This window comes from Schistocerca serialis, chromosome 1, assembly GCF_023864345.2.
Source record: "Schistocerca serialis cubense isolate TAMUIC-IGC-003099 chromosome 1, iqSchSeri2.2, whole genome shotgun sequence".
NCBI classification, from domain to species: Eukaryota; Metazoa; Arthropoda; class Insecta; order Orthoptera; family Acrididae; genus Schistocerca; species Schistocerca serialis.
This window is the reverse complement of record NC_064638.1, coordinates 1,131,272,317-1,131,416,124: the sequence shown is the minus strand read 5'-3', so window position 1 is coordinate 1,131,416,124 and position 143,808 is coordinate 1,131,272,317. Positions and strand designations below refer to the sequence as shown.

General features: G+C 40.0%; 1 protein-coding gene across 2 annotated transcripts; it reads right to left on the bottom strand.

Annotated features, from left to right (window-relative positions):
• Positions 1–22,282: 22,282 nt before the first annotated feature.
• Positions 22,283–125,763, bottom strand: LOC126417079 (annexin B10). 2 transcript variants are annotated; one of them, XM_050084984.1, is made up of 9 exons: positions 125,631–125,763; positions 66,266–66,359; positions 65,182–65,358; positions 51,661–51,865; positions 40,851–40,930; positions 33,510–33,579; positions 23,042–23,215; positions 22,785–22,966; positions 22,283–22,585 (listed from the first exon to the last, which is right to left on the bottom strand). In XM_050084984.1, exons 2-9 carry the CDS (start codon positions 66,278–66,280, stop codon positions 22,529–22,531), a joined length of 960 nt encoding a protein of 319 aa, XP_049940941.1. In that variant the 5' UTR covers positions 66,281–66,359; positions 125,631–125,763; the 3' UTR covers positions 22,283–22,528. The 2 variants fall into 2 exon arrangements, with proteins under 2 accessions (XP_049940941.1, XP_049940933.1); XM_050084976.1 differs by lacking the exon at positions 33,510–33,579 and adding an exon at positions 32,746–32,818.
• Positions 125,764–143,808: the final 18,045 nt, after the last annotated feature.

Sequence of the window (143,808 nt, the reverse complement as noted above, 5' to 3'; positions counted from 1 at the left end):
ATGGCTATTGCCCCGTGCTAATCCGTACATCAAATGGGCATCTGCCAACTCCGCATTTGTAAACATTGCACTGATTGCAAAACCACATTCGTGATGAACACTAACCTGTTGAAGCTACATACTGATGAGCTTGATGCTAGTACTGTAGAGCAATGAGTCACATGCCAACACAAGCACCGAAGTCAACATTACCTTCCTTCAATTGGGCCAACTGGAGGTGAATTGAGGAAGTACAGTACATCCTGACGAAACTAAAATGAGCTCTAACATGGAAATTAAGCATTTCCGGACACATGTCCACATAACATCTTTTCTTTATTTGTGTGTGAGGAATGTTTCCTGAAAGTTTGGTCGTACCTTTTTGTAACACCTTGTATAATGAAGGATTCTTATGTAAGGGACAAGCCATCAAAGAATTAATTTTTTAGTTTTCATTCTCACCACTCATTTAAATCTTGCTATTCGTTTAAAGACTGAAACAGCCTACAACACTTGATGACATTACAAGAGGTCAGCTGAAGCAGGATGAAGAACAAAAAACTGGTCATTCTGTTTCTGTTTGTCTTGAGCGAGTGTGTAAGGCTTTTGCCTGTAAATGAGAACATCATCTCTCAAAACACATTTTTGTATTGTGAATATCTGCCACCTAAGGATTAGCATGAATCCTCACTTAATGTCCATCGATTGCTTTAATTATTCAGTCTCTACAATACTGTTGTTGAAAAGCAACTATTTAACTTAACCAAACACAAAGTTGATACCCTAGAAAGGAATAGTTTGTCTAGCACTTCAAATCAGTTCACATCTGTTGGTGATAGGAACCTTAGCCTAAGTGATCAGAACTCATGCAACCATTGTACAATAACAAACGCTTAAGTTCAGGTACAGCAGTTCAAATTACAGCCTTCTGTTGAATCAGTTTTATGAACATATCCAGCAAGTTCACTGCTCATCCAGCACATGCATCTCCCTCTGCAACTTCTGGACACATGTTGCCCCACATCTTACATTCTGGTACCCTAGAAACTCACTCTCATCAGAAAAAAACACCCATTTCAATCACCAACAACATTCCACACATTTATGTAGGGCAAGGCTTACAAGTTGTCTTGTTGTAGAATAATAAGGAAATTTTCAGTAATTCTAATGTGGGTGACGCTATTGTAATTTTTACAAAAAGTTTATAGTCTTTTACAAGGAACCATTCCACCATTTGCCTAAACTGATTTAGCGAAGCCATCCTGAATATTATTAGCATAGTGTCCTAATATCCGAGAGTCTCAGTTTGAAGGGAACAAAATATTATGTGAATTTTTATATTTCATTTGAGCTGATGTAGATCTCTATAGTTTATATCCAGAGAGAGAGAGAGAGAGAGAGAGAGAGAGAGAGAGAGAGAGAGAGAGAGAGAGAGAGGCAGAGAGATTTTCACATTCATTTACCATAATAATATAAATTTTTGTATATAAAATGTTTGAGCCATATCGCAATCTCTGCATGCTGCACAACTGAAATATGTATATTTATGTGATGATAGGGTGCTTCTCATAAAACAGGTGAGGATCATTCCTACTCCTACAAAAAGCTATGTTCTGCTACACTAACATAACTCGAATAATATCCTTTTGTGATCTTTCACCCTTCATGCTCCTAACGTCTATGGTTATATTCCTGTGCAAGACCTATTCATATATCTACCCATCAGGCTGTCATTCTTCACCACCATGAAAGGCAGAAGCACCTGCAAAAGCAGCCACTTGTACTAACATATGGATTTTCTCACTCCCCAACACCAGCTTTCCTGAACTTTTTATCATTTTCCATATATTCCTGTCCACTGCTCAATGTGTCTTATGAGTAGTACAATCTCTATTCATAATGATATATTTTCCGTCCTGGATTTTCATCAGTGAAAATCTATATATTTAATGTACATTTACTTTCCTGGTCATTTCTCAGTATGAATACTGATGTGATATTTCAATTGTCCCCTTGAATTACATGGTCAAAACAAAGATCAGCCTGGGCAATCTTGGGAAAATGTTTTGACCGGGACAGCCAATGTAAACCCATCTATACTACAGGCAAAAGGAAACCAACTATTCAACCATTCTGCTCACCTAGGTGTTAATGATGTATCCAACTTGGAAGTGGATCATTACACAAGTGTTGGACCTCGATCTCAACTTAACAACAACTGAAGGTGATGCAGTCTCTCAGCCACATGATTAACCCCAACAATGGATCCCTGAATCTAACATCTATTTGGAACGTTTTACTGTCTTTTAGCCTTGACCCTATAGACCAGTGGTCACCAAACTGTGGCCCAAATCAAGTATTTGTGTTGCTCACAGTTCTCTGCCGCATTTTATAATATGTAATATGCATCTAGCAACTAACAGCCAAATCCAGAAAGATCAACTAACATTAAGAGCTTCTTAAGAGTGTAGTCCTCCTTCTTAGTAACAAACCAAACAGTAATATTTTAAGACGTGCTTAATTGTCATTGACATTGGTGAATTTGGAGGTGAGCTAAGTAAAGTTGGCTGCTTACCTCACTGGCAAAGGGGTAAGTAGTGTGGCCACTGTGGGGTTAGAGCAGGGTTTCCCAATCCGTGTTCCACCTAACACTAGTAATCCACCTGATGCAAATAAGTGCTCAGTGAAAAACTACTAATAATATGCTTCTTTTTGTGTGACTTTTGACAATACCATTTTAATGGATGTAAATTTCATACTGTTGGCATCAGAAAATGTCGTGTGCACATAATTACTAACATCAGAAACTCCAGGTTGGAATATCAACAATATAAGGAAAAGATAGACTGCTGGTTACTGTAACAATGACACTTCAAGCCACAGACAGGATCAATTAAAAGACCCTTTGCGTGATGTGTGCTTGCCTGTGTGAATGAATATGTGTGTGATTCTTTTTCTTTTTCTGGCAAAGGCTGTAGACAAAAGCATATGTAAGTTTCTTGTAATTGTGCCTGTCTGCAACTTAATCTGTCATCTCACAGTAAGTGGCATTCTATCTTTTCCTTACATTGTTCATTACTGGGGGGGGGGGGGGCGTATGGCCCCCCCCCCTCTCCCCCTGCCCCACTGCCACCCCCATCACCTACATGAAATACAAACTACCTGGGTGTTCTGTAGTGTAACTGAAATATATTTTAGATTTAAGCTATTGATATGTTGAGAGCATTATCAGCTATCGCCCATCCCTACTTCAGTGAAGACCAACTTATGTCAATTGCTGGCTGTTCTTGAGCTCAGTTGTTTTGTTAATCAGTTCATGCTGTGTGCTGTTATGACCATTTTTAATTACAGGCAAGTTTGTAACAAGAAAGAAGATGGAAATCGAGTTTGATTCATCTACTAGTGTTATGATAAGTTAAAAACATATGTATGCACTACTACAACAGCCTAATTACTTATCTACATCTGTTTAATGTTAGCACTGGAGTCATTATTTGGAGACAGATAGAACATTGGTGTTGCAATATCTCACTATTTCACACGGCAGTGGAGCAGTAAACATCACCACAAACAAAATTAAATTAAAATCAATGCATAAAAATACACTCGGATATGCTTGTGTCACCCAAAAATCACATTAATCAACAAAAATAGTGCGCAAACATTGACAGTTACATTTCTTTCAAACTATTGCTCAAAATTAAACAATGAAAATCCAGGATGGAATGTAACAATACCAGAGAAGGAAAGTTGCTACTCACCATATAGCAGAGCCACTATATGGTGAGTAGCAACTTTCCTTCTCTGGGATTGCTCAAAATTCTATCATTAGTAGCAAAATGGCAAAAATATTGCCCAACTCGGTCATCTAGTTTTATGAAAACCAGTTGCAATACAGAAGGATGGGATGGGGGTTTGTCAGGACAGTATGCACTATTATGCACAATGGCATTGTATTATGCATTAAAGGCAGGGAAAAGTGATTAATATGCAGAATTTAAGTGTAAAATATGTCATAAGTATTTTAAAAAATCAAAATTTTCAATACACATGAATGTAGTTCCTATAAGATGAAAATATGCAAACATGCACGAGAAAACCCTGAGGCTGCCTGTTGCAGTGATATGGTATGAATGGTATCGATTTGTTTAAAATGACTGAAAATCTGTCCAACCCACATGGATAGCTGCACCTATTAGTACGTCATGTCCAGGATTCATGGAGGTGTTCGTGAACCTTATTATATAACACTGAACTGGCATTACAAGAGCAAAGAAGCAGTGCATTATATAAGAATTATAATTCATTTGACAATACATTGAAATTATCACATTGCAAAATAATGGAATATTTCATTGTCCATTTGCATGTTTTTTTACATACTTTTGAGAGTAATGTTAAACTTTTGAAGAAAAGCTTATCTTGTATTGTATTATATTTTCATTTGTCTCATAACATACGTTTTAGAGATCATCTGCTTGTATTGTAGAGGAGACATTCCAATTTTTGATTTAAGATATACATAGTTACATAATTTTTAACACCAATTTTACTAGCGCAGGTTTATGTTGAACACATTATTAAAATATTTTCTCATGATATACGGTACTTAGTGCCTAAATTTTCAGACATTATTTTATACATACAATATTCTAGACAACACTATGATATTAAATACTCATATTGTTCAAATGATCATCTTATTGTTCATAAATTTCTCAGTTGAATAGCAGCATTTTTCACTTCAATGAACCTATCTCCACACTCAGTACATCTCTGCTCTTGAGTTTGTTATAGACTTTCATTCCCATTTACTTGGGTGTCTGTTGGTACAGTTTTAGGCAATGTGTTGGAAACATGAAGTTTTCTTTGTGTCTAGTGTTGTACATATGTTTAAAGTGGTTTTCTTCTATTACCTTAGGATTAGTGTGAACGAAGGTGGTAATCTCAAACATGTACAATGCAAGAATAGGTAATATTTTTAAGTTCTAGAAGACTGCGTGACTGGATTTTCCTGGAGAGCCAGAACACATTCTTGTAATGATTCTTTTCTGAAGTAGTGGGATTTGTTATGTGTGACTTGAATTCCCCCCCAAAATTAAACCATATCTTGTTATGGATTTAAAGTAACTGTGAGATACTGCCTTCCTGCTGTTTATGTCTGTTACATCAGACAGCATGTCCATTGCAAAAGCAAGGGTGTTTCATTTAGTGGCTAAATAATCTATATGTGCTTGCCAGCTTCAATGTTTGTCCAAGTTTAGTTGCAAGAATTTGATGGACTGAGCTTATATCATAACTTGATTTTTATGTGTGACACTGATTTTTGATTGTTTGGTTTTAAGCTGTGTAAACAGGATCTTTGAAACCATGAATTAAAGTTGTTTAATGTGTTTATTAAATTGTCTGGAATTTCCATCACATTTTGTTTTTCAATAAGTACTGAAGTATCATCAGCTGGTTAGGCACTGATATTGAGAGGTAAATCATTTATGTAAAGGAGAAACAAGATTGTCCCTAAGATTGAGCCTTGAGGGACTCCTTGCGAAATTGTATCCCACTGAGATGCATAATTTACGGTGTTAGATGTGATTACCCTTTGCTTCCTGTCTGCCAGATACGACCTAAAACATTGTTGAGCATTTTGTCTGATGCTGTACCTGTCTAGTTTATGGAGCAGCATCGAGCGATTCACTAAATCAAATGCCTTTGTGCGGTCACAGAATTTTCCTGCCACTTTATTGCTTTTGTCCAGTGATGGGCTGATTTTTTTCAATGAATTCATTTTCCCTTTTTGGAACCCATATTGGTTTTTGAGAATACCATCAATTTTTTGTGACAAAATTTCTTATCTAGACTGCAGCTATTTTTTTTAAATGCTTTGGATAACACTGGGAGGATAGAGATAGGATGTTAATATTCCATATCCTCCCTTGATCCTTTTTTGTGTCGTGGTTTAGCCTCTCCATACTTAAGTATATCAGGAAAATTGGCTTGCTCACATAAATATGTTTGTTGATAGATTAGGAAGTGCAGACTGGGACTTTATATATAATTGTCAATCTGGAAAAAGGGAAGCTGAAATTAGCTTTGGTAACTTCTTTAAAAAGTACACAGATTTATATTATTCTTGCTCACCAGTAAAAAAAAATTAGATATCCAAATGAAATGAAAAAGAAAAGTCTGAACTGGTTCACACAAGAGCTAGTAGAAATTAGAGGAAACTTGCAAATGCTGTACCAGATGCATAAACAAGCCTCTGACCAAGGGGCAGAACAGAGTGTGAACATTCGTAGGTCATATCTGAAATGCAAAAAATACTATAAAGCTAAACTACTTCTGGCAAAAAAGCAAGCAGTGGAGAACTATATAGAAAGAGCTCCCAATAAATGCAAGGCAGCCTGGCAAATAATAAAACAAGAGAATACACCGAAACACACAGAAACAGCTCTGCTTGATCCTGAAGAATTAAACGAGTACTTTTTAAACTCAGTTAAAGAAATAAGTAACAGTATCAAAGCAACAAATTCATCTGCAATGAACCTTGTTGGAACACCACTGCCTGTTAACCTGGCATTTCAATGGAGGGCTGTCACACCTGCTGATGTTATAAAAGCTGTATCCAAATTTTCAGGTTCTAAAAGTACGGACTGTTATTGGTTATCAAATAACATAAGTAAAAAGACAATACACTCAATCGCCAAACCATTAGCTTATGTTTTTAATGAATGTGTAGAATTTGGAGTTTTTCTGGATGCACTCAAGGTATCAAAAGTTGTCCCAGTTTTTTAAAAAAGGAGACAAACATCTCCCCCAAAGCTACAGACCAGTCTCCATTATTCCAATATTCTCAAAGGTATTTGAGGCACTGATACACACACAAATAAGCAACTTTTTTGAAAAACACAATATCCTATGTAACAATCAGTTTGGCTTTCGAAAGGGGAAGAACACAACAGGGGCCATCTTGGAAATCATTGACCAAACCTTAACAGCTTTTGAAAATAATAACATGGTATCACTGGTATTATGTGACCTAAGCAAAGCTTTCGATTGCATTCCTGTTGACATACTACTGGGGAAACTAGAGTTTTATGGGGTGAGAGGGAGCACTTTATCTGTGATAAATTCTTATTTAAGTAACCGAAAACAATTCGTTTCAGTCAGAAATTTAAATTCTTCCATCATGGAAATCAGCACAGGTGTACCACAAGGGTCTATCCTTGGACCCTTCTTCTTCATTGTCGCTATTAATGATTTACCTAAAAATATAGCTCACCCTGTTGTGTGTTATGCTGATGATACAACACTACTTACCACACATCAGAACATTTCAGATCTGAATAACCTAACAAAAGAAACACTAGATAAGGCCCTGGACTGGTTTGCAGCCAATAAGCTCCTATGCAACCCTGACAAAACACAACAACTTTTAATGGGAACATCAAATGAGGTAGGCAATAAGTCGGTAAAACTCTTAGGTATTCACATTGACTCAAAACTATATTGGGAGGAACATGTCAATCATGTATGTGAAAAAATATCTCGGGTGGCATACCTTCTCTTGAAACTAAGGGAGGTAGTGAGCTTGGAGTACCTCAGGGTGACATACTTTGGGCTATTCCAGTCACATATTTCATATGGTCTTATTATATGGGGGCACTCCCCTCACATCAAAAACGTATTGAAATAACAAAAAAAAAGTCATACGTATAATATGTAAAAGAGGTCATAGGGAGCACTGTCGTCCTCTTTTCTCCAGACTCAGAATACTTACAATTATAAATTTATACATCTACGTGTCTGTACTCTATATTAAAAATAATATTTCAGAATGTATTGCCAGAAAGGAAATACACGAACACAACACCAGGGCGAACGGTAATTTAGACATACCGCGCCACAGATTAGCGAGAACAGGAAATTCCCACAAAGTTAACCCACTCAAAATGTTCAATAAACTGCCAATTCATGTTCAGTCTATGGATACAAATTCTTTTAAAATTAAGTGGTACAGCTGGCTGTCAGATCATCCATTCTATGACATTAAAGAATTCTTTGAGATGCCTGAGGAGAATATAAGCATTTAAAAGTCGTCTGTAGTTAAACATATTATTTTGTGCTGTGGTTAATCGTGTGTAATTACAAAGTTTATACTATAAACAATAAAATACCTTATTATATTAGATTATAAGATAGCTTGTTGCGTTAGCTTTTAAAAGCTATCCTTTGTAATTTGGTACACTGCCATGCTTCAAATGTATTTATAATGTATTGACAGAAGTTTATTTTGTTATCCTGTATGTACTAGTACATCTTGTATGACGAAGCCAATATCATTGTAAAATGATCTATGGTGAATAAAATTCTTGAAAATTCTTGACATTAATGATAGAGGGGGTGCAATTTTAGCACAGACAAATTTATTTACTTTAGGAATCACCAATTTAGTATTGGAGGGAAGCGTGGAGGGTAAAAATCGTAGAGGGAGACCAAGAGATGAATACACTAAGCAGATTCAGAAGGATGTAGGTTGCAGTAGGTACTGGGAGATGAAGAGGCTTGCACAGGATAGAGTAGCATGGAGAGCTGCATCAAACCAGTCTCAGGACTGAAGACCACAACAACAACAACAAGGGGGTACTTGATCCCACAGTGCAGAATTTTTGTGTTTTAAGGACGTAATAGCATTTTTTACAACTTCGGTTGAGACTTTACTAAATGTTACAAGGGAGTCACTATTCTGATCCAGGCCAAAGAGAGGACACTGTTTTGATAAGTAACCACATCAACATTAGAGTTTGATACATTTATGAGAAATTTATTAAAGCATTGAAATGTTTAAACAGGATTCAAAATAATATTGTTTTGTTTAATTTTTGAAATTTCCTGGTGTTTAACTGCTGTACCTAATTTGGATATAATAAAAGACCATACTGCCTTAGACTTATTATTATGTCCTAAAATGAACTTATCATCTGACATTCTTTTGTCAGTTTTGGCAAAACTTTTAAATACAACTTTATAATGTTTCACATAGCTAATAAAGTCATGTACTCCAGCTCTTTATGTAGCTCTTGTTTTCTAGCATTAGCTATTTTTTAAGTCCTGGAGTAATCCTGTTTAGTTTACTTTTAGCTTTTTGGTGAGGGATCCTTGATGGGAATGATTCACTGAATCATCATCTCTTCAGCCTTTTCCCAAATCATGTAGGGTTGGTGTTGCTTTGCTGGATCCTTCTCTACCATAAATGCCTATCCAGTGCCGCTTCTCTGAGCCATCCTCTCTCTGGTAGGTCCCTTGCTACCTTGTCTTTCCATCTCAGTTTCAGTCTTCCTCTTCTCCTTGATCCTTCAATTTCTATGTCTTCAACTCTTCTCCCCACATAGTACTCCCCTCCTCTCTGCACATGTCCATACCATTTTAGCCTACTTTCTTGGATCTTCTTCCCTATGGGCCCTACATTCACTGTTCCCCTAATGTACTCATTCCTTAGTCTATCCTTTTGTGTCACCCCACTCAACCACCTTAACATTCTTATTTCTGCCACTTCCATCTTTTTCTCTTGGGCTTTTGTAATTCGCTAAGTTTCTGTACTACACAGCATTGCAGGCCTCACCACAGACTTGTAAGGCTTTCCTTTCATTCTGCAGCTAACCTTCTTACTCTGCTCAGTTTCCTCCAGTTCATTCATCCACTATTTATCCTGTGCTGTATTTCGGCCTCCAGTCCTCTGTCACTTTGCATGTAAGAGCCTAGATATTTAAATTCACTAAACACCTCTGAAAAACTTTTTGAAAGTTTATCAAAGTTCTCGGTACTTGACATACTATTATATATGGGCCATTTAACTCCATCTATCTTGTCACAGGACAGGTTCAAGTTATTTTCACAAAAGTTTCTTTTCCTAAGACCATTCTTAAAATTTAGTTTAGGTGTTCATGGCGGCTGAATAAACAATGCATAATGGTCAGAAATTCCTAAGCCCAAATAAAACTTGTTTTCGCAGTCAAACAATTTGTTAAGATATTGTCTCTGCAAGTAGCTGAATGAGCATTTTTTTTTCTAGTGAATTCACAAAAATTTAGTTTAAAACCAGAGTTCTGAATTAAGTCAAATTGTTTTGAGTTATGACATCACATTTACATTACAATCAGCAGCTACGATAATATATTTCTTCCTTTCTTTAAGTTTTTTGAGAAGACACTGGATTTTGTACGAGAAAGTTATAGTAGTTGTACTTCCTGGAATCCTTAAATTGCTATGAATATTGTGTTCATCTCTTTTAGTTCAACCCAACAGCTTTCAAAAGAGTACCTGTCATTTAAGTAATCAAAATCTGTCTGTAGTTCATATGTTACACAGGCATCGAGAAGAATGCATGACCCTCCATGGCATCTCTTTTCTACAAGAGCTGCTTTTATGTTGAAATGATCCAGTTAATTCAAAATTTATATAGTCACTACTCAACCAACACTCATTTAAACAGATAAGTTTGATATTTTTGCTTTCATTGCGGATAATGTGCAGCTCTCCAATTTTGGTACTACCTGCCTTCAAACCATTTATATTCACAATAAGTATTTTTTCACTATTTATCTGTCTATGCACAACTCCTCATAGATTTCTTATCCCAGTTTTTCGTCATACCAGTTTCTATTAAAAATATCTTTCAGATGGCATGGTTGTGAAATTCTTCTTTTGTTAAGGGGACAAGTGGCTGCTATTACTTCTGCCAGTGTTGCTGATAATGATTCTGGGGTAGCTGCTGTCACACGTGAATGTGGATCTGCTGCTGTTACCAATGGCAGCTGTGGTTCTGCTGTTGATTGGGATGGTGATTTTTCTGTTGTTGCTGCTGCTTTTGATGATAATAGTTTTGCTTCAATTGATGCTGACTTCACTGCCACTGGTGATGGTTCTGCAGCTGTAATTGGTGATGACTGCTGTGGTATTGTTTCTGGTTGGCATGCTACAAGAGTTGGTTCTGCTGTTTTAGACACTATTTCTTCTTCTGCTAGCTGCAGTCAACATTTCCAGTATCTTATAGGTGAGAAGTTTCTTACCATTTCCATTTAGGTGCAGTCCATGCCTTGTGAAACAGTCTCTCTGCAGGTAGTCAACAGGTAGAAACTTTTTATATGTTTTGCACATCTCAATCTGTGTGTTGCCCTTATTAATTCCTTTATTTACACAGGAGTCATTTGGGAGGTCCTATCTATGTGGTATTCCAATGAAAATTATACTTTTGCTCTTATTAGACTGTAATACTATCATCATGTTTTGAACAGCACCAGACAAATCATTCCTATAAACATCGTTGACATCTCCCACTATAACTATATACATGTATTTGCATTTGATGTTGTCCCAGCTTTTCCTTTTTTTTTTTTTTTTTATTTCTAACATAGGTGCTCCTAGTTTCACTTAACTACAAGCATTTACACTCTGATCTTCATGTAATATTTTCACTAATCCACATTCAAGATGATCAGAGTGTATGTTTACAAAAGATTTGTTTCCTATCTTTCTCCTTAAATTCGTACATGCACTTTTGTTTATAATTTAGTTTGCACATGTTTCTTCTGCACTTGTGTATGTTTTATAGACCAAATACTATTTGTATAAAGACCCTCTTAAGCAAATTATATACATAAAACTTTAAAAATTTGTTTTCAGAGCAAATGAGAAACAGGAACCCTTTTAAGATTCTGCTAAATAACTCTCCCCCGACAAAATCATGATGACATCCTTGAACCTGTACAATCAAACAGCGTTACATGCTGCCTGCCTGCACGTGAAATCAAGGGCGCCCATATGATAATTTGTGGTTGTGGTGGTGGTAGTGGTAGTAGAGGAATGGTGGCATAGAGTATACATGTCTCTTGCTTTATATATTTTTCGGTTCTGCCTGTCTGTACAGGCTAGTCTCAGGAACTACTGTAGGGTTTTCTTTAATAGTTTGAATGATAAACGAGGAAGGTTTGTGCAGATTAATTTGTACGTATTTTGTGTAGACGATGCGTTACTGTCCAACAAGCTGTGAAAATGATGCCATTGCCCTCTGGTAGGACTATCTGGAACAGCAGCTCCATGCAATGCGACAGGGCTCTATCGGCCCTGACAGTGCGATGCTGATCACTGTTCACATGTCGGTACAACAAATGACGCCGAGCGTTTGGATGCATTTTCTTTTAGGACACCTTGAAATTTTACATAAGCGTGTATCTGAGTTTCTTCAACAAGGAAACACCAATGATCTTTATGAGTATGGAATGGGATCCAGAAATTTCCTGCCAATGACTCCCGACAATTTTGTAAGACTTCTGCAGGTGGTTGGGACACATTTCGAGAAAAGACAACAGTTCTGAACAGGCAATTTCTGCTGTCACCCATGCTGTAACAAAAGTAAATAGAAAAAAATTTCCTTCAGTTGAACTCCTTCCTCTAATGGATATGTCTTGAGTACAGCAAAGTATTAAAGCAGCAAGAATTGATTTCAGTTCTTTTCTGTTGGTATTTACAAGCTCTGAGATCCCACTGTAACTGTTGAATCACATTTTTCTCTCTCATTTTGTACAGACGCAAAAGCCTACAGTCTTATTTGCACATTCGAGATTCCAACTGCTCTTTTCATGGTCTCTAGCATCATGAAAGTGTGTGTAATATTGGCGAGCCTTTGTTATAAAAGCAATATTATTCTTTCCAAAACTGGTTTGGAGGGAAAACAAGTACAAAACTTAAAAGTCCTCCATTCGACTTGGGTGAGCATAGTAGCCATGAGTACCTTTCTAGCCAAGTTTCTTTGAAAAGGCATTTTTAGTCTCTCTATCATCCATGTCCTTTGAAATCATGAGACGAATTTAGAGCACACAAGTTTGTTGGCAACTGATACTTGACTGTCTGGCAGTGAATGGTTTATGGATTTGCCTAAATCAAAACTGATTAACTGCTACTGAATGTAGCTCCCTTGGCTTGTTGACAAAAACTTAAGTTAATGAGTTGACATCATCCCACTCAGTAATGTCAAGAGTAGCGACACCAGAAGATTTAATACTAATGCTGCAAGAACATTGTGGCAAAGACACTTCTGACGACTGGTAATGGGAGAGATTCTTTGACAGATAACGTGAAGCTAACTTGGGTTGTTGATAAACTAGAAGTAGTTGTGGGATGCAATTCCAAAGGTACTGGACCTGCAACTTTTCATGACTCATGCAGATCCCCTGTCTGTTTAGCAGAAACAACTTTCCGTCTAAAGAAATTCCTCATATCAATCTCCGAAATAAGTACAACGGAACTTAACTTCACACTTAAGTAATAGTAATCCATTTCAGGTGATCTCTAACCTGAGGACGTAAACTGCCTTAAGAATTTTGTGTCTTTATCAGGAACACGTGTTATAATGGTCCACTCACCTGAAAAACTAAATACTTAGAGCCAATCCAACGAAACAGTAAAACTGAGCACCACTACAGAATAACCATAATGCTTTAATGCTTACACTTTTCATCGATTTATTTACAATAATTTAAAAGTTATTTGCACTGAGGGAATACACTAAGTCCAGATCAGACATTGGGAACTATAGCACTATAATGGAAAGGCTGTTTTGCCAAACAATGAACGCATGCATCATGTTGCTGCATGGCCTTGGAAATGGCAGGGGAAAAGGAATGACCCATCAAGAGCACTGGATCTGTGCGCACTTTAGAAAACGAACTCAAAAAATGAAGTACATAAATAATGCTACATAAAAATATTTTGCGTTCAGCCACCTGTAGGTAATACCAGCTTTTAAATCAATTTCTTGCATGAAAAAACCTGACTACAGTATATTTATTTCCTTTCACTGAAAACTAGGGGGGTAGAGGGGGTCTGAGGGGAGGGGTTGGTGGCACTGCCCCCCTTGCCCCTAGGTACGGGTGCCTATGCATGAAACTGATCTTAAAGACGTCATCCACTTTCTACTCATTGAATAGTTGAGTGACAACAGCTGGCACATAACTCATTTCATTATCATTATTGCAGATAAGCATCACATTTCAGCAAGAACGTCTCTGCAATGCAACCTATGCTAGAGCCATTTTAAAGTTTAAATGAGTTCTTGGTCAGTGAAACAGCAAACTGGACTCCCTAAATAATGTTCTGTCATATGAAATGTAGTTACCATGTACTCGTTAATTTCTCATTCTGTATGTCATTTAGTAGTATACTATACTAATGCAAATTTGTTCTGTGTTATTACACACACTCATACTAATTTGTTCTTGTATTGTAATGCTCGTATAATCAAACTTTTTAACAGTGGTGCTGTCTATCCAGTCTTCACTGGCAAATGACATAGCTATGGTAACTTTCATGAAACCAATCCAGCTGGTATGTGTAGCACAATTGTGTCATCGGCAGACAACGAAACTATAAGTCATTTCACTGCTTATAGAACACTAGCTTAGCGGCCGCTGCTTCCTTCACGTAAACTGTATGGTGTACAAGATTTTTTGTTTTATTTGATCAACTTTTTATGATGTTTACAAGTTTCAACACATACTAAACTTTTCATATCAATGAAGGCCAAAGATGCATGGTCTTTTCAGAGTGCACTTTTGACCAAAATGTGATACTTTTAGCAGGAATCCAAGGTTGCATTTTGCATGCTTCTGGTGAAATTTCTATCGAAACTTGCATCCCCTAATACATATTTCTTTATATCTAATTGGTGACTGAAACACCAATTTTCATATATTTAGATTTAAAAAATTTTAATATAGCGAAACTTTTCTTAAAAATTTTAAACCCCTATTTCACCCCTTTATGGATAGAATTTCCGAAAAAAATGAAACATATTCTAGTCCATAATGAGATTTTTACTCTGCAGTGGAGTGTGTGCTGATATGAAACTTCCTGGCTGATTAAAACTGTTTGCTGGACCGAAACTCGAACTCAGGACCTTTGCCATTCGCGGGCAAGTGCTCTACCAACTGAGGTACCCAAGCATGACTCACGATCCATCATCACAGCTTCAATTCTGACAGTACTTCACAGAAACTTGCAGCTGCGTAGCTCAGCAGTTGCCTGTGGAAGCCAAAGGTCCCGAGTTCGAGTCTCTGTCTAGCACACGGTTTTAATGTCAGCAAGTTTCAGATATTTTATTATTTCTAACTCAGAAGTCAAATACCATTTTTCATAGATGTAGCTTTAAACATGCTTCAGTAGTTCTTTAATAATGATTTATCTTCAAAAAATTTTCACCCATTGCTTTACTCCCTTAATGGTTGAACTTGCAAAAATGCTGAAACAATTATTTTTTACTTCTGAGTGAGAAATCAGATACCAATTTTTGTAGGTCTAGCTTCAAAACTGTCTTAATACTGACATTTTCAACATTCTTGATCACAAAGGGAAATATATTCATTTTTTTTTAAGGGACAGTAAGATTCAACTGAAAAATCTCAACATCAAATAATTACTTCTGCAAAAATTGAAAATGAAGCCAAAGAATCTTACCTGTATTTTACTTAATGGTGAACCTTATTCTATTGGAGAAGAAAAATTAGTAGCCACAGACTATCAATGACTGCAATCCAGATTGTTGCAAACTGTGATGAAACTGGTAGCAAACACATTGCACTTTTACTACATATGGAAGTGAGATGGCTATCCAGATGGAAAGTGCTATTGGGGCTTCATGAATTTCATAATGAGTTACTGCGGTGCTTTAATACGCAAAACTGTTCTGTTCAACATTTAATCGAGTTTTTAAGAAAGCCTTTATGGCTGATAAAACTTGGCATAACTGGAAGGTATTTTTACGAAGTGCAGCAAGTTAACTCGTCACTGCAAGGGAAGAGTCTTACTATATGAAATTGCATCTTTTGACTGAAAATAGAAATTTTGGATTCCTTCAGTCCAATGAAACAATTGCTTTCGCACTTTACATGATAGTTTGGCTGAATATTTTAAAATAGATGAAGCATCTAAGCTATTTACATAGCACTTCCATGACTTTGTGAAAGCTCTTCTGCAACATTTTTCTAACATTAGTGAGGACAATTCCTGGTGTCAATGTCGATTTGCTACTAAACCAGCAGGCTTCAAAGCAAGAGACGGATGGACTGATTAACAAAGTGAATTAAAGGAGGACTGATTCCAAGCAAAAGCATGAAGATCAACCATTATGTAGTTTCTGGGCAGATTTATAAGAATAATTTAAGTTTATCAAACAAGTAGTTATTTTTCTAGCTCCAGTCACCATTACATATTTGTCTGAATTAAAAAGTTCAGGAACGGGCTTAACGGTGCATCAGTTATCACGAGGGCATGCAGGAAAGAAATGCCTCTGAACCATTATTCTGTTTTCAGTATCAGGTGAGGTTTTACATGCATATCGTCACATAGAGGAAGGTGTAATTCGATGAATGACCAACACTAACTTCATGTAACAAAGGTTTATTCAGCACTCGCACATACAAGAGTGTGGAGCAAACTGCCTCCAGCCAGAACACACAGTGTACATACAGTTACAGAATATTCCAGTACAGTATTCTTGACATTTGTAGATACTAGAATGTACTGTAATCGAATATAGAAATTAAAATTTTACAGTCAATGTGAGTTTTGAACTCACGATCCTCCAAGCAACAGTCCAGCATCACAGCCACCACACCATAGTGACCACATTACTGAGCCTCTTTTGCAACAATATTACTTGGTCAACTCTCCCACTTCACTGACGCAAATTGCAACCTTCTTCCACTAAATGGCTCCAATTTGTAGTGTGTAACAAGTATGCCAGTGTGTGAGAAACAGCTTGCTGTAACAGTTTCTAACTACAGAAAACTGTAGCCTCTAATTGACAGAACAATGGTATTTGTGTACAATGGTATTTGTGTACAATGGTGATTGTATCGACATCAGTAATACGTTACGGATTGATTGTGCTTGTAATTAAGGAAATGGTGGCACTAACATCGATTTATGTGATGAACCTCTGAATGGAAAATCCCATATAACAAGTGAGAAGATGCATTGGAACCAGGTTGACGAAACCCTCAGATAATCAGCTAACATTAACACAACTCTCTAGCATACTATGAGAGCATGTACAAGCAATCACTGCAGATACTGAGAAACCCTCAGAATACGAAGCATGAATTTGAAGATTTAGTCTACACATTAAGCACGATCTATGTCAGCATTACAATGCCAGACCACACACAAATACTGCAACAGTCCAATGCCTCCAGTTCACTGTAATTGATCATCCTCCATACAGTCGTGACTTGGCACCATTCAAAACAAAGAACATCTTCATGGACTTAACTTTGATAGTTAAGAAGCAGTGTAAGCACAGGTGAGATTGTGGCACTATCAACAAAGTCAAACATTTTACACTGACGGTTATCAATATATTGATCTTTTGTTGGGAGAAATGTGTTTGTTAGCACAATAATTTTTGAGAAATAAATCTGTAGATATGAAGAATAAAGATGCAGAATATTAATAAAGTTGGTTTTATTTAGAAAAGCTAGGAGAGTTTTCACATAAAAAAATTTAGAATCATTACTTTTTGGCACACCCTTGTACATCACAGCAAGTAGAAGAAAAATGACATTGTAAACATTTAGTAAACATCTGCGATTGTCACTTTGCATAATGCATTTAAATACAAGCACAATAACTACTGTTAATGAATTATCTCCACTTGCACAGACAACATAACACAGTCAGACAATTACACTGTCAGAACTTTGGGGTTGCTGAGGATGACAGCAATTAAACAGGGAAGAGAGTTCCAAATGATGTGAATTTCTAATCAGTACTTGGTGGCCAGGGGGCCAACTTAAGACACCCTTAACCATAGCTAGTCTATTTTGGGGGGAGATGGGAAGGGAGGGGGGGGGGGGGGGGGGGCTCATAAGTTGTGTGTTTTATGAGACTGGTACATTTGCGGCCCATGGTGCTGCCCACAACGCCAGTGTTGGCTCTTTAGCAAAAATGTTTGCCAACTCCCTGTGCATGGTAGGGCAGTAAAATATACCATGCTGTCTGCACAGAACTTTCAGTATGTTTCGAAAAATTGTGTAATTTTTGTTATATTTTCATCTTCTCCACTGAAACTGTTTCATGGACTACGACTATCAGTATCCTATAATGCATTTTATACTGCATGAGTTGGGAAGTGATTAAAGCATTTGCATTCAAGACAAAGTGAATTTTAATTTTATTTTGGCCATGAAAATTTTATATTTTCTGTGTTTCTCTTAATGCAGTGAAGTGAAATATTGGTACGGTTTCTTAAAGGAGACAGCTGATTTCAGTCTTCATCTTTTCCTACTTACCTTGTGCTTTAAACTAACCTACCTTTTTTCATTGCCTAACATGTAGGAGCAGTTCCCACCAAGCCCTTGATATGCATTCAATGTTTCTGAATAAACAACATCAAATTTTAAATGAAATGTCATTGTTGGGGAAACATGTTATGCTAACGAACTCCATCACTCCCCTTACTTTACAAAATGCGTGATGAAGAGTATAGCTAACAGTAATTGATAATCACAGCAGTTGTCAAATGAGCTCTTAATTATTCAGTAAAAAGCCCTACATATTCTCTGAACCAGTTGTTTTAGCACTGAAGTGTCTCGCTGGTCTAAGTACGTTGGAAACCTGGGCACCACATGAATCACTTTTGTATTGTATCACTCTACAGCAGAGTGTGCACTGATATGAAACTTCCTGGCAGATTAAAACTGTGTGCAGGACTGAGACTAACTCCGGACCTTTGCCTTCTGCGGGCAAGTGCTCTACCAGCTGAGCTACCCGAGCATGACTCACGCCCCGTCCTCACGGCAGTACTTCTGCCATTACCTCATCTCCTACCTTCCAAACTTTACAGAAGCTCTCCTGCAAACCTAGCAGAACTCCTCATCAGTTATCTGCTATATTAGCAGGTCCTTTGCCTCTCCATTTTCTGCGATCCATTGCTTCCTTCTTAAGGCTGCTGTATGTTGTACCGTCCATCATGTCATCCAGTATCTGGAATCTCTTCCTTCCTCGCTTCCTTTTCCCTTCTACATAACCTTCTAAAACTGTTTATCAGTCAGTCATTCTTTCTTAGTATATGCCCAATCCAGTTTCTTTTTCTTCTCTTTATTACATCTAGTAACTGTTTTTTCTCTCCCACTTCTCAGTACCTCTTCATTTTTTACTCTGTCCAGCCAACTTATTCTTTCCATCTTCCGCCATGTCCAGATCTCAAAAGCCTCCAGCCTTTCTCTGTCTTTTTTTCCTCATAGTCCATGTTTCAGTGCCATATAGAAGAACACTCCATACAAGACATTTTATGAGTCTCTTTCTGAGTTCTCTGTCCAGACCGCTGCAGAAGATCCTCCTTTTCTTTTAAAACGCCTCTTTTGCCATTGCTATCCTTGTTTTAATTTCTGTGGTGCACTTCCAGTCGGTGTCTATCCTGCTTCCAAGATACTTAAAATTTTGCACCTGTTCTAGTGTTTCTCCATTCAGCACAATTTTTGTTTCCTTATTTCCTCCTATTGCCAATACTTTTGTTTTATTTGTGTTAATTTTCATTCCATATTTTTTTCCGTTAGTTGCAATAGTGTCCACCAAATCCTGTAATTCTTTTTCCCCTGTGGCTAGAAGGACCATGTCATCAGCAAATCTCAAGCACCCTACTCTTCTTCCTCCAATTTCTACTCCTTTGTCATCTAATGAGCATTGGTCAATCATATTTTCCAAGTACAGGTTGAAAAGAGTAGGTGATAAACAGCATCCTTGTCTTACTCCTTTCCCTAGTCTGATCCAGTTTCTACTTTCTCCTCTCACTTTAACTGAAACTTTTTGATTAAGGAACAATGAGTTTATAAGTATTCTGGTTTTCCAGTCCACTCTCTTTTCCCTCATAATAGTCGCCAGCTTGTCCCAAACCACATTGTCAAATGCCTTTTCTAAATCGATGAAGCACATATATAGGTCTCTTCCTTTTTCAATAAACCAAGATTCGTAGGAGCCCTATTGCATCTCTGGTGCCCGTATTCCGTCTAAAGCCAAACTGCTCCTCGCCGAGATTCTCCTCTATTACTTTTTCAAGTCTTATTAATTATTCTTAACATCCCTTTGGCTGCATGTGAAATGAGGCTGATTGTTCTGTGCTCGCTGCATTTCTTGGTTCCTTGTTTTTTCGGTAATGGAATCATTACTGTTGCCAAAAAGTCCTCAGGCCATTCACCACTGTCATTTTATTACATAACCTCAACATTTCTCTTATTCCATTGTGGTTCAAGCATTTTAGTATTTCTCCCGGTATTGTATCTGTACCTATTGCTTTGCCATTTTCATTGCAGCAATGGCAGACTTTACTTCTTCCATTATGATGGTCGGTCCTTTCTCTTCATCACTTACACTGTTGTGTGATTCAAGTTCCAGAGTTTCTGGTTTGCTATTTGTGTCATATAGCTCTTTTATATATTCTTCCTAGCAGAACTATCACTCCTGAAAAAGGATATTATGCCACAGCCACAGCCTGGGCTGCCATGAAGTTTCATATCAGCGCACACTCCACAGCAGAGTGAAAATCTCATTCTGGAAACATCACCCAGGCTGTGGCTAAGCCATGTCTCAGCAATAGCCTTTCTTTCAGTTGTGCTAGTTCTGCTAGGTTTGCAGGAGAGCTTCTGTAAAGTTTGGAAGGTAGGAGACAAGGTACTGGCAGAAGTAATGCTGTGAGGATGGGGCGCGAGTCTTGCTTGAGTAGCTCAGCTGGTAGAGCACTTGTCCGCGAAAGGCATAGGTCCCAAGTTCGAGTCTTGGTCCGGCACACAGTTTTAATCTACCAGGAAGTTTCATTAATTCTTTTCCTTGCAACATTGCCTACCTCACTTCTGTGTGTTGCAGTACTTCATTTGGTTTCATGTGTGTCTCCATCTTACTCTCATTGATTCTTAGAATTTCACTGTAGTGTAAATGACAGATAAAAATGAGAACTTCAATCTGGAATTCTCTCCTGCATGTCGTCAAAAACTAATTCTTTTTCTGGAGCGGTAAGAATCTAGACTTCTCATATTTCAGATACAAACTACATGATAAATAACTTATCACCATAAAGTTCAACTTATGGATTTTAGTCAGTTTTGAGAGGAGAGGCTTTGTTAAACTAATTATTAGCTATACCATTATGTTGTCTAACTGGTAATATTATTCCTTCAACATTAGTCTTTTATTGCTTGCTTTGTAAGGCCCTTCGGGCTCTACTTGAATAAATTTACAAGTTTCTGGTATGAAAGTTTCCAGTCAATTAAAGCATGTTTTTTATCCCATACTTTGGAGATACAGAAAAATTTTATGCAAATTTGCACCAGTTAATGCTAACATCTCCAAACGAGCAGCATGTTTTACAGTTGGTTACGAAATGTTCAGTAAAATTTCCAAATGCTGTAAGGCAATTGGTTTTCTTTCTCATGAGTCTTATGGCAGCCAACATTTAAAAAAAAAACCAAAAAACCCTGAAGTCCAATGGTCATTTATGTACTTCAATTTCAAAGCATTTCAAATCCCATATTTCAGAGACAATTTTGCTTTGCTTTATACAGTCCACCCAAATGCCATAATTTGACAAAGGGCTTTAATTCAATTAGCTAAGTCAGCCTTGCACCTCTTGCACAAATAAAATGCATTTTTACAGTGTCAATATACTGATTTGTCCAAGAGACTATCACCCCAACACTTTTCCATCTACAAGGTGACCCAAATTATCTGAAAATATTGTCATATTTCTAGTTGCACTCTTCACACATTGAACCCAAGTAAGCAGGTTGTGTGTGACCTCCCATTTCATGAAGTCTCCGATGATTTACTACCATAGTAAAGATTCTATCACTTTACCGCAGTCACAGAACACTGCTGCATATTCTACGTCACAAACACAGAAAATAAAAATCCGTAAGTTATTCTGATTAACCTGTGTTCCAGTATCACATTTAGAAAGGCCACTGACATCGGATGATACATCACATCAGAAAAATCTTTGTGAATATTTGGAGTCTATAATGTTGAACATGCAGTCAGTTTCAAAAGTGTTATAAAGAAACTCATTAGAAGGAATTTCCTGTTCACCAAGAGATTCAAATTCACATTTATGATGATTAATACATATTACAAAATAATAAAATTACACTCTTTTACAAAATGTACATGCAAAAGTGAAGCAATTTTCTAACTCTCCCGTTGTAATGTAGTATTTCGTCGTGATAAAGATCTGAAACTGGGTATTCATTATAATGAAAGCCTATTTAAGCAAAATGAAAAATTTATTTTGCCTTTGACTGGAAACAAGAACTTTTAAAACATTTTTTCATTTAACAGTTCATCTGATACATTTCTTTGGTACACATTCAGAGATTTACCACAAAAAAGCATAGTAAACTGCACACAGTGCAAGACAGCCTCACTCTTGGCAACTACAACTAATAATGAACACACAGATCATGAGAAGTTCAAAATTTTTACAAAACATGTTGCTTACACTATATTATCTTCAAGGTCCCCCAATCAAAGCCACAAGAGCCCTCTTGTAATCACCAGAAGTGTCACTCTGTAATGAAGATTAACATCTAAGTCAGCAGCAATTCAAAAATTAAGAGAAAAATCACTCAATTCTGTAAATTACAAATACGATGAAATCTGGAAATCCATAACACCAAATATTTTTCATAGAACTAGTTTGTAACCAAGTTGTTGGCTGCCTCCAATAGTTTGAGACAAAAAATGTTTAAACAATACAGAAATCATACCTTCACTGCACTTTCCAGTGTTTTATCATAAATTCTTTCATATTCTTTCTTTATGGTTCCCAGATCAATTTCACTACGAGAGACAATAATTCTTATCAATGTTTTATCGTCCGTGCCTGCTCCAGCAAGAGCATTGTGCAAGCGTTTTGCAAAATATGCAGCAGGACTTTGCACGCATTCCACTAGAAAGTCAGGATCCAAAATTAGTTACAAAATATAATCAAGTTACACATTTGACAAAATATAATATAAATTACCTAAAGCCATCATAGCAAGCAGCAATTCTCCTGAAAGCTCAGACTCCAGAGCCTGTTCAATTGTGCGGCCGGAAATGTTTTTGTACTCTTCAAATATTAGCCGTAGTTGGGCAAAGCTCTCATGGGCCATAATCCGATTGAAGACCTCTTCATCTGTCCCAAGCTTTAGCTCTCCTACATCAAGGGAAAAATTATTTTAACATAGTCTTACTTCACGTGTCAATAGAATTGTCTACAACACAAACTCACAAAAGACCACCTATAGGAAATGCATTTTATTGGGCATCTGCTGTCTGACTACATGACAATGAGAAATTGTGAAGGTAATGGCACACACTCAAACTACGTAATAGGTAGAGGAAGTAGTTCTTATGGATATTGGTATTTTGTTACGCTAATTCAACCGATACATGATTACAAAATTTTGTAACTGTGGTAGATTAAAGTTTGCATTGCTTTCAGGAGACCACCCGAGTGCAGTAATTTGCAAAACACAATCATCATCAGGTGATACCAGTAGGATGAACATCTTTGCTGCATCACGACTCCTTTTGGCAGGATGTCCACCAGAGTGACATGGTATGTTGCAACATTAAGCATGCATCTAGCTTGCAACTTCCGAAGGAACACACAATTTAATGTGGCACTGCTTACTGGACTGACACGACAATATCACATATGGCATGCCACGCCACTGTCAGATGAATGTGGAACATTCCATGTTCTATGTGCCATATCTGTTATTTGTCAAACTTTATGAACATTGACGATTTGGTTTCACAACAGTCTGCGAGAGGGGAAAGTAAAATAGATATTCAACTCTTTAAACAACTTCACACCCAGTTAATGAGCAGTATATATGTGGCACATTAGCTGTGTGACAAAGTTCTGAGAAATTCCTATGTTTACACACTTGTTGGCATGTTGCATCATGCTTTTTCTGACACTATCTAGCAAACAGACAAACTCACTTGAAATTACATAATCTTTGTAAGGTAACAGGGGATAATATGGCACTCTTTCAAGTCATTTAAAATTTAAAGCACAGCAGCAGAGATAATATGCTGGGCAAAATAGACCAGAAAATACTTGTTTTGTGTTTTGATGGACGTTGTAGTTCCATTGGATAGTGTTTTGGTTTTCTTTTAATTGCAACGAATTATATAAGTGTGGTGATTATTTGTAAAATTATATAATGTATTTAGATTTAAGTATTTAAATATTATAAAATATTGTAAACGAATTGTGGCCATGTTTAGCGATTATTTTGACTACTGTAGTGTCATGTGACCCGACTCAGGACTGTGGATATGAGCGGGAAAATCGTGGTCTTTTGTCGTTGGCCGTTGTGGTGGTGAGTTTGGAGCGGCAAAGTGCCGCGAGTGCAAGCATGGACGCCAGGGTATGCGAAGGAACAAAGTGAAAGTGTGTGGGTGTGAGACGAACAGTGTACGAATTGCACAGATTATTATTTGTGAACTGAAAAATGCATGGCCACAACATTAAAGTGTTTCTTTTGAATAAATAAGTTTCAATCTGAACGTGTATAGTTCAATTCACTGCTCTTCAAAAGCCAGTCAATATCAGACTCAATAATAGGGGCGCAAATGCAACCGTTTACTACCAACCCCCTTTACAGATGAGTCACGTGAAAAATAGGTAGTAAACGAGCCCGTGTTCAGTTGCATCTTATGATGTGCAACTATCAACAAGATTGATCAAATAATGACCAAAATTTGAAATTATATGATTTCTGAAGTCTTCCCAGCATGACTTTTTGATTGGTTGATGGATACCGGGAAACTTGTCTAATATACTCATTGTTGGTATAAAGATAAACAATGAAATTGTTAATAACTTAGATAAACATGTTGAACACACAAAATGAACAACCAATGGGAAGGAAGGAAGGAAGGAAGGAAGGAAGGAAGGTTCACATTTAATGCTCTGTTGACAATGAGGTCACTAGAATGGAGCAGAATCTTGGTTTCAAGTAGGGGGAAGGAAATCAGCTGTGTCCTTTCAAAGGAACATGCATCATTTGCCTAGAGTGATTTGTAGGGAAATTTGTACTCTCGAATGTGAGTTCACTGTGCTACTTCGCTTGGTGATAAGAATGTACTACTTGTGGCAGCACAAATTTTAATTTCTTCCATAGTGTGACTAAAGATACTTTTCCCATGTTTGTTTTCTGAACAGGCAAAAATAGCATTAATCCATTTGCACTGCCACATGATTAACTTTGACAATTATGTTATTCACACAAACAGTTTTACCAGTGGAAAAGCAAAAACTACTGTTGATGGCTAAAGCAAAGAGGACAACACTCAGGACGCAGCCTTGAGGCCCCCTGTTCTCCTATATAAAGGTGTCTGACAAGGTTGAACTGACACACACACACCCTGAAAACTGTCTTTAAAAATTCCTGAGGGAAATGATGCAGGCAGTCTCAGAAGCCCCATGTTTATAGAGAACAGGGGATACAAATCCTCCAGCACATGTTTTAGGCTTCTTCAAATCAAAAACATGGCCAGTGTCTGGTATTTCCACAGAAAACTGTTTATGATAAGGGTTGACAAAGTGACGAGGTGGTCAACTGCAGAACAGTATGCATGAAATCAAAGTTTTGCAGTGGTTAGTAGACTGGGAGACTTATCACCATACCAACTAGCCATGTATTGTACATTCCATCACTTTGCAAACACAGCTTGTAGCTGGTGAGAGAATTGGGGAGGTAGCTGGAAGGAAGATGTTTGCCCTTACCAAGCTTGGGGATCGGTATGTCAATGGCTTTATGCCAGCATCTGGGAAACATGTAATTTGCCCAAATGCAATTGTATGTATGAAGGAGAAAGAATGCGTCCGCAAGAGAAATATCCGATCATCATCTGGCCCTGGGGCAAGAGGGGGGGATGAAGCGAGGATCATCAAGCTCCTTCATAATAAAGACACACTGAAGCATACACATTTCTGAGAGAAGGATATCACCTGAGCTGCCTCCACTCGTTTCTGAGGGAAGAAGGCAGAATGGCAGTGAGTGGAGCTCAAAATCTCCACAAAATAGCTGCCCAAAGCATTGGAGATAGCAATAGGGTCCACAAAGACATCTGCTATGACCAGGTTGGATATCTGGGAATGAACCTTTGTACCAGATAGCTGGTTGACATTTCCTCACATGACAAGAGTAAGTGAAACTGTTGAAAGAACTAGTAAAGAAATTCCAGCTAGATTTTTGCTATCCCAAAGAATATAACACTGCACATGCAAATGTTTATAACTAATACTGTTCACCATCATAAGATCACAAAAACGCACAGAGCACATCTCTGTGTGAATAATGTCCTGGCATGCCCAGTCCACCACAGGGGCAGGACATAGCACAGTGTAGGAAAAAATGTGAGATATGGAACATTCTGCAGCAGTAAGGACTACATTCATAAGGTATTATGTCATAACAAATGGGGAATAACATTTATTGAATGTCACCAGGGAGGAGTAAAGCCTCCAGTCAGCCTTAGAAAGCTGTCAACTGGGTAGGAGTCAGCAAGCGGATAGTGCACAGGAAATCGTCACTTGGGTCAGGTCAGAGAAAACAGTACAGTTGAGACAACAGGTGAGCTGGGCAGTTCAGAATGAGAGGTCCAAATGGGAATCATTGCGCATGGAGTCTGAAAGGAATGTGGATGCTCCACTGTTAAGGCAGATGAGGTTAAGTTGACTGAGAAAGTCAGCCAAGAGGGAATCTCTGACAGGTTCTTGAAGAGCTATTTACTGACATAGGGGTTTATACAGCTGTTAGCTGTTTAGCCAGCTGGTATGAGGGTGTAAAAATGTTGCTTACAGTAAGTCCGAGTTGCCTTTAGGCCTTTGGCAGTGCAGCAACAAATAGTGAAAGGTTTTAGTGATTTCTCTTGGCATCAACTGGTATAGAAGCACTATGATCTTCATGTAAGTTTTACATTTTGCAATTTTACTTTGACAGTGGAAATAGTGAAAGCACTATTTCTGCTCTTTCCGTTTCTGTTTCCAGGACCCTTGTATTTGGTGAAACAGTTTTAGTGAGTGCACAGTAAATTTCTCCCCTGCAACAGCACTGGGGAGGGTGGCAATTACTTGTTTTACACCACTGATGAAATCTGCAACATTTATAGCAGTAGATGCAGGTCAAAATTGGGTCTCTTTCCTAGAGCTGGTATCGCTATGTTGTTTATACCAGCTTGTCGATTTATGATGATTTATCACTGCTCTGTTGAAATACAAGTGACTAACAGTTTGTTCAAAGTAATGGCTTAACTCTCAGTGAGAATCTGTGCTCAGCCAACTGAAAAGTCACAATATCAGTCGAGAAATATTTTTGCACTAGATGGAAATGCCAGAAAGCAATGAGGAGCGGTGTGTGCACCCAGTATTCAGCCATAATATCCCCTGATCACTAACTCATAAGGTTTGTTGCCAGATAGTGAGGAAAGAGGTGGGGAGTGACAAGAGTATGAAGAAGGCATGATGCAACAAAGACATTCATTCATTCTCCATGTATCACCTGAAGATGACAGCAAAGTATGTTGTGTCTCACCTGCCTCCCCCTTAAAACACACACACACACACACACACACACACACACACACACACACACACAGTTGATACTGCTATTCACAAACATGGCATCACCACTGCCATGTGAACTGCAGAAAGATAGGTCCCTCTCTTCACAAGATAAAGAGCTGCATGGGAGAGACTAGTAAAACTAAGCCAAAAACACTATTATTACACCAATTAAAATAAATACTGAAATAAGTGAGAACAAATAACCTTAGTTTCTTGTTTGAAAGCCACCATAAACATAACCTAAAGTGACAAAAGTCATGGGACACTACCTAATATTGTATTGGACCTCCTTTTGCTTAGCACAGTGCTGCAACTCAAGGTATGGACGGAACAAGTGTTAAGTCTCCTGCAGAAATATTGAGCCATGCTGCCTCTATAGCCATCTCAAATTGCAATAGTATTGCCGAGATTTTGTACATGAAATGACCTCTCGGTTAAGTCACAAATGTTTGATGGGATTCATGTCAGGCAGTCTGGGTGGCCAAATCACTCAAATCGTCCAGAATGTTCTTCAAAATAATTTCGAACACAGTAGCCCAGTGACATGGCACAGTGTCAGAGATAAAAATACCATCATTTTTTGGGAACATTAAGTCCATGAATGGCTGCAAGTGGTCTCCAAGAGGTTCAATTTGAGCAGAGGACCCAGTCCATTCTATGTAAACACAGTCGGCACCATTACAGAGCAACCACCAGCTTGCACACTGCCTTTTAGACAACTTTGATCAATTGCTTCATGGAGTCTATGGCACACTAACCCTAGCATCAGCTCTTACCAGCTGCAATGTGGACTCATCTGACAAAGCCAGTTTTCCAGTAGCCCAACTGATATGGTCACGGGCCCAGGACAGGTGCTGCAGGCGATTTTATGCTTTTAGCATAGACCTTTCAGTCTGTCTTGTGCCACAGCCCATTAATGACAAATATCGCTGCACTGTCCTAAAGGATACGCTTGTTGCGTGTCCTACACCGATTTTTGCCTCTATTTTACACAGTGTTGCTTGTCTGTTAGCACTGACAACTCTACACAAACGTCACCGCTCTGTAGTTAAGTGACGGCCATTGACCAACGTAATGCCTGAAATGGTATTCCCTAACAACTCCAGAAATAGAATGTCCCATGCATCTAGATCTAAGTACCATTCTGCATTGTAAGTCTGAATCCCCGTCATATGGCCAGTCACATCTGAAACCTTTTTACACGACTCAATCAGGTACAAATGACAGCTCTGCCAATGCACTGCACTTTTATACTGTATGTACATGATACTACAGCAATCTATGTATGTGCATATCACTACCTCACAACTTGTTACCTCAATGTAAGATTAGATTAGTTTTTCATTCCATAGATCCATGCTGAGGAGATCCTCGTGGATGTGGAACATGTCAATTTTTTAAATTTTTTTTTAAAGCTGAAATAACAATACTAATAGTATGAATATATACATCATTTGTTTCTATTAAAAAATTCATCTATGGAGTAGAAGGAGTTGTCCACTAGTAAGTCTTTCAGGCTCCTTTTAAATTGATCTTTAGTTGTAACTAAATTTTTTATGTTTGCTGGCAAATTATTGAAGATGAGTGTTCCTGAGTAGTGGACCCCTTTTTGAACTAATTTAAGTGCTTTTAAGTCCTTGTGCAATCATTTTTGTTCGTGGTATTGTATGTATGAACTGAGCTGTTTGTTGGAAAAAGAGATATATTATTTAGGACAAATTTCATTAAGGAGTAAATATACTGAGAGGCAGTAGTTAGTATACCCAATTCTTTGAAGAGGTTTCTACAGGACGTCCGTGAATTTACTCCACAAATAATACATATTACACACTTTTGGACTCTGAAAACATTTATTTGACTTTAAGAGTTACCCCAAAATATTATACCATATGACATTATGGAACGAAAGTAGGCAAAGTACGCAAGCTTTTTCATTTTTATGTTGCCTATGTCTGCTAACACTCTAATTGAAAATACAGATTTGTTAAGGCGTTTCTGCAGTTCTGTGGTGTGCTCCTCCCAACTGAATTTATTATCAAGTTGTAATCCCAGGAATTTAAGACTGTCAACCTCTTCTATCTGCTCTTCTTCATACTTTATGCATATGCTGGGTGGAAACCTCTTACAGGTTCTGAATTGCATGTAGTGAGTCTTTTCAAAGTTTAATGTCAATGAGTTGGCTTTAAACTATTTATTAATATCCATGAAAATATCATTAGCAGATCTTTCTAGAACTACACTTTACATACTATTTATTGCAATACTTGTGTCATCTGCAAACAAAATGAACTCTGCTTCTGGCAGTGTAACTGATGAGAGATCATTAATGTACACAAGAAAACGCAATGGGCCCTAAGATGGATCCTTGTGGGACACCACATGTAATTTCTTCCCATTCTGATGATGACTGATGACTTAATTCACTAGTCCCTTGCACTGACACCCTTTGTTTCCTGTTACTGAGGTATGACTTGAACCATTTTGCAGCACTGCCCGTGACACCATAGAATTCTAATTTATTTAAAAGGATGTTGTGGTTCACACAATCAAATGCCTTTGACAAATCACAGAAAATACCTGCTGCTTGTAATTTCTTATTTAATGAATTAAGTAAGTACATTTTCACTGTAGGTGTAAATAGCCTTCTCGATATCAGAACCTTTCAGAAATCCAAACTGTGTTCTTGATAATATGTTATTTGTGGTCAGATGGTTGAGAAGCTGCCTGTACATTACTTTTTCTAAAATTTTTGAGAATGCTGGCAAAAGTGAAATCGGTCTGTAGTTTGATGGTATCTCTTTATCCCCTTTCTTGAATAGAGGCTTAACATCTGCATATTTTAGCCAGTCAGGAAATGTCCCAGCAATAATTGACTGGTTACACAAGTAACTTAGAATTGTACTAAACTCACAAGAACATGCCTTAATTAACTTTGTTGATATTTCATCATAACCACTAGAATGCTTTGTTTTCAAAGATTTTATTATGGAAGTTATTTCTTTTGGTGAAGTGAGTGACATTCATATAGCTGAAGCTATTTGTAAAGGCTAGTTTCAGATATTCAAGGGCATTATTTACTGATCCTGACAATCCCATTCTATCAGTAACAGATATAAAGTACTTGTTAAATAGATTTGCCACACTATGTCCATCAGTTACGAATGTGTCATTTACCCTTAATGCTATTTGCTCCTGTTCCTTTCTGGTTCTACCAGTCTCCTCTTTCACTATATCCCATATTGCTTTTATTTTGTTCCCTGACATTGCTATCTTCTTCTCGTAGTGCATTTGTTTAGATGTCTGAATTACTTTTAATATTTTACAGTATTCCTTGTATTTACCTAAATCATCAGTATTGGAGCTATTCTCGGTAGACAGATACATTTTCCTTTTTGTCTTACAGGAAATCTTTATTGCTTGTGTAATCCATGGTTTTATTATAGACTTCTGTTTAATTTGATTAACTTTTAGAGGAAAACAGCTTTCAAACATGGTACTGACATTGTTCATGAATGTATTATATTTTTCATTCATGTCATGGGCACTATAAACATCTTTCCAGTTCATATCTTTGAGCAGTTTTCTAAAACACTCAATTTTTGGTTGACTGACTACTCTCCTGTACTCAGAATTAGAAGTCTTGATAATCTCAGAATTTACATCTAAAACAAGGAGCTGCATGTCATGATCTGGTAGTCCATTACAGGTTTTATGATCTGATTTTGTTCCTTTGATTTGTCTATAAAAATGTTATCAATGGCTGTCCTTGAGGATTTAGTGATCCTAGTTGGAAAGTTTACAGTGTGAGTTAGATTGAAAGACAACATTACTAACTGCAGTAAATGTTTACTGGAAGATTGCATTAGAAAATCTATATTAAAGTCACCAGCAATCAAAATTTCTTTGTTTCTTCCTGTTAAACAACCTAAAAGAGCTTCTAGATGATTTATGAATAGATTATAATTTCCTGCAGCTGCTCAGTAAATAGTTACTATTATATAGGATCTGTTATGGAACTACTTCTGTTGCACATGCTTCTAGATGCTGGTCTAAACAGAATTTATTAATGTGAATGTTCTTGAATTTATGGCAGTTTTTAATAAATGTGGCAACTCCTCCATTCATATCTACTCTGCAGAAGTAGGAAGCTAACTTAAATCCTGAAATGTCTAACATATCTATGCCAGTGGTCACTTTATGTTCAGAGAGGCAGATTGTGTCAATTTGGTTAGATGAATTCATTTCATCAATACAAATGAGATACTGCATACTAATGGGATTATAACTGCTTTGGCGTAGATGAACTGGCAGTTTCTAATTACTTTCAGTTGAACATTGTTTAAATGGAATCTGTATGCTAAAATCTGACTCCTGTTCATCTGTTTTCTCAAACAGAGTGTGTCTGCCAATCTCTCTTAAAACTCGTTTTCTTTCCCCCTTCCCTATCCTAAAAGAGGCATTCCTGTGACACCTGTGACCACTTGATTTTACCACTTGATTTTACCACTTGATTTTACCACTTGATTTTACCACTTGATTTTACCACTTGATTTTACCACTTGATTTTACCACTTGATTTTACCACTTGATTTTACCACTTGATTTTACCACTTGTGACAGTGCCCACCGACCCGACCCCCCCCCCCCCCCCACTTACGTTTTCTGCGATCAACAGACAGTTTTCCCTTCCCTTTCCTATTGAGGTTGTGACCCTATATCCGTCCTAAGCAGCCACTCCAAGTTCACCCTCCTGACGGAAGAGCTCAAACGAGGCCGATCGTGTCATCTCTACACAGACACAAATCCCACACTCTTATGCTTTGTTGCTGACCTGTTATAGGATTGAGACAATTATTTTTATGATCATTCAAACTGTCACCAATGCATTTTTCCTAAATTTCTCTTGTTTCAGAAGAGGGAAGCCCCTTCCACCTTTACTCACTATGCACAAAAATTTGGGTATCTAGAATTTAATGTAAGTGGATTTTTCAGGGATAACCTGTAGTTCTAAGACTTTTAAATTATGAATGCTTAACATATACTCAATTTACCATAATTTAAACTTATAAAAGTTTAAAGAAATATAAAGAAGGTTGTACCTGCAGCAATGAGTTGTTTAGCCATGGTAACTGCAAAATCCCTACTTGGTGGATAGCTCTCATCCCTTGTATCCTGAAATCAATTTTTGTTAACACAACAACCATGTCCAGTTCTTCGATGTATGTTGTGTCAGCACAGTTAAAGAGCTTGACAACTGCACCCCAGCTTTCAAATTTGTTACTGAAGCAAACACTGTACACAGTCAGCATTGTGCAGAAAGCAGTTACATGTTACTTTCTACAGATTAATTAGAAGTTTTACAATGGCCCATAGAGTTTGCATTATAATTATACATGCATTGTTCCCCATCTGTTTTAAGGAAAAAAAATTGTGTGTGGCTCCGATTTTCATCTAAGATTTTATTTTTACTTTCATCTTTCGGAACACTGAACCAATAATTAATGCCTTTTGGTTAGAATGAGTCAAGCAAGTATTCAAGTTTCTGCTTTTAGGAGTCATTCTCGTGTCAGCCTAGACATTCTGAAAATTTCTGACAGTCCAGTTTTGTAGGTCATGCTTCAAGTTATTGAGCCAAGCAATAAATGTTCAGAAATCCTATTCAGTTTGAATCCAACCATATTACACTGATTCAGAAAGTTTTTGCCGTGTTTGGACATCACATTACTTTCTACTGCTGTTACATACCAATTTTTGCGAAGTCTCAGTCAAAGCATTCGTAAATACAAATAGGTTTTGGAAAACAAATTAATGGGTAATTAACTCAAGAAGCTAAACCCAGACAGACTGAGGAAATTTTTCTTACCTGCTTCGTAGAGTTGCTGAGCCTCATCTTTTGCCTTTTCAGGGTCAAGAGATTCATCATCACGCACTCCCTACATTGAAAGAAGTTTAAGAGTCACAAGCCTTTTCCCAAAGCCTTCATGCTTTATAATCAGTTTATTTGAAAGCAGGACTAAAGCAAATGAAGCTATATACAATGCATATCATGCAAACAGTAGTAAACTGCATAGAACTTCTGTTAATAGCTACACAGAAAATAGACTTGCTACAGACATAGAAAACAGAGGCAATGAACATTATACAACTGCAGTAAGTATTTGGTGATTAATGCATTTTTCCACTCATCTGACCTTGAAGTCATTAACATTTCATTCGTAAAACTGGTCCATTCTGAAGGAAAAGACCAAGATTCAGTAATATTAATGTGCACAGATGCAATACGATTCTGTAGATAAATGCAATTCACCTGCTATGAAGGTAAAATGTCAGTCATCAGCTGCACAACATAAAGACCCTGTATTTGTTCACTTTACTGGTTTCAACAGTTTAAATTTGACCTGTCACATATACTAAGTACGACTTGCACTTTGACAGTTAGCTACTCATCACATGTATCTTATTTTTTGCAATTTAACTATCCATTGATTCTGTAGAAAAGGAAACTACCATCTGATGTTTGCTTACCAATGATTTGAACCTATTTTACTTCTAAAGATGAAAATTTAAATGGGTGAAACTGGCAGAGGGAACCAAACGAAAGGTTTTTTTTTGTGCAGCTAACAACTGATGTTTTATCTTTGTTGAAATAAGATACTATACATGACAAAAATTTCTGATTGTGTACATCAAGACTATAGAAAAGAAAAACAGATCACAAACTGTTTTTTTTTTAGCAAGCTCTTTCAGTAAAGGCTATATGAATTCTTTTGACAGAAAGTCCAAAGACTTACTTTAATGGATTTGGTGAGGCAGCATTTAGTATTCGCCTGAAGTATATTTACGGTTGTGACTTTATCCAAAGTGGCAAAATTTTATCAAGTTTTAATGAACCTGGTAAGTGATAGTTGGCTGGATATTTTTGCAGGATATGCCTCTCAAGTCCACCCCCCCCCCCCCCCCCCCCCCTAGCATGAGGAGAAAGTTTTGCATTCTTAAACCTTTAGCTACAAGATGTACTGAAGATAGTTTGGGAGGCATGGCTAAACAACAATCACATAACTGCTACAAATACCAAATACAAAATCCACCTTTAAGGTATTGCTCTTCATCTTTTAAGTTAAACTGAAACAAAGTTACAGAAAGTTTATAAAGAAAATTATCGACTTTCCAGTTAAATACAGATAGGAAAAGTAAGTTATTCTACTTCGTGATATTTCAAAGCATGGGGAAAATAAGATTAGTGTTTAACAATATAAGATCCTTCATTTAGCATATGACAAACATTGAAGAATAGAACTTCAATATGGAGTATGTAGAAAAGTCATCAAAGAATGGACATTAAGAGAGAACAGGATGAGAGGAACGTAAATGATATGATGATGCTCATTTTGAGAGTGGAACAATCATATACTGAGATGAGGAAAAAACTTACCCCACTGGAATTTAAAATTACAGCACAGCTTAAGTAAACAACAGTAGCCATAATGTTGGTTACTGTAGTTTCCTTATCAGAAGAGAGACTCCTGCTGAAGTGATTAAGAAACATTTCAAAAGAGAAATGTTCTTATGGTCCCACCTGTCCTGAAAGTGTCGAATCTTGAGTGAAGTACCATGCTAGCCCATAGTCGTTCCTTCAGCAGAAGCAATCCTAACCATGCTGATTATTTTTCCTTTAAGAAAGCAGGCTCTACACTGCCAAATGGCAAGAAGAAACATTTACAAAAATACTATTAATGCCTTACATTTCAGTGCTTCATGAAGATGCAATGCTGCTTGGAAGATTTTTGAAACAACCTGGCCTTTAGAAGCAGTTTGAACTACCAAGCCATCAAAAATTCAAGATTGCTACATGTCTTTTAGTTTATTATGTCGTGGTGTTCATTTTCACACATCTACAATTTTAAATGCAGGCAAGAAATGTCCATGATTACTCATTAGTGGGACTAGCATGTGCAGCATACATTACTCCTGCCACCTTGACACATGATAATACATTTATTGAGACAAGAAGACAGTCAGGAAAGGCAAAGATACTGACATCAAAGATTGTATCAGTTTCCACTGTGAATTTACCTCTGTGGCAAGCTGAAGGGTTAGGTGTAGTCAAGTGAACACAGTAGAAGAGCTGCAGCTTTTTCTATGACAGTCTGGTCAGATCAGCTGGAGACAGGAGTCATGTGCATGAGCTGTGTTTGCATGTGTTAATGTGTGTGTGTGGTTTTGCTTTATTGACAAAGGCATTGGCTGAAAGCTAATGTGTAAGTGTCTTTTCATCATGCTTGTTTGCAATTCTACTTTCCTCACAGTTAGTAGCAGTGATCTTTTCCTTACATTGTTGATATTCCAACCAGGATTTTCTACCATTTGATTTCAGTTTGATAACTTGCATACAGAACTGCATTAGCAATAATTAGATATTTGCAGCATGTTTTTTGCTACCACCAGAAAATCATCATAATCAAATATTAGTATTTAGTTATTTAATCACTAGCTCCTGTTAGCTAAGGGATACACAAATATTTGGCGATGCTTACTACAGACATTAGTAAAATAATAGTTTTTCTTTTTAAAGAAAACAGAAAACTGATGATAGCACATAAAACAAATTTCACTACATATTACTAATTTGGCACACACACTCTTAGATACATAATGAAGGACTACGACTACACAGTTACACAAAATGAGACTTGGGTGCAGCATGGATCCTACGCATTCCAGTGATAAAATGGTAGAACCATGTTTATATTTAACATTATTTATGGCTATTTTGTTTGCACTGGAACAATTAAGCCATTTCATTTACACCAGAAAAACAAAATTATCATGTGTAGTGTTCTACTGTTATTGCATTCACAGAAAGCTCTTTGGGTGATGTCAGTAGCATAATTGACAGAAGTCAAAAGACAACGTTGGATTTATGTTCAGTGGCTTTCAACCTTAGCCTAGTTTACACTGCAGTGTACACCAACATCACTGTCACCTGTCTGTGCTGTCTTTGCTGGGCTCAGTTGGTTCACTTAACTTCATGTGATATGCTTTTATACACATATAAACACAAAATGCTAAACTTTGCAATGTTTAAGTCTGCCAATGAAGTCCAGTTTTGTTTACAGCAAGGGATAACTGTCAATGCCAGTAAAGTACTTTCATTTTGTATCAGTTCAGCTGTACTTTGTTCACCATAACAACAAACTTGGTGGAAACAAACACAAATGCGATAATTGGCCAACAGCCGTAGCACATGTTCACTGGTGGCGTTACTGTGTGTGTGTGTGTGTGTGTGTGTGTGTGTGTGTGTGTGTGTGTGTGTGTGTGGGGGGGGGGGGGGGGGGGCAAATAATTAGATTTATTAAATTAGTTAAAGACAGGAGCTTTACAGTAATGAAGTTAGAATGTGAAAGAATTGCACAGCTCAGTGGGTAGGCACAGTATAGAGCATTAGTGGAAAAATTGAGTGAATACGTGGAATTATTTGATCTATTGGTCTATTACCCACAACACTGATTGTGCAACACCAAGTTCCTACTGGAAGTGTAGCACCCTGTCTCCAAATGACAGTATCAATCTGCAAGGCATTTACAGCCGATTGTGGAAGGGTTTATAGATCAGCAACAGAGAGGAAGGAAAAAAAAGAAACAGATGGTGGTAGACAATATCATTTCTGTTGTGAGTACCAATTCCTCACCCAGGAAACTGTCTGATGCGTACCCTTATGCCTAATATAACAGACGTTTGACAACTTGGGTCAGTGTTGGTACTTCACAACACTGTATTTTTTTAATGGTTACCAGCAGTTTGAAGCAATGCCAGAGAACCAATCAAATACAGCATTCTTAATGTTGATAGGGCACTTTCAGTTCTTTTCACAAGTTTACAGAAAAAAATCATTTAGAACTTTTCCCAGAACTGTGTTCACTGGAGATAAGGACATTTAACATACAGGTTGCATAGCTGAAATGGCAGTGTTTTAGACTGGTAATCCAAAACAATCCCTTGAGCGAGAGCTCCAGTCTCTCTTGAATCTTTTTTTTAAATTAATGTTGCAATACTTAAATCTTTTAAATGTAGAATTCATTAAACATATACTGATAAAAACATATCTAATCATCATTTTAACTGAAACACACACTGTTTCTAGTTACATACTGCATGCACAACGCAAGCTTTCATTGCAAACAAATTCTTCATTATTGATATTTCATACAAGATTGTTAAAGGTTGTTTTAATTAGTAAACCATAAAAAATCAAATTTTTACGACAGAAAATTAAACACACTATTTGGACTACTTCCAGCATTTTATACCACAGATGTGGTCCCACAGAAGTCAAGAGTGACAAGCCTTGTGGAAACATGGACAGTAACAATTTTCACAACATTGAGCACACCATTCCAATGCTGCCTTTCTACAGTTGCCACCATACCACTGCAGTATGAACCCAACAACTAATCTGGTGCAAAGTTACAAGGTTTGTTGAGGAAAGTAATATATTTAAGCCGACAAACAAAGAAACAAATGCCCAAAGGTTTTTTACACATCACTGCTGAACAGTGGCAGGACACAGACAGCACATCATAAAAAGAGAAGAAAATGTGGTGCTTGGTTGGCTTCATGGAGCCTGTTGTTGAGGACTTCTTTATCAATGTAGAGGTAACAGTTGCAGTACTGAAACCTTTCTCAAATTTGTTTACAGAAGGAATTGAGATAATACCAAATGAATAAGTAATATCTTTAGGAGAATCATTATTTACCTATATAGTGAAATCCCTGCAATACACTTTTGCATCACACCTATCTTCTGTGGAACAATTAGCGTGTGTCAACATTAGGAATTTATATCAATTTTTTTAATAACAGTACTATGTTAGTTAAGAACGAGCAAATGATCTAATTTCCATTTGTTCCTCAAGAAGCATATGGTACTTCTGAAGTTTTGCTCAATACTACTTCATTCCCTTTAAAAACTGAAAGACATTCGAAGCTATATTGTTTCTTTGTACATCTCTTTACATTTCAACTTTTCAAATCTTAGCAGGATACTTTGACTAACTGGCAACCCAGAGCTGTCCAAGTTAAGTGTACTGGTAAAAATGTTTGCCCATATTACATCTCAGATGATTTGCACACAACACAGCAAAAAAACTTATCCTCCTTATCATACCTGATTACTCATGTAAGCTTGCTTCCACTCCATGCGAGATAAAATCCAATGAGATTCCAGCAAATTAAAAATAACATATGGTGCAATGTTCACATGAAGTTTATTCTCATGATAAACACAGTATTGTTTCCATTGCCTTCATGAATAGTATGTTAAGGATGATAGACTATTGTAAGAAGAGTACAATATTATATCAATGGCTCTTGTTACTGGAGTTTAACTTTTCACTCATCAAAATAAGCAGAAAGTGCTGTATCAAATGCATTAAACAATGGATGGAAATCTTGCAATTTCCCTAAACTAACTCCTGGAAACTAGAGAAATCCCGAGTCAGGATGGAAGACAAGGATTTAAAAGACATTTCTCCAGAAAGTTAGCAGATCATCACAAGTACTGTACTATCTCACTCAGCTTAGCATAGAAGTCATCTTGCATTTCAGTGAATTCATGAAATATAGTTTATATTATATGAATAAATATGTCAATCTGTCTCCCTTCTTCCACATAACAGGTGGATCCCCATGATTTCACTCTATCCTTTTTCAGTAATCATCTTGGAATTATGTTATCTACAGTTTTAAATGTGGAAGTTCTATTTATGATAGGTTACATTTTTCCTTGGTTACTGACATGCATGCTATTAATATGTTAGTCCACTCAGTGACATATGAAGTGCTCTTACAAACTCTTAGTGATAAGTATTTGAAGGAAACTCACATCTGTAATCATCCACTACATCAGAGAAAAGCATGCACAAGTAAATTTTATTAACACATAGTAACTCTTTACATGTACAAGAATGAATTTAATTTTCTATACAATGAAGGTAAGTTAACACTTAACCTGACTACAAGAATCAGATAATAGCATTACACTACTTCACAGCTACAATTCCACATATTTTTCCATTTTAATGTTTATGACACAACATGAAGTGACAAGACTTGTGTGTAGTAATAGTAGTGGTAGTGTTACTACACTAATTTCAAAACTTTCTTCTCATAGTAAGGCTAATCACTACTGTGGCACTGCCTCACTAGGTCAAAACTGCTTGCTTATATAGCAGTCAACATTTCAAAGGTATGTAAGTTCTGAAACCATTCTGGAAAGATTTATCTGAAAATCAAGTCATTTAAGACAACCTTTCTTTCAATGCAATGTAGTAAAATTTATTTACAACCGTGGTCCTGAACAAGAGGATGATTATTTCCTGCACAAAATTGCCTTCAAGTTGTAGGTAGCATAGGGCATACTATTTGAAGTCCTGGAGCTTCAATGATAACTACTGGAAAGCATCAGGAATAAGGATTTTTTTTATGGACATATGTCCACTGACTACATATGTTGCAAACCGTTTGTGCAGTTCTAAGGCTCTTACCGTATCAAAAGTTAAATTTAGTCTTACTCTTAGTGAGCAACAAGATCATATACTGTTGTCCTGGGCAAGGTCCCCACCTCTTTGGGTGTTAAGTGTTAACTTGTCCTCTGGATGACGAATGTATGTGGAATATATTTTAACAATGAGGGAACTACGAGTTTAATATCACCATCCAGCAGACAAAAATCATTACACAACGTCTTCATTTCATGAGGCATTGCAGCCATAGTTTTGGAATTTAACCTACAACAATGAGGACCACATGCCACTTCTCCATGCTGGGGGAGAACAAGGAAATTTCTTACTTAGAATTCCTATCCACTCAAAGTGACATTGTACAATGGCAAAGCAGGTTTCCTACAAAATCCAGTTTTTGTGGGTTTACAGTGATAACCAAAAATGCAAGTGTGTAAACTCCTTAATTTAGGTAGCACAGAAAATTATCACAACCCTCCTGTAGAGATACTAATTTGTTTACTATAAATATGTCTGTTCAAGATTCATAGTCAACTTTGGCAAGAGGGGAGGTTGGGGATGGGGCAGCTAGAGCAGTTTGAGAACAACTTCGTGGTTATGTAATGGGAATGTGTTTTGTCTACAAACATTTTTTCTATACTTTAGCACATCTGAGATATGGTATAAATGGTGAAATAAGTACTTACAGTAATTATCAGTGTCAGCAGACGGCGGAAATCCCCAGATGTTTCACTGCACAAATGCTCAGCGAGGGGTCTGTCATACACTATGGAACAAAAGAATAACTGTGGCAAAAGTATTTAAAACTTTAAAACTATAATTATGATTATATATAATTTGCTTTCACAAAAATATTTCACCTACTTGTGCTAATCATGTTTCCTGGTTCTATAAAACAGATGTAAGTTAACCTACATATGCGGTGAGGAGACACTGAACCTCAATAAAAGAATTAAGGTGTTTGATATGATTAGGTGAAACATTTTTATCAAACAATAAAAAATCAATTGAAAAGGATGGATAAAATTTATTCTTATCTGCATGATCAATATCCCTGCAGTATCAATAGAGAAAGAACAGTTGCAAATATAATATAAAAATGTATTTATGATCCAGCTACAAGCCTTAAATTTTAGTGTTAAAATGGCTAATGGTTAGTTTCTGTCAAACATTTCTCCTGAAAGGTGAACTGCTTGGCAGATGATGCAAACATGTTCAAACCATAACTATTACACAGTGTGATAAAATAAGGAAACATGTTCCTTGTTTCATCACCACAGTCCATATAAAGTGTTTTGGTCTTCAGGCCAGAAAATTGAACAAAATTCAGTGAAAAGATTTTGATACATTGAAAAATTCTTAATAGTTGACATATCCCAACTCACCATATTCATACCAGTATCTTCCATAATTTGTAAAAACCAAATTGCCAATCTCTGAACTGTTTTGATGAATGAACTAGAATTGGTGCAGATTCAGTATCAAAGATTAAACTTACTATATGCTTGTGAACAATTTAAAATAGCAGCAGAAACAAAAGCAGCAGCAATGTATATAAAAGTGCTGGCATTAGCACAGATGTGCAATAAAATGGCACTTTCCTTGTGCGTGAATATAATCCAATTCTGCTGATATTTTACTTAGGGAACATTCAGATAACTTTTGCAAAACTGAACTATACAACTGATTTTGTCAACTATTTCCATTATTTTAACAAACTCCCTCCTGCTGAGCCTCGTGTATTACCCACACCACTTTGAACATTTTGCCAGTTGTAAACAGACATGAACCAATTTTTAGAATACAACATTCTGCATATTTCCCATTGTGTTCACGAACATTTATTCGCAAACCAGTCCTAACCAAAGCAGAGATAGCTGAAATGTGGAAGGAGTATGTAGAGAGTCTATACGAGGGAGATGAACTAGAAAGCAAGATCATAGAAACGGAAGTAGATGTCATTGAGGATGAAATGGGAGGTATGATACTGTGAGAAGAATTTGACAGAGTACTGTAAGACCAAAGTCTAAACAAGGCCCTGGGAGTAGATGACAGTCAGAACTACTGATAGCACTGGGAGAGTCAGCTGTGAAAAAATTATGGTGCAGAAGATGTAAGAGACAGGCGAAATACCCTCAGACTTCAGAAAGAATGTAATTGTGATTCAAATAAGAGCACCTGCTGACAGGTGTGGAAACTACCTATCAAGTCAATAAATCATGGTTGCAAAAGACAAATACGAATTCTTTACACAAAAATAGAAAAGCTGGTAGCAGCTTACCTCCGGGAAGATCAGTTTGGATTTTGGAGAAATGAAGGAAAAAGCGAAGTGATCCTGACCCTACAACTTACTTTAGAGGATAGGTTAAAGAAACACAAACCTATACATTTGTACAATTATAGAAAGCTTTTGACAATTCTGACTGTAATAATCTCTTTGAAATCCTGAAGGGACTGAAAGGCTACTTACAACTTGTACAGAAACCAGACAGCAGTTACAAGTAGAGGGGCATGAAATGGAAGCAGTGGTTGAGAATGGAGTGAAACAGGGTTGCGAGGTTTCTGACGATATTGTAATTCTGTCAGACAGCAAGAGCAGTTTAACGGAATGAACATTCTCTTGGAAGGATGATATTAGATAAACAATAACAAAAGCAAAACAAGGATAATGGAATGTAGTCTAATTAAATAAGTTGATGCTGACAAGTTAGATTAGGAAATGAGACAAAGTAGAGGACATAAAAAATGACAACTGGCAATGGCAAGATGAGCATTTCTGAAGAAAATAAATTTGACAATATAGATTTAAGTGTTAGGGAGTCTTTTCCGAAGGTATTTGTATGCAATGTAGCCCTGTGTGGAAGTGAAACTTTCCAAAACAATTTAGACAAGAGCAAAATAGAAGCTTTTTAAGTTTGGTGCTATAGAAGAATGCTGAAAATTAGTTTAGCAGATAGCATAACTAATGAGGAGGTACTGAATAGAACTAATGAGAAAAATTTTTGGGACAACTTTACTAAAAGAATGGATTGGTCTCATTCTGAGACATCAAGAGACCATGAATTTAGCATTGGAGGGAAGTGTGAAGTAAAAAAATCTGAGGGAGACCAAGAGATGAATACAGTAAGCAGGTTCAAAAGGATTTAGGTTGCAGTAGTTATTTGGAAAGTTAGATGCTTGCATGGGATAGAGTAGCATAGATAGCTGCATGAACCAAGTCTCTGGGCAGAAGATAACAACAACAACAACAACAACAACAACAACAACAACCTTAAGAACCAAGTACAAGACCTGCCCAATCCACCCACCCAGCACTTCCTATTCCAGTGTTTTCACAGGTTTCTTCTACTTCAGAAGCAGCCAGGCCACCTATGAAAGCAGCTATGTTATTTACCAGCCCAGTCTCAATCATTGCACAAATTTTTATATCAGGATGTGTACCAACTATCCAGAATGAATGGCCACCACTAAATTGTGGCCAAGAGCGAAGTAGACGATCCTTTGGCACAACATGTAACTGAACGTAACATGCTTTATTTCAATGGCAGCTTTGCTACTGAAGCCATGTGGATCCTCCCTTCCACCACCAGCTTTTCTGAAGTGTGTGCACAGGAGTTATCCTTACAACACATGCTCTGCTCCCATAATTATCCTGGTCTCAACCTACAGTAATGTCCTCACACTCCAACCACAGTTTCCACCCCCTGCTGTCATATCATCTCCCCATTCTTGTCTCCCACCTTCGTTCACTGCCCTTTGCAAACACCCAACAATTTTTCCCCACTCCTATCCCCCCCCCCCCCCCCCCCCCCCCCACACCTCACTGCCCCCACAACCGCCTGACACATGGCTGTTAGCATTTTAGTCCTTGCACATGCTGCCAGACAGTGATCCCTCTCTCCCCACCAGCCACCCATTAGTATCCCTTCCCCACCCCCTTCCCCTTCCCTGACCCCACCAGATTGCTGCTTCCATCCCACATTATAATTTCATTCTGGCCTGAGCTGCTGGAGTTCACAGTCATATGTGTGAGGTGTGCTTGCTTGTGTGAATGAATGGTGTGCGTTTTTGTTTTGCTGGTGAAGGATGTGGCCAAAAGCTTTTTGTAAGTGTCTTAACTGTGCCTGTCTGCAACTTAATGTTTCTTGTTTATGGTAAATAACATCTTTTCCTACTTTGTTGACACACCCAGGTATTTGTGAGAGACGGTTGATTCCAACTATGACTCACTGACAGTTATAAGGTCCTTTTTTTGTTTTGTGAAGTGCAAAATTTTACATCTTTGAACGTTTATAACAAGCTGTCTATCTTTGCACCACACTCAAATCTTAACATCTGACTCAATATTTATGCAGCTTCTTTCAGGCAGTACTTCATTACAGATAACAGCAATATCTGCAAAAATTCTGAGATTACTATAAATATTGCACAGAAGGTAATTGATACGCAACATCAACGGCAACAACCCCAACACACTTTTATCAGTCACACTTTAATTTACTTCTACATCTGATAATGATTCCCCGTCAGAGATAACATGCTGCATGCTCCCTACTGAAATGTCCTCAATCCAGTCTCAAATTTCACTTGGTAACCCATATGATCAAACTTTTGATTTTTGAAAAGCATTTGATTCAGTACCACACATACACTTAATGTCAAAACATAGTCCTTCTACCCGACTGCCTTGCTCCAAAGCTTTCAGCACAATATGTTAGAAGTGCGAGTTGGGTTTCACATGATCAATGTTTTTGGAATCTATGCTGGCTGGCATGGAAGTCTTTTGTGAAACAAATCTCATTATGTTTGAGGTCAAAATATGGTCTACAATTCTACAGATTGCAAGTTTTGGTTCGAGGTATCAATGATAGGTTACAGTTAGAAGAGGGGTTAACTCACAAGGGGAGTCCGCCAATTGTGAAATTCAGATTCGATTCATACTGCGCATAATGAAAGCTCATGGCCAGAGGTATAATGTGGCAAAGCACCAAGATGCACTTCTCAGCCGTTGTTGAGAAAATCGACAGTTAAAAGAAACCGTTGCGGTGAAATACTCTCTACGATTACTAATTTTCTACACCGTCGTGGTGCAGCAGTAAGCGGTTGGATTCGTAATCCGAAGGTCACCAGATCGATTCTCGCGCCATGCTACCTTTTTTTTTAAGTATTTGTTTTATATATGTATCAGTTGCAACAATTATGCATATAATAAGTTGTTGAAAGTCTTGTCGTGGAAAAACTGGCGACTTCGAACATCATTATGTTTTCCGCAAACAAAGTTGTATTTCACAAATGATATTAATTATCTTCATAATGTTAACCACGTATAGTTAACGGAAGGCGTAGAAACAATATTCTGAAACGAATACGTATAGCGTAAGTCAAACGTTTGAATTAGAATAGAGACCCCACAAACACAAACTTGCTGTGGCAGGTATGAAATATAAACTCCGTTACTTGCTTGTTACACTTGAAGGACAGATGTTGAATGGGCCGAAACGAGCCGCCGCATAACAGTGTAGTTGCCTGCTAACTTCGAAAGAAGGTAGATGTGGTCCCTAGCGCAACTTATAACATCGTCAAAAATCAGTGCGGACGGGAGAGCTTTGGTACACCCTGTTAAACAAACGGAAAAATGGAGGCGGTACAATTGGAGAGCGATCCGCCTTCACCAACATGCATAAGCAATTCATTAATAGTTTATATTACAAAAAACTAATAATAAAAAATTGCATGGCGCGAGATTCGAACTGGCAACCTTCGATTTACGAACCCGAGCGCTTACTGCTGCGCCACGGCACTATAGAGAATTATTAATCGTAGAGAGTATTTTACCGCAACGGTTTCTCGACAATGGCTGAGAAGTGCATCTTGGTGCTTTGCCACATTACACCTCTGGCCATGAGCTTTTATTATGCGCAGTATGAATCGAATCTCAATTTCACAATTGGCGGCCTTCCCTTGTCAGATGAAAATTCATCATAGAATATGACCAGAATTCCTTCGGACACTGGGGCTTTGTTCAATTTTAATGATTCCAATTGTTTCTCAACACCACTGACACTAATACTGATTTCAGGAATCTCTGCAGTAGTACAAAGATTAAATTGGTGCAGTTCTCTTGGGTTTTTCCTTTTTACACAAACATTTGGAAACAAGAGTTAAGCATTCCAGCCTTCACTTTGCTACTGTGATTTCAGTTCATGTCTCATTCAAAAGGGACTGTACACTAATTTTTGTGCCAATGACAGCCTACAGTTACGATAAGAATTTCTTTGGGTTCTGTGAAAGATCATTTGATGTAGTGTGCTTTGGCAGTCTGCAGGCTTCACACATTGAAACATGTTTGGCTGTCAAGGGAGCATTCAGCATCTCTACACAGTTCTATGTTTTGTCCTACACCTATTTTGCAGTAGTCTATTTCCTTGCAAGTTTATTTTCTGTGACTATACCATGGAGGGTCCTTCGCATTATGAACTGTTCTACTAATTACTTATCTATTCAGAGTATGGTCAATTATCCTTTTAAACTTAAAACCATAGTTCCTCTAGATGCTCCTGTCCTACACTGAGAGTTTCAAGTTCCTCATTGAGATATGACATAACTAATTTTCTTATTTACTTTACTGAACATGTGTATCTTTCTTGTTTTAGTTGTCCTTTGTACTTTGGTAATCATTACTACCATGACCACATAATGGTCACTGATACCAGTTTTGAAGTGGACATCCTCAAAGAGGTCAGGTCTATTTGATGTCACTACACTAAGTATTTCGATCATGAGTGGTGCTCCGAACTATCTGAAGAGTACAGGAAAAGAACATGTTTTCTCCACTTTTTCAAAAAATGAAATATATGCAACGAGATGTGTTGTTTAACATCATTAACTGACCAATGTGATGATATGAATAGCCTACATTCTATAACCCATTTTAGATTAGGCATGCAGGGAAAGAACATGCTTGTGTGTCTTGCTACAGGGGCTAAATGTACTTTGCCCAATGTTGGGTATTAAATTCTGATTTCTTGTTGATTGGCAAACAATGTTTAAGCAAGAAACAATTTTCCTTTATTTGCATTGTTGTTACAACTGAAAATCATTACTTTAGTTTGAGACATACTACTTCCAAGGGAACCTCCCCATCGCATCCCCCTCAGATTTAGTTATAAGTTGGCACGTGGATAGGCCTTGAAAAACTGAACACAGATCAATCAATGAAACAGGAAGAAGTTGTGTGGAACTATGAAAAAAATAAGCAAAATATACAAACTGAGTAGTCCATGGGGAAGATAGGCAACATCAAGGATAAAGTGAGCTCAGGAACGCCGTGTCCTGTGGTTGGCGTGAGCAACTGCGGAACGAGAGGTCCTTGGTTCAAGTCTTCCCTCAAGTGAAAAATTCACTTACTTTATTTTCGCAAAGTTATGATCTGTCCGTTCGTTCATTGACGTGTCTGTTCACTGTAATAAGTTTAGTGTGTGTTTTGCGACCGCATCGCAAAACCGTGTGATTAGTAGACGAAAGGATGTGCCTCTCCAATGGGAATTGAAAACGTTTGATTGCAAGGTCATAGGTCAACTGATTCCTCCACAGGAAAACACGTCTGATATATTCTATACGACACTGGTGACTGCCTGTGCGTCACATGACAGGAATATGTTGTCGACCCACCTAACTTGTACACTTGGCGAATGGGTAAAAAGACTCTTCTACCTTGCCCAATTTAGGTTTTTTGTGAATGTGATAATCACTCCCAAAAAAGTGATGAAAACATAAGTGTCACATAAACTGAAAATAAAAAATTAAACTTTTCAGTCGAGGGAAGATTTGAACCAAGGACCTCTCTTTCCGCAGCTGCTCGTGCTAACCACGGGACCACGGCTCTCCTGAGCTCACATTGTCCTTGATGTTGTATCATGCACATGGACTACTCAGTTTGTATATTTTGCTTATTTTTTTCATAGTTCTACACAACTTCTTCCTGTTTTCTCGATTGATCTGTGTTCAGTTTTTCAAGGCCTATCCACTGTGCCAACTTATAACTAAATCTGAGGGGGGTGCGATGGGGAGGTTCCCTTTTGAGATGAAAGTGCAGAATGCAGAATGAAATGTTTCTGAAGTTTAAATGACAACATGAAAAAAACAAGTATTCAAAGAAATTAATAATATCACAATAGATCAGAAAGTACACAAAGTCAAAGATGAACCATTTTATTCCAGAAAGAGAAATGCTCATTTAAGAAACCAAAAATGTAATGAAACATAAGCAACCTGCTTAGACAACCAAAAAATGTATGCTAACCGAACTTTAGTACTACTGATTTCTATTACACAAGGCAGTTGTCTGTTTACTCTTTCAGTATTATCTTTGAAATTCAACTTCAGTACTCTACACTTACACTGAAGATATTGGAAGAAAAGGGGCCAGTGAAGTTGATTCCTGTGTAAGTCACAGACAGAATTAGTGCACAAGAAAATCAAACTCCTTGAAGTTTTTGTTATTCATGTTCAGGTCAGAACAAGGATGACACTGTACTAAAGTATCTTTATTATCATGTGAGTGAAAAACTGAGATAATGGAAGTAACCACCCACAATAATATGGGAATGATTAACATTATAAGCAGTAGCAGAAGTTCCAACAGTGGGTGCAGATGATGCTGTATGTAAACCTAAGCCTTTTGATGTGGTTCTCAATCAATATAAGATAAAAAATCAGGGTCATTCCAAAGAATAAATATTCAAGAAAATGTCCTTTCGTAACAAGACTACTCAAGTAGTTTGTACTCACAAAGAATATCCCTCCCTCATTCAACACTTAAAAACTTATAATTGAGCTGGCATTTTATTGGTGGCGAGAGCTTCACAGCAAAATCAAGAGAAGCAGTCATTAAAATACCCATCTCCTGTTCAGAGAGGTAAAATAAAAAATATCAAAATAGTGTTTTATAATAGTTTTATATAATGCTGATTATTTCTTTGCAGGTCCTTTGGCTACATCAAAAGAAAAGTATCAGACCTCCTGGTTTTGAAGGAGTACTGCAGAAAAGAAACTTTAGTGTTTTACTCAAAAGCTTTTACACTATACTGAGAAGTCCATGTTGGGACAAAGTGATATTATATTTTACTCTTATTACTACTTAATCACATGAAGTTAAAACAACAGACTGCTCATCAAGAAGTATCTGTACTCCAGAATGATATTTTCACTCTGCAGTGGAAGATGCACTCATATGAAACTTCCTGGTAAATTGAAACTGTGTGACAGACAGACTAACTCTGGTCCTCTGCCTTTCATGGGCAAATGCTCTACACATTTTTAATCAGCCATGAAGTTTCTCTTTAGCATCTTTATTGTTCCAAATATCCTTTTCCATTACAAAATCTGAGAATGTTTAACAAAACATATAGCTTAACTTGCATTATATTCTACTCCATTATAGCCAAGTAGCACATTTTCCCTGTTTTAACATATTACATTACTTTAAATATTATGCCAATAAAATCACAGTTTAAATATTTTAGGAATCAGTTTAAATTAAATTTAATGTATATAACATGTCCTTCCAAACGACTTTTGTATTCATTAGTATCCATGAAATTTTGTTTCAAACTCTAAAATTGCTCTCCTGAACAATTTGACAATGTTCACAAATCACATTCTTTCCCTGTGCTCTTCATCTGTTATAGGTAGTTTTCAGAGAACGTGCGTTGTGCTATTTCACAGGACGTCTCATCGTACCAATGATGTAGAAATATTAATTTTCCCAACTGACTGTTGGTTGAGTAAAGTCTCCACCAATGATTACAGTATGGCTGGGGAACTTAAGTAAAAGTGAATTTAGGTTCTTTCTTAAGTTTTCGGTTAGATCAGGAGAAAAGTCTGGTGGGAGATAGAAAGATTCCATTACCATTTTGTGCCCACCCCTGATACAGAGTCTTGCCCAGATGATCTCACATACAGCATCAATTTCTATCTCAGTGGGTTTGAGTTTCATGTGTATTGTGCAAATATACCACCTCCATTTCCGTACAGCCTATCTATTTGATATGCTCTTAAATTATCCCCACAGTCTCACTATTATCAATTACTGGTTTCAATCAGCTTTCTGTACTTAAAATGTGAGCTTCCCTGCTTTTCATCAGCATTTCAAACTCTGACACTGCTGCAAATACTTCAGCAGCGAACCACTAGGATTTTAATACTCTCACCTGTGGGTGTCATTCCTTTTGATCTACCACTGACACTTCTGGGTTTCTTACAGCTAGCATTATTTGGACTGGATGGAGTCACCCAGTCTAAATAACCTTGTGTACACCCCACACTACTGGCTACCTGTGCAGTGCAGAACTGACTCATTCAGTAGGGCCATACAGTTCTCTACCCTTTGGCAGCCTAGCTTGTCACAATCTTCGAAGTCTCTGGCTCAGGCCTCCCATTTCACTCTGAAGCAGTGGGCTATGATCAGTTCCATGGACAATGATTTACATAGTGAGCTTTGTTGAAACTATATGTACAAGGGTGGGTGTCAACCTTCTCTGCTACAAATCCAATTCAATATCACCACCACATTCAATAATGCCTGAATTTCATCACTTTAACCATATTAGGTTTATTCCAAACTAAGAAAATATTTGAAAAATCAGATGCTATGTAAGAAAAATTTAGTATCTCTTATGATAGTATTGTTAAGTTTATTCCAATAACTAACATAAAACTATTTAAAAGTAGTGAATAATTTATCTTTATCTGTGTTTTTGAACTGTAAGCTCCGACAAAACAGAACACGTTACAAAAATATAATTTGCAGATTAAAGTTTCTAATTATTTGCATGTACAATTTTCTCTCCTAAATTATCCTTCTTATGAAACATACTTGCATTGGAACTATTAATAATATGTTTAAATGATAGAAACATTTGTATTACTGTGTCCAAATGGGGCAAAATTTTCACTTCTTGACTGTGTTAAGAAAGGCTTGTTTGCATTACAGCACCCAAATTCATTTCAGTAATAGAAATATTTAAGACCTTATAAAAGCAAAAATACAGAAAGTTTATCATAACATAATGTAAAAACTTGCCTCAAACTGTTTTTATGAGTTTGCTTTGTTACTGGCAGATGCCTAGCTTTGCATTCTCAATAACAAAGAAATTACAGGGTTTCCATGTGTGTTTTACACACAGTACTAAACTTTCAATTCACAGCAAATTCACCTACAATAATCAACAAAAATGCTCTGGCAAGTTTTTGTTCCACTTTTGACAGGAGTGGCTCTGCTTTAGATATTCAAGCAAAGTATTCATTGCACACTACAAACAGCCCAAAGACTTATTAAACTAAACAAAAGTCTGGGCGTTTAAAAAGTGTCAGGTCCCAGACATCTTTTTTCCTACTTCAAAGTGAATTCTAATAATTAGCACAAATACTGTGAATCCACTTCCTGCATTACTAAATTTATTTAAGTCACATTTTCTTCAAGGATAATTCACTTACATCTTTCATAAGCTTCAACAATCTTCTTTACTTCCTCATTGGTCTTGCTGCAGAGAATTTCCACAAGTGTTTCTTCATCTGTGCCCAGGCCTGCCATAGCTTTGTGGAGCTGTTTTGCGAGGTAATCAAAATGAGGCACAACCAGTGCCACTATAACATCCTCAAAGTGACCACCAAGCTCACTCTTTAGGTCTTCTATTAAGTCCTGTAGAACATTTGAGACAATTTAACTTAAGACATCAGTGTTTCCTTTTCAGATGGTTCAACAGTTATTTAATGAGAGTTACGGTCCAGAACGTAATACCAAATTATGTAAGTGCAGAAGCTGTAATGCAGTTTCTAGTTAAGACTACTCAATGAATGGATTGATCAAGTCTCCTCAAATTTAAATTGTCTTTGAATGTGGACTTGGTGGAATTCTTATTTTGTACTGCAAGTAAATGTGACTTAACTAACATCCAGTTAAACCAAACTATGCACATACCTTCCATTATTCACAAGATCATTCAAATTTTGGAAACTGTTGGATCTACTATTTCTTCCTCACATCACAGATCTCATGACACTGTTCAAATTAAACCTTTTGAGTAAAAGTAACTTTCAGTTCATTCCCCACAAAGTTTGAGTCTCAGCAGTAACTTATTTTAACCTTAAGGCTTTCACATTAATAAAGCCTTTGTATAGTGCATAGGTGTCTTGCAATATATTCTCTTTCTCTGAATCAGTGAAGGAAGGCTCACTCACAGTACAATCTAAAGGCAATAACATCTTGATGTATTAAGCGCAAGCTTGGATTTGACAAAGACAATACAAACTTTGCAGTGTTCTTTCTGAAGGAACAATTCCAGAACCACAATGACATTTAGAGGGACTGAAGAAAACTTACAAATCTTAAAATCAGTTCTCCTACTGCCTCACTTTCTTCTAATTTTGTTCAATAAAGACAACTTTAGATTGCACTATGCTTATGCTACTGAAAGGAACATGTATTTTCCTATGTATTTTCTAACTTAAGTATCAAAGACCCAGCTGATAGTGATGAATATTTCCGGTTCACACGGAATTTGAAGCATGGTAAAATTTTTCTACCAGCACTGCCACTGTTTAATGTGTTGTATATAAGAAAAACCACCAGGTTCATACAGGGATTGAAATATAACACCTATATTCAGCCATATGAATGCTATTCATGACTGGAACACTACATTTGCTGATTGCTAGTATGCTGGAAGTAATCCATTAGTTTAAATAACAAAGTTCCCATAAAATATGGGTGCGTAAAGTGCTGCCAACTATCGGACATCACTAAAAAAATATCAGCAAGTCAATGTAACAGTTTGCAACAGCTCTTGACAGCCAGAACACACAGATGTGGTTGGTTCACTATATTTCACTGTATAATCTAATATTGTTATTGTTATTTTGCATGGTAATTATTGAATGCTAGCTTTACTATTTATAGTAATGGAGAATATTTTGTAATTAGTTACTTTAGTCTACAAAACAAAGTGTTGAGAGCATGTTTTGAAAACAGGTACATATTTTTATGTAACTCTTCATCTACAATCATAAAAGATCACCGAAGAGCATTACCACATAAAGAAAAATTTTCTTTCTTAAAAAAAAAAAAAAAAAAAAATCAGGTCTGAAAAGGTTGAACACAACAATGGTACCAATTTTCAAGATGTTACACTATTTCAGGAATGCTATAATGTGCAATGGTACCCCACAAGCTATTAAATAAAGTAAAGAAATTTGAAAAGATGTAAGGCACAAACTACTCCTAATTGCTTTCTACCATATTGGTAAAAATTATGCTCAATTTTTCAAGTGAAAATAGGACTTTAGACAGTTACTTTGAACAAAATGCTGTTGCTCTTTGTTTGTTACTGAGCCTTCAACCAAAACTTCTTAAGTACACATTGTGCAACTAAATGAAAGGAAAGTCTTGCACCACTTTCATAACCATGAATGCACATGGGCTTGGCTTCAAGAGGAGAAGGGAATGAAAGAAGCCTTACAGAACTAAAAATTAGCTTTACTGTGAAATAAACTCAAAAAAAACCTAAAAATGGCAGTCAGTTCAGAAGTGCAGAGAACTCAAAATCTGCTAATGAGTAACATTCAATACCACCTTGCTTCACCCCTTGCATTGTAATTTGCTTGGATCCTATCCGCATGCTGCCCACAAAATGGTTGATACTACTTATCAAGCCCTTCTCATTATTCTAAGGTGGACCTCCTAAGGTCATCTAATGTGCAAGGAAGATTCCTGCAGAGATGCACTGAAGTTTCCATTGATTTCATGCATTCTTGGTCTGATTCTTTTCTGTAGATAGTGCAGGGCATTCCATTCAGTTGAGTCCTGCTTCCTGACAGATGGTATTCCTAAGTGGGTGTGGTTTGTTACTATCTTTCAACATGAACACATCGGTGAAATTATTTCCACTAATATTATCATTCTGAAGACGGTTCTGATGTAACTAGTCTATCTTGTGCAAGCTTCTTAAATTCTGCATAACTATTGCAATGTACAATCATTTGCAACTGCATGCTGTAACTGAGTCTGTCGCCTCTATACTCAGTTGATCTGTTCACCTAATCTTCAGTATTATTCATTTATTATACATTTCATAGACTTTTCTTGTCTGTGCTGTTTACTACCCACATTTCGCTTCCTTACGAAGCTACACTCCAGGAAAGTATCTTCAGAAAAGATATCCTAACATCTGAATTGATGTTAGATATTTACATTCTTTTTCTGAAACTTTAGTACTACCAATCCAATTTTTGTATCATCTGTACTCCGGCCATTGTCAGTTTCTTGCTGCCCAAAGATCAAAATACTTCACTACTTGGGCTCCCTTCCTAATCTAATTCTCTCATCATCATGATTTAATTGGAGTACATTTGATTACCTATTTTGCATTTGATGACGTTCATCTTAAAATATCTTTTCAGGATATTACCCATCCATACTGAACTGCCTTCAAATCACCCTCAATACTGAAGACTGCATACCATATCCGAATGTAGTAATGGCCCACAAGATGACTGACAAACTTTCCTGTAGACCTGAGTGACTGTTCAATGTGTATTGATTGTTACCTGGCACTTCTACATTCAATTTTTATCATACCTGAGAAAAATCCAGCATTTGTCTGTGAAGAAGACTTTATGCCATAACATTTTCCTTGCCACCTTCTTTGCATACCACAGTGCTGGCAGTGTTCTACTGTTTTTAATAATATCCATCTAGTAGCCAGAATCAGTGTGGAGACAATTACATATTGCTTGGCATGCCAAACCCCATCCAGCTACCCTCAACAAGGCAGTATATAGTTGTGTTATGTCCTCCTTCGGATGTGTGCAAACCATACGTACTATAGAATGATTAAAATTGCCGGATAGTTGACTATGCATTTCCTTCAATAAAAGCTTCAATGTCACACCCCGAAAAGTTTGCTGTTGCCAAACTGCCACAACAGTTTGTCAGTTCAATTCCAGTTCCTTGTCCAGTGTTCTTTCTTGATGTGTTTGGATTTCGAATCATGGATCTGGCACATTCTCAGGTGTGCGTGCATGTGTGCTCTGGGGAGCAAACCCTGGATGAACACGAGGTTTGTGCGCACCTGTGTAAAGGGCGTATCTGCAATGAATGTAGAAAATGAGGGGGCTGGCAGAGTGGGCCGTAACAAGCGTATTTCACATAGCAACGCACGTCTTCATCCCTTCGCATATGGCACTAGGTGCCAACAGTTCCAAGTGCCACCCAAAGGGTAGGCATGCAACCTGGCATCTGAACTGTTATGCTAACAGGTGTGCAGGGCAATTTCAATGTATTTGTGACATGCAGGTGAAAGACGTTTTACGGCCCTTATTTGCAAATGCTGTAGTAGACGCAGCTGCAGATATTTCAGGTGGTACAACACTATGGGTTTTCTGCCTATTACTGGAACGTGCACATGCTGCTTTTGGTTGTGCTAACATGTCTGATAGGTGCTGCATAGAGGGCAGCACATGTGCACACTGCAAAGTCTGGTTTGCCTGCGTCTGTCATCAAACAGGACACACTTGTGTTACTGTTACTATGTAGAACAGACAGGAAATTGAGCACTACTCTTGTGAGAAGAGGGCACACATGCACTGTGCTTATGAGGGGCAGATGCTGCCCAACATTTGAATGTTTGGAGGTTTCCAATTTGTCAAGTGCCAGATCCGTGCACATTTACTGCCATCCGAAGGTCACTACAAAGCCAGGTCAACTTTAAATACATTTTCCACTGGCACATTCTCGTGATGGTACATCTGCATTTATTGCCTACTTCAAAACCCAATGTACAGATTGTTTGTTGCAAGTGCAAAGGCTTTATCTATGTTAGTGTAGTGCTTACACCAGGCTTGAAAAGGTGGCGTTAACACAGCTGGAACATGTACCCTCACCAAGCTCGTGATATGCTGAATGGGAATTGAGTGTAAGCCTTTCCACAATTTGGCATCTGTGGCATGAAGATGATTTGTGCCCCTACCACCTTCAGGAAGTTCGGGCCCCTAACCCAGAAGATTTTCCATGTCTAATTGAATTTTGTCAGTGGTTTTTGAAAAGGTGTGCCATTCAAGCAGACTTTCTGAACTGCATACTTTTAACAGATGAGGCATGCTTTACACAAGAGGGTATATTTAACACCGACAATAAACATGTGGGTACGGAAAAATCGACACCACCTTTGTTTGTCGTCACCAAGATCACTTCACTGCCACCATCTGGGTCACCTTCATAGATGACAATCTGGTTGGTCCATACATTTTCCCCAGCAACTAAACACAAACACATTTATAATATTTTTACAAGAAACTGTGCCAGAGTCATTACAACATGTTCCACTCACCGTGCGACAGCAAATGTGGTACCAACAAAATGGTGCACCTGTGCACTTTGTACATGCTGTGTGAATGCATTTAAATGAAACCTCTGGAGAGCATTGGATAGGGCATGGTGGAACAGTGGTGTGGCCTGCACGTAAGGCAACCAACTCTCCCGTATTTTAGCACTTTTTTTAAAATTCTCCCATCTCCCTTACTGTCCACCTGTTTCTCCCATGTATTTTGTTTAGTGATCACAGTTATAACCCGTGAGATACTATCGATAGTTGAAATTCTTTCATCGAGATATCTCAAACTTTTATTGCAAGTAATTGATACTATTCTCTATTACTGTTGATGTCAGCAATCGAAACAGACAAATATTAGTGCCAAATGTTTCGATTTGTGTTAACTTCTTAGTTTTTCCGTAATACCTACTGAGAAGTAGGTGTGTATACAGTATTTTCATTAGGTTTTTAAGTGAATAGGTTTTCATAATGTGCTCTCGCCATAAAAATGAAGATGTGAAAACTCTACGAAACAAGAAGATGAAGTACTTGTGCGTTTACTTGAAGATATGGAACAATATTCATGGTTAAAGCCCATGGCCAAGAATGTAAATTAAGCTTCCTGTGTGCTATGTAAGCGTGACGTCAACATCGCTCATGGTGGTAAAGCTGGCTGCAGCTAACATTCTTCTATAGAACTACACAATTGGAATGAAAGAGACAACGGTGAATTCAAATTTAAATATTTTGGCAACACCACCAAGGACATGAAAAACGTCGCATGTGAGCTAGCAACAATTTTTCATACAGTAAAGCATAATATCAGCTACAGAAGTATGGACTGTGCAAATAAATTATCTAAGGACATTTTTCCATGACTAATTTGGCCAATGTCACCCTGTGATCGAACTAAGGCAGAAGCAATTGTGAAAAACGTTTTGGCACCAAGAAGTATTCAAAGCTTCAATGGTGTCTTAAAAAATTCAGCAAAACCACTTAACTTTTTTATACTGCAACTGATGCTTCGAAACAAAAACAGCGAGATGTTTCCTATTGTTTTACGATATTTTGATACTGAAAACAGATTAAAAAATAGACTTCTGGACTTCATTGAACAGGCTAATGAGACAGCTAATGCTGTTCACAGTCTGATCAATTCTTCATTGAGTTTACATGATTTAGATGTAAAGAACATGACTGCATACTGTATTGATAACGCAAATGTTAATTAAGGGAAGCACAGTTCTGTATTTAAACTGCTTCGAGAGAACAACAAGCATTTGGTGAAAGCAAATTGCTCAAATCACTTTCTACATAATGCCACAAAACATGTTTGTGATGCTTTAGATGTAGATATTGATATGCTTGTTATGAAAATATATGGCCATTTCTCTGTATCTGCAAAGAGGAAAGAGTTGCCAACATTCAATTTTTCATGTTTCTACCCATTGGCTTTTGTTAACATCTGCTGTGGACAGACTAATCCAGAATTGGTTTCCAATTAAGAGTTATTTCAAGAGTGTGGATTACTGTCCAAAAATATTAAATTTTTTTGTGAAGAAGATCCAGAAAAGGAATGTGTTATGAAGTCATATCTAAATTTAATTTCAAACAGGTGCTTTACTTGTTCAGTCTGGAAAAATCCTTGAAACTTCAAATTTCTGCATCATGGAGTGCTATGAAGTGATGAAAGACGTGTGTCGTAAGATTCAGCAAAGGATTAAACAGTTTTTTTGGTACTACCACTGAACAATTATTGAACAGTTTAAGTCCATCATAGAAAAATGTGTCAGGTGATTTTATTAACTTCTATCATTGCTTAAATAATTACATAACAAAAAATTTTGATGTCCAAATACAAATCCAGTTCACTGTCTTTTACCACTAAAGTTGGAAACTAACTTTCTTTCAGAGTGTTAAAAGCCACAGTTAAAGAATTTTCTCTATTTCGCAAATGAAGATGCTCTGTGTGAGGAGTTTTCTACTGTAAAAAGTGCTGTCAGTATGGTGAAAACAGGAACAGAAAGTTGGGTAAATTTTTTTTAAAAGATTTAAAATTCAAAAAAATTGATGTCCCAAACCTTAGTAAAATCATAGGCTTTGTATTAAGCATTCCAGGATCAAATGCTCACACAAAAAATAAATAAATAAATAAATAAATTGCAAAGTTTCTCTAATGAACAATAAATAAATAAATAAATAAATAAATTGCAAAGTTTCTCTAATGAACAGTAAGTGGACAGGTCAAAGAAACAGCTGCGGCTTAGAACTTATTAAGCCAGAGCTTTTGATTGAAATTAATTTTGACTATAATAGCAAAGACTTTTTAAATTTGCTCTGGAAGAAAACTGCAGATTTGTGCTACTTCTGTAAATAAGTATTTGGATCATTCCACGTGAAGTGTCTTAGGGCTCCCAGCTCTAACATCTTCCATTTTGATGAAATTTATACAGGATGAACCTGAGGGCCCTACATGAACTTATGCAAAGTTTCAGGCTCACCTGTAACTTGGTTGAGGTGCTAGAGCCATTTAAAGCCGTGAACAAATTGTCAAGTTTGCCATTCCACTGTTCCTAACGTAAAAGAGCTACACTCTTGCTTCTAGGTAGAGTGGTACAAGTTTGTATGCCCTACACACAAATGTTGCTAGTACAGTCCAGAAAGCAATGTATTTGGCATAATCTCAGTTTAAAGTGGGCAACAAATCATGTCTTGAGAAATTTGCCCCACAGTTTAACGAGGCATTAGTAGTGGAGAAAGTGCACTCTGGACCTCATCTTTTGCTGAACTACTGTCTGGATGTTTAGTAGATCACAAATTTTGGCCTGGTTTGTGTGTTTAATTACTGTGCTACCATCCAGTAAATTTGCTAAAAGACATGACTATCAAAAAATGCCTGTGTTCGAAGTCATGTAACTCAAAATGGACACCTACCACATTACATTCATTAACACCATTCAACAGAGCACATTCATTCTAAAAGAAAAACTTATTTTCATTTTGGTGTATCTTTGGATAAGGTGTAAAAATGTCGCCTAAAATTTGGAATTTTGTTGATTATGTCTTCATTGTTTAAGTATTAATTTTGCTGTTTATTTGGTGATTTTAAACCTGTTTGTGACAGGTCCATTGCTAAATTTAACCATTTAACTGTACTAGAGACTGCTACATAACTTTTGGGAAGTTTAATGCTCATTTTATTTCTTTTCTTTATTTAGGACTCTACAATTTGATTTTAGTGTCTGAAGCATATCAAGTTGTTGCTAAAATGGAAGAACAAGATCAAGTTAATGTATGCAGTTTCTGGAAATACTGATTCCCCATGCCATTTAACAACACACTGCCTTAAAAGGAATGAAAGTTGAAAAGCAACTTTCCTTAGAAGAACAAGAATTGCTAACTAGATGGAGTGGTTTACACTCTACTGAAAATACTCAACTATGCTTCCATCATAAAGCTTTACTCCCAAGATGATTTGAATTTTTCCGAAGATCATGCTGCAATCCATTTGGCAAAAAAAAAACCACATTACACGAAAAAGCTTGCGCTCAATTAACATAGAAATAGCTGACCTACTAAAAAGGATAACCATGTCTGATATTAAACCAGGCCAAAAAATGTGTCCTTCATGTAGAAAAGGATTTGATACACTGAAATATTCACAAATGGACGTTACATATCAGTCAGATGAAGATGAGACTAATGTTGGTCACAATTTGTATACAAGCTTAACATCTTTTGGAGTACCATTAAAATTTCAACAAAATGGTGCAAGGGATGCAAAAGGATACGCAAAGTGCAAAATACATCAAGTTGAAGGTGCAATTAAGAAAATTGCAGAAGTTGGAGGACTTTATCCCAGTGAATTGGAGCAACCATCTACAAGCAAGCAATGCTTGATTTGTTCAGATTACATTGAGCCGATCCAAGAACTGAAAGAAAAATTACATATATCAAACAATAATGAGAAAATTCAAATTTTGACCTTAGCTCCCCAAAGCTGGTCTATCAAAAAGACCATGGAACAATTTTTGTTTCAGAAAGAATGGTTAAGGAAGGCTAGAAAGTTAAAAGCTGAACAGGGAATATTGGCACAGCTCAAAGGTAAATGTGGCGAAAAGCTGAGGTGTGAAGGCGAGAGTCATAGAACAGTTTTATGACGAGTTTAGTCTGATTTGTCCAGGAAAAATAAGGACCATAATACTGTTCGGATAGATGGAGAAAAGGTTAACAAACAAATACTTATTAGTGAGTACTTACTAGTGAGCAACTTTAAAGAAATTTTTGTTGCCTAACACAATAAAAATGGACCAGAAATAGGATTTTCCAAATTTTGTGAATTAAGGCCAAAGTGGTGTGTGACTAGGCACAGCTGGTTCACATTCAGTTTGTGTCTGCACAATATATCAAAATGTGAAACTAATGTTGGCACATAGCCCAATAAAAGAACATTACAAAATTTTACTGAGCAAAATAGTCGAATTTGGAAACAAAAGATTGCATGCTTCATCACTGTGAAGTACGTCCAAGAACAGAAGCTCTAAATGAATCTTTGGAAAGCACTTTGCAGATATTGATCCTGAGGATACAATTCAGTTCAAACAATGTACTCAAACTGATAGAGTTGTTGTGGTCATGAGTCCCGAGACTCGTTTGATGCAGCTCTCCATGCTACTCTACCGTGTGCAAGCTTCTCCATCTCCCAGTACCTACTGCAGCATACATCCTTCTGAATCTGCTTAGTGTATTCATCTCTTGGTCTCCCTCTACGATTTTTACCCTCCACACTGCCCTCCAATACTATATTGGTGATCCCTCGATGTCTCAGAACATGTCCTACCAACCTATCCCTTCTTCTAGTCAAGTTGCGCCACAAGCTCCTCTTCTCCCCAATTCTATTCAGTACCTCCTCATTAGTTATGTGATCTACCCATCTAATCTTCAGCATTCTTCTGTAGCATCACGTTTCAAAAACTTCTCTTCTCGTCCAAACTATTTATCATCCACATTTCACTTCCATACATGGCTACACTCCATACAAATACTTTCAGAAACTACTTCCTGACATTTAAATCAATACTCGATGTTAACAAATTTCTCTTCTTCAGAAACACTTTCCTTGCCATTGCCAGTCTACATTTTATATCCTCTACTTCAACCATCATCAGTTATTTTGCTCCCCAAATAGCGAAACTCTTACTACTTTAAGTGTCTCATTTCCCAATCTAATTCCCTCAGCATCACCCGACTTCGACTACATTCCATTATCCTCGTTTTGCTTTTGTTGATGTTCATCTTACATCCTCCTTTCAAGACACTGTCCATTCCATTCAACTGCTCTTCCAAGTCCTTTGCTGTCTCTTGCCAGCATTACAATGTCATCGGCGAACCTCAAAGTTTTTATTTCTTCTACATGGATTTTAATACCTACTCCGAACTCTTCTTTTGTTTCCTTTATTGCTCAATATACAGATTGAATAACATCAAGGATAGGCTACAACCCTGTCTCACTCCTTTCCCAACCGCTGCTTCCCTTCCATGTCCCTCGACCCTTATAACTGCCATCTGCTTTCTGTACAAATTGTAAACAGCCTTTCACTCCCTGTATTTTAGCCCTGCCACCTTTAGAATTTGAAAGAGTATTCCAGTCAACATTGTCAAAAGCTTTCTCTAAGTCTACAAATGCTAGAAACGTAGGTTTGCCTTTCCTTAATCTTTCTTCTAAGATAAGTCATAGGGTCAGTATTGCCTCACGTGTTCCAACATTTCTACGGAATCGAAACTGATCTTCCCCGAGGTCAGCTTATATCAGTTTTTGCATTCGTCTGTAAAGAATTCGTGTCAGTATTTTGCAGCTGTGACTTATTAAACTGATAGTTCGGTAATTTTTACATCTGTCAACACCTGCTTTCTTTGGGATTGGAATTATTATATTCTTCTTGAAATCTGAGGGTATTTTGCCTGTCTCTTACATTTTGCTCACCAGATGGTAGAGTTTTGTCAGGACTGGCTCTCCTAAGGCTGTCAGTAGTTCTAATGGAATGTTGTCTACTCCAGGGGCTTGTTTCGACTCGGGTCTTTCAGTGCTCTGTCAAACTCTTTATGCAGTATCTTATCTCCCATTTCATCTACATCTACATCCTCTTCCATTTCCATAATATTGTCCTCAAGTACGTCACCCTTGTATAGACCCTCTATATACTCCTTCCACCTTTCTGCTTTCCCTTCTTTGGTTAGAACTGGGTATCTATCTAAGCTCTTTATATTCATGCAAGTGGTTTGCTTTTCTCCAAAGGTCTCTAATTTTCCAGTAAGCAGTATCTATTTTACCCCTAGTGAGATAAGCCTCTACATCCTTACATTTGTCCTCTAGCCATTCCTGCTTAGCCATTTTGTACATCCTGTCGATCTCATTTTTGAGACGTTCGTATTCCTTTTTGCCTGCTTCATTTACTGCATTTTTATATTTTCTCCTTCCATCAATTAAATTCAATATTTCTTCTGTTACCCAAGGGTTTCTACTAGTCCTCGTCTTTTTACGTATTTGATCCTCTAATCTAATCTAATCTGCCTTCACTATTTTATACCTCAAAGCTACCCATTCTTCTTCTACTGTATTTCTTTCCCCCATTCCTGTCAATTGTTCCCTTATGCTCTCCCTGAAACTCAGTACAACCTCTGGTTCTTTCAGTTTATCCAGGTCCCATCTCCTTAAATTCCCACCTGATAGAGATACACTTGAAACCAGAGAAATGACAGTTGAATTCCCTGAACTATTAGTTACAAAACTGTTGGCCCTTTCTACACACCACTACATTGCAAAGCATCAGAGCAAGCATTTGCAGTTCACTAAAAGAGGTCTCAAACCAGGATAATTGATTATAGTAACGGATTTCACAGAGAATTACTCCTTTACTGTCCAAGACAGTGCAGGGATTCCATTGGGAAAATAGTCAAGCTAGAATACATCCATTTGTCATTTACTGCAAAGATAATGAAGACTTAAAGAACATCAGCTACTACATAATCAGTGATTGCCTCTGACATAACAGTTGCAGCGCATGTGTTTTTAACATACTCTATCAAATCCCTTAAGTGCATTTTTAAAGAAATTAAGCATATTCATTACTTTAGTGATGGTTGTGGAGCACAGTACAAAAATTTAAGAGCTTCCAAAATCTTTGCCGTCATCAAAAAAGTTTTGTCATTACTGCAGTATTGTTCATGGGTTACTTTCCCAAAACACTTGCTCATGGTAGGAGAGTAACTTAGTCTTAAGTGGTGGTAATTCAGTAGCTTTGCGTAAGTAAATCAAGCTATGGAGCATATGGTCACACACACTGCTAAGTTGGTGGTGTAGTCTCCCTCGCAGTGGAGCTCTAACTTATCACTCAGAGTGTGGGTGAATCAACGTCTTGCAGCCAGGCTTCTCATGAGAGGTGAATGAAGAGATTAAAAATCTGCATAAGAGGAAATGGACTGGTCAAATAGAACATCTAATGTGCTTTTTAGATACCTCAGGAATTTAAGATCCATAAAGTTGTTTGTTTCTTAACAGATTGAGTGCAAAGTGAAACAACATATCAATACTCCTAAGAGAAGCCATACTTGCAGCAAGAAAACTGCATGCATTTTTTCTAACCTCCTGGCTGGAGCAGTTGACTGTCTGTATTCCTAACCTAATGTTTTTAATTTTGTTTATCTCCTGTTAAAAACCCTAGTAGTTCCACCAATTCTTCCTGTTCTGTGATGATGTTTGCTTCATTTCCATACCTGGGACATTTCAAATTCGACCTTCCACATGGTTCTATGCAAAAAGTAACAAAATTTACTGCAATATCACCACTCCAACAAGTTACGTTGATGGCACACAAAAGACTGAAAAAGAGATGGGAATGAAGAGTCTTCCACATAGATGATATTCCTTTCTATGAGTGCAATTTTGAGAGAGTTGGGGAAGGGGAAGTTACTATATTGGTTACTATGCAATTTACTTGTTTAGATCCTCTAAACCAGTTTTGAACTACTTTACTAACAATGCCGTCATTTATTTTAAGACATCGGACATTGGCTGCAGTCACGGGGCCCTCTGCAGGACTGCATTGCTGCTACAGAGGAAAGCAGCAAGTAGCACTACTTTTAGGGAAAAGAAAGACCACTGTAAACACATCTTCAACAAACCAGGTGTTAGGACTGATTGTGGCAAATGTGTGTTCAATGGCCTCATTCATGTGAAGCGGTAACCACAACACACAACAAGACATTGAATTCACTATAACACCTGAAATCAAGACAGTCTAGATGGCCAAAATATCAACTGACCAAGACACTAGTTGCCATCCAAACTGTGCCAATGGAAATGATTAGTGTACTATCAAATCATTTTCATTTCATATCAACAGTAGTTTAAAGCAAAAAATGTTAGTGACAACATCCACTTTATAAACTCTGTACAGCACGTTGACAACCAACTATATATATATATATATATATATATATATATATATATATATATATATATATATATATATAATGTTTTAATTTGAATACCATTATGTCCATTCTATTATTGTATTCCTGCCGTCTGTCACGTAGTGAGAGTAGTTTAGTGAAAGTAATGGCATTACTAAACTGATTACTATTGCCTCACCCTGCCATATTCCTCTGTGAAGAACTTTGCAATCTGCTGTCGCTGGTCATTCGAGCGCTGTGTGAGAATGTCTATGATCGCCTGCTCGTCTGTGCCCAGACCCTTCATAGCAGCCCTCAGTGTTGCTCCATCTTCTGCTGCGTTGAAGTCTGCCGCTGGTGTCACCGTTGGTTCCGGCTAACACACCGAAGAAACAGATGTTGATAAACAGGTCTATTGCAATTTATGATTACAATTCCTAACGTAACACGTAAGAATTTAATTACACTTCATATTTGCCGCGTCAAAAAGAGCAGTCCGCAAAGAAATCTTTCTTCCGCCAAAATTGGCAATTAATTGTTAACGCAAGTACTAGCTCTGAGACGGCAATGAACCTTATTCTATAAATCATTTTACGACTTCGCTCTGCAAATTGAAGCGATACATTTGAATACTAAACATCACAAGAAATTATTTTGGAAAATGATACGATAAAATTTTTAAATACAAAAATCAAGCTTAGTAACTGTAACAAGCAGATCAATAATTTCATCAGATTCATCGATTCTCATTGGTAACCATGTATCACCAAACTTCCCACCCCTTTTAAATAACCTTGCTTCCCACGATCAACGATTTTTGCAACAGCTGAACAACGGAATTACCACCACCACCACCACCTACAATTTTTATATCTTTTACTCCAACCGCAGCTCACTGCGCCCTGTTACGGCATGTACAAAACATTTTACTTATTGCGACGCGGTTCGCATAAAGGATAAATGGATATTTAGTAATTACCTGGCTCCCATAACAATTTTACTGTAGGTTTCACGCGGGCAGTACCAACACAATTCGTAATATTTTTGACACAGTAAAAGAAATCCTACATTCGCAATCTTATTTGCAGACTTAATGCTGTTTAACGTATTGGGCAAAGTTTGGTTCTCTATCGCCAAAATTCTAATAAAGCTTTAAAAGGAATTTGTGCGAACTTATATACGAAATCCGAAAACACAAGTAAATAGCTTCCCATGCTACACCGATAAATGTGCTATGTATTATGCTATTTGATGTAGTACCCTATTTTAGCACAAAAACTTACCACGTAGTCACCCATTATTGCTCGCAGTCAAGTCCTTCACGCTCCACACACCACTTCTCCGTCGGAACGACTGAAAGGCGAAAGCTCCAGTGACCTGCAACACAAGTGAAACCAACCGAGCTGACTAACATAACTTCAAGGCCGCATTGCTTTGCTCTGACGCGACTGTTTGACGTTCTTATAACAGAAGGAACTTCCCCGTTGTCAACATTTTTCACTGCCGCCGATCGGCTTATTGCAAGCCATCGCTCCCCACTATCCAGAAAAAAACGCAGTTCACAACCTATCACAGTCAACCTAGACAATGCTTTGTGGAATAATTTACTGTTTTAATTGATACGCATATGGTGGAAGCAGCGGCGCATATTGAAAGCTCTTCTCCAGTTGCTTCGATCTGACTAAATCAGCTTTAGCTATTGATTTTAACACACAAATCATACGATTCAGTCAGCTGCGTTTCCACACGTGAGAATCTCGAGGTATTAAAAACAATTCTAGGACTTTCTTCAATACTGACATTTCCGCGAAGGTTCAAATAAGTTGTGTATGAAGCCGATATCTGACAGTGATATGGCGCAATGCATAAGGAAGGCGCTGCACACATTCAAGATGAGCAGATTGCAGTTCTATTCTGCCATACAGAATTCTTCGTTCAGCAGGTTTCAAAAAATCGAATGCCGTGGTCGTTCCTCTGAATGGATCGCTAACCTCGTCTGTTTTTGTTCGTAACTAAACTGTTACACAATTCAAATTATATTATTTAAAAAACAAAGTACTCATAAACGACTTCACATTTTAGGATGTCGTTGGATTGGAACAGTGCTTGGTCTTTATATTTTTTATGAAAAAGCACACGTGGTCTAAAAGCCATCGAACTGAACTTTCATTCGGCGCCTAAGCTTTTGCCAGGGTCATAGACATAAAATAGAAATAACTATAGTATTGTTGCCTCAATCCCTGAACTACTGGGAATCTCTTAAATACTTTCATGATTGATAGATCGCTACCTTCGCTTTAGAATGAATCAAGTATTTCGGGAGTAATGTATGTGGAAAGACGAAATATGAAAACAGAGCTTACCGTTTTATCCTTGGGGTACAGCAGTACATGGAAGTCAAATATGGAACTGGAAGAAGGGTAAGAGGTTGCTACTGTATAAGCGGATCAGTTTAATAATTTGCAAAATGTATTACGTGGCGAAACGACGAAGCATTACACAGACACGAATATTAACGCGGATTTACACGCTCGTTTTAATTGGTATTGTGTTCAAAATTCAGCAGAGATCCGTACTCAGAGTATATTCAATATGTGGCAACGGCTGCATTTCTAGCTACTACCCGTACAACCGTAATATTAAAGGCTGTATCTTCTTTTATCGCCATGATAGCATCTGTGTGAATAATGGGAAATTCTTAAAATAAGAGCGCAGTCTTTAACGTAGACAGCGGCAATATAACATTACACGGAACTTAAACTGGGAATAGTCTGGATTAATGCTTGCCATAAACTGCCTCGCTGTGCTGTAAAATTACGAGGACGACTGCAGGCTTTGCACGTCGTTTGACAAAACGTTAAGGCGGAGAAAAAATAGAATCGTTGGCATCTGTTCCTCAGTCAGTGATGTTACATGAGCGATGTACTACATGTGAATTTAGTAAATTCACTGTGATGTTCACTTTTCTTTCGTACTAAAAGATGTGGTTATAGGTCTTGAGCGCAGAAACTGTTTGGAGAACAGACGGTCCTGGTTAAACATTCACAGGTTATTAGGCGAGCAACTGTCTCCGTTAATTAAGCGTTTGGACAAGTTTTCTCCTCCAGGTAAAAAAAAAAATGTCCGAGGAGTGTCAGAAAATCAGACTAGACTAGTCTAGCAATATGCAGGAGTTCCAGCGACGGGTTTACAGTTACTATACACGATACGCAAACTGCTCAAGCCTCCTCAAGGTTCTGCGCCAGAAGAAATTTACGCAATGTGTTACTTCAATTTTCCAAGTTTTTCAAGAGACTTAATGTAAACTTAGAAATTCGGCCATGAAGTAACCGTGTTAAACAGCTCCGTGTCAAAAATTGAATTTTTCTATCATATTTTGTATTTGTTAAATGAAAGATTCCTTTGAGCAGCATAATTTGTTGCTTTCGAGGTCAATTAAATAATTTTCGAATTTTTATCTTGTGCCTGCGGACGTTATCGGTCTCCTTCGAAATGGCTTCATTTGTTGGAATAAAAGTATTATACTGGGACGAACAGATATCTACATTGAATTGTGAAGTGGAACGACCGTATAGGCCTACCAACAAATGGCAGGCTACGATTCGTTGGTAGTATGTTGCGAAACTGCAGTTTTTCCTCGAAAGTGATGGTATTCAAACCATTTGTACTCCCACACCAATACTGCAAAAGTCTGAGGGACCCATATGAAGTCAGATTAGCAGAGTACAGTGAACGTGTATGAGGACAGAGAGAATAGTCGCAGGCTGGTTTGACTCCTTGACTGGCGATCGGCAGACGCTTTAAGATAGGCATCGTACATCTCAGGACCACCTACTAGGAAAGTTGCAAGAGCCGTTTTTTAGGATAGAAAATATTTTTTAGCTCCATGTACTTAACGTTTAGAGATAAGCGATGTTCGCGAGATGGGGAATCAGGCTTACAACAGATCGCACAGTAGTCAACAAGCATTCATTCTTCCCAAGCTGTATCCGTAAACATATGCCACGTAATTTAATGACTTGCTGAGTGTAGATGAAGATACTATCTCATCTAGATCTTTTCGTTATACTTAGACTCTCTAACCAACTTTTTTTTTTACATTTGATCTAGATTACTGTGCAAACAGTTTTCTTTTAACTACAACCAGTAAAAAACAATACTGGCGCCGGAAGTTATGTAATTTTCGTGCATTTAGACTTTGTATGTGACTGTACTTAACGGCAATCTAAACCTCACAAATAATTACACAGGGCTTAAGTTCATAGTGGAACGCTACGTTTAGGTTTCTGCCGCTCGCCAGGTCGATTGAGCGACTATGTCGAGACCTTGCAGCTATTGACCGGTTATTCGCAGGTTGCTACAGCGCTTTACTTCCGTGAGCATTTTAGCAAAATTACTCTAGTCTGATTTGATCTTTTATGGGTCTCGAGAAATACCTCCCAATTGCTTTGCGATAAATATCACCTATTTAAAAATTTAAACGCTGTTTTAGATTTCTGTGCTATGAATATTAGAAAAATGGTAATTACAAGGTATATACATTCATCTACAACCTTATCTGTATGCTTCGTCAATCCCGCTTATGTATCATTCATAATGATTTTAGTGGATACTTAGTGTAATGATCCTATTATGATAGCATCACTCTACTTTTACAATTCCAAGTAGTATGTAACGACGATAATAGGAAAATCAGTCAACTATAGCGTTAATCAACTTAATCTACATACATCATATTTAAGGACTTTGTATACTTTAAGATGACACTAGTGAATCAAAACTTATCTTCAGAAAATTATTTTAAGATTCGAAATCAAATATTTTGTCTGGTTATAATACAAGGGTTGAATAAAAAAAATGGTAACACCACGAGAATGCATGATTGAACACAAATACAGATACTAGCCAAGCCTGTAGGTTGTGCTGTTTTATTTGACCGAGAACGGCACCTGTGCAATGTCGTCAATACGTTGCAAGTATCAGTCATGATCAAAACAGTGTTCTGTGTAGTTGTGGGAGCATTGTGTTGAATCTATATGGATTCGAACGTGGGCAAACTGTTGGTGCTCGAATGGTGGCCGGTTTCGTAACCAAGGGAGCCGAAGTGTTTCGTGTTTCAAGCGGCAAAGTATCGAAAATTTATATCCCAAATAGGGACAGCGGAAAAACGTCTTCGGGCAAAGTCACAAAGTGGATGTAAGTGTGCGTCGAGTAATCGTGTCGGGTGGTCACTGAAGAGGACTGCGACGAAAAATATGAGGACGAACGCCACTGACTGCACCGAAAGACTAAGTGAACGTCATAAGCTGAGAATTGGAAGGCGAGCTGGAATCCCACGGCCACTCATCAGTGACACAAATGCCTGTTACAGGAAAAATGTGCGGAAGCCATAAAAGTCTTGACTGAAGCAACGGAAGAGTCATTTGGTCGGTCTTGTTGCGCACTGTTGCCAAGCTCTGGCCGAGTTTACGAACTAAGAACGAAACGTGGCAAGGGTTCTATGATTTGGCAAACCATATCGTTGCGATCCATGGACACCCACCACTGCCACTGCGTGTTCTCATTACTGCCAAGGATTACGCGACTGTTTTGGGTGATCAGGTCCATCCCATGGTACAATATTTGTTCCCCAATGGTGATGCAGTGTGCCAAGACAGGCGCCTGCTCAAGCTCTTATCGTACAAGGCTGACTTCAGTATTATTTTGGTCCACTTAGGAGAAAATTGTGAGAGATCGCTATCTACTTCCATCATTACATGACCTACCATTGTGTTGCAGGGAGAATGGTTTAAGACTCTCTGAAACCATACAGAAGCCGTATTTATCCATTTCGAGACGACTGGAAGTTGTTTTGAATGTCTAGAGTTTCCTACACCGCATTATGCACATAGTGATATGATTTTGGTGTTTCCAGCCCCTGTACCTTTAACCTTATCGATATATTTTCACTGATTTCGAAAGAAATATCTAAAATAATGAACCTATAAACCTCATCTTACAGTATTTTCTTATGATGCACGACTGTCGTAAAATCTCTCACTGGAGTCTGCACGCTTAAAGTTCTTTTTAGGAAAGACCTTAGATGCGTTCACTAACTGGCTTCTCACTTTTCCTTCACAAACTCTTGACGCTAATTCTCGTTTTCAGTCCACTAGGAACCACAAGCATCCATGGCAATCTAAATATAGGTGAGCAGCTGGCGGTTTTGCATGGCAGACCGACGAGAGAAATGAATGATCGTATGGCACCGGCCGGGAGACCCCGCCAGAGGTAATTGGGAGGCTATATTTCAAACCACTTCAGCGAGTTGCGCGTGGAACACTGTTCCCGATCGGAGAAAGCTGCAAACTTGGCAGAGAATCGAACCCGAGAGCACTGGGTACAGACTAGAGGAAGCTACGCTATTAACGAGCTGCGGAACTCTCGAGAAGATACGTCTGAATTTAACACTGCGAGCGAAATGTAAATTACGTTACGTAACTTCAGTCTTAAGTAACGAGTCCCATTGTCATCTGCGCAGGTCTTACGTCCATTACGCGCGCAAACAAAGTTGACACTCGGCGCGGTGGCTGATGGGAGCGACCGTAAAGTCATTTCCCATTTTCAGTTGCCACAGAGTGTCAACTTTGTTTGCGCGAGTAGTGCATGGGATTATGCTAGATAATAGAATAGGCAACTGCAGGCCAGATTGTCTGTGGAGGAAGACAATACCTCACAACTTTAACAATGTTGCAACTAAATTCTTCGTTTTGGTGCCATGAAGTCCGTAGTTGCTGGATAATTACATGAAGTATTTCAAATACTTCTACGTAACTACTGAATGTGCGTTTTTATTTTACCTTATACATTTCATTTTATTCATTTAAAACGTCAACGGTTCTAGATCGAGAAATAGTTCCTGCCAATACATTTTTGGGTAGTCTTAGGCAAGTCAGATATGACAACCTATTAGAGAATGAATGATCGTCAAAGTCAGGCTGCAGTATTTCTGTAAAGATATCTGAACAGTCCGAGTCTTTGGCGAAAAATCATGAGAAGATCAAGGACACCATAATCAGTAAGTCGTGGTAACTGCAGAGTTGCAAATACTATAAGAAGCTTCTCTTTCTGCGACCTCTTTATTTTCTACTTTCGTTACATATCTAAGTGGATGTGCTAATCCAAAAAAGAAATATCTATACCTATTTTTCAAATATAAAGGAGGTATCACTATTATGCCGGACTGCAATGTATATTTAGACTCGAGGACGTCACGACAAAACTATTCCACCTGGTATACTAGAGATACGAGACAGGTGAAAGACTAAGACGACGTAGTAATTCTTATTTCAAGTAAGGCAGTTGGTGACGGATGAACATATTTCCGAACTATCAGTTTAATAAGTTGTACTTCCAAATTACTGACACGAATTATTTACAGAAGAATTTAAATGCAGGAATTCAGTTGCAACTGAAGGCTGAATTTCTTAATTTCTGAACAATTCGCCTTTGCTGAAGCGCTGCACTATGTTAGAGATTTAAAGATCAGTGTGTTTATGATAAATTAGGAACACGGGAGGCAATAGTGATCCTATGGCTTATTTTGCAAGATAGGTCACAGAAAGGCACACCTACATTTATAGCATTTGCAGATTAAGGAAAAAACCACTTGACAATGTTAACTGAAATATACTCTTTGAAATCTTTAAGATAGCAGGGATAGGATATAGGTAGCACAATGTCTTCTGTAGCTTGTACAGAAACCAGAATATGGTAATAAGATGCGAAGGATGCGAAAAGGAAGGAGTTGTGAAGGGAGTGAGTCAGGGTTGAACCCTTTCTCTCATGTTACTCAACCAAAAAGTTGAATAAGCAGTGCAGTAAAGAGAAGGAAGTAGTAAAGGAAATTCAAGTTTAGGGAGGAGAAACGAAAACGGTTTGCCGATGAAGTTCTAATTCTGTCACAGACAGCGTAGAACTCTAATATCATTTTAACGGAAAGGATATTGTCTTGATAAGATTAAGATCAATGAGACGTTAAACAAGGGAATGGAATGTTGTCTAATTAATTCAGGTAATGCTAAGGAAGTGAGCAGTAGTAAATGAGTTACTTTCTGGGCAGCAAAATAGCGGAGGGTGGCTGGAGTAGAAATGTCATCAGATGATCAAAACGAATTACAAAATGATGAAGACGAGATATCTGTATGCTGCAACAACGGGGAATTGACTCAAAGTGTAAAAGTCATCCACGTGAGCACTAAAAAGAATCTGCTAAATTTCAATTACACGACAAATCAGAAAACTCTAAAGGCTTTAAACTGAAGTAAATACTTAGGGATTACAATTACGAATAACTTAAATTGGAACGACCACATATATCGTTTTGTGGAGAAAGCAAACCAAAGACATTTATTGGCAGAATACTTAAATATAACAGCCCTATTAAAGAGACGCTAACACTATGCTTGTCCGCCATCTTCTGGATTATTGCTGGGCGATGTGGGATCCGCCTCAGACAGGATTGATGGGGAACATCGAAAAAGTTCAAAGGGCAGCTCGTTTTGTGTGTAAGTAGGCTGTTTAGGTTTTTGTTGGTAACGCTACGTAGCGCTCTGTATGAAAATCACTGACTATGCTGTGTGAAGGCTGTGGTTGGTTTGAATTGTTGGAGTATATGCTATTGTAGTGTTGGGCAGTTGGCTGTTAACAGCGCGTAGCGTTGCGCAGTTGGAGGTGAGCCGCCAGCAGTGGTGGATGTGGAAAGAGAAATAGAGTTTTGAGAGCGGATGATCTGGACGTGTGTCTATCAGAGACAGTAAATTTGTAAGACTATGTCATGAACTATATATATATATATATATATATATATATATATATATATATATATATTGACTTTTGAACACTTAAGGTAAATACATTGTTCTCTATCAAATCTTTCATTTGGTAACTATGCCTGTCAGTAGCTAGTGGCTTCAGTAGTTTGAATCTTTTATTTAGCTGGCAGTAGTGGCGCTCGCTGTATTGCAGTAGTTTGAGTAACTAAGATTTTTGTGAGGTAAGTGATTCATGAAAGGTATAGGTTATTGTTACTCAGGGCCATTTTTTTGTAGTGATTATTGAAAGTCAGATTGCGTTGCCCTGAAAGTACTGTGTGTCAGCTTAAGCACAGTCATGTATAATTTTTCTAAGGGGATGTGTTTCACGCGTTATCGCGAAATTTGGGAGAGCGCGCTGTGGATATGACACCCGAATGGGGGTGGCAGTCATTAACACAAGGCGTTGTTCGTTGCAAGACGTTCTCATGAAATATCAGTTACCAACTTTCTCCTTAATGCGTGAAAATATTTCGTTAGCGCCCATCTACACAGGGAAAATTAATCATCACAATAAAATAAGAGAAATCAGAGCTCGCACGGGAAGATTTAAGTTTTCATTTTTCCTGCGTGCTTTCGACAGTGCAACGGTAGAGAATTACATTGGTTCGATAAACCATCTGCCAGGCATTTAATTGTGAAATGTAGAGTAATTATGTAGATGTAGATATGAAATGTAAATTGGCAATAGCACAAAGAGCTTTTCAGAAAGAGAAATCTGTTAACACTGAATATAAATTTAAATGTTAGGAAGTCTTTTCTGGGGATACATGTCTATAGTGTACTTTCGTACAGAAGACATACGTGGACGAGACGCAGCTCGGCCAAGAAGAATAGACGCTTTTGAAATGTAGTGCTGCAGAAGGATGCTGAAAACCAGATACGCATATCAGGTAAGTACCGAGGTACTGAATAGAATTGGGAGAATTTGTGGCACCAGCTGACTGGAAGAAGGGATCGGTTGGCAGGGTTGTGAAACGTCAAGTGATCACCTGTGTGTGTGTGTGTGTGTGTGTGTGTGTGTGTGTGTGTGTGTGTGTGTGTGTGTGTGTGTGTGTGTGTGGGGGGGGGGGGGTAAAAATCTTAGAATAAGAGCCTTGCACATGATAGAGTAGCATGGAGACCTGCGTCACCAGTTTTCAGACTCGAGGCCACAAGAGCACAATCTCTTTTTCGATGTCTTCGTAATGTATTATTTTAGTCCTATAGTAATTTACTTCCGGCCTATTGTATTGATGTCTTGCATCATTGTGATTAGTTTATCTGAAATAGAGGCGAACAGATGCAAACTTTTCAGACAAAGTTAGCGATGTGTATAGAACTTATTTCTATAAGTGATTTAACACACCACTTGTTAGCAGCAGAACCAGTATTGCTTGCAGATGATGGTAGCGTTTGTTGACATGTGTTACGAGTGAGTTTGCTCTACTGCTTCGCCGCGATTGGCCTGGAGGAGAGATGGGCACACCCCTTGGCGCCGAGCTGTCGCCTCGTCTGGCTCCAAAACAGATCAATGCGCGCCTCCTGGGCGACAGCGTCCTTGTGGTGCCAGGAAGCTTTACTAGGCGGCCGTCCGCTTTCGATTCCGATTCCTATCCCTCAAATTTACAGTCAAGCAGCCTCTTCACCAATCTACACTTCGTATACAACCAGTTCCAAAAAACACGAATCCGTGCAAACTCTTCTCGCAGGTTAAACGTTCCTGAAATCTGATGAAAGATGGAGAACCATCGAATGATCACAAACTAAGATTCGTACATCGTTATCCTGTTGAAGGCTAACTTAACAGGTGGCCGAAACGCTCTTTCACGACACACGGCCTCACCACGTAAAGTTTACTCGCCATATACTACCATCACAGCCAACAACGCTGTTATGTTACAGGCCTATAACTCAATCCGCCTTGTTGGGTAAAGCGAGTACTGACACGTTCTGCAGCACAAGGGTGTTCGGATTTTCAAAATAATTCATACTACAAACCTCTACATTCTTTGTAGTCTTTTCTCTAACCATTGTTCCCTAACGTACAACTGTATTATGGTCGGTGTTCAGCATCTGCAGAACTACGGCACCCCCCCCCCCTCCCCAAACAAATTTGGGGTTATATAACCAGAGTTTTCACTAATTAGCAGTCCATTGGGGGCAAGGTATAAGAATCATAATGCATATAAGTACGAGAAAAGTGGTGATTGGGGTAGAAAATGGCTCTTCACCCTCCCACTCTACTGAAATATGAGGTACTGACTTTCAGTTTTATGGACTAAGAAATGGCTGACTGCTCCGAGTCTTAAGTTTAGCTTGTTCTGTAATTACGTGGCCCAGCACGATGGCAAATATTGTAACTTTCTATTTTATATCTTAAGTATCAATCTAATTTTTTCCGAGGTTTTACAGTGCTAATCGCTTTGCATATTTCTTACTACTTCTCGAATTCTCCCAATCGCCATCCTTTAATACTCTTCTGCAATGCATCATCTGTTCCTTTTTACCTATTTTTGAGATGTCCACGGTCTTTTTCCATCTCTGTACTTTTGGCCAACACCTTTGCACAATTCTCATTGTCTTCCCATTAATTATTTTTGTTCTTATCTTTCGTCAATTTATTTCGTGTCTGTGCGATTTTCTATTTCTTTGCAATCTTCATTTCGTGATATTTCACACGAATAAGTAACTGTTGCCGTCTACGACCATTTTGGTAATATAAAAAACAATTTTCTTATCATTTACTCCGAAAATCTTTATTACCTTCTACGTGTACAAGCTAATCTACCTACAAAAAAAATTGTGTACGTGACCAATAGTAACAGAAGCTTTTGAAATGTATTAGGCTACAGAAAATATTTAGCTCGGATAAATGATTTACTGAACTGAATTATGGAGCAAAGAAATGTATGGACCAACTTGGCTAAAAGAGAAGGGATAGGTTGACAGGATGTCCTTAGACATCAAGGGACAGCTAGACTGGTAATGGAGGGGAGGGAAGTGAAGTGATAAAAATTCTAGTGCAAAGACAAGGCTGGATTACAGGGCGAAGGCAAAAGTGAACGCAGGGCGCAGCAGGTACGCATAGACATATTGTTGCACATGTTTAAGTAGATGTGGTTTGATGTCTTCGGACTGAAGACGAAAAACAATTCTCCAAGCTATTACAAGTTCACGATTTTAGTCAGTTTTAGTTCAGCGGGTGCAGAATTTTTCAACAAAAATAAAGGATCAGTCGCCAGCTGCGCAAGAACTGTATTTGGTTCATTTTACTGGTTACAACAGATTAACCTTATCTTCGAAAGTTAAATAGGCTCATTGGTAAGCCAACGTCAAAATAATAATCAGACTGTAATCTCCTACAAAGTATTGGCAAAAGAATATATAAAGCAAGAACGTTAAAAACAAACGTACATAGATTGAACAGCAGAAGTAAAACAGTTTTATCACAACAGATGTAAAATAGTTAAGCTTGCGAGTCGAAACATACGTTTGCTACAAAACCAATAAAACATCGCAAAATATGATATGTGCGATGAAAGTCAACCACCACACCAATGACATGAAGGGCATTGAACGATGTCTGGTTTATTGAATATGTAGCGAAGTATGTTGTGGCTCTTAAGCTTAATTACTTTATTTCTGTTTGAACAAACCTGTTTTACTTCTGCTGTTCGATCTGTTCTGTTTTTAACACTCTTGCTTTATATAAGAATTTTTTTTGCCAATCGTTTGTAGGACACTGCAGTTTGATTCCTATTTTGGCGTTGGTTTAACAATGATTTGAGCCTATTTCACTTCTGAAGATGATAGTTTAAACTGTGGAAACCGGTAAAGTGAACAAAGTAAAGGTTTTCTTGTGCAGCTGACGACAGATTTTTGTTGCTGTAATAATTCCTGTGTCTTGAGTAAAATTTTGTTCTTGGTGAGTCTGTAAATGCCTCGACTCAGTTGTATAAACATTGCTAATATTAAAAAGCCTCTCGCCCCTCTCCCCGATAAATCAGGCGAAATAGCTTACGTGTATCTTGTACGGTTGATTTTAAAAACTGACTCGAGGCAAGATTTTTCCGAGTACATCATCTCTATTTCCTCAATATCGAGGGCCACACATTTGTACAGTGTAGGGAACAACCTCCATCCACTTATAGGCTGGCAGCACACACTATTAGTACCACTATAAAGGATTTGTAAAGGTACCGCTGACGTGTGTTCTGGAAAGTGCAACATTCAGAAAGAACAGGCGCAAAGATAAGATTTTTAATTAATTTCCCCATAAAGAGCATAATTTTTTGAAGGAAATGTTACAGTATTAATTCTAGCATGGAAAAAGGAAAGCTACTATCAATCAACAATGATAAAACATTTTCGTCCATGAAATCCAGTGTCGTTGACAAACGGCGCCAAGGTTGATGTCACATTCCTTTACTTCCGGAAGGCATTCAAACGCAGTTCCACACTGTCATTCCGTGAATAAAATCTGCTCTTACAGAATATCGGCCCACTTTTGAGACTAGATTTATGACTTAATACCATACAAAACTGAACACATTCGTAAGTAAAGAAATCCTTAAATGTAAAATACTTTCGAGAGTACCCAAGGAGTGTTATATGACATTTACGAATCATTGTACCTAAAAAATAATCAAGCAGATAACGTATGAAACTCTTTTAGGCTGTTTGTGGAAGATGTCAATTGGAAACTTGACGAGCCATGAGACTCAAAACGCGGGTAGACCTGCAGGGAACTACGCCGAACGTCAATGAATAAAGTACAGGGTAAAATAAGCAGACATACCCACTACTGTTCGACTGCACAATGGCAGTAAATAATTGGACACAGCAATAATCTTAAAATATCTGGGGGTAACCGTACGGGGCGACCTAAAGCTTAATGACCACAAAGAAAATCGTAGGGAACGAAAATTCACTGGAAGAATTCGAAGGTAGTGTAGGTCATTCACAAATGAAATTTCTTACCCTCCGACTTCAATAAGCATTTAGTAATTCCAATTCTAAAGAAAGCAGATGCCGATATGTGTAAATATCACCTAACTAAGTCATTGTTGCAAAATACTAACACGAATTATTTACAGAAGAATGGAAAACTGATAGAAGTCTAACTTGGCAAAGAGTTTGGATTCCAGGGAAATGTAGAAGCACGCATGGCAATACTGACCCTGCAACTTTCTTTAGAAAATAGGTTAAGGAAAGGCAAACCCACGTTTATTGTATTTGTAGACTTACAGAAAGTTTTTAACAGTTGACCGGAATACTCCATTTTAAATTCTGACTGTAACAGGGTTAAATACAGGGAGGGAAAGGCTATTTACGACTAGTACAGAGATTAGAGGGCAGTTATAAGAAGGGCATGAAAGCGATGGTCGAGGTGGGGTGAGACAGGGTTTTACTCTATCCACCAATTTAATATTGGAGCGAAATGTGGGTGGGGGCATTTTAGATGGAGACTAAGAAATGAATTCAGTAAGATTCAAAAGGGTGTAAGTTATCTAAGTTATTCGGAGATGAAGAGGCTTGCACAGGATACAGTAGCATGGAGAGCGGCATCAAACCAGTCTTCGGACTGAAGACCACAACAACAGCAGCCTCTTTCGACCGATTCTTAAGTACTGCTTGTCGGTTTGAGACCATTGCGAGGTAGGATTAATAGAAGAGGCAGGAGAAATCCAAGGAAGACCGATGCGTTTCGTCATGGGTTCATTTAGCAAATACGCGAGCAGTACGGAGACTCATCGAATTCTAGATCAGACGCTACAAGTGATAATTACAGATATACTGTTACAATTCTGAGAGCCTACATATCGAGAACAGTCAACACTATCTGATCATAAGTAATGCGAGACTGACCACTACACGTCACGAGAGGCGAATCCCCTAGTGTAAAACCAGGCAGGGAGCATTGTATTGTCAGTACAGAAGCAGCAACAGTGGAGTGGGTGGGTCAGGAAACCTCAGTGACTTCCAATGTCGACTTATTGGACGTCACCTGAATAACAAATCCATCAGGGACATTTCAACCCTTTTAATACTGCCAGAGTTGACTGCTGCTGATTTGACTGTGCAGTAGAAACGAGAAGGAACAGCTGCAGCTGATACGAGACCATGTAGACGTGTAGTGACTGACAAAGACCGTCGAGCACCGCAGAAGCTGGTTCTAAGAAATATCAGGAAATCAGCGGGGAAGGAATCATTGAGTTCCAAATTGCTATCTACAGTACAGCTAGCGCAATGACTGTGCGTAGGAAGTCAAATTAATATACAATGGTCGATCAGTTGCTCATAAGCCACGCATTTCTGGCGTCACTGCTAGGCGAGGCGGTGTAAATACCGACACCAGTGGGCAGTGAGTGGAAGCTAGTTATCTGGCGTGATGAATTACGCTATGCTCCATTGCCATCTGTTTGAGGGTTGTGTGTATGGCTAATGCCTACGGACGTTATCACCTATCAGGTGTAGTACCAACAGTGAAATACAGAGGTGGTGGGATTACGGTATGGTCCCCTCACTCCGCCTAAACCAACGCTAAGGAACAGTTCGGAAACTGGTTGATTGTAGCAACGTGACATTGCTTCCAGTCGTAAAGCAGCCCCTTTGAGCCAATTGTTTATGGACAATAACATTCCTGACATTTACTGGCCTGATTAGAGTCCCGACCTGAACCCAACGGAACATCTGAGTTGAGTTAGAATGTCGGCTTCTGCCTAAACCCTAGCTTTCGGAATCACTACTTTTCCTGGTTTCGGCTCTTAACGAAGAATGGACTGCCATTCCTCCAGATATTAAGATACCTCATTTGCAAGTGACCCCAGCAGCATTCAAGCCGTCAAAGGCAAACGATGGAGACATTCCATATTAATGTGTCCACTAATAAGTGTCCACATACCTTTGATCAGCTAGAGTATTACTTCATCCTACATAGACGGAGCGGAACTACGACGGGAAAAATCAGGCACATTTCATCTGACACGTGGACTTACCTACGTCGTCCTACCCACACCCCCCACATTCGCAAATTTAACAGGAATGCAGGGAAATATGTTACCAGAGGTACCCTCGCCACTCACTGTAAGACGAAGCGGAGTGTAGATGTAGATGATTAAAATCATTTGAATGTCTTAAAAATGTTTGTCAGCGTTCTTCAACTGCTAAAGGTGACATGGCACTGAACTGAGAAAGACCTAATACGAAAGTCTTAACTTGGTCCTGTAGACGGGGCCAAGATCCACAAACTTCCTGTTAAAACACTGCCCGAGCAGGATGCTGTCTACTACATTCAGCTCAGCATCACTAAGACAGCATGGGTATTATTTCTCTGCACAAAGCTTCATATGGATGTCTCTAAGGAATCTGTTTCAGTCAGTGAAGCTCTATAACCTTCAAGAACTGCAGCAAATATGTTCAACGATACGGCAGTGTGCCACAATGGAGGGGGCATCGTTGAGCTTTGTGAGGACTCATTGTACGACAAGCAATTTGCTCTAAGAGACTTAAATGGGGATTCTGGTGACGCAAGCGCCTTAGCTGCTGGTCCGAAAGCGGTTCAGGCTCCTGTCTGAAGTCAACGCAGTGTCAAACCAAAAGCAAAAGACCGCACTCAAGTCATTCATAAATTTAACAATACAAGGGAACTGAACATCTGGACTAGGAAATTGTCGTGGTCTTGGCGGCCAGTTCTTTGTGTTCTGCGGGACCTGATTTTATCGGTATAGGTAGAGAAGGAAGCTTAGGGTTTGAAGTTCGGTCGAAGACAAGATCAGTGGAGACTAAGCACAGGCTGTGATAGGTCCAGGATGAGAGCTATTCGCCTTAACCGATTTTGAGAAATCATGGGAATCTAGTTAACAGCCAGACGGATTTGATCATAGTTACTTTCAAAGGCCACCTTCGTTGGCGGTTGAGAATCAGCCCATTATTTTACCCATAGACTATACTGAAGCCATCGTAGGAATAATCTGGCGGACAGGTCGCAAGGTGAGTTCCTGAGTGGGTGAAGTACGCACTTTTCCTGAAACCTGGGCTGGCGTTAGTCTGGTCGTCGTAGCATACGTACCACTTAAGCTATGTTTCTTCTCCTTTGCAGAAGAAATGATCATTGGCTGAAAGGAAAGTTTCTACGTAGGCCATACTATTTGATGTGTGTTTTCTGGTGCAGTACTATGTAATGGGATTCCAGGTGAGTGCCAGTTATTGGTGACAGCCAACTGCACTGTCCTGCTGAACTTCAACATTATAAATCTCTCTTTCTCACAACAAAATTTATTAGTCATTCAGAGGTTTCACTTGGACAACAAATATAACAAATCGCATGCGAGGTACTAATTAGATTCAGTCACCATGCTCTAAATACATGTTGTTCTTGTCTTCAGTCCCGAGACTGGTTTGATGTAGCTCTCCATGCTACTCTATCCTGTGCAAGCTTCATCTCCCAGTACCAACTGCGGCCTACATTCTTCTGAATCTGTTTAGTGTATTTATCTCTTGGTCTCCCTCTACGATTTTTACCCTCCACGCTGCCCTCCAATACTAAATTGGTGATCCCTTGATGCCTCAGAGCATGTCCTACCAACCGATCCCTTCTTCTAGTCAAATTGTGCCACAAACTTCTCTTCTCCCCAATCCTATTCAACACCTCATTAGTTGTGTGTGCTACCCATCTAATCTTCAGCATTCTTCTGTAGCACCACATTTCGAGAGCTTCTATTCTCTTCTTGTCCAAACTATTTATCGTCCATGTTTCACTTCCATCCAAGGCCACACTCCATACAAAAAATTTCAGAAACTACTTCCTGACACAAATCTATGCTCGATGTTAACAAGTTTCTCTTCTTCAGAAACGCTTTCCTTGCCATTGCCAGTCTACATTTTATATCCTCTCTACCTCGACTATCACCAGTTATTTTGCTCCCCAAATAGCGAAACTCCTTTACTACTTTAAGTGTCTCATTTCCTAATCTAATTCCCTCAGCATCACCTGATTTAATTTGACTACATTCCATTATCCTCGTTTTGCTTTTGTTGATGTTCATCTTACATCCTCCTTTCAAGACATTGTCCATTCTGTTCAACTGCTCTTCCAAATCCTTTGCTGTCTCCGACAGAATTACAATGTCATCGGCGAACCTTGAAGTTTTTATTTTTGCTCCATGGATTTTAATACCTACTCTGAATTTTTCTTTTGTTTCCTTTACTGCTTGCTCAATATACAGATTGAACAACATCGGGGAGAAGCTACAACCCTGTCTCACTCCCTTCGGAACCACTGCTTCCCTTTCATGCCCCTCGACTCTCCTAACTGCCATCTGGTTTCTGTACAAATTGTAAATAGCCTTTCGCTCCCTGTATTTCACCCCTGCCGCCTTTAGAATTTGAAAGAGTATTCCAGTCAACATTGTCAAAAGATTTCTCTAAGTCTACGAATGCTAGAAACGTAGGTTTGCCTTTCCTTGATCATTCTGCTAAGTCGTAGGGTCAGTATTGCCTCCCGTGTTCCAGCATTTCTACGGAATCCAAACTGATCTTCTCCAAGGTCGGCTCCTACCAGTTTTTCCAATCGTCTGTAAAGAATTCGCGTTAGTATTTTGCAGCTGTGACTTACTAAACCGATAGTTCGGTAATTTTTACACCTGTCAACACCTGCTTTCTTTGGGATTGGAATTATTATATTCTTCTTGAAGTCTGAGGGTATTTCGCCTGTTTCATACATCTTGCTCACCAGTTGGTAGAGTTTTGTCAGGACTGGCTCATCCAAGGCCATCAGTAGTTCTAATGGAATGTTGTCTACTCCCGGGGCCTTGTTTCGACTCAGGTCTTTCAGTGCTCTGTCAAACTCTTCACGCAGTATCTTATCTCCCATTTCATCTTCATCTACATCCTCTTCCATTTCCATAATATTGTCCTCAAGTACATCGCCCTTGTATAAACCCTCTATATACTCCTTCCACCTATCTGCTTTCCCTTCTTTGCTTAGAACTGGGTTTCCATCTGCGCTCTTGATATTCATACAAGTGGTTCTCTTTTCTCCAAAGGTCTCTTTAATTTTACTATAGGCAGTATCTATTTTACCCCTAGTGAGATAATCCTCTACATCCTTACATTTGTCCTCTAGCCATCCCTGCTTAGCCATTTTGCACTTCCTCTCGATCTCACTTTTGAGACGTTTGTATTCCTTTTTGCCTGCTTCATTTACTGCATTCTTATATTTTCTCCTTTCATAAATTAAATTCAATATTTCTTCTTTTACCCAAGGATTTCTACTAGCCCTTGTCTTTACCTACTTGATCCTCTGCTGCCTTCACTACTTCATCCCTCAAAGCTACCCATTCTTCCTGTACTGTATTTCTTTCCCCCATTCTTGTCAATTGTTCCGTTATGCTCTCCCTGAAACTCTGTACAACCTCTGGTTTAGTCAGTTTATCCAGGTCTCATCTCCTTAAATTTCCACCTTTTTGGAGTTTCTTTAGTTTTTATCTACAGTTCATAACCAATAGATTATGGTCAGAGTCCACATCTGCCCCTGGAAATGTCTTACAATTTAAAACCTGGTTCCTAAATATCTGTCTTACCATTATATAATCTATCTGATACCTTTTAGTATCTCCAGGGTTCTTCCATGTATACAACCTTCTTTCATGATTCTTAAACCAAATATTAACCATGATTAAGTTATCCTCTACGCAAAATTCTACCAGGCGGCTTCCTCTTTCATTTCTTAGCCCCAATCCATATTCACCTACTATGTTTCCTTCTCTCCCTTATCCTACTCTTGAATTCCAGTCACCCATGACTATTGAATTTTCGTCTCCCTTCACTACCTGAATAATTTCTTTTATCTAATCATACATGTCATCAATTTCATCATCTGCAGAGCTAGTTGGCATATAAACTTGTACTACTGTTGTAGGCGTGGGCTTCGTGTCTATCTTGGCCACAATAATACGTTCACTATGCTGCTTGTAGTAGCTTACCCGTACTCCTATTTTTTTTATTCATTATTAAACCTACTCCTGCATTACCACTATTTGATTTTGTATTTATAACCCTGTATTCACCTGACCAAAAGACTTGTTCCTCCTTCCACCGAACTTCACTAATTCCCACTATATCCAACTTTAACCTATCCATTTCCCTTTTTAAATTTTCTAACCTACCTGCCCTATTAAAGGATCTGACATTCCACGCTTCGATCCATAGAACGCCAGAAACGGTCGTACAGATGAGTAAACGAGACGCCTGTAGTCCATTTTTGATCGGAGAAGGGACTGGTTTAAGTGGAGGAAGATTTTTCGATCGATTCCCAATGAAGTACTGCTTAAGACAGGTAGGATATTTAGAGATCGTGCACAGCGTGGTGCTAGATATGTGGGAGGACCAACAGTTTCCTATCGAGCCTGAGTCTAAGAATTTCGTGGTTTCAAATGGTTCAAATGGCTCTGAGCACTATGGGACTTAACTTCTAAGGTCATCAGTCCCCTAGAACTTAGAACTACTTAAACCTAACTAACCCAAGGACATCACACATCCATGCCCGTGGCAGGATTCGAACCTGCGACCGTAGCGGTCGCGCGCTTCCAGACTGTAGCGTCTAGAACCGCTCGGCCACTTCGGCCGGCTTTCGTGGTTTCGACAAATGGAAGAGCAACAGGACCGAGATATAAGGACGGTGGAAGAAATACTACGCCGTCACAAGTTCAGACAATTTTTTCAGTGGAAAAATGGAAGCTGTTGTCGATACTCCACGAGTAAAGACGGTCGAGACATCGCTGAAGTCGTTGCTGGAGTAAACAGGTCCGTTGGGAGCTGCAGAATATCCAAAGTAATCCACAAAAAGAGCCCCTAATGACTCCTTATGATACATATGACTATGGCACCAGAATTGTCAGTCTATTCGAATGTAGGTCCTCTGATTTACCAAACAGGGTTTTGTCTATGACTACCAAGATTCGCATTCATATTCCCGCGCATTTGTGTTGCGTTTTCGTAAGAGGCTATACTCATCAGTTACGATCCTAATAGCGCGCCTTTCACGTTTGTTCGCTACCTATCGTCAAGTCTACTTCGTAAGAACTCCAAATGCTGGAATAACTGCATTGGTGACAGAAGCATCTAGTCAGATTTCCTTTGTAGACTCAACACTTTCCGAGAGCCCTTCCACAAAATGTGTCTTCCATTCGCATTCTTCAATACTGATTATACGCGATCGAGCCATTTCGTATAGCTTTTTAGTATCACCCCTAAATGTAATGTGATCAGAATGTTTACCACTAATCTTGGAATCGCGTGCTGTCGAATTCTCTCTTCTTTACAGGCATTATCTTGCTTCTATTCATATTTAAAGAGCTGGCATTCATTGTAACGAATGGAAATTGTGTCTCAGTCTTTGGCATTTCTTTCCTACGAACAGCAGTTAAGGATCTTTTAGTTATGGTGATACTATCTGATATATCTTATGTACACTGAGGACGTTAGAGCTATTATGATACTGGAACTGCTCGAGTCAATGGCAAGAGGGCTCTTTGTCGGAAGTGTTACTTGCCTTAACGCGCTGGCGCAGCATAACGTCGCGGTGTCTCTTAGCGGCGTGTTAACCCGAGTACACTGTACTTTTGGATAGCAAAGAGACAGTGAGTCACTGTATTAACATCACAATGCCTTCTTCTGGACTTTCCTGTGCGCTATCGCCAGAGTACATTTGCCGTCCAGCACACCAGAAATGACTAAACGTACATGTTTATATTGAAATATTATTTACTCGTTACGCAGAACTAGTATCAGAAAGTTCCAGGGGGTGTTTTAAGCTTAATTATCATTCCGGGTCGAATCATTGGAACTAGGTTCGACACCAATCTACACAACGACAAATATTTTGTACTTCACGAACAAGAAGTCGAAGTGTAAACTTCCTGGCAGATTCAAACTGTGTACCGGACAGAGACTAACTCAGGACCTTTGCCTTTCGCGAGCAAGTGCTCTGCCGTCTGAGCTACCCAAACACGACTCACGCCCCGTCCTCACAGCTTTACTCCGGCCAGTACCTGTAATTTCATTCTGGAAGGCTGTCATTTCTGCGAAGTATATAACAAGAAATAGACTTTCAAAGACTCAGAATCTTACATCACTCAGCAAGACATTACAGTCGTATTGGTATCTCACCTGACAAAAATCCTGCTCTCAATGAATACGAGCCCTGAAAAATTCTTATAAACCCGTAAAAATCTTAACCTCGCATTAGCTTAGATTAAAGTGAAGAATTCTTCTGATGGATCGTAATAAATCGGTATAATCTGTTAAATCGATAAATTTCCTCGCGTCAAATAGCAATATCTTTGAATGCTGCCACTTGTCTAAAATTAAGTGGCAATAATAATGAATTATCAATCCATTTCTTTTCTGTGAACTACTTAAAACGTAGTGGATATATATGAATATCTTTTGCTTTCTTATTTCTTTCCCACGTAAACTCTACGTCGTAATCAGAACTTTAGATAGCTTGTCAGTTGGTCGCAATGTATAGCAAAGGTAATGCATAATTACTACTGAACTTCGTTAGCAACTTATTTACTCAAGAAAGTTATGAAATACCAATCTGGTTTACCTTGTTATCTTTTTGCCTGACTTTCACGTTGACTAGACGAGAATATCAAATTAAGCATTTAGTTTCACCAAACTCCGAATTTACGACCAACCAGCAATTGCTATTCTACGTTCAATGTGAAATCCTTAACTCTGCTATCTTTAGCACTTGCCAATTACTGTGTTTACAGGAAGCTTTATCTTTCAGCAAATTCAATTACTGATTCTGATTACTACATCCGATTTAAGTACATCCTACAAATATTAAATCTCTTCCTCGGAGTTTATCTACGTCAATCTAGCACATTTAACGCAAATTCTACCACTTATGTCTAAAAACTAAAACAATCTTTCTTTTATGTTTCAGTCACGTAGTATCATTCTATTTGAACCTCTTAATGTATTTCAATACAATTTCCTCGACGTAAGTCGTCAAGTGCCAGCAACAAACTAATACCCCACAAATCTGTAACAACAAAAGTAAAACAAGAATCCTGAATTCCACCGCTTCTTTGACTGACAAAGCAAAGCTCAGCCTCTTTCGGCGTTGGCGTTACACGACCTGTTTGAACATAGGGCACTCGTCACTTTTCACTCTGCAAGCTTCAGTTTAGCTGAGTGCTGTTCGTTAATGGTTCCCACACTAAACATCGGCTAAGGTATGACCTATTTAACTGCTTGTGAGCCAATTCAAACTAACAAGCCAAATGATGTCCGCCGTATATATTTGGGCCCAAAATTCCACCAAAACTCACTCAAGTCGTTATCTCGCTCGACCACTTCAAACTAACAAGCCACCACAGAGACCAGCAAAAAACCTAATCACCTATAGGCGAGCTGTGAACTATTAATACGTCGCGGACCAAAAAATTTAGTACCTCCGATACCCTCATAAGATTCAGTTACTATCGAATCAACATTTTTCTCCAGCTGTGCCTTCCATAGCCTGAACTATCCACGATCCACTATATTCACCTACAGCACTAAAAACCTACGGAAAGATCATTCCTGCCAGTTTTTCGCCAACTCAATGGATTAATTTACTTTGAAAACTCATATGAACCTGAATATTCCAAGATAAGCGGGAAGACAACTGCAGCTTTGGCGATTCACGGTAGTCTCTTCAATAATTGATTTACTACACACGTAAGCTTGCTGTACAGAATCTTGTCACACCAGACAATTAATCCACCCACGCCCAAACCTTGCTAAACTCGATCGCCTTGCAACGATCCAACTCGCGATGTCTGTATTAAGAGCGCAAACAAAGTTGACACACTGCGTGTTGACTGATGACAGCGGCTGTAAACGGGGAATGCCTTTACAGTCGCTCCCATCAGCCACCGCGCCGAGTGTCAGCTTTGTTTTGCGCGTATAATACGTAGGCAAAGACCTACCTCTTGACTGAGGGCTTTAAGTAAACTGTGTCATGAAAATCTTGTGGGGAACCATTAAAGACAAACACGTAACGGCACCTGGGCATTTGACAATTAGTGCATGGGACCGATGACCTCGCCTCTTCGTCTCCTCCCCTAAATCAACCAACCAACAATTATTAACGCATTATCGGCAGCGGCCATCGGTAAAATATAGCGGCGACCTGCTGCTTCGTAGCGCGATCGTAATACCAGCACTCACTTCTGCGATGGCCAAAGGCCGCTTCGCAGCTACAACATGCGTCAGCCAGCCTTCCGCCACCTGCGCAAGTACCGTGCGTCTAGAGCAATGTCACTATACATCGTCTACGATACCATAGACATCAAATTATACGTTTTCACTTGCGCATGTGTTTGGATGCCGAGCAATAGTAAAGGCTAATAGATACTGTGAGTGACAGCACAACGGCTGCAACGCCTAGGCGTTGCAAATAGTTCGAGGTCTTCCGACAATATAACGCAACACCACATGATGTCCGTAGTGCCCTGACGTATATCGGTACTTACGGTTTTCGACTGTTGCCCTACTCAGCAACTTCACGTCTCTCACGCACTCAAAACATCTGGTCGTGGGTTACCGAGACATTGGTCATCAACAGCCACTACGACAGACGATTTCTGACGGTTGAAGAAGGGACGAAACAACGCGGTCATCAGTCCCTCCGACCCGAGATTAAAACCGCTAAAATCCCACGTTAAAAGAGGGAATTACAACATCCATAAAATGATAAACTATTGACAGGGAAGGAAGGAGAAGGACAGAAGACGAGGTGAGGGAAATAAAGTGACTAATAAGGGCATGAAGGAAGAAGCACAGTAGACAAGAGATATGCTCAGGACATAACAGGCCACATGAGGAAAGGAGTGAGAAGGTAGAGGGCCAGGGTGAACCACCAAGCCCAGTTTGAGCCAATCCAGTCGGGGTGAAGGTTCTGACAGTTGAAACAGCAGTTAATAATCATCCACGCTCAGTTCAGCTCCTGTACAACTGGTTTACAGTCACTGCTGCTAGAGGGATCAGCCCTGTATATTTTCAAATCATTGACAAATTTAATCGTGTATTCTTCCTAATTTACTGTATACGCACACTTTAAATTCTCCGTTTTCCTTTCCGGTATTTTAATTATGATGTCCAGCAGTGTGTTTCGCACCATCCAGCCAAAAATAACACAGCGAAAACTGATATACAGAGATGACGAAAGTCATGGGACAGCCATAAGCACACATACAGGTTGCGGTAGAATCGCGTACACGACCTATAAAAGGGCAGTGCATTGACTGGCCTGTTATTTGCACTCCATGTGATTCACGTGGAAAGCTACTGGAGTAGTTATGGCCACACGACGGGAGTTAATGGACTTAACACGAAATGGTACTTTGAGCCAGGCGCATGGGACATTCCGTTTCGGAAATCGTCAGAATTCAATATTTCGAGATCCACGGTGTCAAGGGTGTACCAAGAATATCAGATTTGAGGCAATACCTCTCAACGCCAGCCTTCACATAACGACCAAGAACAGTGGCGTTTGCGTGTTGTCAGTGCTGATTGTGGAATAACTACAGAAATTCATGTGGAACGTACGACGAACTTATCTGTTAGGACAGTGCGGCGAAATCCGGCGTTCATGGGCTATGGCAGCAGACGACTGACTATAGTGCCTTTGTTAACAGCACGGGATCGCCTGCAGCGCCTCTCCTGGGCTCGTGACCAGATCGGCTGGACCATGGACAACTGAAAAACAGTGGCCTGGTCAGATGAGTCCCTGTTTCATTTGGTAAGAGTTGATGGATGGTTCGAGTGTGGCGCAGACCCCACGAAGCCATTGGTCCAAGTTGTCAAAGAACGCGCAAGCCGATGGTGGGTCCATAATGGTATGGGCTGTGTTTGCAGGGAATGGGTCATTGACTGGAAATATTTATGTTCCGCTACTTTGAGACCATTTTCAGCCATTCATGGACGTCATGTTGCCAAACAACGATGGAATTTTTAGGGATATGTCACCGGGCCACAATTCTTCACGATTCGTTTGGAGAACATTCTGGACCATTCGAGCCAATGATTTGGCCACCCAGATCGACCGACGTTAGTTCTATCGAACATTATTGGGACATAATCGAGAGGTCAGTTCCGGCACAGAATTCTGCACTGGCAACACTTCCGCCGTTATGGACGTCTATACAGGGTGAAAAGTATTTAAACCGACAAACTCTGGGAGGTTGTAGGGGACATCAAAACAAATTTTTCCCTAACGTCATTTTTTCCTATGAGTATTTAAACCGGTAGAGGAAGATTTCTCTGGCGACAAATTAAACCAACAAGAAAGTCCAGAGAGGACATATCTGGGGATCGAGCACGCCATGGTACAGGACCACCTCTGCCAGTCCACGTCTCTGGGAACCGTCAGTCCAGGAATCTGACGCGCACGACGACTGAAATGTGCCGGCGCCCAGTCATGTTGGAACCACATGCGTTGTCTTGTAGGGAGCGGGACGTCTTCCATCAATTCTGACAATGCTCTGGCGAGAAAATTGTAACAGTGCCTGCCATTTAATGGCCTAGGTAGCAGATACTGCCCAGTTAAACAGTCCCTAACAACACCGACCCACACATTAACGAAGAACCGCACTTTATGAGCGCTAGTAACTGTGGCATGTGGGTTATCCTCACTCCAAACATGCGAATTGTGCATGTTGAAGACTCCATCACGCCCGAACGTTGCTTCATCGGTAAACAACACAAAGGGTGGAAATGTAGGATGCATTTCACAGTGTCCCAGGTGTCATTGCGAAACTGTGCTCTGGGTGGATAATGAACTGGTTCCAGGTTGTGGACACGCTGAAAGTGAAATGGACGTAACAATTGCTCTCTAAGGACTGTTCTTACATTCGTCTGGTTCGTCCCCATGTTACGTGCAATTGCACGAGTGCTGATTGACGGATCCTGCTCCACATGCTGCAAGACAGCTTCTTCAAATTACAACGTTCTTACCGTGCGACGGCGTCCCTGTCCAGGTAATCTGCTAAATGACCCGGTCTCACGCAGACGTTGGTACACAGAAGCAAAGGTCGTATGATGCGGGATACGGCGATTAGGATATTGTTGATTAACCCGCTCTGCAGCTCGTTCCTTGTGGTGCGCTAAGTAGTACGCACCAAGCATGTCAGTGTACTCCAGTTGTTTCGCTCCATTAGTAAACAGACAATGCACTACTACACTGGTGGACAGCAGTTGCCTACAACTGAAGAGCGTAATACGGCCTCAACCGGTTTAAATACTCCACATAGGAAAAAATGACTTTAGGGAAAATTTTTTTGTTTTGATGTCCCCTACAACCTCCCAGAGTTTGTCGGTTTTCACCCTCTAGTGGCAGCATGACTCAGTATTTCTGCAGGGGACTGCCAGCAACTTATTGAGTTATTGCCATGTCGAGTTACTGCACTACGCCGGGCAAAAGGCGGTATCCGATGACTTTTCACAGTGTGCAACAGTGGCAACCACAAGCATAAAGAAACGGTAAAGAAAGTAAGACATTTTGCCCCTGTTATGAACGACTTTTTCGTTTATATCTGCTACAAAACGTTGAACGTCACCAAGCTTGTTTTATGTTGGGCAATCCCGTATGTTATCTCCATCACAATTGTTAATGGATATGGTTTCTGGTCCACTACCAGCACCCTGCTTTGGCGACCCACGCCTGCCTTGCTGAAAGCTGCTGAGCCACCTGTTGCGGAAGCGAGATACGTACTTCCGGTATCTGGATGTGAACTTGCGCGCCGCGTCATCCATGCACGGCGGCATAGTCAGCCTAGCGACGTCACATCGGCTGTGGCGCAATCGTAGCTCTCCGCTTGCGTGCTGACGGAAGCTCACGTGCGGCTGCCTGACCCACTAACGCTGCTGTGTGGCCTGTGACGAACTCTGGCCGGGCTTTGGAAAATATCAGAACAGCTCATTATGTCTACAGATTCAGCCGTTCCTGTTCGTGGAAGCGGCGAGCGAAGTGTTATAAATGGCTTACACGTTGTCAGGCGGTTTTTTGATCTTCTGAACTACTCAACAACATATGCTTTATTTACCGGCATGCTACAACTGTCGCGTCAAATGAAAGTCGCCGGTACACGTTGGAAGGAAACAATTTCGCTTCCGAAGTAATGGAGGAACCATAAGTGCAGTATTAGCTGTCAAATTACTTATAGGGAAACTAATTAAGATGTATGTTACTTCCACAGCATTGTTACATGTTTACTAAACTTACGATAATGTGATTTACAAATAATTAAAATGCTGAGAAAATAGTAGCAGCAGCAGACTAGAAGCCTAAAACATAACCTCCACAAACTAGGCTGCTGTTTATTTGGATCAAGAGAGGTCTGAAGCGGAGTGACTAGAATGCACATCACCGGTTATTTTTACTCGACACAACACAGGCGACAGCAGAAGAAAAAGGCTGAGTTGGCAAATCAAATGGTAGGCTACTTTTAATAAAAATAATAAATTGAATATAGACTCAGAATATAGACTCAGAATATCAGGCAAGGCAAGGAAGGAAGAGCTTCTTTAAAGTATATATTCGTGTAATACCATTATACGCCTGAGAATGGTTTCTCTTGACAGAAAAAACATCGAATCGAGTTATGTCTTTGCTCCATTGTACTTGATTGCTGTCAAAACTGGGATGTTGAAGATGGTCTTTCTTGACGATGGGTGAACAGAGACCAGTGACCCGTGGTACGTCTTTTCAAAGAGAAAGTAAAATTGGAAAAACTGTTGTAAGCAGCGCAATCAGTTTATTACATTCCGTTGGAATTTGAGCACGGGAAATCCCTTTCCACGGTTAAAGTTACCGACAACTTATGTAGTGTGAAGTAATGAGGAAACGCGGAAAAATTAACGATATAATGTTCAAAGCTAGAGGGGGAAAAAGACAGCAATATTACATTACAGCACGAGTGCTGTAGGACCGTAACTTATACTGTGGTAACGCATTTGGGAACTTTCGGAAATAAGATAAGTCTCTCCTGACAATGTTGGGTAAATGAAGAAACTTCACGATTCCGTTTTTCCTGTAAGACATTTTATGCAACATAAATATGCTTATATATCACGACTGCGCAGATCTGATGCCATTGTATCAGGAGCACTTACGTTTAAAAATGGCAAACTAGGTATGTCGACCGAGAAAACAAGTCTTTATTCACAAATGTCTATATTGCATATTTTACATGTATTTCAGTTAACCTGTTATGACCAATGAGTCATCAGAGCAAAGATATCGCACGTTGCAGTTTGATCATGTGACCGGAACTGTTTGCAGATTACACCATAAAACTAGACTAAGATCAAGAGCATCATAGTACGATGAAATGAAATGTGTGTCTAGAGCCTCCCGTCGGGTACACCGGTCCATTGGTGCACGTCTTTTTAGTTGACACCACTTCGGCGACTTGCGCGTCGATGGGGATGAGATGAAGACAACATTCAGTCTTTGAGCGGAGAAAATCTCAGACCCAGCCGGGAATCGAACCCGGGCCCCTTAGCATGGCATTCCGTGGCGCTGACCACACAACTATCTAGGTGGACAAGACACCATCGTAAGACCAGGAAATGAAATGACACAGTAGCTACTGAACTGTTTCCAAAACAAATACTGTCCACTAAGGACGCGCAAGTAGAACTTGCCTTCGAAATATGGAAAAAACTATTTTAGCTGTCTCAAATCTTAACTATTTACTCAGCCATCAATTATTTAATAAGCTCTTCAGGAAGTGTGTGGAACGAAAACTAGTCGAGACAGTTGTGGGTAAACAATAGGATTGTATCTATGCCGGAGCGCACGCTGAATAATTCAAGGTATCGTGACATGTCCGGGTTCACTGCGCAGCTTGGCATAGTTTTGTACTCATTAATTAGTAGTGTTCCGTGAAGGCGTTTCAAAGGCTGTACCTTTCGATGCATTTTTTCTTTGAAGACAAACGATACGGGGGTAAAAACTAGAACCGTTAAGGGCTCTTTCTGCTGTGTGTAAATATGTTATGGATGTTTGCGCCAGAGTGAAAAAACGATCATCTTCATTTAAGATTCTTCTTAAAATCTATGCTCTGAGTGAAAATCTGTAACCACTTTTACTACGCATAGTTATCACAGTGATTTGGCAAATTGGAGGATTAATAATTTGAATTTTCTGGTAGTACAGCCTGAAACATATCAGACCACACCTTGGTTCAAATCTCTAATTATTTTGACCGAGTTTAATACAACCGCTACTTTCAGGATACAGCTATTATGGCATTGTGATCATGAAACCACTGTATTTAATGTTTCACATCAGCAGTTGCTAATTTAGCCTCAATTACAGTTTCCAAGATAATGCTTTGAACGACAGACTGTCTGATAGCACGCTGAGGAACAGCACAAGGGTTAACTTACAGTTCAGAGATTCCGGTTACAAACTTTTAGAGGGGCATTAGTACATAATATATGCATATAATATACGAATAAGAAACTAATTCCGGAAACGTGCCGATTCCGTTCTGAGACGGCTTCAGCCCAGGTGTAACTCATTCGCTTGTGCCTGAGGAGTTTAATTAGGCGTGACGCAGTACAGTTACTATATACCAAAACGAAAGGAAACATAACGAAACATCCATTCTTCAGTTAAGCACATTAGTTCGCAGTAACACTTCAACACGAAAAGTGTTTACATTATTCCAAAACAAAAGAGAACAGCGTATTGTACGTACAAAACAGTAATAAATTACCACAGTGGCTAGATGTGACGACCACTTACGCTGTTTACTACGCAGCACGTTCTGGTACACACCCCATCGGACCTGGTGGGTCTTCAATTTCTAGTGCAGCGGCCTGAACTCCTGTCAGCAAATCTTACTCTGCATCTACAGGAGTCTTGTAAATTGGACTTTGCATACGACCCCACAAGTATTAGTCCATAGGAGTAGCACACGTCATACTGTCTTCCCTATTGCATACTAGGACAAGCAACTCCGACTTTTCTCTTTCCCTCAGCATACGTGGATGCGTTACAGACCTGATTCGAAACTTCCGTAGAACGGAAACTATACTTTTCCGGACATGGGTCCCTATTACTCACTACCTTCCGCAAGTCTTAGAAATCTGTAACGAGAATTTCCGAATATTCTGTAGTTTACGTGCGTCTTAAGTGACGTTTTGGTTGGTTGGGGAGGAGGCGGGTGTTTGGGTTAAGGGAGTAACCAACGAGGCCATCAGTCTCAAGAGGTTGTCCACTTTGGGTTAGTGAACCAGAAATTTGATCTCACTGTGAAAGCATGTTGTTGTTGTGGTCTTCAGTCCTGAGACTGGTTTGATGCAGCTCTCCATACTACTCTATCCTGTGCAAGCTGCTTCATCTCCCAGTACCTACTGCAACCTACATCCTTCTGAATCTGCTTAGGGTATTAATCTCTTGGTCTCCCTCTACGATTTTTACCCTCCACGCTGCCCTCCAATGCTAAATTTGTGATCCCTTGATGCCTCAAAACATGTCCTACCAACCGATCCCTTCTTCTAGTCAAGTTGTGCCACAAACTTCTCTTCTCCCCAATCCTATTCAATACCTACTCATTAGTTACATGATCTACCCACCTTATCTTCAGCATTCTTCTGTAGCACCACATTTCGAAAGCTTCTATTCTCCTCTTCTCCAAACTATTTATCGTCCACGTTTCACTTCCATACATGGCTACACTCCATACAAATACTTTCAGAAACGACTTCCTGACAAATCGATACTCGATGTTAACAATTCTTTCTTCAGAAACGCTTTCCTTGCCATTGCCAGTCTACATTTTATATCCTCTACTTCGACCATCATCAGTTATTTTGCTCCCCAAATAGCAAAACTCCTTTACTATTTTAAGTATCTCATTTCCTAATCTAATTCCTTCAGCATCACCTGATTTAATTCGACTACATTCCATTATCCTCGTTTTGCTTTTGGTGATGTTCATCTCATATCCTCCTTTCAAGACCTTGTCCATGTGGAAGCATGTAGGAGAAGTAAAATCGAGGCATTGATAGCGATGTTGATGCCAGTGTACAGAAATAATTTGAAGAGACGTGAAAGTACACGCATCAGGGCAGTATGCTGATCAGGAAGCAGCCGAGGGCTCCCACAGATCACATCTGTGCTGAGACGAACCCCACCTGCATCTGACCCTATCCCAAACCGATGAAGGATTGAAACAGAGCGTAAATAATGCCTTCTAACTGGAGCACTTGCAATAGAAGTGATAAGATTGGTTGGTTTGGGGAGTAAAAGGACCAAACTACGTGATGATCAGAGTGGGACTAGCTGCAAAGATTAAGCCGCCTGCAGTTTGCCGCCATAGCATCGTTTTTGTGGACAGAGGCTAGCAGACGCATCCTACCACCTGGGGGAAGGCGGCTGTCACATCAAATTGCTTTTTCTAGCAGCTTGCCGGATTTGATTATGGAATGAGACCGTTTCTCAATTCCTAGACCAATGTAGCATGCGAAGCGTCCCGATTAGCGTCGGAATTTCATTGTATTCCTGACTTCAGTTGACGTTTTTCATTGTACTGTTAACTTCTATATATCAGTGAACTTCGTCACTGTAATGAAGTGTACTTACAATTTGTGTTTTCTATCTCGAAGGCACCAAAACGGCGGGCCGCGTTTTAATAACCGTATCTCCATTGCTTCTAATATCTTGCTTAATCATTTAAGGTAAGTTTCGCAGCTATGGAAATACGAGTTTATACGCATTTCTTAAAATATTTACTTTCCTACCAGTTTAGAAATGGATTTGCTGGTAACTGCTAGCAGATAACGGTTAGTATGGAAACTGAGTCCATCGCATTTGTCACTGACTAGATTCTCTCTCGCCCTGCGCACACTTTACCACAGCACGAGGTGGCAGTGGCGGTTTTAAGGACGTGGTCGGCGTACGGCTTCAGCCAGCAGACGCTGCTGAGTTTCAAGCGGATGCCGTCTTACGTAATCCTGCTGCAGACAGCGGCCAAGCAGCAAACATGTTTTGCGTCCTGCTGCTGTGCTTATTAGAGGTCGCTGGAATAACGGCTAGCATTTACCAACGTCCACGCGTGTCCAGTGTCGGAGACTGCACTGCAAGTTGTGAACTGTTATAAGAAAACAATTCCAAGTGATACGAGACAAGCTTCTCGCGACGACATCCTTATGAAAAACACTTTTTGGCAGAGTAAAAAAGGAGCAAAAACTTCGACAGTGTTCTGCATCGTCTTCGTCTGGAACAAAGGACTGTCGTGCCTGCTGATGCTGCGAACCCGACGGCATGGGATTGTCTGCGTACATCGTCATTACGTCACGCTGCCAAACATTCTGTACTATCTGCGTTTGTGGCGCTGCCGCTCTCTAAGCAACGCGAATAGCTCAGCACTTTTCACTGTGGAAGCGGTCTCTCAACCAGGCCAGCGCTTACCAGTTTATCCACTCTTCAGTAAGTAATTCGAATCAATGTTTCTATACACCACTCGTGCCGCAGCGTCTGTTTTCGAAACATCTGACCACGAGAGTCAGATTTATGGCCCAAGTGGCCGTAAGGTTTATCCACACGTTTCACATCTCACGTGAAGCTGCAGTAGCTGACAGCTGACGCCAAAGAGGAGTGAGGTCCTAAGTACAGATTGTACTAGAAATACATCTGCAGTGAGAAAATGCACCAACGTAATGGTATTGTGACCCGATTGGCAGCTAAGATACATGAATGAGGAATTACTCTGGCCCGCGCGTCCAAACATTTTTACAGTGGTACACAAGTTACCGTCCATCAGACACCGTAAGGTGTCGTCTTGATTATAGATGTAGGAAGGAAACATATTGGTCCATCATTAATGAAAATGTTACCCTGTAAACTGAGGTAACTTCGATGCCGTGCTCCCCGGCTACGCAGCACCACGCTGAAGGTAATTTGCAACAACTGAGGAGCGACCACCTGCTGAAGATGCCATTCTTGAGTGTTTCATCAAACTAATGTGAGAAGTGTCTTCTTTGGAAGATCGTTCTAGACCTTAGATAAACGCCCCGAAGTGGAAGTAATTTCATATTTTAGCTACTGGTCACTCATCCAGGTTGTAGGGTCGTGGTCCACGGAGCATTTTTTGTTCCTAATGTGCCGTCCACAGTTGCGCTGAACATCTTCAGAGGCTCCTGGTTCCGTTGAGTCTTACTGACTAATCTGACGTGGGACCATGAAACTGGGGGCGTGACTGGCAGAGAGAAGATTTGTGAAACGTAAAACTTTGCTATCTAACAGTGTTCTGTCAAAAGCAAAACTTGTCTTTTCTGTAAAACTTTCTACACTACTGACCATTAAAATTGCTACACCAAGAAGAAATGCACATGATAAACTGGCGTTCATTGGACGAATATATTATACTACAAGTAACATGTGATTAGATTTTCACGCAATTCGGGTGCATAGATCCTGAGGAATCAGTACCCAGAACAACCGTCTTGATACGCCTGGGCATTGAGTCAAACATAGCTTGGATGGCGTGTACAGGTACAGTTGCCCATTAGCTATAACACGATACATACAGATCATTAAGAGTAGTGACTGGCGTATTGTGAAGAGCCAGTTGCTCGGCCACCATTGACCAGAATTTTTCAATTTGTGATAGATCTGGAGAATGTGCTGGCCAGAGCAGCAGTCGAACATTTTCTGTATCCAGAAAGGCCCGTACAGGACCTGCAGCGTGCGGTCGTCCATTATCCTGCTTAAAAGTAGGGTTTCGCAGGGATCGAATGAAGGGTAGAGCCACGGGTCGCAAAACATCTGAAATGTAACGTCCACTGTTCACAGTGCCGTCAATGCGAACAAGAGGTGACCGAGACGTGTAACCATTGGCACCCCATACCATCACACCGGGTGATACGCCAGTATGGCGAAGACGAATACACGCTTCCAATGTGCGTTCACCGCGATGTCGCCAAACACGGATGCGACCGTCGTGATGCTGCAAACAGAACCTGGACTCACCCGAAAAAATGACGTTTTGCCATTCGTGCACCCAGGTTCGTAGGTGAGTACACCATCGCAGGCGCTCCTCTCTGATGAAGCGTCAAGGGTAACCGCAGCCATGGTCTCCGAGCTGATAGTCCATGCTGCTGCAAAACGTCGTTGAACTGTTCGTGCAGGTGGTTGTCTTGCGAACGTCCCCATCTGTTGACTCAGGGATCGAGACGTGGCTGCACGATCCGTCACAGCCTTGCGGATAAGCCGTCATCTCGACTGCTAGTGATACAAGGCCGTTGGGATCCAGCACAGAGTTCCGTATTACCCTCCTGAACCCACAGATTCCATATTCTGCTAACAGTCATTGGATATCGACCAACGCGAGCAGCAGTGTCGCGATATGATAAACCACAATCGCGATAGGCTACAATCCTACCTTTATCAAAGTCGGAAACGCGATGGTACGCATTTCTCCTCCTCACACGAGGCATCACAACAACGGTTCACCAGGCGACGCCGGTCAACTGGTGTTTGTGTATGAGAAAACCGTTGGAAACTTTCCTCATGTCAGCACGTTGTAGGTGTCGCCACCGGCGCCAACCTTGTGTGAATGCTCTGAAAAGCTAATCATTTGCGTATCACAGCATCATCTTCCTGTCGGTTAAGTTTCGCGTCTGTAGCACGTCATCTTCGTGGTGTTGCAATTTTAATGGCCAGTAGTGTATTATAATCTTTCATGTGTTCTACGTTAAAATTGCTCTAAGTTCATGTATTTCGATGGCCTGTATGTAGCCGTGGATAATAGGGCGTTGTTGTAGGTAAAGTTTTAGTTTGGGAAAACTTCACTTCGTGGTTCCCTGAGTGAACAACATGCTCTGTTGATTTTTATTTTCCCTAGATGATTACACATATTCCTTAGACGTGTACTTGTTGCAATGTAGACATTACCACACATACGGATTGGACAAAGATATGGGAACACCGCGAGTAATGCATGCTTGAAAATAAATGCAGTCGCTAGCCAAGCCTGCGGATTACACTCTTGCATTTGACCACGAACGGCACCTGTGCTATGTCCTCAATACTCTCTGCATTTATCATTCGTGATGAGAAAAGCATGTCTAAGGTAACTGAATCCGAATGTGAGCAAATTGTTGGCGCTCGTAGTGTGTGCGCTTCCATACCCAACCGATCCGGTATTCGGTGTTTCAAAAGGTGCTGTATCGGATATTTATCCGCATACAGGGAAAGCAAAACGTCATTCACTAAGGACGCGGACGAAACTGTTTTGCGTAATCGTGACGGACGGTCACTGAAGAGAATTGACGAAAAATAAGAGGGCGGCAGCTGCAAAAGTCACTTCAGAACCGAATGTCGCACTCGCGAACCCTGTCGTCACCGAACCACGAAGGGAGCGCCATAAGCAGGGAACTGCAGAGCGAGCTGAAGTTCCGAAAACACTCCTCAGTGATGCATATACCCGTGACAGATCTGTACTTACAGACTGGAAAATTGCGCAGGTCGCACCAGTGTTTAAGAAGGGTAGTAGGAGTAATCCATTTAACTACAGACCTATATCGTTTACGTCGGTTTGCAGTAGGGTTTTGGATCATATACTGTACTCAAACATTATGAATCACCTCTAAGGGAACGATCTATTGATACGTAATCAGCATTGTTTCAGAAAACATCGTTCTTGTGCAACGCAGCTATCTCTTTATTCGCACGAAATAATGGCCGCTATAGACAGGGAATCTCAAGTTGATTCAGTATTTCTAGATTTCCGGAAAGCTTTTGACACCGTTCCTCACAAGCGATTTCTAATGAAGCTGCGGGCCTATGGGGTATCGTCTCAGTTGTGCGACTGGGTTCGTGATTTCCTGTCAGGAAGGTCGCAGTTCGTAGTAATAGACGGCAAATCATCAAGTAAAATTGAAGTGACATCAGGTGTTCCCAGGGAAGCGTCCTGGGACCTCTGCTGTTCCTGATCTATATAAATGACCTGGGTGACAATCTGAGCAGTTCTCTTAGGTTGTTCGCAGATGATGCTGTAATTTACCGTCTAGTAAGGTCATCCGAAGACCAGTATCAGTTGCAAAGCGATTTAGAAAAGATTGCTGTATGGTGTGGCAGGTGGCAGTTGACGCTAAATAACGAAAAGTGTGAGGTGATCCACGTGAGTTCCAAAAGAAATCCGATGGATAAACAGTACAATTCTCAAGGCTGTCAATTCAACCAAGTACCTGCGTGTTAAAATTACGAACAACGTCAGGTGGAAAGACCACAGAGATAATATTGTGGGGAAAGCGAGTCAAAGGTTGCGTTTCATTGGCAGGACACTTAGAAGATGCAACAAGTCTACTAAAGAGAGAGCTTACACTACACTCGTTCGTCCTCTGTTGGAATATTGCTGCGCGGTGTGGGATCCTTACCAGGTGGGATTGACGGAGGACATCGAAAGAGTGCAAAAAAAGGGCAGCTCGTTTTGTATTATCACGTAATAGGGGAGAGAGTGTGGCAGATATGATACGCGGGTTGGGATGGAAGTCATTAAAGCAAAGACGTTTCTCGTCGCGGCGAGATCTACACTCCTGGAAATTGAAATAAGAACACCGTGAATTCATTGTCCCAGGAAGGGGAAACTTTATTGACACATTCCTGGGGTCAGATACATCACATGATCACACTGACAGAACCACAGGCACATAGACACAGGCAACAGAGCATGCACAATGTCGGCACTAGTACAGTGTATATCCACCTTTCGCAGCAATGCAGGCTGCTATTCTCACATGGAGACGATCGTAGAGATGCTGGATGTAGTCCTGTGGAACGGCTTGCCATGCCATTTCCACCTGGCGCCTCAGTTGGACCAGCGTTCGTGCTGGACGTGCAGACCGCGTGAGACGACGCTTCATCCAGTCCCAAACATGCTCAATGGGGGACAGATCCGGAGATCTTGCTGGCCAGGGTAGTTGACTTACACCTTCTAGAGCACGTTGGGTGGCACGGGATACATGCGGACGTGCATTGTCCTGTTGGAACAGCAAGTTCCCTTGCCGGTCTAGGAATGGTAGAACGATGGGTTCGATGACGGTTTGGATGTGCCGTGCACTATTCAGTGTCCCCTCGACGATCACCAGTGGTGTACGGCCAGTGTAGGAGATCGCTCCCCACACCATGATGCCGGGTGTTGGCCCTGTGTGCCTCGGTCGTATGCAGTCCTGATTGTGGCGCTCACCTGCACGGCGCCAAACACGCATACGACCATCATTGGCACCAAGGCAGAAGCGACTCTCATCGCCCTCGCTCAAAGTCCGTCAACTGCACATACGGTTCACGTCCACGCTGTCGCGGCATGCTACCAGTGTTAAAGACTGCGATGGAGCTCCGTATGCCACGGCAAACTGGCTGACACTGACGGCGGCGGTGCACAAATGCTGCGCAGCTAGCGCCATTCGACGGCCAACACCGCGGTTCCTGGTGTGTCCGCTGTGCCGTGCGTGTGATCATTGCTTGTACAGCCCTCTCGCAGTGTCCGGAGCAAGTATGGTGGGTCTGACACACCGGTGTCAATGTGTTCTTTTTTCCATTTCCAGGAGTGTATTTACGAAATTTCAGTCACCAACTTTCTCTTCCGAATGCGAAAATATTTTGTTGAGCCCAACCTACATAGATAGGAATGATCATCAAAATAAAATAAGCGAAATCAGAGCTCGAACAGAAAGGTTTAGGTGTTCTTTTTTCCCGCGCGCTGTTCGGGAGTGGAATGGTAGACAGATAGTATGACTGTGGTTCGATGAACCCTCTGCCAAACACTTTAATGTGAATTGTATAGTAATCATGTAGATGTAGACAGGAAAACGTGGTGCCGGAGCCACAAAATCTAGGCTAAGGAGCACTGGAAGAAAGTCATTTGGTCGGATTAGCTACGTGACACACGGAGCCACAAAATCTAGGCTAAGGAGCACTGGAAGAAAGTCATTTGGTCGGATTAGCTACGTGACACACTGGCTCCAACTTCTGGCCGAGTGTACGTCCCAAGAATAAAACATGTCGGGGATCCGGTGGTGATTTCAGCACCCATATCGTATTTAAGGGGTCCCTTGGTTAATCTGCAAGATCACGTTACTGCCAAGGTTTATGTGATCATTCTGGCTGCCCAAGTCCATCCCATGGAATAATGTTAATCCCCAATGTGTTCCAATAAGGGGGCCCCTGCTCACGCAGTTTGCACCGTCCATGGTTGGTTTTGTGAAGACGGGAAAGAGTCGTCGCATCTTCCCTGGCCACCAGAGTCACCATAGTCACGAATCTTATGGCCCTCAAGTTGAAAGACTGCGTTTATCTTATCTCAGGGCCTAAAATTTTCTTTGTCAGTCTAAAACCTGATCTGATATTTCAAGTTTTTAATAAAGGGGGACGAGCTGTATTCTCCCATCGTTCTTTTTGATCCTTGATCTTCGGCCTATAGTTATTTGGTCGCAAAACCGTATTCTTTTCCTGAACAGCCATTTTTCAGGCAAGCCTGCTTCATATGCTATTTCTACATGTAGATTTTTTAGCTTTGTGAACAAAACTTAACAACGCTCCTTGTTTGCTGTGTATCATGGTTTGAGTTCCTATGCGAATACGTGCGTGCGTGTGAGAGAGCCCGCGCATGACTTTCCGAGAAAGTGTGTTCCAGAGCGACCGATGGAAGAATCCATACACGTATGGTAAGGTCTACATAGTAACTACCGAGATAAGTGTTAATACAAAATTTTTGTCGGCTATAGAAAGTAGAAAAATCAGCTGTAGCAGAGCATGCTCTTCGGCCAGGAAACCAGATGTGAAGTTTCCGAAACCAAAATGTTATTTACATTGACGGAATTATTATCCGGGCTATAGAGAAGCCATGGAAATGATTAGAAACTGAAAATTTTAACAGGTAATAAGAGGCCATGGAACTTCATGACGTGTGAACAGTAAAACAGACTCAATGGATAAGTTTTGCCTTTGACAAGTATCGTGTATGCCGATAACTCCCTCTTTTTCACTGCATTTATGTCGCTGTCCGACGTTCGACTCTTCACTCGGCGAAACTCAACGGAACCCTCAGTACTTTTGAATATGTTCTACCCAACACTGGACGAATCGATAGAAAAGAAAAATATTTCACGGATCACGACCAAACATCCCTGAAAAACTATCCAGCAGCCAAGACAACCGCTCGTGGAAGCCATCATCGTATGATATTTTATTAGGCAGATTTGGTCCAATAACGGGGAGAAGTTATCTACATATTTTTTCCGTTAAATTTTCCTAACCAAATGTAGTTATTCGGTTAAGCGTATGGGTAGAGCGTCCAGTCTGCAGTAGAAACAGTTTTAGTTATTTTGGGAAGAATGAATCACAATGCGTTTCAGTTAATTCTTTTATGAGTCACTACCTTTCTGGAATGGGACCGACAACAATGAGTCCAACAGTTTGAGGGCTGCCTAGCACACAGTACAGAGTTGAAGCTTGCTCCGCGCCCAAAGCATCGCGCCTGATGGCGTGCAATGAAATTTTTATCACAAGGGAGGCCGACTACTGGTTCCACGAGCTGACCTTTAACAAGGAGAGAGATTGGGCCCGCTGTAGCACACGCAACCTGCCATATCAAAGCCCCCTTACGATGCAGAAGATCGAACAGACCTCTATTACGTAGCTCAAAGCGCATTCACATCTTCTATGGATTACACTAATTTTCCGGCAGAACAAGAGCTTTATTGTTATCTGCTGTTCATATAAGGCAAGAAATGTAGAGCCCACCGCTGCAAGAGGAGTTGCACATCAAAGATTTTTATTGTTAAGAGCGTAACGTCCCAGGTAGAAAGATTGGAGTAACGTCCCACCAGAGTCATTTGAGAGAGTACAGGCTTGAAAAGGGGAAGGAATTCTGCAGTGTCCAAACGTCCTGACACTTGCTTTTATTTAAGGAGACCACGATGGTTGGTTGATTTCGGAGAAGGGATCAAACGTCGAGGTCATCAGGCTCATGATGTAGGATGGCAGAAATCAATGGAGGACCAACGAACAGCACAGTCGAGTCAAGAGGAAGAGGTAACATGCAAACGAAGAGAGGAAAGGGACATCAGGGCAGCAGGAAGAGAACAGGAGTGGGGTGGGTGGAAATGGGGAATGCAGGGGTGCCACAGAAACTTTGCGCACAGTGCGGCACCATCATCGCCACTGACTTTCCCCATCCCGGCACCCACGTCATACCATCACGATACAACGGGGACAATACCAGGGGGAAAAAAGATAAGAAAAGGGGAAGCAAAACATCACAACAAATCAAACTATATGTACGGAAAAGGCGGGGAGATCCTGGCCGATGTGGAGGCAAGGTCAAGGCTCAACCAACACTTGCGGTGAGAGGAAAATTCAAGAGTACAAACCACTTTCGCGAAGAAAACAGGAAAGACGCAACCATGCGACGGTCGTCCGCCAAGACCCGAGACAAGGAAGCTCTAAGGGCATATTTAGTGCAAAGGGCCAAAAGGTGGTCCATTAAAATAAAGATCACTGTGAGCGGAGCTCAACTACAAAAGGGGCTTGGGGGGGGGGGGGGGGGAGATAGGGTAGAGAGCGGGCGGCTCATTGCTGAGTGGAAAACCATGGACCAATTAGCATGGCCGATGTGAAGACGGCAGAGCATGGTAGATTCCCGCCGGGAGAAGCTGAGGGAAGAGCGCCAAATGATGAATCTCCTTGATGGCGCAAAGTTTATTCGAAAGGGGGTTGTCTCGCAAGAGTCAGCCCACGATTGAGCAAAAAGGAATTTTTACATAAAGTTGCAAATCCGTCCCTAGAGGGGGAGGGGGGGGGGGACAGAGAGACCACGAAAAACTAAGTTAGTTGGTAGACTATGCGGGCCCTGGTCCGCAGGGACGGTGGATACCCAAAATACCCTCTGCCACACACCCTAACGTGGCTACGAAGTACAGATGTAGATATGATGCACTGAAACGTGAAGGACACAGCACGAACACTGTTGTGGCCTTGCAATGAATGTAATTATGATGACTGAGCACTATGGGACTTAACATCTGAGATCATCAGTCCCCCTAGAACTTAGAACTACGTAAGCCTAACCAACCTAAGGACATCAGACATCCGTGCCCGAGGCAGGATTCGAACCTGCGACCGTAGTGGTCGCGCAGTTCCCGACTGAAGCGCCTAAAACCGCTCGGCCGGCAATGTAATTATTACATGACATGTTCTATTACGAAATTTTTCCATTATCATGCTGTTAACCCTCGATTAACAAATCCTCGCAAAATTTACGACTGCAGTAGGCTTTAAGACAAGACATTCTGTACTCTATTTTGATATGTAACATACCACTGCAGACCCTATAAATTAAAACTGTGTTTGAATAAATTTGTAGTAGTACATTTTACAATTTTTAGTAGCAATGTAACATTCCCATCCCCCGCCCCCATTTAGAGTTTTAGGTTAATGGGTACTACTATCGACAGTGGTATTGTCACCAGAACCCCTTACTTATCGCTGATTCTTTAGAACATTTCGGAGCTGAGCGCACCTATTCTGACGGCAGGCACTGTCACAGTCCCATTCAACAATGCCCGAGCGCTACCGCCCACGCGCCTAAACCGAGGCGAGGGCAATTATTGTCAGTATTTGCGCGGTACGGTCGTATGCCGTCGAGTTGCAAAGACAATACGAGTGGGCGTTCCATATAGATTATCTTCTGCCCTCATTCGTGGTGCGACATTTGGCTTAGCACCACAGTTTGAAGTATGTTGTACTCTGGTCTAACCGTGAGCGGCTGCACAACCGCTAGAATTTTAATTCCTATACAGTTCAGCCTCATTTCCCGACTGCTGTGCTCAGTAAACTGACAACATGGATTGTGTTGGACGGCAGTGGACGACGAATCTGTGGAAGGTAGATGTAATTGCGGATATTCACAGCAGTTCGGTGGCAGTGCGTGGCGAACGTGCACCGTCACGAAAAGTGGCCTTTGCACACGACAGTACTCTTCCCCGTACTAGTCGGAAAACCACGGCTCTTATTGCTGAAATGGGATAACAGGTACTGCCGCATCCACCGTTTTGTTCTGACGTAGCCTCTAAGTTCTGTAAGCGCTCCTCGAATAGCTGTTTTAGAGTGTCGTACCCACAGAAGAACAGCTGCTCGCTCTTCCTGGAAGTCTGGGAAATGATGTTCAAAGGCCCAAATACGTGGCATCAGAAGAGGTGAAGTTAGGACAATGCGGTGGATGTAGCAGTCTCTGGAACCTCATCAGCGATGACAGGTGCGGTTTTGCGTCTCGTATGGGGAGGAACGTTGCGTCGCAAGAACACTTTTCCAAACACTGCCATAAGTACAGTAACGTTACGCATGTGTAGTGGAGCTATGTGGTCACCTAAAATTTTCATTAACTAAGGTGAATTTGTTTGTACGGTTGAATGCTAGTGGGCTCAGGGCTACGGGCGCGTTGCCGTAGCGACCGCTCGCCTGAAGCTAGGCCAGATGCAAAGCCGTCAGCTTAGGGTCGGGTGCGCTGAAACTCCGGTACGGGGAATTTGGACAGCGGTTGCGCCAGCAACGGTGGAATGCCTGACAGGCTAAAAGATAGATTCTTACAGAGCTTGTAAATTCGAAAATAAATAATATAGCAATTCTGAATATTTCTGGGATTTCAGAAAAAAAGAGGCTCGACCTATTACAATATTTTATTACCTTTGAAACTGCAGAAGTTATTTTACTCAAATATTCTCAAAGTGAACATTTCAGTTAACTACTTTGAAATGCTTCATGCAATTTCAGCAAAATATATCTCAGAACACAGCATTGCGATATGTCATCCCAGAACACTACATATCAGTATCTATTTTATTGACTGATTTACCTCTTTTCATTGCGGAAATGTCTGTCAGAACACTTCTCAGCAACACATCAAATGAATCCAATACGAATACCTTATATAATGGCATTCTTTAGTAGTTATTTAAGGAATATTTATTTTTGCCAGATATTGACTATTGATTACAACTGCTAACACAAAATCGTAATTTAATAAGTGGCCAATCACTTGTTAGCTGACACCATTATTGCATAAAGTGCCAAAAGACGCTAATATCAAGGAGAATTGTTTAAATAATATTTAACGACAATTTATTATTTACCATATACGCATTGGCGTGAGAGTACTTGTTTATTTATTTACGAACAAACCTATATCTATTTATTGTAAATCATCTGACAAGGGGAGGCAACGACGTTGCGATCACAAATTTACTTCAAACTTTGTACATCTTTAGTAGGCCGTTAAAGCAACGTAATACGCAAGTAGTAAGGCGCACTACTTTGTAAATTCCGAGAAAATCGCGAGGAGTATTACGCGTCTGTTACGTTGCTTATGTATCTGTGCGTAGGTGCTGAACGTCAGAGTTCGTGGTGGTTAAGTGGTGTCCTGGTGTCTTATGTGGTGACGGTGTTAGACTCCCTCGTACCCTATTTTGCTGGCACAGAAGCTCATTAGCGTGTTGGGTCAGAGGTGGCTGCTCTTTGTAATTAAAAAAACTGAGTGAAGGGATCGACGATGAACTTCAGCGTGTGTCGCGTGACGTCCGCCACGACCCAATGCAACGAGCTCCGTTGAAAGTACAGGGCTATTACAAATGATTGAAGCGATTTCATAAATTCACTGTAGCTCCATTCATTGACATATGGTCACGACACACTACAGATACGTAGAAAAACTCAAAGTTTTGTTCGGCTGAAGCCGCACTTCAGGTTTCTGCCGCCAGAGCGCTCGAGAGCGCAGTGAGACAAAACGGCGACAGCAGCCGAGAAAGCGTATGTCGTGCTTGAAATGCACTCACATCAGTCAGTCATAACAGTGCAACGACATTTCAGGACGAAGTTCAACAAAGATCCACCAACTGCTAACTCCATTCGGCGATGGTATGCGCAGTTTAAAGCTTCTGGATGCCTCTGTAAGGGGAAATCAACGGGTCGGCCTGCAGTGAGCGAAGAAACGGTTGAATGCGTGCGGGCAAGTTTCACGCGCAGCCCGCGGAAGTCTACGAATAAAGCAAGCAGGGAGCTAAACGTACCACAGGATGGTGCTCCACCGCACTTCCATCATGATGTTCGGCATTTCTTAAACAGGAGATTGGAAAACCGATGGATCGGTCGTGGTGAAGATCACGATCAGCAATTCATGTCATGGCCTCCACGCTCTCCCGACTTCACCCCATGCAATTTCTTTCTGTGGGGTTATGTGAAAGATTCAGTGTTTAAACCTCCTCTACCAAGAAACGTGCCAGAGCTGCGAGCTCGCATCAACAATGCTTTCGAACTCATTGATGGGGACATGCTGCGCCGAGTGTGGGAGGAACTTGATTATCGGCTTGATGTCTGCCGAATCACTAAAGGGGCACATATCGAATATTTGTGAATGCCTAAAAAAACAGTTTTTGTATGTGAAAATCTCAAATAATAAAGTTATTGTACAGCTGTGAAATCGCTTCAATCATTTGTAATAACCCTGTACGTATGATGGGAGGGCTTGACTCGCGCTGAAACAGTTTGTAACCTATATTCTTTTTCATCACTGGTAATATTTACCTTATACGGTATTTTAGAGGTTATATAATTAAAAACGTTTATTTGCATGAAGTTTTAGTGAATTTCATATTATTTGACTACTCACTGTTTTAATTAAATTTAATTATTAGAACAAATATTTATAACTACCGATAAGTCAACTAAGAAATGCATACAGTTTTCCTGAAAATGTATGCATGTCGTGACTTGCGAAAACCTTTATACATGTAATCTGGAAAGGTTCCCGGAACTACTTTTCATCTTGACGCTCCAACCTGCAGATACATAGGCAGGCCCTATTTGGCAGTCAACCTGCGTAGCTAATTTCAGAACGAATGGGGTAGGTGCAATTTTTTTTATCATCACAGGATTACATATGTACTAAAAAATTAAGGTGACTACCTGTTCTTTGAGTACCGCAGATTCGAACCGTCGTCTCTTCCACGACCACCTTGCAAAGCGCGAACTTTAACCACTTGAGCGCACTTCTTACGACCGACACATACGCAGATACATCAGTTATATAATAGACCCGTAAAACTTCTCTTGCGATTTTCTCGGAATTGTCAGAGTAGTGCACCTTAATACTTTAATTTGTCTTAATGGCCTACTGTCCGCCTGCTTAGTTCGGTAGTAACGTGCTCGCCTCCCATGCACTGCACCCGGGTTCTATTCCCAGCCGAGTCAGATTTTCCCCGCTCGTGGACTGGGTGTGTGTTATTTCATCCTCATAATCAGCCGCGAGTCGTTCAATGTGGCGCCGACTGAAAAGACTTGCATTTGGCGGCCGAACCTGAATGGGACCTCCCTGTCAACAATCCCATACGGGGCCTTCTAAAGGTGGACAAAATCCATGAGTCCAATGTCGTGGCCTCCCCTTGTAAGAGTGACCGAATGTTTAAAATTCTTTTATTTAAATATTGCAGTAAATTATTTTAGTCCAGGTAGTGGTCAAGCTGAGTCGAATCATGTCTATAGAACGTGAGAACGATGTATTTTGGTAGGGAGGGCCTTCAACCAAAGGAGACGCAGACAGTGGCGGAAAAATGCTCAGGTGGAGACCAACACTTCTGGGGTGGAGCGCTAAAGGATGCGATTCAAGGCCCTTATGTTAGATTTCTCAGGAGGACACTGCCGAGTTCTTGAAGACGGCAGACCTGCCTATGATATAGCGTGGTATTTTGATCAAGTGGGTAGTATACTCTGGACAATCAGAAGACGTTGTAAGGCTAACTTTTGGGAAATTTTGATGGTCATTTGGGAAGAAAGTATACCTACCAGAAGTGACTAGTTATTCGATCGTGCATGCCATTGATTATGGGTGGTCAACGGTTGCTACAATACTCTTTTCTGAGTGAACTACGAAACTGAGAATAAATGTGTTTGTACTCGTTATCTCGCGTTTGTCAATTTGTAAACCATCATGTCGAAATCTGAACTACATACATCAAAAGAAGTTTTGCATCACCCCAGTTCCCAGAACTCTGGAAGATAGGCGTTGACTGGATATTTTATTGTAGACAGTCCCTTTGATCAGAGATGTCACTAAGCCCGCCCAAAGATGTAAAAAACTATACATCAGGAGCGCCTATTAGACGGAGGGGGTCCGGGGTCCGACAGCCGATCAGTTCCAGTCACTCCACCAGAAAGGAGGTACACGGCTCTTGTTTGTAGTTCAACCATGCCTAGACGGTCAATACCGCGGTTCGATCGCGTCCCCATTGTTACTTTGTGCCAGGAACGGCTCTCAAGGGAAGTGTCAAGGCGTCTCTGAATGAACCGAAGCGATGTTGTTCGGACATGGAGATACAGAGACAGGAAATAACGATGACACGCCTCGCTCAGGCTGCCCGACGGCTACTACTGCATTGGATGACCACTACCTAAGGGTATGGCTCGGAGGAACCCTGACAGCAGCGCCACCATGTTGAATAATTTTCGTGCACCCACAGGACGTGTTACGAGTCAAACTGTGCGCAATAGGCTGCATGATGCGCAACTTCACTCCTGATGTCATGGCGAGGTCCATCTTTGTAACCACGACACCAAGCTGCGCGGTACAGATGGGCCCAACAACATGCAGAATGCACCGCTCAGGATTGGCATCACGTTCTCTTCACTCATGAGTGTCGCTTCAACCAGACAGTCGTCGGAGACGTGTTTGGAGGCAATCCGGTCAGGCTGAACACCTTAGACACACTGTCCAGCGAGTGGAGCAAAGTGGAGGTTCCCTGCTGTTTTGGGGTGGCATTACGTGGGGCCAACGTACGCCGCTGGTGGTCATGGAAGGTGCCGTAACGGCTGTACGATACGTGAATGCCGTCCTCCGACCGACAGTGCAACCATATCGGCAGCATATTGGGGAGGCATTCGTCTTCGTGGACAATTCGCGCCCCCATCGTTCACATCTTGTGAATGACTTCCTTCAGGATCACGACATCGCTCGACTAGAGGGGTCAACATTTTCTCCATACATGAACCCTATCGCACATGCCTGGGATGGATTTGAAACTGCTGTTTATGGACGTGACCCACTAACAACTGAGGGATTTACGCCTAATCGTCATTGAGGAGTGGGACGATCTGGACCAACAATGCCTTGATGAACTTGTGGATAGTATGCCACGACGAATACAGGCATGCATCAATGCAAGGTGATGTACTACTGTGTATTAGAGGTAATGGTGTGTATAGCAATCTGGACCACCACCTGTCAAGGTCTCACTGTATGGTGGTACAACATGCAAAGTGTTGTTTCCATGAGCAATAAAAAGTGCGGAAATGATATTTATGATTATTCGAATTTTCTTTACAGGTTCCGGAACTCTCGGAACGGAGGTGATGCAAAACATTTTTACATTTGTTCTTTTAGATCTATTGAGTATTCTCTGTATTGTGATCACGAAATGGTTTTAGTTTCCGCGTGTCTTTGGTGACTTTAGTTAGATTCTGCTACCATTCTTTTAATGCTCTCCACGCAACTGTACTCCATCTGTTAAGGTTATTTTGCTTGTATTTTAATTTGACATCTTAGGTCTACTTTCCATTTGTGATGTACTTTCTTGAATAAACTTTCAGCATAATTCTCTATCTTCTACATCAATTACAGACGTTAGAATAGAACCCTTTTACTAAGTAACACTTTTATCTTTTATTTTACATTTCTGTGTATATTAATTCACAGTTCTAGCCGTTACATCGAGTGCAGGATCAGAGCTAAGATTATTATTTACAGTGATTTAGCTTCTGGGCATGAAAGCCATTCGCGGCTCGACCTATGACTGCGTCGAGCTATTCCTCTTAAAGAGCGGCGCATAGCCCAGTTACCGAACGTACGAGTAACCACAGGTAAAGTTGCAATTGGTTTGCTCTTATGATTGTTAGAGAGCAACTACGCAGCAGGAAACTGTTTGGTAACGACGTTATCGCCTGTGAATATCCGCAGTGTTTGCGCCCTCCTTCCACGGAAACCATGTCGCCCAGCGCTGTCCTTTATGATTTCACTCCACGTTGTCCGCGTCACGTAATGACGGCAGTTGGGCAAAATGGGCTGAACTGTGCAGGGATTACACTTTTAGTAACAGTCCTGCCACCTAAGGTTAGACCGAAGTACATAAACTTCCAGTTGTAATGAGTCAAATGGCGCATCATGAGTGATGGGGGAAGTAAATCAATATTTAATGCTACTCGTATGTAACAGTTTGCATGTGGTGATGAAGTGCGAGTTTAGGAGTTAACAGTCGAGTGGCGAGGAAACCGTGATTAATCTGTTTTCATATGGAGGGTGCGCATAATTACGAAGTCAGTGGACCCACGATTAACGTTATTCTTAGTCAGTAGCATCCATTGGTGAGCTACATTATTACGGCTACCGAGAACTGTTATAAAGTGACAGTTTAATTGGGAAAATTAACTCAGAAAACAGTAAATTTAATTGTAAAGTGGAATTAAATTACTGCTGATAGCAGCATGGTCGGTTTTAGCCACTGAAAGCTTTTTACGTCTGACCTCAAACTTAGTAAACTGCACGAAATATCCTTTCAATACAAACTTTTTACTAAAAATTTAAGACATTTAATATTCACGAAGAAAAGACGTTTTCGTTTTAGGTTACAGTTTTAACTCAGTTTTATGGATAGATTCCTTGAAGTTAGGTGGGAAGTGCACCGCACACGACATCTCTACCCACAAGAAATCAACAATGGCGGCTGGTTGAGTTCTATTCGCGCACCAACCTCACGCTAGCGCCCAGCCATCTGTTTCTGCCTATCTCCCGGATCGGCGAGGCTACCGTCTACAAAAACTCACCTGTCTTACCTTAATCTAATAAGTTCTGACGTTGCGTTCCTGCCTGCGACACATGCGCGGTCTTCAGTGAATGAAAGTAGGTCTGCAAAGAGGTCAGTTGGCCAGAAGAACGTGCCCTGCGTGCTGATAAAATTTTAGACCTGTGTCCAATTGAGTTTGTATACGTTAGTACCATATTCAAATCAAAGCTGCATATACATAACTATAATTCAAGACAGTGAGCATAGGTATCAGTAACGGTTAGAGACAAGGTGCAGTCGCACATTCTAAGTTGCTTATTTGATCAAACCATTTTTAAGTATTATTGCCGTGACAAATACTGGGTGCTAATCCAAGTCGCTTCCCATGCGAATGTACATGGTTTTCTTTGCAACCTCCTACGCACTACTGTTTAGTGTACTGTTGACTGGACCACCTCCATTTACATTGTCTGCTCGCAGCACCTCCTAATCATGATCTGCCTCTAACCAAGGGACACTCACTACCAGTACTTTTAACCTTTCCTCCCCTTTGTCGTCTGACACGTCTTCATAATATTCACAGTTAAACAACTTTTACTAACGCCAACTGGAGTTGCTAATTCTTGAAAGTGGAGATAGGTGTAATAGTGTAACAGATGTAAAAAGGATAAACGCAAAAATAAGGGACTTAAAGTTTACTACTCATACAGAATAATTAATGGTAAATCTTATTGTATTATTACTCTCCTCTATAAAAAAAATTAAATTGTAACAAATTACATTTCTGAAAATACAAAAAAGAAGCACCAGAACAGAGGTTCAACACTTGACGGATTACATTTACAGTGATTTAAAACTTTACCTTTTATTTATTGATGGCTTTGTAGTGTTTAGCAACGGATCGTGCCTCTTTCTGTGTCACTTTACAGAGAGTAATTTCTTACAAGTATATTCAAAACTTACACTAACCTGAAGTTCTGCTTTTATTAGCTCTATACTATTGTTTCATTGGTCACCATTTATTATTCATCAACGACAAAATTATCTCTGTACCTGGAACCTGCATTGGATCCAGGCAATGCGTAACTACCTGTAGAACACGTCCTTTCCGACTGAGCGATAGTGAAAGAGGATTACCTCGCACACATCGAGATATATCGGGCCGACGCAACACCGAACGGAAGTCATATTGGCGTGCCTAAATTCATCGAAAGGAAGTGACAAACAGCATCAAAGCAATAATCATCTATTTTAAAAGAATGAATGGTGGGCATTCCGAAAATACAGGACCCGGGATTTCGTCCAGATTAAATGATAATACCAGATTTCCCGGGATATACGGAACAGTTGGCAGCCCTAGCGTCAACGGTAAAGCTCGTGTACGCGCCTTCGCAGCCTCTCGTTCAATAATTTTAGGGCTGATGTGCCAAGTAAACCATATCTTAATGGACCGATTATTTCTTCTATACTGGAGAGGCAGAAGAGTGTTCTAATGTAGGGTGTCCATTTCATTTTCATTGAAAAATGGGACATTTAAAATAAGAGAAAAACCTGGGACAATGAAGAAAAAAACGGGGCATAAATATTGCATTGACTAAATTTAATACACATACAAGTTTACCTTTACAACGTGCACTAAGATGATCCCAAATCACTTTTTACAATTATTCTGCCACGCTATCACCGTACTTTTCACTTTGATGTACTTTATCAAGAAGCGCATTTTCGTCTGAAATTGTATCATAGAAGTCAGTACACGATACACCATTAAGGTGTGTTTTGACAATGAGCAAGGCCCTCACTGTTTCAACTTTCATTCTGTTTTTTTTTCATCTGACCACAAAGAGTTCACTAACGAAAACCACGTTCCACAGCAGTATTTGACCCAGGAATTGCCAGACAAAACTCCACCAAATTAATCATGTTTTTCATGTTAATGTTTTTACTTTTGAAATAAGCAAATATTTTACACCACATTGCACTAACACTTTGTCTCCTTCACTTTTTATGAAGTTCTGTGCACATGAAAATTCATCGAACAGCGTCTTCAACAGGAAAATTTGATACAATACTTAAAAAAAACTCAACAGTCCTGAATATCCTTCCACTGTAGCTGCTCCTTTTCAGTATTACCCCAGTCAAATGCTTTAAAAAGTGTGAGAAATGGTAAACATTCTTTAATATACTCAATACAAGAGTCATAGAAGATGACAGCATAAATATCAAATTGTTCTACAGTAATTTAACCCTCATCTTCCAGCTTTCTTAGAGTCATGTACAAAGGATGTGAGAAATCTTCCAGATTTTCTACATTGTAATTTGCCCAATAATTTGTTTATTTCTTGATAAACCTCCACTACTGTGATTTCTTGTTTCTCAATACATTTAATTGTTGTGGAGAAAGGTTTTAGCTGGCTAACAAGAAAATGTAGAAGAACAATAGACACAGGGTTATCAAAGAATTGTTGAAGGATAACAGGACACTTATCAAGGGAAATGAAATGATTTCAAAGCAGAAAATATCCCTACAATTCTTTCCAATGCTGGTAGCAGAGATAGCCACCTTGTCTTGCTGTGCCCAAGTACACTTTTGTGTTCAGTTTCAATAAACTTACAGAATGACTTCAGGGATTCAGCCCTTACTGTATATATGTGGACATGCTGGTAGATTTTGTTTACAATTAATCGGTAGTCGATGGGTAGGCAATCTGAGCCAGTTTGTAAGGAACTGCGCACCACATGTGCTGGACAGCGAAAACCTACTACATTATTCACTGTGTTCTGTTGCAGTTTATAGAACAACTTGTTTTTTCCTTTCCTCTGCTTGCCACCAAAATTGGTATTAGAGTTGTCTGCAGAAACTGCAATCATCTTTTCCTCAAGATCATATTTCTTTAAAACCTCCAGCACATAATTCTGAAGTTTCTCCAGCTAAATTAACCAATTCGAGCACTTTCACCGTGATGCCATTTTCAGGATGAAAATACCTGATAAGGAGAGGAACCAACTTCAAATCCAGATGATTCGATGTATCAATCATTACAGAAATGAATCTAGCTCTTTTCAGTTCATTTAAAACCTGCTGAGCTGCATACGGTGCAATAACTTTTGAAATGATCGCATTACATTTTGTGTGTCCACATGTGAATTTAGGATTGAAAAGTTTAACAACTGCTGTAGTACAGTCCATTGACTTAAAGCTATGGTTACGCATTGCATTATGGTATGCAAACGTAGCTTCTTGTGCTGCCAACTGCCTATCCATTCCTGTTACCGATTTTAAGTTTACATAGTAGTCACTCACGCTTTTATTTGCTCTTTTCGTTTTATCACTCAAGCGATGTTTCTTCGTCTTAATGTGTTTCACAATGTCAGACCTTCCACCATGAGCAATAGAAAATTTTGATCTGCACAACGTACATTCTACAGTTTCTCCACTACCAGTGATAATGTATAAAAACGCGCTTTTTATATTGCTGCTAAAGTTACACTTTCGTTTTGGCATAATGAAACAGTGATTGCACAGTGCAAAACATTAGCAGTGTGGTGACGAAAGCCAGAGAACAAGTATCTGTGGTGTAGAGTATCTCTGGACCGAAAGGACGGATTCAGTAGATCGATTTAGATGAGAAGAATTTTCGTTATTCGTAACCTATAGTGCGTTTAAGATTACTTGCGATTTTTGGTAATTCGGTACGTGTTTGGGGTACGCTGAAAGTCATCACATGCTTCCTAGCGTAAATAATTGCGCAGTTAATAGCAAGTCAAACGACCAGTAGCGTAAAATACTCTAGCAAAGCGGAATTATAAAAAAACGGGACATTTGAGAGTCCCAAAAAAACTTTCGGGACAGCGGGACATTTTGGTAAAAAACGGGACGAATGGACACCCTATTCTAATATCTCTTCAAACTGTCTTTTCAATTTACATTGAAGTACCACCACACTAAACTTTTAGAACATTCGAGGCGCCTCCCATTTTGCCCCTCTCCGAGACAGTGTCCTCCCACGTTAACGGCCTCGCGTGTCCCACGGCCGTTCCACGTTAGCTTCAGTACAAACATGGCGGCCGCCCATCTCAATTCCGTTACTCTGCGATGAAAAATTATATAAACATGCATATCAAAAGTTGGATTTTGATGCAAGTGGCATCAATAAATAGCAAAATTGCATTCGCATATCTTACCATCACTCTACAGTAAGATATGCATTTCCTCAAATGATCAAGAAAGATTGTTTTCGGGAATGAGCGTGGACAGGGAAATCAAATGTCACTGTCGCACGGTCGGTTTTCGTACAAAGTAGGTTCTGTTAAGCAATCATTTCCCGTGTCCGAGCGCCACAATGGAAACTCTATTAAGAAACAGCAAAATACTATAGTGCAAGGGAGGTTGCTTGCTTTTGCCGGATTACTCTGCTTACTGACTAAACCATAAGCATCTGGCGCCCAAAACATACCTTTTCATTGCTCCCTGTAACCCCAGATTAGGTAATACACAATGCATACTACATGTCTTATTTCACCATTTTCTCACAAGGGATCATTCCAAATGCTAAGCTTGGGTGTGTAGAGGGGGCAAAATAATGCAATATGTATTTTTTGTTTGTGCCCAGTTTCACTTTTAAGGGGTCAAACATGCTGAAAGATAAGTTGGAATATTAGGTTTGGAGGGTATATTTTAAGAATGTATAAAAACGTTTCTCATAAAAATTTGTATGTAATATACGTTCTTGAAAACTGTATAGTCGAATTTTTTAACAGTTTGAATTTTTGCGAGACACCACACCATTAATTTAAAAAATGAAAACTTCGTACATAAAAAAGCTTTAAAGTTACGTACATCCATGTATAATAGAAGTGTTTACTGAAATAGCATTTTCTGAAAAAAATGGTGTACACATACCTGATTAAAGTATCTGAAAATTCATTATTGGTCTATTCTTACTTGTTTTTGTTTTGTGTTTAAAAATTGCTGTTTTACATTTGTTTTTAGTTAACTGTTTCTCTTATGTGTATTTTGTTAATTGAAAATAAGTAACTCGTTATGACAAAATCACTACGATACTGATTATCTGTGATCCTCTAAACCTGATTTGTTTACTTTATTATACGTCTATGGTCGCATCTTGCGAACCTGATTTGTATCAGGAGTATTTCAGTATATTGGTAAGCCTCAGCGACGATTATGTAGTGACTGCAGTTTGATTATATTGTTTCTCAAGTGGTGACTGGCAATAATTCAACAGAAATAGACCTGAAAAACCACAAGAAGTTCTTCCAGCAACGAAAGCTGTTTACATCTCACTACAGTACCCGTGGCGCCGAGCCCTCTGGAGTCACCCTTTGGGGTCACCAGATTAACAAGTTCCTTGTTCCGAGTATGACTTTATTCTCACTGCCACCAGTCATTTTGTAGTCTGAAATTAATGAGTTCGGACCAAGAGATCGAGAAAATCTTTTTGAAGCCTCAAATGTCCTTTTGACAGCATCTAAACCTGGTAAACGTCAGACCAAGCCAAAATATATCCGAAAGATGCTTTCTTTCCCAGTGATTGAGAAAAATCTATTCTTAAGTTCTTTTGACTGTCAATGTGAAAGTGTTTCTACGCCGTTCCCATTTCACAACACTTTTTGAATGTCTCGGCACCTGCGGCGAAATCTCAATGGCATTAAGGGTGTTGGATTATCGTCAGTTTAACACAGATTTTAATTTTACAAGGTATGATAAATGAATAGGCTAGCTTTTCTTTTGTACAAAATTCATCAAAGCTGGATGTGTAGGCGCATAGTCATCGTGAAGGAACAATGAACGGACGAGATCTTTCTGCGAATTTTCCAAGGCAACTTTTTCGTAAACATTTGCGTGATTGTGACATTTGAGGTTTGATCCAGGGGCAAAAATTCTAAGTTCTCAGTTCTATTGACATCGAAAATAATGGAGCACCGACACCTGATTGCGGTGGGAAAATTTTAGCAGCTCATTGTTATGACTGCATTCTTGTCTCAATACCGTAGCCCATTAAACAGACGTCTCCTGTTATGAACATGTCTGACCATAGGTCCTTTGCTACTATCGTATGTTACTTCTTTCTTGATTCACGAAAGATGTAAAGATCGCTGTAACTTTATTCATATTCATATTTTAAATTAAAGCCCGACGACACGAACCAATGGACATGCCAATCTCTTCTAGACGTTCTGACAGTTGTCACGGATCAGTTTTCTTTCTGAGTGACGAGTTGTGAAAGGCGTATGGCAGAGCGTCATCCAAATGGATTTGCAACTATTTTAGAATTTGGGGAAGTCATATCGCTTTTGACTACGCATCGGCTCAATGCTTTCTTCGTAAGTTTAAATGTGCAGCATGTAAATTTCTTCTATTTACGAATGTCTTTGATACTGTCATGGTGATTAATAGTACTATGTGTAATTCCAGTGGCCTTGTTTATCTCTTATGCCTAATAAAAAATAAATTAAGGAGAAAGCGAAACTAAAGCCTCTTAAGAGATTAAGCATTAAATTGATTGGATTATTTTATCTTAAGAAATCGGTATACCACGTTCCTTCAAAAGTTTTAAAATTTCCTAGGAAGTTACAGTTGGACCTAACACTTTAGAAATTGGAAATAGAATGAGCTGGGGGTTTAGACAACTGACGCGACAGTCTATATCGTTATTAAACGGATATTAACATCTCCGAAGGGCTGAAGGGTGGACACTGCTGGTGTGTGGTTTATGACTTATACGGAGTACATGGTAGGTTCCTGTCGAAATTATTTTAATGCTGAAGTCTTGTGCAGTATTTGGTTGCATAGCAAAACGTATGGAAGTAATATTTTATTCGATAAATAAATTTGTTTGAAAAATACCAAAATGTGTCCACACTTTTTGAGATCGAATCTTACCGTTATAGACAGAAATTAATTACATAAAATGACATCCCTATCAAACAATTTCGGATGGGAGTATAGAGTATTTGTGTATGAATGTTACAAATTTATCAATCAAGGTCATCATATTAGTCTCCAAAGTATGCACGAACATTTATGCTACACTAATTACATTGATTCTTGCCTGTCATACGAACTTCGTAACATCCTTTGATTTCAATGCTGCCAACAATTTTCTCAGTGACAATACAAAATTTCCATGCATTACAGGAAGTGAAACATGATTTATATTCTATATCATACCAATAATCTGATACATGTCTAAGATGTTGAGGCGAAAAAATACCTATCTAACGGACTAGAACAGTTTTCTTAAAAGAATCAACGTCTTCGAATGTGTTGTTCTCGTCTTGATATCTTTTCACTATCTGTATAGGATTTATTAACTAGAAGAACTAGACGCCTGTTGCGTAAAAACGGGGCCTTGTGTACAAGGTGCGGTATCATTTCTGAAAGCATAAAACTCATGTAACATGTATTTTGAGTAATGATTTGAGAATAAATTGTTTTACTACAGTGATACGTTACCTGGCAGTCCTAAATGTGAAGTATAAACGAGATGATACAAACTGTTAGAAAACGGGCATTCGCTGTAGAAAATCTACTTATTGGTGCTTGTAAAAAGTGTATACAGAAAGAACTGAACAGTTTCAAACTGTTCGTTACACTTTTACCTGGCCAAATGTTAAAATTTAACTGTTGTATCAATTAGGCTAATTTTAACGATACGTGTGTAATTAATAAATCGCTCAACTAATAAAATCAGTTGAGTTCAGGCACAAGGGGGGAAACTGTCAGCACACTTCGCATAGTGTATGACGACATGGTCTATGCCTTTAGCAGGAACATGACTTTGGGGTCTACGTCATTTAAGCACCTTTTCTCTGCGGCTAGGAATTCGTACTGCGTTTAGTACCAAGACTGGTTTTTTACTCGTTCAATCCCGTAAACGGAATATGTCCTATTACGTAAAAATGTCCACTCATGATTCGTGTCATGACATTTTGGGCTTTCGTTTGAGATTACAAGCTGAATGATAATCAGTGTTACTATAGTCCTAAGCATCTTAGTAATTTAAGCGCCAAGTATGTAGCCCATCTCCTTGACAGGTTGGTCAGAAGAGCCAACTTCAAACAATCCGAAGTCATATCACTTGACATTTTAACCATAAATCACTGGTGAAGTAGCTTGAGCAAATCATGTAAATGATCATCATGTAGCCACATTTTTCACTGAATTCTTTACTGATTCATGTGAGTAATCGCGTTTAATGAAATTTTGTACGGCACCTCTTCAACAGTTAACATTTACAAAATAAGCACATCACGCTAAAACGACGCCGTTCTTAGCCTTACATTCATTCTTCCGGATCTTGTATTAGTGACAATGTTACGGTCCAGAAGGTATATTTTACATTCGTTGGCCGGCAAACAGCCATAGCACACACAATAGCTACAAACACAATTTTTTCTTTTAACAGTGTTAAAAGACATGTCTAGTGTTCTAACAAGGAAAAATGTTGTCAAATACATCGTGTGAGTGCCTGAGTAGAAATTCAGGCTGATCCTCACAAAAAGTGAAACAGCAACCGCCTACTTAATGCTACGTATTTAGCTGTTGAAGCTCTGTTACTGCTATGTGAAATATGGGGTTTCCTCAAAAGTATGCAATAAAACAAATCAATTTCGGTTTAAGTAAGTTATCTTAGAAAGTTGCTTACATCAGTCTATTGTTAGACCCAGTTACAGGGAAGATGATACACCGTGCATCCTTTTTGCTGTAGGGCTCCCCCTCCCCAAAGAACTTTCGCTACAGCATAAACCAGACATCACGTGTACAGCCTAAGGTATATGTAATAACAGCCCGAGGATGAACCTGTTTGCTAGAAATTTGTAGTGCCTTTACTGGTTTTAATAAATAGCGTTATTAGCAGTGTCTGGTTGCTTTTTATTTTTTTAAGAAGGAAAAATAGTGCCGAGCACCTATGGTAGGTGTTACGTACACAATCATTTAGCGTATAACGTCATGTGACGAAAGCCCAGATTATGAATCAGTGCTTACTACGCGCTGGCACCACACAGTCTAAAAAAAATCACACACACTATTCTGGTAGAAATACATTGGTACAAACTGCCGAACCACGGGCATACTGTAGCCATGACTCGCTGCCTACTTCGCCGGTGAAATGTCTAAAAGTTAACAGAATACTACATTTTTCACGCTTGTACTTTCGTTACCACGGATCTCTAACTTTTACGATTGATATTTGGCATCGTAGGCTACAAAACATACAGAAGTAACCCCATCACGAAATGCGTTTAAGCATCATAGGCTCGACCATGTTAACTCACTACTACAAAAAACTTGTTATGGATGTGCTGGCACTGTACAACGTGTTGCTCCTGTCACGAAACATTTCAAAGCAACCAATAGAAAAATTCTGTGAACTAATACCAAAAACCAAAATTCCCAAAGAAAATGATGGTATGCGAAATTTGCTGTAAATCGTAAGAGCTTTTAACTTTTTTCTTGTGACGTGGCATAACCCCAGTTCTCACTGACAATGAGACATCCGTAAGAGACTAGAGAAACTACTTCGCCATTGGTGGGCGTGGCTTTCATCGTGACACGCTGTCCATGACATCAAGACTGCCAGACTTTAACGCTTCAAATGAGCGGAAACCAGCACATTTAATTATTCGAACATGTCAGAATTTCCAAAATTAACTGCAGAAAATTCCTTTTCTAACCATGCCTATAGGAACGTAGACCTTTAGCAAAAAAATTTGCGCCTTCGTCTGAAGATGCACCCTTCAGTGATAGACATTATGAAGACCACGTTTTAATTTAATGGACTGGACTGTGATATTGGACCCTGCCTGAAATTTTGGTTGTGGCAACAAGCTGATCTGTAGCGTTTGCCCGAGGCCTTGGTCAAACTGGAAGATAATTATGTTTTTGGATTAAATTCCAGATAAAGTTTGTGGTAAAAGACTTAAGTTTAGAATAACCTAATGTTTACGTTCGCGTCATATAATCTTAGTCTACCACACCCTCAAACTTACGACTGCAGTAGGGTATGAAACTGAACATTCTGTAAATGTGTTATGTAATATACCACTGGATACCTGCGTAATTAACTCATGCATCACTTATAAATTACGACTTCCCTTGAATAAGAAGTGTGATAGTAAACTTTAAGATGGTTTAGTACCAATCTAATATTCCTCTCTCCCATCCCCCGTTAGTGTAATAGGGCTAACGCACCTTTCGTCGTAGAAAAACTGCAGCAAATTCTGAAAACCTACATTAGGTAATGGACAAGTCTTCGGCAAGTATTTTGATGCTTATTATACCGTACGTACATTTTAAAAGCGCAAGGGGAATACGCTATGCAACTTTTACGATGTAACAAGTCACGTGAACCAGTCTTTCTTTCAGACTTTACGCTTTCCAATTTTCCGGCACCAGAAGTATCATCTGACGTTTTCGATCTCTACACTATTTAATTGCCATAGAAAGTATGTTTTCGATGCACAAATTCCTATATCAATTTAGAACTTCTGCGAGAAAAATTAGGTAATCTGCTGTCAGTACACTGAAGAAAATGCTTACGCTTGAATTATGTTCCATTATATTGAGGCTATGTTTCTCAAACACTGCATTCAGTACGGCAACGTGTGATCGCTAATATGCAAAATTGCGTAGCATAAAAAAAAAAAAAATAATGCGCTGGTGTACTGCACGTGAACAAGAAAGAATTCGAAGTCCACAGCTATCCACCAAATGTAGCGGCAACAGATGTTGGAAGAATAGAGACTTTCTCCAGCTATCCGCCAGGTCTTAAAATACCATCGGCACACTGTGAAACTGGCGGGGAGCATGCATCCAGCCCCACCACTAAACACTTTTGTTTAGATCGGTCGCCCCCTCCACATGTGACAGCGGTCAACATAAAAAGTCACGTACCTCGCGTGCGAACTCCGGTGAGAAACGGCGTTGGAAGCTACACGCCCTACCCGCTATGACTACTGCTCTGTGATCACTCTCTCTTCTCGCCGCAGACGTCGTGACGTCACGGATGTGCCGGTCACGCCGTCTGGTGGGGCAAACAGGAGGAGGGATGGGTGCTGCCGCCAAGCGGGAAGCGCGAGCTCTTGCCCACCAGGGCGGCGCCACCGATCAATGGTTACCTTACGCGCGCCCTAGATGACTCTCGCTGCTGATTGCACAACAATAAATTTTGTTTGGATTGGTTCTCAGTTGTTCCATTTCTGGAGAGGTTGTCTAGCGATGCGAATGTGAGTTTGAAGTTAACCACGTTACCTGTAAATATATAAATCATTCTGAGTTCATTAACTGTTTTGCCTTGTTGATACTGATGCGTCTGGAGATGAGTTTCAGTTTTCTTATGCCAGTCATATAAATTCACTTTTCCGAGTTTGTGGCGCTTTCCCAGTCCACTTACCTCCTGCAATTTGCTGACGACCTCACCCACCTAGGTATGCACCGCACCATCCAACTCTCACACGCCTCCTTCCAACGTCACTTGATTCCCCTGGTCGAGTGGTGTAATAGTAGGCTTATCATACTTTTTCGGGTCCAACCCAGGAGAGACGAGCATATTTTTTGTGTCCAACACAGGACATATTTTTAAAATTACTTAAGAAGTCTTAACAGCGCACTGAAACATTAAACTTTATTTTTTTCAGTTGCATTTTTCACTAGATATGACTTCTTTCAGAATTGGTTTGTTTGTTTTAATTACAAATTATAATTCACGACAAGAAAATTATGAATTATTTTGAACATTTAGCAGATGTTAAACAGTACATACTAAAAGTGCTGTTTTCTGAAGACCAGATACTCCAGGTAATCGAAAAAAACTCTTAACTAGAGTAGATGTCCCAGGCAAAGACATCGCAAAGTCAACCATTTCAGAAACATTGCAGTATAATGTATGATTCTTTTGCCACCTTCCTCCGTCTTTAGCAGCACTCTCTAGATCACTTCTATTTCCATCTATGGATTTAAAAAAGTCTCTTATATTAGGTGAAGTCATAGTATTAATAACACTCCTATGCTTAACTGTTTTCACATGGTCTTTAACACTCTCTTTTCCCATGTACAACAGAAAATTCTCCAGTACGCAATGTGCAATAAAAATCTTGATTATTACTGTCATTACACAATTTCAAAAATTTGTATTCCTGTTGCAGGTTGACATTAAAGACACGCTTTCATTTGCCCGTTGCTTAAAAAATACCAAGCGAGGTGGCGCAGTGGCTAGCACACTGGACTCGCATTCTGGAGGACGACGGTTCAAACCCGTCTCCGGCCATTCTGATTTAGGTCTTCCGTGATTTCCCTAAATCGTTTCAGGCAATTGCCGGGATGGTTCCTTTGAAAGGGCGTGGCCGATTCCCTTCCCTAATCCGAGCTTGTGCTCCGTCTCTAATGACCTCGTTGTCGACGGGACGTTAAACACTGATCTCCTCCTCCAAAAAAGGAAGAGAGATAAAATGATGAAGAACATGTAGATGAGTTGCTTCACTCATGAAAGCAACACAAACATGCCCCTGTTATGTTGCCCAATGACTAAGTGAAAAATTGTCCCGGAAACGGTAGCCACTCGTACCCATCGGCTGAGAAAGAAACGACCACAAGAAAATGTTTAAAATCACGATGTCGAATAAGAGGGTCTAAAATTATAAAGAAATTCGTCACCAGTGTAAAATTCCCAAACCCCAGACATTTTTGCAATCCCGGAACATTACCCAGACTGCACTAAAAACCAAGACTGACCAGGCTAATAACGAACGTCACTACGCCTATGTAATAGGTGGAAACTTCAAGTGGTGAATCCACGTAAAAGCTGAGCCACCATCTTTGTTTGCACCAAACGGCGTTTTCGTCATCCATATTTCCATCTTTCCAAATCCATCTTTTGCAGTTGCAGCTTTTGTATTTTTTCCGTGTTCGCAGTTTATGCAAAACACTGTCTTTTCTTGTTACCCGAACATGTTTCGACACCTCTGTGCTATCATCATTGGGTGTTGTTTATTTAACTGTAAAAAGTGAGCATGTTTTAGGCTGTAACTGAACTAACAAAACGAGATCCAAAGACAGTCTTTGTTCTTACCTAGATTTTACGTTGTACGGTTTTGTAGGACCATGTTTATTGTGTCCTGTATTGATAGCTTGTTACTGGACCCATGTGGCAGAGAAATTACACCAACAAATTTGTAAAAGGATAAGGAACGAACACACCACATGCAAAACCTTACACAACACAACACACAAACTATGACCACATGCAGGACACAACAGTGGAACAACACACACACAAAACAAAATGGTACATACTCGCCTACAATAACGAAACTGTCCACAGAATTGGCAACATACTGAAGAAACAGGGACTTCAGGCAGAATACAGGACAGACAACACGACACAAAAAATACTCAGAACACAGGAAACACCCACAGTTAAAGTCAACAGCTCAGGAATATATGAACTCACATGCAACACTTGCCAATCAGTATACATAGGACAAGCATCCAGCAATTTTGAAACATGGTACTCAGAACACCTCAGAACCCTAAAAAGTAACAGCAATTACAGCATATTTTCTGACCATCTAATATTCCATACTCACCACACAACTTTAACAGCAACAGATTTAAAAACTCGTACTGTAACAAGCCACTGCCCATACCACAAACCAACAATAGAAGAAAACTTCCACATATAGAAGGCAACAGCAGAAGGCAAACAAGTCTTAAATGAATACCCTGTACTCTGCAAAGGCACATAATTGACACATTAAAGGAACTTTACAAAAAAGGCAACACAAACAGCTAAAGGAGCTTACACACACACACACACACACACACACACACACACACACACACATATATATATATATATATATATATATATATATATATATATATATATATACAGAAAAAGAGACATAAAAGTTAATAAAATCAAATTCGCCGCCAAACTCACTGGGGAACAAACTGGCGGGGGTAAGATACAGAAAAACATATTTTACACCGCGTTTTGCGAAGTGAAAAGGAATTTGTTGAAGCAAAATTATACAAAGTACGTTTAATATATTTGTGCAGTGCTCTCAGAACGCGAAAGAAGGAAGTCCTGTGAGCAATAACAAATATATACGCAAAACCTTTTGCACACACGAAATCATGTTTTTAAAAATCAAGGGAAATGTCAATTCGTTGATAAAATTCACATTTGCATCGTTCGGTTTGCGCATGACAAGCTATCATCGCAGGACACCATCACCATACAGGTAGTCCTGCAAAACGGTACAATATAAAATCTGGGTAAGAACAAAAACGAAAAATAAACCTCATTTTGTTAGATCAGTTGCAATCTAAGATATGCTCATTTTTTACAGTTCAATAAACAAAACCCACAGATAGATGCGAACGTGTTTAGACAAAAAGAAAAAAGAATGTTTTGCATAAAAGGCGGAACCTATATCCATCTGCAATCAACTCACCCCTCTAATACAGTAAAATATTTAGGACTATCCTTGGGAAGAACGGTAAATTTGAATGCACACCTCAGTACCATCCAACACTTAGCCCGAAACCGACTAAATCCTTACCTATAAATCCCTCGTCCATACGATTCTAATTTGCGAAAGTGTTGCCTGGATCTCCCCCTCCCCTATTGAACAAGTCCATTAAAATCCTGGAAAGGCATGCCACTCCTCCTCGCCTTTCGTATCGGTTTACCCTCCCCGACTTGCATGCTAACAATTATCCACTTTTCACAACTTTCTCTCTTCCGCAAGCATCTTCGGATCCAATATATTAATCGCTAAATCCACTCCTGACACCCAATACCACAACCAGTAATTACCATTCCATATATCCTGCCGTGCCACTACATCCATATTCCGCCTTCCATGCACCTTCATGCCTTATCCTTCCTCGTATGCCTGAGTTTCAACCAGTTGCTACTCCCCAATGACGGAATCTGTCCCGAGGTATACACTTCTTTCCAATCCTAATCAGAATGTTTCACCAGAGTTGCTTTCCATTAGAACGTTCTAAACGGGGTACTAGCAATAATAGGCAGCCCCGTGTGGCTGAAAAATGGGATAAGGATATCATGTAGAACAAAGCGGGCATTATATCAAAATGTTAGAAGTAGTCACAATCAGGCTACAGTAGCCCATTACAAACAGTATTGTAAGGTGCTTAAAATGTTATTAGGAAGGCAAAGAGTATGTGGTATGCAAATAGAATAGCTAATTCGCATGATAAAATTAAAACCATATGGTCAGTCTTGAGGGAAGTTTGTGGTAAGCAGCACAATGCCGACGATATAAAATCAGTTCGTAGTAAAAATATTTCTGTTACTGATAAATCAGATATATGTACAGTATTTAACAATCATTTTCTGAACTTTGCTGGTGAATAAATAAATTATTTTCTACAGGGAATCATATAACTCTTTTGGAAAATGCCTATCCGAGATTGATGTCGGAAATACTCCTCTGTGATACAGACAAGGGGGAGACTGAGTCAATAATTAAATCACTGAAGACTAAGGACTCTCATGGATACGATGGAGTGCCTAGCAGAATATTAAAGTACTGTGCTACACATGTCAGCCCTGTATTTGTAATTTTTACTTTAGGAATCGCCAGTTTCCTGAACGGTTAAAGTACTCAGTAACAAAGCCGCTTTATAAAAAGGGAGAAAGGGATAATGTAGACAATTTTAGACTTATTTCTGTGGCATCAGTGTTCGTTAATGTTACTGAAAAGTCTGTGTATGTAAGGATAATTGATCATTTTGTATCACACGATTTGCTATCAAATGTACAGTTCCGCTTTAGAAGTCGTTTCACAACTGAAAATGCTATATTCTCTTTTCTCTGTGAGGTACTGGATTGGTTAAATGAAAGGTTTAGAACGCTAGGCATGTTTTTTGATTAACTAAGGCGTTTGATTCTGTTGATCACAAAATATTGCTCCAGGAGTTGGACCATTACAGAATACGGGGAGTAACTCACAAATGGTTCACCTCTTACTTTAGCAACAGACAGCAAAATGTTCTTGACAATGGCTGTGATGTGGGGTCTGAGTGGGGTACGGTCAAGTGGGGGGTGCCCCAGGGATCAGTGTTGGGGTCGCTCCTGTTCCTTATTTATATAAATGATATGCCCTCTACTATTATGGGTGACACAAAAATATTTCTGTTTGCTGATGTCACTAACCTAGTAGTAAAGGATGTTGTGTGCAACACTGGGTCGGTTTCACGTAGTGCAGTTCATAACCTAAGTTCACGGCTTGTAGATAATCTAACGCTAAATCACAGTAAGAGTCAGTTTTTACAGTTTCTAAAACACAATTCAACAAAATCTGACGTTTTACTTACACAGAATGGGCATATGATTAGTGAAACTGAGCGCCTCTAGGTTTTCAGATAGATAGAAAACTGACGTGGAAAGCCGACGTTCAGGATCTTGTTCAAAGACTTAATGCTGCCATTTTTACTATACGAATAATATCTGAAGTGAGTGATCGTTTGACACGATGATTAGTCTACTTTGCTTATTTTCATTCGCTTATGTCTTATGGTATTATATTTTGGCGTATCTCTTCCCAGTCTAAAAGGATATTTTTGGCTCAGAAACGGGTGTTTCGGGCAATAAGTGGTGTAAGTTCACGAATGTCTTGTCGACCCCTGTTCACGAGTCTGGGTATTTTGACATTGGCTTCTCAATACATATATTCCTTTCTGACATTTCTTGTTAACAATATTAGCTTATTTTCAAGAATAAGCAGCTTTCACTCAGTTAATAAGTCGGCAGAAATCAAACCTGCATTTCGATCGGACTTCCTTAACTCTTGTGCAGAAAGGTGTGCAGTATACTGCTGCATCCATTTTCAATAAGCTACGACTCGAATTCAAAAATCTTAGCAGTAATCCATGCGCTTTCAAATCGAAACTGAAGTGTTTCCTCATGGGTCACTCCCTCTATTCTGTGCAGGAGTTCCTTGAAAGATAAAGCTGATTCTTGCTGTATTGTTGATTGCGTTTACTTAAACTTATGGATTGACTTTTTTCGGGTTCATAAGCATTTTATTTTTATCTGTTATTACTTTTATGTTGTAATTTCATCTACTGACATGTTCCGTGACCTTGGTGATTTGCTCTTTGATTTGGTGCTAGGGACCTTGACGAGTAAATAAATAAATAAAACCATCTTTCCATTTTCCTCCCTCCTTCGGCTCCATTTCACCATCTTTTAGTCGTTAGTTGCATGTCTACAGAGCCCCATGGGCATTCTCATTATTCTACCCAGATAGTTCGCGCAAGTGCGGCAAATACTGTGTCCGCCAGCGCAGTGATCGATGCAACTGTTTAGTAAGCAGAAGATCCCAGTCCAGCACAAATTTTCACTCGTCGCTGATGATTTCTGCATGAAGTCCTTATGCAGCCGACACCATTAGTTCCTTCCTTTTCCTTTCCCCTCACTCCCCCTTCAATTTACATAATATTGTTATCCATTTGCGTCATTTTAAAATTTATTTTAAGACACCTTTTGAATTTATGCAATCTTTTTGCTGAAATTCGGTTTTGTCCACTGCCAGCCCGCGTATTCCGTGGGGAACTGAAATATCAATAAAAATGATCATTGCTTTGACTCACGATAACTAATAACTCATGTTGGGATGCAGTTTAAAGGGATGGACCGCGTTGCAAATGCCGTCATAGGTGCTGCCTCTGTGGTGAGCAATTTCGTCTCTTTTGGAGAGGGAAAGCGATCGCTGCTTAGGCACGTCTTGGCATTTCGGCGGCATTTCATTATTCTCAGAGCGTCAGTATTACAACGAAAGGTCGAGAGAGAACTTGAAGGCCTTCGCTAGCGAAAAGTTGTCATTAGTTGCTGAGGTTTAATATATTTCGTGTCGTTTCTTTGCCTTGCATAAGGTAGCGATCAAACATTATCTGTAATTTTTTTGAATTTAAAAGGACAAACACTGACGCTCTTTCTGAGGAGACTTTGACGTTTTGTTTGCAGCAATCTGAAACTAGAATAAACATGTATTCCGTGAAACATTAGTTTTCACTCCTTATTGTAAATGTACTTTTGGTAATCTAGTCACGCGGGATAATAATTAATTTACAATGGAAAAACGTGTTTGGTAATTTGTTGTGTTTTGCTACTGAATCAATTTTTAAGTCTCTTGTGATCGACGGCAAATGTATTTTTCCGTATTTGTATGTATATTTCCACCATGTACGAAACCTATGATGTAAAGAGTGGTTACATTTTTCTTTGACTTTGATTTCTTATTTACAACAAAAGCAACAAACGTCATACGTATTGGGGCGTACGAGACAACAACTACCTGATTACTAGCATACCTAATATGCTTGATGGTTGACCAAGCACTAAATATATAATTAAGTGCCTAGTAGAGCAGGTCGCGTTGGGAAGGAACCTCCATGATGTATAGAGAGATTCTGAATCACTCTCGCCGGCCATTTTGGCCGAGCGGTTCTAGGCGCTTCAGTCTCAAACTGCGCTGCTGCTACGGTCGCAGGTTCGAATCCTGCCTCGGGAATGGATGTGTGTGATGTCCTTAGATTAGTTAGGTTTAAGTAGCTCTAAGTCTAGGGGACTGATGACCTCAGATGTTAAGTCCCATAGTGCTTAGAGCCATTTGAACCATTTTTGAATCACTGGCGTTTGGTAATCCTAAGGGCAACGCGCGAAGCCTTCAGTGACTACCGCAGCAGAATATTATCGAAAGAACTCTCACTAAACTCAAAGAAATTCTGGTCGTAACTAAAGGCCATCTGTGGTACTAAAGTTAGTGTCCACTCACTCATGGATTACAAAAATGCGGAACCCTTTTTTCAAGTGTTATGACTGACGTACAAATCAGTTGTAGCGGCATTGGGAAACAGCTGAATTAGCTAAAATTGAACAAAGCTCTTGGACCCGGTGGAATCGCTGTCACATTCTATACAGATTTACGACAGAGTTAGCCCCTCTTTAAACCGTAGGAGATGTCAGACACCTCGATCAAAAAACTGACGAGTAGTTGGAAAGAAGCGTAGGTAACTCCCGTCTACAAGAACGGTAACGGAAGTGATCCATAAAACTACAGTCCAGTGTCTTTGACATACTGGGTGGTTGTAAACTGAAGAGCCAAAAAAACTGGTACACCTGCCTCATATCGCCTAGCGCGGAGAATTGCTGCAACACGACGTGGCATGGACTCGACTAATGTCTAAAGTAGTGCTGGAGGGAACTGACCCCATGAATCCTGCAGGGCTGTCCATAAATCCACTAGAGTGCGAGGGGTGGAGATCCCTTCGGAACAGCACAGGCATCCCAGGTATGCTCAATAATGTTCATGTGAGGTGGCCAGCGGAAGTATTTAAACTCATAAGAGTGTTCCTGGAGCCACTCTGTAGAAATTCTGGACGTGTGGGCTGTCGCATTTTCCTGCTGGAATTACCCAAGTCCGTCGGAATGCACGTGGACATGAATGGATGCAGGTGATCAGACAGGATGCATATGTACGTGTCACCAGTCAGAGTCATATCTGCACACGCCGCACACCATTACAGAGCCTCCAAAAGTTTGAGCAGTCCCCTGCTTACATGCAGGCGCAGTGGGTTCACGTGGTTGTCTCCATACCAGTCCACGTCCGTCGACTCGATACAATTTGAAACGAGACTCGCCCGACCAGGCAACATGTTTCCAGTCATCAACAGTCTAATGTCGGAGTTGACGAGCCAGGCGATGTGAAAACCTTTGTGTCGTGCAGTCATCAAGGGTACACGAGTGCACCTTCGGCTCCGAAAGTCCATACCGATGATATTTCGTTAAATGGTTCGCACGCTGATACTTGTTGATGGCCCAGCATTGAAATCTGCAGTAATTTGCGAAAAGGTTGCACGTCTGTCACGTCGAATGATTCTCTTCAGTCGTCGCTGGTCCCATTCTTGAAGGATGTTTTTCCGGCCGCAGCAATGTCTGAGATTTGATGTTTTACCGGATTCCTGATACACTCGTAAAATGTCGTGCGGCAAAATCCCCACTTCATCGCTACCTCGGAGATGCTGTGTCCCATCGCTCGTGCGCTGACTCTACCACCACGTTCAAACTCACTTAACTCTTGATAATGTCCCATTATAGCAGCAGTAACCGATCTAACAACTGCACTAGACACATGCTGTCTTATACAGGCGTTGTTGACCGCAGCGCCGTATTCTGCCTGTTTACACAACTCTGTATTTGAATGTGCATTCCTCTAGCAGTTTCTTTGGCGCTTCTGTGTAATTAGAGTGCAGCTACTCACAGAGGTCCATTGTGGACTATAACTATCGTATAGCAGTGAAACTTGTACATATTCTAATACGTTAATGCAGAACTGATTTACGCTACAAAAATTTAATTCCAATTTTGGCCACCAGGTACAAATCTGCAAGAGAGATATACAGAAATATTTCTGTATGTAATAGATTGGGAGCGAGATGTGAGAAAACAAGGTCAAACAAGTGAGATAAGCATAATGTTGAATTTATTACTAACCACACAATTTGTTCATATGAGCACTGAAGACGTCGACGAGATGCTGTACAGTGCCAGATTTGCACTTAGTGTCTAAAACTGGAACTAATTTACAGAATCAGATTTTCACTCTGCAGCGGAGTGTTCGCTGATATGAAACTTCTTGGCAGATTAAAACTGTGTGCCGGATCGAGACTCTAACTCGGGACTTTTGCCTTTCGCGGGCGAGTGCTCTATCATTTGAGCTATCCTAGCACGACTCACAACCCGCAGAAGGGCTTCCGTGAAGTTTGGAAGCTATGAGAAGAGGTACTGGCAGAACTGAAGCTTGAGGACGCGTCATGAGTCGTGCTTAGGTAGCTCAGTTGGTAGAGCACTTGCCCGCGAAAGGCAAAGTTCCCGAGTTCGAGTCTCAGCCTGGCACCCAGTTCTAATCTGCCAGGAAGTTTGGAACCAGTTTTTTTCCCGGCTTAATCGGTTTTGCAGCATCGCAATAGTATACGAGTATTTACCAATTTTCGCTGTCGTACTATAATTACTGCCCATACTGAACCTCTGTGAGTAGCTGCACTTCAATTATAACCACCTGGTAATCCTGTTGCAGAATATTAGAACATATTCTGAGCTCAAACGCAATGAAGTGCCTCCAACAGAAAGACCTTCTCCATGCCGACCATACTTTTTTTTTTGAGTCGTGAGTCTTTTGACTGATTTGATGCGGCCCTCCTCGAATTGCACTACTTCGCCATCCTCTTCATCTTAATTATTTTCTGGATGTATACCAATCTCTGTCTTTCGCTACAGTTTCTAGTGTAACGACGTAAGTTTTGTATAAATGATTTTCTTTTAACATATGACTATGCGCAGACTTCATCACCTACGTCAGTTACAACACACTTCAAAATTATTTAAATTCTTTTTAAATTGTCTCTGAATGATCCTTGAACGAAACTGTAAAACATCATCATTTGAGTCGTATGCGCAGAATTACGTCACTCGGTCCAATTGGTTTGCGCAAACTTTTTTCAATTTAGATGTCGTTTGTTTCTTCTCGGAAATTATATTAATGCAAGTTATCTGCTTTAATAACTATTAGGACCACATTGAATAAACTTTCAAGACTCAAACTCGCGATGAACGTTGTCAAAATTAATAATCTTGTCAAATAAATTATTAATTCATTCACATAATTCTTCATAAATAAATTCTCGGAACACGTATTTAAACTTTAGTAGCATCCACTAGTTTATTATCTTCCTACATATAGACGTGAACCTGAGCCTTGACAAGATAGGACTGAACATTTGCAATATGATTAAACCGTCTATGACGTCATTGTTGTAGAAACATTACAAATTATTATTTTTTCAGTTTTTAGAAGCCCGACGCAACAACTCGGTTTCAGGATGTTCTGCTGCTCTCTGGCTGTCGACCCGCGACGTATAGTGGCCAGCAATTTTCTCTCTGGTCCCGGCAGTGAAGATGCTGTCCCCGTTCGTTGCGCCGCCCTCTCCGTACATGAAACATAAAAAATAAATACAAACATTAGACAATTCACAACCATTACAAATATTACAAAAAATACATAAACAAAACTAAATTAAACTTATATTCACCTGCAAACTGGGCTGACACTGGTGGATGGGTGACGCTTCAATTTCGCGTCCCACTACAAGTTTTGCCCTCTACAACACCCTTTATTACAGTGTAGGTTAAATATTGATGTCTTAACAGATGCCCTACCATCCTGTCCCCAATTCCTGTCAGTGTTCCCGGTATGTTCTTTCCTTCATCTATTCTGCGGCCCCCTCTTTGCTTACCAGTCCTCCTAATTTTCAACATTCTTTTGCAGCAACATGTATCAAACGCTTCGACTTTCTTCTGTCCAGGTTGCCCCAATATCCAAGATTCAGGTCTTGTAATGTTGTGTTCCAAATGTACATTATAAGAAATTTCTTCCTCAAATTAAGGCCTATGTTTGATACCAAAAGACTTCTCTTAACCAGGAATGCCCTCTTTGTTTGTGCTTGCTTCGTCCGTCATGGACGTGCAACATCTAGATTTGTAAGGCATTGGGATGTAACAGGGATTCGACGTTGGACCGCAGAGGAACGTGATGCAGCCATTCTCGACGTCGAGATTCTGGTTGACCATTTCTGACCATCAATTATCAAATGGCTCTGAGCGCTATGGGACTTAACATCTGTGGTCATCAGTCCCCTAGAACTTAGAACTACTTAAACCTAACTAACCTAAGGACATCACACACACCCATACCCGAGGCAAGATTCGAACCTGCGACCGTAGCAGTCGCGCGGTTCCGGACTGAGCGCCTAGAACCGCATGGCCACCGCGGCCGGCTCTGACCATCAAGAGGGAACGTCACTGAATTGTGCACCAAGCATATAAAAAATCCTTCGCATCTGATCCTGCAATAAGACAACACGGTTATACGATAAATCCCACACATTTAAATATTGTCGGTTCTACTTAACACCAAGAGGATACAATTACGAACAACTTCAACTGCAATCGTCACAAAGAAAATGCTGTTGGGAAGGCAAATGAAACACTGTGTTGTATTGGGAGATTGCTTAGAAGATGCAACAAGTCTACTGAAGAGACTGCTTACACTATGCTTATCCGTTCTCTGGTGGAATATTGCTGTGCTGTTTGTGAGGCTTACCAGACGGGGTTGGCGGAGGTTCAAAATGGTTCAAATGGCTCTGAGCGCTATGGGACTTAACATCTGAGGTCATCAATCCCCTAGAACTTAGAACTACCTAAACCTAACTAACCTAAGGACATCACACACATCCATGCCCGAGGCAGGATTCGAACTTTCGACCGTAGCAGTCACGCGGTTCCGGACTGAAGCGCCCAGAACCGCTTAGCCACCGCTGCCGGCGTTAACAGAAGGCATTGACAAAGTTCAAATAAGGTCAGCTCGTTTTGTACTATCGCGAATAGTGGAGAGAGCGCATTGGGGCTGTAGTAATTGAAAGACAGGTGTTTTTAGTTGCGGCGAGATCTTTTTACAAAATTTCAACGAACTTTCTCCTCCGAATGGGAAAATATTTTTTTGACTCCCACCTACGTTGGAAGAAATGGCCATTGTAATAAATTAAGAGAAATCAGAGCTCACAGGGAAAAATTTACGTGTTCATTTCTTTCGACTGCTATTCGAGAGAGGGAAGGTATAGAGAAATGTTGAAGGTGGTTCTCTGAATCCTCTGCCAGGAACCTAATTGTGAACTGAGAGGTAGATATCTAGACGTAGATGTAGAGGAACTGAACAACTGGTAAAAGTTTCCAACTGTCGTTTACAGAGACTTGGCGACTATGTTGAAAAATAGTGTCATGGATTTGTGACCCACTGAACGTAGTACAGCAGTCAATAAAACATTGCCGCCGGCCAGGGTGGCCGAGCGGTTCTAGGCGCTACAGTCTGGAACCGCGCGACCGCTACGGTCGCAGGTTCGAATCCTGCCTCGGGCATGGATGTATGTGATGTCCTTAGGTTAGTTAGGTTTAAGAAGTTCTAAGTTGTAGGGGACTGATGACCTCAGAAGTTAAGTCCCATAGTGCTCAGAGCCATTTGAACTATTTGAATAAAGCATACTAGGTCTGCCACAATAATGTGTAACTTACTTTTAAAACTCCCTTTGTGAGTGAGGGATCTGTTTTCTTCATCTCCCATGTATTTCTCCCGTAGGGACCGTAAAGAAAAGATTGGACTTATTGCAGCATTCACGTGGGCATTGAGTAGTTATTGTTGCCGCACCCCATACGCGAATATAACGAAAATAAACCCTAACGCATTGTAGAGTGGGACCATAGACTCTGCCGTACATTTCACAGCGGTATGCAAAGTGCAGATTTAAATGTAGACATAGATCTCTGCTCACTACTTTATGCTGCGAGGAAAGAGAGAGAGAGAGAGAGAGACATGGCAGATCGTACAGCTACCGGTATCTATTCCCGTTAATTCGTAGCAGGAAGTTGACGGCTAAAAGCGGAACAGGGCGCCTGCGGTTCTGTTGCTGCTCGTTTATAAATAACTCCATCCCCTCAGGGGTTCCACGTGTTCGGTTTTTTCTCCGGTGTGGTTTTCCGCTCTCTTCCGCCGCTCCCCCATTCTACCACCCTTGTGGCCGTCGCTTTTCGAATGCAGCCGACTGAACATTATTGTACACCCTGACAAGATTTTTGCCGAAGAATTACCCAACAGATCTGGACTGACTCGACCACTGAGTGTTGAGTTATTACTTTCTGTCGACGTTCAGATCACTAGTATTACAAAATAGAGTACGACTGTAGAAGTAATAGTCAAGGTACACAGCATTTAACAAAACGTCGCGAGAGAACATTTAGGACACATAGAAGAACAAAAGATGTGGCATAAACATGGGACAATAAACATTTTATTTGCATGTTGGAAGTCACTTTATTCAGCCCTGCACGATCAATTGGAGAAAATAAATTGTAACCTGAAAATAAAATGTTTCCAGCGCTACCTCCATGTATTTCCTACTTCTGGGTGCATGTGGTGAAAGCGTCCTTAAAGTTGGCCATAAATTTTTATTATACACTATGTAATCTGCACTGTAATTTTAATCATTTCGGAATTACATGACTGTGTTGTAAACTTCAATGCTTCATGTGACATTTCCGTAAACTGTAAATGAAGCGTCGTTGATAAAATAAGCATTCCTTCTTTCATTGTGGTCTCTCAAAGTTATGAATCAGTCAATAAGGAGGTTAATGCGAAATTATTTATGATCAAAGTTTATTCGTACAGACTAAAAGCTTGGAGATTAATTCAGAATGTACAGATATTCAGATAACTCATTTTCATCAACGTCTCCTACATAAAAGTGACACATCATTATATTTATTTAGGACATAATACAGTGCCGGATGACTGGAGTGTGTCTGCCGACAGGATTAGCTGCGTGTTAATACTGCTTGTATGGTAACTGACGGAAAAAATCGCAACATCAAATAATAATTAATTTAGAGTAATGAAATTTCGGGGATACATTTCTCTAGATAACATATTTAAGTGATTAATATTGCAAGATCACAGATCAATCTAAGCGCGAGATAAGCCATTGAATATGTGGAACGCTGGTAAATTAATAACCGGCATAACCGCCAGAATGTTATATGCAAGTATGCGAATGTGCATGCATTGTATTGTACAGGTGCCGGTTGTCAATTTGTGGGACGGAGTTCCACGCATGTTGCAACTGGTCGGTCGATACAGGAACGGTTAATGGTGTTTGTGGATGATTCTGGAGTTGTCGTTCGATGGTGTCACATATTTGTTCGACTGGAGACAGATGTGGTGATCGAGCAGGCCAATGCAACATGTAGACACTTTGTAGTGCATAATGTGTTAGAACAGCGGTATGTGGGCGAGCTTTATCCTGTTGGAAAACACTCCCTCGAATGCTGTTCGTGAATGGCACCACAACAGATCAAATCACCAGACTGACTTACAAATTTGCAGTCAGGTATGCGAGATAACCACGAGAGTGCTCCTACTGTCATACAAAATCGTACCCCAGATCATAACTCTAGATGTAGGTACAGTGTGTCTAGAACGCAGACAGGTTGGTTGCAGGCTCTCAACTGTCCTCCTTCTAACCAACGCACGCCTATCACAGGCACTGAGACAGAACTAGCTTTCCAGAATGAGATTTTCACTCTGCAGCGGAGTGTGCGCTGATATGAAACTTCCTGGCAGATTAAAACTGTGTGCCCGACCGAGACTCGAACTCGGAACCTTTGCCTTTCGCGGGTAAGTGCTCTACCATCTGAGCTACCGAAGCACGACTCACGCTCGGTACTCACAGCTTTACATCTGCCAGTTCTGCAAGGTTCGCAGGAGAGCTTCTGTAAAGTTTGGAAGGTAGGAGACGAGGTACTGGCAGAAGTAAAGCGGTGAGTACCGGGCGTGAGTCGTGCTTCGGTAGCTCAGATGGTAGAGCACTTGCCCGCGAAAGGCAAAGGTCCCGAGTTCGAGTCTCGGTCGGGCACACAGTTTTAATCTGCCAGGAAGTTTCAGAACTAGCTTTCATCAGAAATCTCAAACAACCTCCACCTTGCCCTCCAATTAGCTCTCGCATGACACCACTGAAGTCGCAAATGGCGGTGGTTGGACGTAGGTGGAATGCACGCTACAGGGCGTTTGGTTCGGAGCTGTCCATGAAGTAACCGATTTGTAACAGTTCGTTGTGTCAAGGTGGTGCCAACATTCCCGTGTCCACCGGTACCAGCAATCGTGTACAGTGACTACAATCCGCCCAATTTTGTCTGCAATATCGTAGAAGTCGCACCTAGCTTCTAGTAGCCCTGTAACACGATCTCGTTCAAACTCAGTGAGTTGTTGATAAACGTCTTTGTAAGTAAAGTAACTAATGATTGAGACTTTTTTTTTTCTTTTAGGTTGTGGTACAGTTTCACCGGTTTAGAACGGTCTAACTGTCTTGGTGTAGGGGTAAAATCTTCCTATCTTACAATGACATTTTTGCAATGGCATCACCGTATTGCACGTTGGAGGTGTGGCGGTAGAACTTGGAGTACCATCTTCCGACGTTGGGAGTTCAATGTTGCCGGTAAGAAGTGATACAACTACGTAGGTAGTTATAGTTGTGGCAGTACCAAGGATTTCACATAATGACTGGACAAAATTATTAGTGGCCGCACCAGGGCTTTCGTTAGCCGTGGTCCGAAACCGAGTCCTCGAGAATGGTAAGAGGAAAAGGGTGGCGGTGTCAGCGCCGGGGAGCCATGGTGCCAGCGCGGCAATCCATTGACCGTGCCACGCACGGCGTCCACTTTGTCGTAGAGTCGCCTTTTCTTCTCTCGAATAGACGTCTTGAGAGGGACCATGTTGGTCTCCTCGTGTAGTATCCTACAATCCTCGTGAATGGAGGGGCATGTAGGCTCTTCCGACGCGCCTTGTTCTGCAGGCGCTGGAGGGCCTGCGTCCCGAGAACAGTTCACGACTGTTGAAGCATGTATTTAAAGCGAACTAGCGCCACTCTTACGCGATTGGCACGAAATTTTGATAGACATCATCTCTCAGATATAGAAACACGCCCGTTTACGTTGCACAACTCCTTCTTGGTGTTGCGATTTTTTTTTCTGTCAGTGTATACCAGAACCTCTACGTCAATAAAGAACGACATTCATTACGTTGTAAAATCATCTGAGTCGAGCATACTGGGCACAAACAGGAACTTTTAATCTCTCTATAAAGCATCTTAAAGCACTGCTCTCCTGTTAACGGTAAAAGCAAATAAGTTATGGTTTTTAGTGCTTTAAGTATACACACATCAAAAAAAGTTTTACATAAAAAATGTTCGAATATTTGTGAAATCTTATGGGACTTAATTGCTAAGGTCATCAGCCCCTAAGCTTACACACTACTTAACCTAAATTATCCTAAGGACAAACACACATACTCATGCCCGAGGGAGGACTCGAACCTCCGCCGGGACCAGCCTCACAGTCCATGACTGCAGTGCCTAAGACCGCTCGGCTAATCCCGCGCGGCAGTTTTACATCACCCCGGTTCCCAGAACTCCTGACTGTAGATATTGTGTATCACAGACACAGTCCCTTTGACTGATCAGAGATGTCACTAAACCCGCCCAAAGACGTAAAAAACCATGCGTGAGCAGCACTTATTAGACGGAGGGGGTCCGACAGTCTCCAGGAAGGAGGTACACAGCTCGTGTTGTCTGTAGTTCAAGCATGGTCAATATTGCGGTTCAACCGCGTCCGTATTGTTACTTTGTGCCAGGAAGGGTTCTCACCAAGAGAAGTGTCCAGGCGTCTCTGAGTGAACCAAAGCAATGTTGTTCGGACATGGAGGAGATACAGAGAGACAGGAACTGTCGATGACATGCCTCGCTCAGGCCGCCCAAGGGATACTACTGCAGTGGATGACCGCTACCTACGGATTATGGCTCGGAGGAACCCCGACAGCAACGCCACCATGTTGAATAATGCTTTTCGTGCAGCCTCAGGGCGTCGTGTTACGGATCAAACTGTGCGCAATAGGGTGCATGATCCACAACTTCACTCCCGACGTTCAGGGCGAGGTCCATCTTTGCAACCACGAAATCATGCAGCGCGGTACAGATGGGCCTAACAACATGCCGAATGGACCGCTCAGGATTGGCATCACGTTCTCTTCACCGATGAGTGTCGCATATGACTTCAACCAGACAATCGTCGGAGACGTGTTTGGAGGCAACCCGGTCAGGCTCAACGCCTTAGACACACTATCTACCGAGTGCAGCAAGGTGGAGGTTCCCTTATGTTTTGGGGTGGCATTATGTGGGGCCGACGTACGCCGCTGGTGGTCATGGAAGGTGCCGTAACGGCTGTACGATACGTGAATGCCATCCTCCGACCGATAGTGCAACCATATCGGTAGCATATTGGTTAGGCACTCGTCTTCGTGGACGACAATTCGCACCCGCATCGTGCACATCTTGTGAATGATTTCCTCCAGGATAACGACATGCTCGACTAGAGTGAGCAGCA

Excerpts from the sequence above, each read along its gene's own strand:
- LOC126417079 (XM_050084976.1), bottom strand. Across the intron at positions 23,216-32,745 it reads TAAACAACTCATTGCTGCAG|GAGAGCTAAAGCTTGGGACA; the intron begins GTACAACCTTCT and ends CCCTTGATGTAG. Across the intron at positions 22,586-22,784 it reads CACTGGAAAGTGCAGTGAAG|AGTGACACTTCTGGTGATTA; the intron begins GTATGATTTCTG and ends TCTTCATTACAG.